General features: G+C 25.9%; 29 protein-coding genes across 29 annotated transcripts; 19 read left to right on the top strand and 10 right to left on the bottom strand.

Moving 5' to 3' along the window:
- The first annotated feature begins 5,385 nt into the window (after window positions 1-5,385).
- LOC128958115 (uncharacterized) lies at window positions 5,386-13,489 on the top strand. Its single transcript, XM_054303930.1, has 3 exons — window positions 5,386-5,760; window positions 13,077-13,210; window positions 13,375-13,489. Exons 1-3 carry the CDS (start codon window positions 5,386-5,388, stop codon window positions 13,487-13,489), a joined length of 624 nt encoding a protein of 207 aa, XP_054159905.1.
- A 10,776-nt stretch (window positions 13,490-24,265) lies between these two features.
- On the top strand, window positions 24,266-25,807 carry LOC128958694 (ras-related protein Rab-10-like). The gene is made up of 5 exons (XM_054304597.1): window positions 24,266-24,453; window positions 24,716-24,776; window positions 25,084-25,225; window positions 25,369-25,560; window positions 25,626-25,807. Exons 1-5 carry the CDS (start codon window positions 24,300-24,302, stop codon window positions 25,722-25,724), a joined length of 648 nt encoding a protein of 215 aa, XP_054160572.1. The 5' UTR covers window positions 24,266-24,299; the 3' UTR covers window positions 25,725-25,807.
- Window positions 25,808-27,210: 1,403 nt separating this feature from the next.
- LOC128958114 (acid phosphatase type 7-like) lies at window positions 27,211-29,563 on the top strand. The gene is made up of 10 exons (XM_054303929.1): window positions 27,211-27,332; window positions 27,493-27,542; window positions 27,676-27,867; window positions 28,102-28,284; window positions 28,381-28,516; window positions 28,605-28,902; window positions 28,965-29,087; window positions 29,149-29,214; window positions 29,282-29,425; window positions 29,495-29,563. The coding sequence occupies exons 1-10, from the start codon at window positions 27,217-27,219 to the stop codon at window positions 29,561-29,563; spliced, it is 1,377 nt and encodes a 458-aa protein (XP_054159904.1). The 5' UTR covers window positions 27,211-27,216.
- Window positions 29,564-30,831: 1,268 nt separating this feature from the next.
- On the top strand, window positions 30,832-33,390 carry LOC128958113 (sodium- and chloride-dependent glycine transporter 2-like). The gene is made up of 13 exons (XM_054303928.1): window positions 30,832-30,938; window positions 31,002-31,033; window positions 31,126-31,230; window positions 31,304-31,346; window positions 31,416-31,549; window positions 31,609-31,684; window positions 31,769-32,140; window positions 32,202-32,251; window positions 32,317-32,391; window positions 32,459-32,703; window positions 32,761-32,967; window positions 33,029-33,196; window positions 33,268-33,390. The coding sequence occupies exons 1-13, from the start codon at window positions 30,832-30,834 to the stop codon at window positions 33,388-33,390; spliced, it is 1,737 nt and encodes a 578-aa protein (XP_054159903.1).
- Window positions 33,391-33,579: 189 nt separating this feature from the next.
- Window positions 33,580-34,272, bottom strand: LOC128958698 (uncharacterized). Its single transcript, XM_054304602.1, has one exon. The coding sequence runs from the start codon at window positions 34,170-34,172 to the stop codon at window positions 33,660-33,662; it is 513 nt and encodes a 170-aa protein (XP_054160577.1). The 5' UTR covers window positions 34,173-34,272; the 3' UTR covers window positions 33,580-33,659.
- Window positions 34,273-34,506: 234 nt separating this feature from the next.
- Window positions 34,507-34,922, top strand: LOC128958703 (cytochrome b5-like). Its single transcript, XM_054304609.1, has one exon. The coding sequence runs from the start codon at window positions 34,572-34,574 to the stop codon at window positions 34,893-34,895; it is 324 nt and encodes a 107-aa protein (XP_054160584.1). The 5' UTR covers window positions 34,507-34,571; the 3' UTR covers window positions 34,896-34,922.
- LOC128958696 (uncharacterized) lies at window positions 34,799-36,082 on the bottom strand. Its single transcript, XM_054304600.1, has 4 exons — window positions 35,850-36,082; window positions 35,652-35,789; window positions 35,146-35,585; window positions 34,799-34,860 (listed from the first exon to the last, which is right to left on the bottom strand). The coding sequence occupies exons 1-3, from the start codon at window positions 35,941-35,943 to the stop codon at window positions 35,224-35,226; spliced, it is 594 nt and encodes a 197-aa protein (XP_054160575.1). The 5' UTR covers window positions 35,944-36,082; the 3' UTR covers window positions 34,799-34,860; window positions 35,146-35,223.
- Window positions 36,083-36,808: 726 nt separating this feature from the next.
- Window positions 36,809-41,853, top strand: LOC128958680 (C2 domain-containing protein 5-like). The gene is made up of 14 exons (XM_054304583.1): window positions 36,809-37,073; window positions 37,137-37,708; window positions 37,977-38,111; window positions 38,853-39,037; window positions 39,122-39,195; window positions 39,265-39,355; window positions 39,422-40,014; window positions 40,081-40,578; window positions 40,662-40,793; window positions 40,845-41,007; window positions 41,063-41,166; window positions 41,228-41,353; window positions 41,410-41,556; window positions 41,615-41,853. Exons 1-14 carry the CDS (start codon window positions 36,984-36,986, stop codon window positions 41,729-41,731), a joined length of 3,027 nt encoding a protein of 1,008 aa, XP_054160558.1. The 5' UTR covers window positions 36,809-36,983; the 3' UTR covers window positions 41,732-41,853.
- A 1,002-nt stretch (window positions 41,854-42,855) lies between these two features.
- Window positions 42,856-44,301, top strand: LOC128958112 (BTB/POZ domain-containing protein 9-like). Its single transcript, XM_054303927.1, has one exon. It carries the CDS (start codon window positions 42,856-42,858, stop codon window positions 44,299-44,301), a length of 1,446 nt encoding a protein of 481 aa, XP_054159902.1.
- Window positions 44,302-44,659: 358 nt separating this feature from the next.
- On the bottom strand, window positions 44,660-45,788 carry LOC128958688 (probable rRNA-processing protein EBP2). Its single transcript, XM_054304592.1, has one exon. It carries the CDS (start codon window positions 45,672-45,674, stop codon window positions 44,697-44,699), a length of 978 nt encoding a protein of 325 aa, XP_054160567.1. The 5' UTR covers window positions 45,675-45,788; the 3' UTR covers window positions 44,660-44,696.
- Window positions 45,789-45,844: 56 nt separating this feature from the next.
- On the top strand, window positions 45,845-46,599 carry LOC128958701 (NADH dehydrogenase [ubiquinone] 1 alpha subcomplex subunit 13-like). Its single transcript, XM_054304606.1, has 3 exons — window positions 45,845-46,056; window positions 46,136-46,286; window positions 46,356-46,599. The coding sequence occupies exons 1-3, from the start codon at window positions 45,954-45,956 to the stop codon at window positions 46,561-46,563; spliced, it is 462 nt and encodes a 153-aa protein (XP_054160581.1). The 5' UTR covers window positions 45,845-45,953; the 3' UTR covers window positions 46,564-46,599.
- A 384-nt stretch (window positions 46,600-46,983) lies between these two features.
- Window positions 46,984-47,747, top strand: LOC128958699 (uncharacterized). The gene is made up of 2 exons (XM_054304603.1): window positions 46,984-47,079; window positions 47,148-47,747. Exon 2 carries the CDS (start codon window positions 47,180-47,182, stop codon window positions 47,684-47,686), a length of 507 nt encoding a protein of 168 aa, XP_054160578.1. The 5' UTR covers window positions 46,984-47,079; window positions 47,148-47,179; the 3' UTR covers window positions 47,687-47,747.
- A 1,416-nt stretch (window positions 47,748-49,163) lies between these two features.
- LOC128958695 (uncharacterized) lies at window positions 49,164-49,964 on the bottom strand. The gene has a single exon (XM_054304598.1). It carries the CDS (start codon window positions 49,838-49,840, stop codon window positions 49,223-49,225), a length of 618 nt encoding a protein of 205 aa, XP_054160573.1. The 5' UTR covers window positions 49,841-49,964; the 3' UTR covers window positions 49,164-49,222.
- Window positions 49,965-50,045: 81 nt separating this feature from the next.
- On the top strand, window positions 50,046-51,903 carry LOC128958684 (uncharacterized). The gene is made up of 3 exons (XM_054304586.1): window positions 50,046-50,655; window positions 51,070-51,725; window positions 51,861-51,903. Exons 1-2 carry the CDS (start codon window positions 50,109-50,111, stop codon window positions 51,711-51,713), a joined length of 1,191 nt encoding a protein of 396 aa, XP_054160561.1. The 5' UTR covers window positions 50,046-50,108; the 3' UTR covers window positions 51,714-51,725; window positions 51,861-51,903.
- Window positions 51,850-54,448, bottom strand: LOC128958111 (anaphase-promoting complex subunit 4-like). Its single transcript, XM_054303926.1, has one exon. The coding sequence runs from the start codon at window positions 54,298-54,300 to the stop codon at window positions 51,850-51,852; it is 2,451 nt and encodes an 816-aa protein (XP_054159901.1). The 5' UTR covers window positions 54,301-54,448.
- Window positions 54,449-54,568: 120 nt separating this feature from the next.
- Window positions 54,569-55,718, top strand: LOC128958693 (proteasome subunit alpha type-6-like). Its single transcript, XM_054304596.1, has 4 exons — window positions 54,569-54,781; window positions 54,845-55,038; window positions 55,096-55,261; window positions 55,326-55,718. Exons 1-4 carry the CDS (start codon window positions 54,706-54,708, stop codon window positions 55,622-55,624), a joined length of 735 nt encoding a protein of 244 aa, XP_054160571.1. The 5' UTR covers window positions 54,569-54,705; the 3' UTR covers window positions 55,625-55,718.
- Window positions 55,719-56,913: 1,195 nt separating this feature from the next.
- Window positions 56,914-67,168, top strand: LOC128958110 (atrial natriuretic peptide receptor 2-like). Its single transcript, XM_054303925.1, has 20 exons — window positions 56,914-57,288; window positions 61,205-61,514; window positions 61,607-61,753; window positions 61,875-62,056; window positions 62,115-62,250; window positions 62,338-62,492; window positions 62,566-62,656; window positions 62,727-62,902; window positions 63,303-63,464; window positions 63,544-63,880; window positions 63,961-64,026; window positions 64,308-64,400; window positions 64,624-64,783; window positions 64,908-64,984; window positions 65,205-65,277; window positions 65,345-65,468; window positions 65,562-65,859; window positions 65,918-65,962; window positions 66,031-66,174; window positions 67,059-67,168. Exons 1-20 carry the CDS (start codon window positions 56,914-56,916, stop codon window positions 67,166-67,168), a joined length of 3,261 nt encoding a protein of 1,086 aa, XP_054159900.1.
- Window positions 67,169-69,302: 2,134 nt separating this feature from the next.
- On the bottom strand, window positions 69,303-69,774 carry LOC128958702 (fatty-acid amide hydrolase 2-like). Its single transcript, XM_054304608.1, has 2 exons — window positions 69,652-69,774; window positions 69,303-69,581 (listed from the first exon to the last, which is right to left on the bottom strand). Exons 1-2 carry the CDS (start codon window positions 69,752-69,754, stop codon window positions 69,307-69,309), a joined length of 378 nt encoding a protein of 125 aa, XP_054160583.1. The 5' UTR covers window positions 69,755-69,774; the 3' UTR covers window positions 69,303-69,306.
- A 129-nt stretch (window positions 69,775-69,903) lies between these two features.
- LOC128958109 (fatty-acid amide hydrolase 2-B-like) lies at window positions 69,904-71,016 on the bottom strand. The gene is made up of 3 exons (XM_054303923.1): window positions 70,876-71,016; window positions 69,983-70,795; window positions 69,904-69,915 (listed from the first exon to the last, which is right to left on the bottom strand). Exons 1-3 carry the CDS (start codon window positions 71,014-71,016, stop codon window positions 69,904-69,906), a joined length of 966 nt encoding a protein of 321 aa, XP_054159898.1.
- Window positions 71,017-72,259: 1,243 nt separating this feature from the next.
- On the bottom strand, window positions 72,260-73,693 carry LOC128958691 (E3 ubiquitin-protein ligase rnf8-like). The gene is made up of 2 exons (XM_054304595.1): window positions 73,304-73,693; window positions 72,260-73,035 (listed from the first exon to the last, which is right to left on the bottom strand). The coding sequence occupies exons 1-2, from the start codon at window positions 73,505-73,507 to the stop codon at window positions 72,445-72,447; spliced, it is 795 nt and encodes a 264-aa protein (XP_054160570.1). The 5' UTR covers window positions 73,508-73,693; the 3' UTR covers window positions 72,260-72,444.
- Window positions 73,694-74,344: 651 nt separating this feature from the next.
- Window positions 74,345-77,235, top strand: LOC128958683 (double-strand break repair protein MRE11-like). The gene is made up of 3 exons (XM_054304585.1): window positions 74,345-74,672; window positions 74,765-77,113; window positions 77,179-77,235. Exons 1-2 carry the CDS (start codon window positions 74,585-74,587, stop codon window positions 76,612-76,614), a joined length of 1,938 nt encoding a protein of 645 aa, XP_054160560.1. The 5' UTR covers window positions 74,345-74,584; the 3' UTR covers window positions 76,615-77,113; window positions 77,179-77,235.
- Window positions 77,060-78,559, top strand: LOC128958108 (pantetheinase-like). The gene is made up of 3 exons (XM_054303922.1): window positions 77,060-77,113; window positions 77,179-77,788; window positions 77,868-78,559. Exons 1-3 carry the CDS (start codon window positions 77,060-77,062, stop codon window positions 78,557-78,559), a joined length of 1,356 nt encoding a protein of 451 aa, XP_054159897.1.
- Window positions 78,560-78,724: 165 nt separating this feature from the next.
- LOC128958107 (nudC domain-containing protein 1-like) lies at window positions 78,725-80,570 on the bottom strand. Its single transcript, XM_054303921.1, has one exon. The coding sequence runs from the start codon at window positions 80,552-80,554 to the stop codon at window positions 78,725-78,727; it is 1,830 nt and encodes a 609-aa protein (XP_054159896.1). The 5' UTR covers window positions 80,555-80,570.
- A 178-nt stretch (window positions 80,571-80,748) lies between these two features.
- On the top strand, window positions 80,749-82,270 carry LOC128958686 (vacuolar protein sorting-associated protein 72 homolog). Its single transcript, XM_054304589.1, has 3 exons — window positions 80,749-80,811; window positions 80,881-81,054; window positions 81,121-82,270. Exons 2-3 carry the CDS (start codon window positions 80,935-80,937, stop codon window positions 82,177-82,179), a joined length of 1,179 nt encoding a protein of 392 aa, XP_054160564.1. The 5' UTR covers window positions 80,749-80,811; window positions 80,881-80,934; the 3' UTR covers window positions 82,180-82,270.
- A 484-nt stretch (window positions 82,271-82,754) lies between these two features.
- On the bottom strand, window positions 82,755-84,096 carry LOC128958687 (DNA repair protein RAD51 homolog 3-like). Its single transcript, XM_054304590.1, has 4 exons — window positions 83,626-84,096; window positions 83,145-83,550; window positions 82,880-83,065; window positions 82,755-82,824 (listed from the first exon to the last, which is right to left on the bottom strand). The coding sequence occupies exons 1-4, from the start codon at window positions 84,000-84,002 to the stop codon at window positions 82,756-82,758; spliced, it is 1,038 nt and encodes a 345-aa protein (XP_054160565.1). The 5' UTR covers window positions 84,003-84,096; the 3' UTR covers window position 82,755.
- Window positions 84,097-84,218: 122 nt separating this feature from the next.
- On the top strand, window positions 84,219-85,718 carry LOC128958685 (actin-related protein 6-like). The gene is made up of 3 exons (XM_054304588.1): window positions 84,219-84,453; window positions 84,545-85,416; window positions 85,486-85,718. Exons 1-3 carry the CDS (start codon window positions 84,380-84,382, stop codon window positions 85,716-85,718), a joined length of 1,179 nt encoding a protein of 392 aa, XP_054160563.1. The 5' UTR covers window positions 84,219-84,379.
- A 730-nt stretch (window positions 85,719-86,448) lies between these two features.
- LOC128958105 (cubilin-like) lies at window positions 86,449-100,034 on the top strand. The gene is given in 29 exon segments (XM_054303920.1): window positions 86,449-86,458; window positions 86,948-86,996; window positions 87,060-87,450; window positions 87,626-87,727; window positions 87,790-88,050; window positions 88,108-88,396; window positions 88,462-89,217; window positions 89,354-89,734; window positions 89,794-90,101; window positions 90,174-90,201; window positions 90,274-90,606; window positions 90,679-91,278; window positions 91,351-91,823; window positions 91,894-92,515; window positions 92,574-93,220; window positions 93,222-93,374; window positions 93,435-93,771; window positions 93,832-94,242; window positions 94,302-94,903; window positions 94,971-95,167; window positions 95,239-95,458; window positions 95,519-95,612; window positions 95,684-96,066; window positions 96,136-96,301; window positions 96,390-96,599; window positions 96,659-99,343; window positions 99,415-99,647; window positions 99,705-99,816; window positions 99,879-100,034. Coding segments are annotated over 29 exon segments (11,163 nt in total). The 3' UTR covers window positions 99,989-100,034.
- Window positions 100,035-104,514: 4,480 nt separating this feature from the next.
- On the top strand, window positions 104,515-112,006 carry LOC128958104 (neprilysin-2-like). The gene is made up of 15 exons (XM_054303919.1): window positions 104,515-104,522; window positions 104,587-104,690; window positions 104,827-104,910; window positions 106,434-106,645; window positions 106,706-106,891; window positions 107,032-107,118; window positions 107,451-107,575; window positions 108,319-108,538; window positions 108,653-108,829; window positions 109,469-109,575; window positions 110,661-110,777; window positions 111,216-111,414; window positions 111,517-111,678; window positions 111,743-111,819; window positions 111,907-112,006. Exons 1-15 carry the CDS (start codon window positions 104,515-104,517, stop codon window positions 112,004-112,006), a joined length of 1,965 nt encoding a protein of 654 aa, XP_054159894.1.
- Window positions 112,007-120,568: 8,562 nt separating this feature from the next.
- On the top strand, window positions 120,569-121,120 carry LOC128958103 (tachykinin-like peptides receptor 99D). The gene has a single exon (XM_054303918.1). The coding sequence runs from the start codon at window positions 120,569-120,571 to the stop codon at window positions 121,118-121,120; it is 552 nt and encodes a 183-aa protein (XP_054159893.1).
- Window positions 121,121-121,639: the final 519 nt, after the last annotated feature.

Here is a 121,639-nt window from a genome sequence, read left to right as displayed (position 1 = left end):
CTATTATAAATTTGTTTTAATTGAATACCATTTCTAGTATTAAGTTTGTTAAAACTTTATCCAACTTAATATTTAATATTTTATTTTAGTTATTTTAAAATTAATTTTTATAAATAATAATATTTGACCTGCTATTTAATAATTTTGTATTAAAAAATTATTAAAAATAAAATAAAAGAGTATATTTTGTAACTTAGGAGTATTTTATTAAATAATAATAAAAACAATTACATTTTAACTTATTATTTTTAATTATATTAATTTGCATTTACTATCATATTATTTAAAATTTTATTTTAACTAAGATATTTGAATAATTATTAAATTAATACTCTTAAATTGCTATTAATAATGATAAGTGTATCATATTATTAGTTATTCTTGTAAATAAAAAACAAATAAAAAGTATTAATGTTTTCTATTATAATAATCTACTTATTATTGTATTATACTATATATTATATAACTAGTATATTATTAACATTAAAAATATCTTTATATTAATATTAATAATAATGATATCTTTAAAGATTATCTCATATGATTTGGTAATTATTGAGTGTATTGATTGAATTATATATAAACTAATAATAAACTAATAATTAAAAACATTAAATGATTGTGAGTTCAAAATAAGTTTATAATTTCTATCATATTTTATGTTTGAAGTCAAATACTAATATAAGTTACAAAACTTTATGCATAATATACTACAGTACAAAAAACATATTAAAAATAAAAGATCCAATTAATATTATAGAGACTATTCATTAAAATAAAGTGAAAAATTATCAAAATAAATGAATAAAAGTAGGTTTAATATAACAATATATTCATTCATATATATTTATATTAACTTATTTTTATATAAACTTTTATTAATGTATTACTATTTTTAGTTTGTCTTTTTATCTGAATTTTTTTAAATAATAATAGGCTACCATATAAATTATATTTAATGTTTAGTTTATTAATTAACTTTTTTAAGTTTCAGTAACCAATTAATGTTTGACAGTTGCAAACAAACACCAGGAGGTCTTCCCATAGCTATTCAGGTGTTATCTCAAATCAAAAACAATAAGTTTTTTAGATTTAGATTTAAAAAAATAAATTAGTTTAAATTGATTGTTACATTAGCTTTACATTTATTTAGAGTAATTTTAATTATTTATAATTCTTAATCTAAATAAAATAAATGTTTGTTATAGTAATAATTATTTAATCTACAAAAATAAAAACACTCACGAATTTGTCAAACAATACTAAAACCGTTTTATATAATCATTAATTTTATTTAATATATAAATTGTTTTCTGTTTGATTAATAATAGAGAAAAGATGTATATATTATTATATAATGAATGCTAGAATTAAAATAAATAAAATACTTTTATAAATCAATATTTAAATGTATATATCTTTGATTGATAAAAATTTGTAAAATAAATTTTCATATTATAATATATGAGAATTAACTTGTTTTCTAATCTTGTTTTTGTGTTTTTTAGTTTTTAATAAAATGAATCCTCTTTACGATGAAACAGCTTTTATAAAATGTAATACTAATACACATATCTCTATGCAATAAATATGATTTATTGTCTTAATCCTACATTTATGTTGTTTATTCACAATCTGTTTTTAGTAATTTATTAATGTAGTCAAAGGGTTGATAGAAAATCAAATTTTTTTGGAATAAAATTTTTTTTTAGTAATCGTATGAATAAGGATTTATATTTTTATTAATAACAAAGTGACTCCAATTTCCTTAAAAAATATTGTGATAATTTTTTTTAAAAAAAAGTTATTTTTGATTACTTTATTTTTCAATTTAAAAATCAGTTATAAATATTAAATATTTGTCTCTAATATCTCAAATGTATGTATATTTTGTTTTATTTGACACAATTTATAACTTAAGACTTGTGTTTCAATATGTTATACAAATAAATTAAAATAACTATTTGTTTTTTTGTTCAAATAATATATTATTTTTGTTTATTTCATAATTTGTTTTGTGGGAAGACATCATAAATAGAGAAATAATAGCATTAAGTTTATAAATTGAAAATCTATATTTTTCGGTCAAAAAAATGTTAAAATAAAATTCATGTCAAGTATTCACATGAGAAAACTTACAATAAAGTAATACAATATATCACACATAAAACCAACAATGATTTGTATTTTGTTGGGCACCGATATCATGATTACCGGAGTCCATGAATTGTAAGTACAAACAGTGTATTCAATCACATTGTATATCATATAAATAAATGCACGTTTTATCATGTGCTGTTATTTTTTTGTGAAGCATAACTTATATAAACTAACCTTTTTGTGTACATATATTATATTATATAAATATGTAATATACTATATGTGTGAAACAATAGGTTTACAGAGGTGTATAAAATAGTTGTGATAATAAAATAATGATACATTAAAAAACAAAATAAATTATATCAGTTATCACGCAAACAACTATATTATTTTAGGCACACATTTAATTATTTTTTTTATAAATAACATCAGTATTTTAAAACATTTATTATTTAATAATTTACTATAAGATGAGTTGATAATTATATATTAGGGAAATATTTTATATGACTTTTCAATAATTTAGATGAATATATGATATTAGTTATTTCTTATTATATAAAATTGTTTTAATTATTTTGTCTCCAAATGTCTAGACATAATTTAAATGGCACATAACATATGTGCCCCGGTTTTTATTGTATATTGTTTCCATTGAAGTCCCCTTAAATTATTAAATAAATTGAAAGAAAAAGTAATTTTATATCATACATACACATACATAAATTTAATAGTGTATCTTATATCATTATTGAAATTTGATACCTAATGTACTGCCCTTATATAGTATTTTATATAATAATCATATTTAACATTGAAAGTTAGGGGCTAACGATCCAATGGATTTAATATATTTGATGTCTATTATAATATTACTTATAAACCAGATTATCATAATAAATATCAGTCCTTTACATTACATTCCATACATATATACGGTATATATATAATTATAGTATCATTTGCTATGTATGGTTCATATCAACCAAATGACTAAATAAGTGATGGAGAAGAGAGAGAGAGAGAGAGAGARAGAGAGAGAGAGAGAGAGAGAGAGAGAGAGAGAGAGAGGAAAAGTTATTGAAAACACAATTGGTATAATTTTTTCATTGGATTGTATTGTATAACAAAACATTTACTGGTCATTGACAAAACACACACATATATTATACATACCGGTGCTATTCCTCTTGTATCGTGACTTCACATAATTTTCTTTGCTTTTCTCTTTTTTCTTAATTCAAACTTTTTTTTAAAAAATAATAAAAACCAACAAAAATTTGTTTTATTTCACACAACTGTTTTGAAAAGTGAGCCGTAAATCATTTTACTCTATCATCTATTGATAGCAAACAAAACACATATGAATCTTATTATAAATAATTTAATAATATTTATAATTTTGTATTTATAATAACAAATTACAAAATATAATGTTTAAAATACAATTATTGCCACAAATATGATTAGAAAATACATTCAACAACTGATAATTTAAAAGGTATGTCTCAAACATGTTATTCAACTAATTTAACTAATTGTCTAATAACACGATGATTTCAATTATATATAATAATAATAATTTTTATTTAGCATTCTATTTATATATATATATATATATATTATTTGATAATTTGTATGTTTTATTTTGTTTATTTCCATAATTTAAAAGAATAAAACAATAACTATTAGTTTATTTCAATTTAAAAGTAAAGATTTTTAGCTAACTGTATAAATAATGTAAGAAATGTAACTTAAATAACAACAAATAAAAATTTTATATTAATTATTTTTATCCTTAAATGTCTATTAGTCATGATATTATATGATACTATGTATTACATATGTAATCATTAGATTTGCTATCATTGTGTTATTTTAATACAGTAATTGTTACTTAATTAAATTCAATGTTTTTTGTATGATATATTTACAGCATATTATTTTAATTTTGCCATCAATTGTTGATATGCTATAAAAAATGTGTAACACACTCTTGTTTTAAACAACGATAAATCATTTATAATATTGTTAAAATACATCAAAGCTTAATCATTTTAAATAATTAATTCATTTCATTTATAATATTTAATAATAATTAAAAATAAAAAATATTAGTTTTTGTTAACAAACACTAAGTTATAATTTAATAGTTTTTTTGTGTGTAAGCCATTTGCCAGAATAAAAATTAATTTACTCTTTTGTTATTAATAACATTATTGTATTTTGTAATAACAATAATAAACATTTAATAATAACTTTATGGTAATTTGATTTCATATATATAGTATTTATTTAAGTTATATATTTAGCAAATTTATGGGCAAAACTCTTTTTGTTTAAAAAACATTTTGCTAACAACTAATATATAATAATAATTAAATCGGAAATAATTTATAAATTAAATGCTTTTTTATTACATATGATGGCATCGGTTCATACATAGGGGTTATACACACCAGTATTTACTGGTAATATCTATGATAAGGTATTTTGTGAAACAAAAAACTAGTGCTGATATTAATATATAGGTATATCCGAGAGCACAGTTAGCCCATATAAACGCATTCTCTTTCATGTATGAGCCCAACAAAGAGTACACCAACGCCTTATTATTTGGTGGCCCTATAGTTATAAGTTCTATATTAAGTGTATGAATGCCCTAATTTGTTGCTTAAAAACTTTATTACTTGACTCTCAACTCTCTATTATTATGACTGTATTTAAAAGTTTATATTCAATACATGATTACAAGCAAATAGTTTAGAAAGAGAGCTCAGAGAGAGAGAGAGAGAGAGAGAGAGAGAGAGAGAGAGAGAGAGAGAGAGAGATAAAAAGGTAGAGAAAGAGAGTCTAAACAGATATCATGAGAGAAAAGCAGGAGAAGCAACAGTACGACTAGTCTATCAGTCTATCTATTCCTCTCTTCAATGACTTTACAAATAGTGTGTTAAAAGTTTAGAGTCGTCTCAGCCTCTCATGTGAGATGACATGACTTCTTGTGCGGATGTGATGGTATGGTGTGAATAGATTCAGACATTTATTTTTAGTTTACATAAATCGTCATTTAGTTTGTTTATATACTAAATGACTGTATGTTTGCATTCAAACACAATTTTCTTCAATTTTAGTTATTTGTAAAAATTAACAAATTTAGTCAATTCACATGTTTGTTCGCAATAATAATTATATAAAAATTTGGTTACAAATTAATATTATACTATTAATATTGAGCTTAAGTTAAAATCAAAAATTTTTATTATAAAATTGTTAACTCAAGTGATGCCAAAACACAATGCTATGACACAAGTGATCATTGAAAGAACTGTCAGTGATATCGGTGTCGACGACATTGACGATCGTTCAAGTGGTGACATATCTATCGGATCCACACAGAGTACTGGTTCGCCATCAATGGATAGCCAATTATCGGACAGCAGCGGCCAAAACGAGTCGGACCTGGAGACCGAAGAGTTGGCCAAAATGCGTTGTTCGAGTGTACAAACAGAGGTGATCAGTGAACGCCGGCGCCGTAATCCCAGCGCCGGCTATCCGGGTCTAGCATTTGGCGGATCCCTGTTCTCATCGGGAACTATCATGAAGTTTAGAGTCATATCCAATGAGTTGCATAACATTCAAAACGTTCAATTAAAACGAGTAAGTCATTAGTCATTGTTTTTTTCAACATTTTTAAATTACTTTTTATGATTACAGACAAAATTATTAAAAGTATTAAAACTATTATTAAAAGTTTTGTTTTTTGTATACATAGATATATAATAAAACAATATATATTTTGCAATTTTTTTGTTATGAAAATAGTAGTCAAAAATAATTAAGTTTTAGTTATATAATAATATTATTATATAATTCAAAATAGATTAAAAGCTATTATTATTATTCAAAATATGTTAAGTGATTATATTTTTAACTCTTTTTTTGTTAAAAAATTTTATGAAGAATATTTTATTTATAGTATTACCAAAAATAATTAACATTTTTTTTGTAGAGAAGCAAAAAAATTATCAGAAAAATATAATTATTTTTTGAAATTCAAATTTTTATTATACACGTATTGCCCAAAATATCTAACACATTATGACTGATTAAGACACCTTTATTGCAGTTTTTATTATACATTAAATGCATGTTTTCTCTGTTAAACATAATTTACTGATATATTTTGATTAACACAAACTTATTTCATACAAATAAAAAATGTTTGGAAATATTGCGGTATTTTATGAAAAAAGTAATAAAAATGTTTATTTCAATAAACTTTATTTCTTGGAGATTGCTTCCGAAAAAATTGTTTTTAATTTATAATTTAATTAAAAATGTTTTACAATTTAATAAATTGTTTTGTGTTATGTCTGATATAAATTAAAATAAAATTTTTATGTTTGTGTGTCGGTGCCTAACAGCTCACACATAATATAATACCTGTTACAACACTTTAATCCCATAACCCCTTGGAGGTCATGAGTTAAAAGATTGATTATTTTATGGATTGTTTTTTCTGTTTATTTTATGGTTTATATCATTTTTAAGTTAATTAAAAAAATTGTATTTAAGTAAATCTCTTGTAAGGAAATAGTTTTAAATATGATATTTAAAAAATAGTTAACTAAACTTTTTTTTTATCTATAGTTGACTTCATTTTATATTTCTATTGTATATATTTTGATAAATGTTTGCCAAACACAACACACAATAGTAATAGCAATAATAATAAGACTTCGATATAGATTCGTATGAATTTATTTTGTTTGATTTAAAAGTATTTTTTATTGTTCATAAAAACACATTGAATATCAAAAAATATAAAAATGAACCATTTTTAGCTATAAATAACATTAAACTTAATATATGATTACAACTAAACTTATATAATTTATAAACTCTTCCTATACTATATGTTGGATATACAGTACAGTACTTTAATGTATTTTATGAGTTGTTAGACATATATAAGTTATATGATATAATATAACAAAACTCAATGGGTTTACACTTTGCATGTCTGCTATTACTAGTCTTTTTTGAATTGGTTTTTGAATTTGATTTTTTTACATTCAGTTTCAATTACATTACTGTTATCATCACAAAACTCATGGGAAATGGTCTCACGTTGTGTTGTATGTCTAATATTATCATTGTTTTATAAAATAAACAAAAAAACGATTGTTTTGAGTTTATAAATTCATAGATTTTTTATTCAATATAATTATTATATTATATAACATTATTGTTATAAGTTATAACAGTATTTTATTTAATGCTTTAACACTTACATATTTTACTTTATATATATATATAATAGTAAAACAGTAATCAATCATAAATTCAAAGTTCATATATCACTATATTTAAAGATTTTAATCAATTATTTAGTATATACTTAAAGATGTTATTTGTGAGAATTCAAGCTATAATTATAATTATTTGTGATAAAAAAGGTAAATAAGTGGACAAATTGCTAGTTATTTATAACATAATATTTTTATCGCTTTAAAATACACAAATAATAACATATACTTTAGATTATCTAAACAGTAATATTATGATAATTTATTATACCATTAATTCATAGTTATATTAATTTTTACTTATACGATCATTTTATTTAAGAGCAAAAACAAAAACATTTATTTACTATTTAAAAAACCTAAAAATTTTAAATATTTATTAATTACACATATATTAGAAATAATTTTGTAAGTTTTTGTCTCATTATATAAAGTGATTGCTTTAAATGATTAATTAAAATCTGGTTTTTTAATTACTGTAATATAATTAGCAACTTTTTAAAGTTTTCATTTCTTGCATTTTTGTATTTTAAAATATTAATATATTTTATAACTTTTATTTTTTTATAAAATAAATTTTAGACAAACTTTTTTTTTGTTGAGAACTTTAATAAAAATTCAAACAAAATAATAAATATATGAATAATATTATTAATATAAAATAATTACTTTATCATTTTATTATGTATTTATCACAAAATGTTTTAAATCTTTGTAATTTATAAATGTAATAACGTCTTAATTTGTTAAATAATTATTAAATATGATTATAACTTTAACATATTATTATTATTATTCTTATTCTAAATTCTATATAAAAAAAATTATATAAATTTTTAGATAATATACAATATTTGTTATATAAATAATACTGTACTACAGTATATTTTTATATATAATGTATAATTATTATCAAATTTTTATATTGATTTCAATTTTAAAGAAAATTTATGTTTTGAAAACAACATTTTAAATTAAATAATAAATTTAACACATATTTTCATAATATTTAGAGCTTATAATTATTTATTTTTAATATTATAATTGCATATATTTTGAAATATTCAAAATTAAAATCAGTAATATACAAACAATATTATACAATATATTTATCATAATAAACTTTTTTTTGCACTAAATACAAGGTAAAATTTAAAATTAATATTAACAATAATAACATATATAATAGTATATATTTTATAATATAAAAGTACAAAATATATTATTACAAATATTTTATTTCATTTTGATTTCATTTTGAAATGAATTTACTTTCATAGTATAACATTTAAATCAAAAATAATAAACACTTAAAATGTGAAACAGTAATAACAGCAAATATTTGAATAAGATTTATATTAAAAGAGATTTTTACAAATCATTTAAATAAAAAAATTATGAGAATAGAAAATTAACTTATATTTTAATTATATAAAATAATTTATCACTACTACAACAAAATAAAATTAAATAGATTTTATCAAAAAGTAATAATAATAATATAAAAGATTAAAATTATGATAAATATAAAAAAGTGTTCTTTTGTTATATTGTTTTATCAATTTATTTATTACTAGAAAGCAATAAACAATTGTAAATTGCATTGAATTATAATTATTTTAATTCATTGAAATACTATTATATAATTTACGAATCATTTTGTTGGACTCTATTATTTATTGGCGTGAATTAACGTTATATTAAAATGCTTAATATATTTATAAAACATATGCAATTAATTGTGATAATTAAATTGAATGAATTTCCTAATCACATGTAATATTATTAATCAGTGCATTATTTAATATAAATACAATGTGTCTCAAAAATCGTGTTCATATCTTTAATATAGTGAATAATTTTAATTATAGTTAAAAAAAATTCTCATCAAATTATAAAATTAGACAAATATTTTAAATATCAATACAAACAAACGCTTTATTTAAATTGTTTCGTACTTTAAATGCTTTAACAATAAAATTTATAGATTTAGTATAAACTCGCAAAAATCAGATTATTTTTATATAATCTACATTTAAATATGACATAATTATATATAAAAATTACAATTTTACTCTTTAATTACTGTTTTCCAGAGAATCAATGAAATCATTAGCACCGGTATTATATCACTTAAGGTTTCACTTGTGGTGTCATTAATATTAGCTATTTTTGATTATAGTTGACATAAATCCATATTAAATTAATAGTAAATAAATTTTCGTTTATAAATAGCAAAATAGTTTCACTCATTTAAATAACAACATTTAATTATCACAAAAACTTTTTATTAGTTTATTATTATCTATTATTTTATTAAATACTTTATTCAAAGACTAAATATAAATTATTAATAATGTATTCAATCTTAATTAAATATAATTAATATATAAATATTAAAATTCAATAATATTATACCTTTTTTTATTAATCGTCAAAATTTTTTTAAAATTATTTAATAATATCTATAGTACAGTATTAAAGTTATTATAATATAGTATATTATTATTAATCAAATGATAATTGAATTAATAATATCACACTTTCTAAAAATTGGTATTATATAACAGTTACTACAGCATAATACAGTTTAATATAATATTTTTTAGATATATTTGTCTCATATTAATCAGCACATTGTGAATCTCATTAAATAACACTGTTTTAATACAAACATAATAATAATAACAATAATTATGAAGTTTATTGAACTACAATATAATTTATATCAACAAATAGCTGTCAACATAAAAGTTAACAAAAAAGGCGTTGTTTATATTTTTTACAATTTAAAAGTATTAAAAAAATTATTATTTAAAAATAATTGTTTTTATATATAAATTTATATTTCAAAATAATATAAAAAGAATAACAATTGTTTTTATTTATTGTTACTAAATATACTTTATATATGACTTTAAGAAAAAACATTATTTATTACATTTTAAATTAAGTTCAAAATTATGGACAAAAATTAGTTTATGGCATATATTTTAAATAAATATTTAAAAATTAAATATATAAATAATATAATTAATAAAAACATTAGATTTCTTTTTTCTTGTCTATGTTAACAATTTATATACTTAGGGGTGGTTCACATATTACGTTCGCACTTGAGATTTCATTTTTAATAAATTAATTAAATTAAATTCGGAATAAACTGTTATTTGATAATTTATGTGTATTAGTAATAATGATTTACAATTTTAAGTTTGTTAATTTAAAATTGTATTATTATTTGTGTTTTATTTAAATTATATATTAAATTTTTATTTATAAAATTATAAAAACAAAATGTTTTTTTAATAAAAAAAACTATAATTATTTAATTATTTCTTATCTAAATCTTTCTACAATTTTTTTTTATTTATTTGAATTTTTTGTTTACTTATAATTAATATTTGAATAATAATTTGTTTTGTGTATTTCATAATCATATGTAGACTTTTATTGAAAAAACAAAACAATGAAATTACTTTTGCTATCAAACTAAATAAATTTTTAATTTTATATATATATATATATTGTATTTAAATTTGCACTTTTTTCTATTATTAATTGATAAAAAGATATTGAAAAGATTTTACATTTGGAAATTATTTTTGTTATATATATTTGAATTTGTGTAGACAAAAACATATTGAAATAAATATCTATTTTAAAAATCTATTAATATTTAATAATTACTTTCTTGTGTTAATTTTTATTTTAAGTAAGAGTTCATATAAGGCAATGTTTAACAAAATAAAAAATAACTTAAAGTTATGAAATTACTTTTATTATTGTATTAACTACTAATTTACATTATATTTTAATAGATAAATTTAACAAAACCTATTAATTTTTTTTATTATTATGCAAATAATTAGAAACAATTTCACGAATATTATTATTATTGATATTATTGTTTATATATTTATTAGCATTTATAACTCATAAGTATAATTAATAAATTATGTGATAATTTTTTATTTTCACCTTTATTTTTGATAAAATTAAACATTTATTTTATTATTCCACGCATTTTGCATTAAAAGCACATGTTATGTACTGTATATAAATTTTGTTAAATTATGTGATTATTTGAAATATATTGTTTTGGGTCAATCTGTAATATTAAAAATGAAAATAATGTTTAAATCTCTATATTAAAAATTAAAAGTAAATTTGATAAAATCCAAGTTATTTAATTTTAAATTTTTAAAATGTTTTTTTCATAAAAAAATAAGTTAATAAAGATTTCATTGATTGCATTTTTACAATATTTGTTTTTATTATTAAAATAATTTTTATTATCTCTATTTTATCTAAAGTTATTTATGGATTTTAATGTGAAAATATAATTATGTTTATATTTAATTTCATCGGTCAGGTTTTATAAAAATAAATTTATTGAAACATTTGGTCATAAACTGAGTTTAATCACTCTTTAAAATAAAGCTAAACAGCATTTAAATAATCTAAAATTTTTATATCTTTTTATTTAAAAAAAAATAAAATGAAATATATTAAAGTAGACAAATTATCAGATATAATGTTTAAATGCAAGTCGTTTTATATTTAAATATTAAATGAATACGTAATAATTAAAAGATAAATAAATAATTGAAATTATATAAACCAATGCATTCATCAAAAATACATTATAATTAAAGAAATGACTTTTTATTTAAAGCTCTCAATCATTGCATTTAAAACATATCTGAAAACATTAATTTTGTATTTGCTGTCAATTATTTATGTACAATATATAGACTGTAAGTTATATATATATATATACTTTCATATAGTTTCTATAAAAAGGTCACCTGGCCTTAGGTATAGTGTTTATAGAAAATTATCATAAAATTATAATAAATGTTGTTTCAGTGTTTTTGTTTAAAAGTTATCATATTTTATGCTTACCCACTGAGAGTGAGTAAGTGAGTGAAAGAGAGAGAGAGAGAGAGAGAGAGAGAGAGAGAGAGAGAGAGAGAGAGAGACTGGTCGGAGAGCTTATCATTTGATTTAGTGATTTGCATAAAACAACGCTTTATTACATCACTTATAATAATTTTTTGATATAATTTATTAAAATATTGAAATAGATTATCGCTTTAGTTGTTGTACTGTATTGTTGTTTATTGTAATATATATTATTTTTGGGCCTATTTTTCTCACTATAAAGTCTAAACAAATTATATGCATAGCATAATAACCGCTCATTTATTATTATGATTTAAAGTACTTAATGCAATATACAGGTATATATATATTTGTATTTATTGAGGACCTAATTATATATTGTAGAGTATTAGGGCAATAGAGGCTAGATTTTAACAATTATTGTATTTATAGTTTTCATCGATTAACTTATAGTTAATTAGCATACTATTTAATAATAAACTCATCAGTGTCTTTATAAAATTCTAAAAATAAATAATATGTAACAATTATTATTAATTTTGAAATATATTTTAAATACGACAAAACAGAGTTAAATATATTATATAGTATTATTGATAAATCTAAATTATTTATTAATTAGATATTAAAATTGCATGATTTAACATTTTTATTTCAATTTTTAATAATTAATGTTTCTAATCGCAAATTATTATAGAAAATAATCTAATCAATGAATATAATGACTTGTATTTTGTTTATGATATATATATTAAGGCCGAGGGAGAGATGGCTGCCCTCCAGAAGCGAATTCAAGTGCTGGAGAAAGATCTGGAAAAGTCTGAGGAGAGCCTCAAGATTGCCACCGAAGAGCTCGATATAGTGTCTCAAGAGTTTGATAGAGACGACAGGTTTGATGTCATTATATTTGATTTCGACTAACAATCATCACATTCATCGCCATATAATTGACTGCCAAACAAAATATCAAATCTCATAATTGAATCTCATTTTTGAAATAATCATCAAAAATATATGTATTTTTTATAACAATTTTCAAACATCTTATATACAGAACAACGACGTCCTATAATACCGTCCAACAGGACCTCATTGACCGGTACTTAGCAATGATTCCCACAATGAAACCATTTGAGAGACTAAACGATCAATTTATTAAATCAGCTTAAATTTAAGTGCACTTCAAATACAATTTATAAATATATTATTGAATATTTTTATATAAATAAAATAATCAATATAAAATTTTTGAATAAAATAAATTGTAATCAATATAATGTAATGATGTTATTCAAGATAATTATATAATATTTTATGCAATAATTTTCAATAATTTTGTTTTTATTATAATAATTTTTATTTTACTCTGTTTGCCGTGCAGTTCATCAAAAATTGTTTTTTTAAGTTTTATTTGTATATAATTATATTTTGTTTTATACAAATTATTAATAAATTTTGATTTATTAATATATATATATATATATATAAATTTAAATATTTATTTATATATTACAAAAAATTGCATTAAATGTAATATTCAATAGTTTGATAATATAAAATTTTTTTGTTTGAACAAAATACTTGTATTTTAATATAATAATAAAATTAGTATTAAGTGTATAAAAACACACACAACAAAAATATGAATATTATTTTTAATTAAGTTATCAATAATTTTTTACTTAAAGATGACAGCTATTTTACATTAAATGCCAGGAAAACTCAAATTACATAATCTATTATATGTTAATATTTTATTTAGTTTATTATAGAGATTTTTATTTTTTCAAAAACTTAGTGACACAAATAGATAAGTTATTTGATTGTTATTATATACATGTATGTTAATTTGCTATTTGATTAATTTTAAAAAAATAAAAATCAATTTTTAAATTAGAAAAATTATAATATAAAAAACAATATGCTAGAAAATGTATAAAAATTATTTTGAAAACTAATATTACTTTACAAGAATTTTTAAAAATAATTAGAAATAAATTATTTTTAACTTATTGTAATATTTGAAAATACAAATTTATGCTATTATTTCAATTATTCATCAAATAGTTTATAATAAAAATTATAGACTATTTAATATTCTTTATAATTAATTTTTAATTTAAAATATACAGATATCAATAAAATAGTTTTAGTTTACAAATAAACAATAAAAAATAATAATTAAATATTATTTTTTATTATTATTAGATATTAACTTCTGTGTGCAAATTCATAACAATTTAAATTTTAAATGCAAATGATTTTATATTATTATATGGTTTTATTACGAGAAGTATTAGTATTAATAACAATTACAGTTTATTGAAACTTAATTTTTATTATTATTCTGATATTAGAACCATTATAATAATAATAATAATAATAATAATAATAATAATAATAATAATAATAATAATAATAATAATAATAATAATAATAATAATAATAATAATAATAATAATAATAATAATAATAATAATAATAATAATAATAATAATAATAATAATAATAATAATAATAATAATAATAATAATAATAATAATAATAATAATAATAATAATAATAATAATAATAATAATAATAATAATAATAATAATAATAATAATAATAATAATAATAATAATAATAATAATAATAATAATAATAATAATAATAATAATAATAATAATAATAAATTAATAGTTATTTTAAAATTAAGTCAATTTTGATTTTTGTTTCTAAATATAATTTATAGCATTTCTGATTTAAATAAAATTTACATAAAAAACTGTTTTTTAAAATAATAGTTTTTTGTATTATAAAAAATATCAATTTATAAATATATTTTTATATTAATATAATCATAGCATTAGTGAACTAAAAAATACTGAAGTAACACAATTTTTAAAGATTTTTATATATTATTTTATAAAATAATTGGGCGTTAATTTTTATTATAAATTAAATAAATATAAAATTTATATAAGCATTTATTTAAATTTACTATATTTTGTATTAATTAAAATTAAGTGTTTTTATACACAATTTAACTAAAAATTATCTGAAACACGAATTAACTCTTCCGTTATTTAGGTTTTATTTATTTATTGTTTTGTATTATCTTTAAATCAAATTTAATTTTTTATCACATTTTATGAAATCAAAAATATTGTCAAACGGTTAACAATTTTTAATAGCTATACAAATAAAAGTTTGATTTGATGTCAAATATAATTTAACTTAAAACTTATCTCTTTTGAATTTTATTAAATATAATATTTTGTTGATTTTATTGTATTGTTTAGTAAGAGTGGGTTTTTGTATAGATTTTTCAGTGTTTGAATAATAATAAAAAAGTTTAATAAAAATACTAATTATTGTTATATCTATTGATTGTTTACTAAAAGTATTATATGAATTCAGTAATCAATTAGAAAAACGAGATTTGATAACAAATTGAAAATAATTTATTTAAAAATTTAATGTAAAATGTTATAATTAAAAATGACACAAAACTAATTTTTATTTAAAATCTCTATAATAGCATTTTAGATTTATATCCTATTTGATACACATATTATTTTTAACTGTAAACAATTATTTTCAGTGTTATAATTAAGTATTATGTTATCAAATATGAATTTATAAAGTAAATACTTGTTTTGTAAATTTTGAAAAATACTATACCTATGTTTACGTATTTTTTAACCCAAATATTGATCATTATTAATAATGTCTGCAACAATGTATTGTAATATGTTTTTTATAGTGTACTGTATTTAGTTACACAAATAAACTTATGTAAATATATATATATATATATATCTGACATAGTTATCTCAAAGTGATGACAAGTTCATAAAATATGTCAATTTATCAGTAATTTGTTATATCCTGTGATATCAATAGATGAATCCTTCTGAGTATAGGTAATATTATCGGATGATAAAGATATTAATGGGACCACAGATTGTAGTAATTATTATAGACATCAAAATATATGCTAAATATTTATAAAAATATGTGATCAAAATAACCAAAATTTGTGAAAATGTGTTTTATAATTTAATGGTAATTAAATCAAATTTATGCATATTTTTATTATATTATCAATAATGATCTTGAAATATTAATTTTTTGTCAAAAATTATATAATATAATACATTAGTCTAAAAAATAATATACTGTTAATTACTGTAAAACCTTTGAAATTTTACTGTATATAAACTTATAAATTAATAATATAATTCATTTCAATTTTAATGATATAATGTTTTAAGTAATTTTGTTAAACTCGTTGTTTTTTAAATAGTTTTTTAATAATTTAATTTTTTTTGTATAAATATTAATGCATTTTCAATACTTTTAAATTATTAATTTCTGAAATAAATGTTATGTTTATTGAAAAATGTGGAAATATGTGGAATTTTAACAAAGTATGGAAATGACAATCGAAAATAATTAAATTTATTGAATAATATTCTTTTAATTTGTATAATACAAGCAATACATTGTATTATACAAAGTCAAAATTCAAAACCCTGTATTTTTCCAACCCTTATATTAATACAAACAAACTAATAAATAATTTTATATTAAGTTCATATTATAAAGCACATTTTAAAAAAAACTATATATAAACATTTTGTAATTAAAATATTAAATTTTTATTTTAGTTATTAAAAGCAATAATTTCCTATTTTTTTTTATTTGAATGCAAACTATATTAAATTATATGAAAAGTACTGTATTTTGCTTAATAACTATAATGACAAATACAATTATAGTTTGTTTTTCTATAACTTTGTTATTTTTCTTAACTAAATTTTATTTGCTTTAGATTTTGTTTATTATTTGACCCAATTATTAATTATAAAATCTGTCTAAAATTAATGCAATAAATTAATTTACTCTTCTTTCTTTCTTTTATTATTATTATTATTATTATTATTATTATTATTATTATTATTATTATTATTATGTTGTTTATTATTGTTGTTATTTTTAATGTCTGTATATTTATGTTGATTTTATAATGAAAAAATAATCATATTTATGAAACACAGTATATATTTAGCAAAATAATAGATTTAAAGGGCTGTTGAAGTCATGTTATATTTATAATGCTTTTATACTCCCATTTGTTTGTTTTATATATTGTTTCAATTAATTTTTTTAAAAATAAGTTTATGTTTAACTATTTTTTTTATTAATTTTTATTATCAATAAATGAATAGCTCTTATGTAAATCATGCAAACAATTAAAAGTCGATACAAAAAAGTTATTATTATTTTTTAAATAATAAAAAATATATAATTTTTTATTTTATAATTGCTATATTAAGATTTTTAACATCAATTTTAATTTTTAATAAATGCATAAATATTTTAAACATAATAAAGTCATAACAATTGTTGAATCTTTGTTTTGTCTAATCGTTTTGATAGTTTGATAATATTTATAAATAACTTGTTTTTTGTTATCAAATCTTTGAGAATATTATTTATTTGAAAAATATATTAGCATTTCTAGTGATTTGATCACAAGAAAGATATCAATTTTTGTTGGTTTCAAATAAATAAATAAATCAAATTTAAAATATAATGTCATTTAAATAAAATATTCAGTAAATTAATTTCAAAAATGTTTACATTTTTAATACTAATCATCTCATGGATATTTTTAGATGAAATACAAACTAAATTTATTTTTGAACACAAAATTCATGACAACGAAAATGAGGCATTGATTTATAGCTTTACCTCATTTACCACATAAATAAAATAATACCTGAGATTAGAAAACGTTTGCAAAAAAATCGGTATAAAATTACAGTTGTTTTGTAATATAGTTTTATATGTTATTAATTGCATCTCTATTTTTGACTAAATCTCATTATTTATTGACATATATTGTAAATAAATAAGTATATATATATATATATATGTTCTCTTAATAATTATATGTGATTTCATTTTTATATATTGATATCTGTAGTTATAATAAAAAAAATATAAATAATGTAATTATATAAATTAAATATAAAATAAGTCAACATTAAATAAAAATTACTATTTATGCTCATGAATTTATCACTAAATATACAAAGTGTCGAAATTAATTATATATTGAGTTATCTCAAATAAATATACAGTTTATAAATAAATTTACATTTTATAAGTGTTGTAAAGTATAAATTTTGATTTAAAATCATGGTTTACATAAATTTAATTAGAAACAGTTTTTATTATCTATAAAGTATTTATAGATAAAAAATAATTTAGTGAATACTGTATTTAAAATTAAAAGTAATATTTGTTTTATAAAAAAATTATTTAATTATGTTAACTACATTATATTTTTATAACTTTAGGCTAACATGAAAAATACAACAAAATTGCTAAGTATTTGATAATTTAGTATTAAATATAATCAAAATCAACAATAAAAGAAAATCAAGTCATCACTTTTAAAATTAAATTTTATATTAAAAAGTGTTTAAAATTAAAAACAAGCTATTAGTACAGTTAATACACGCTTTTTAAATTTTAAAAGTTTTATGTTTGTTTTGATGATAAAAAGTGCTAATTATAACCATAATTGCGTTTAACACATATTTGAAGCTATATTTTGCTGATATTATTATGTTTAAAAATAATATTTATTTTTATAGTATTTATAATTGCACAAACAAATAATATGCATACTGTAATAATAATAATAATAAATATAATATCTGTTATCAAATTTAATATCAATTATTTTAAAAGATTATACATTAATTTTTTATATAAACTAGATTATTGATAGAAATTACTATACAATTTAGTTAGTTTCATAAAACAACATTTTATTTGATTTATATTAATATTAATATATGAAATCAGTGATAATGACATATTACATATTGACTCAATTAAAATAAATACCTTACATTTGTTTATTTATATAACGTTATGTAATTTTGTTTTACACTAACTTATAAAATATGATAATAAAAACCAAACCTAATATATTGTAATTATTTGGTTTTCAGATCTACGGATAAATAATGAGATCTTTGACTTTATGAACATTTGTTGCAAAAATGTTTTTATATTATAATAATTGGTACAAACATTAAAACTATAAATTTAGTCAACAATCATTAGCGACAAATTATTTAGTTTTAGTGATTATAGTGTATTATTTGTTAGAGTAATATTTTTATTATAGATTTTTATTATAAAATAATATATTAGATTATATATTTAATTTTATTAATAATTATTATTATTAAACAATTAGACTTATTTGTGTTAAATTTCTATTATACACAAACAGTAGTTATTTTCTTTAATTTTTAATACATATAAATAACTTTTCTATTTTACGTTTTAAAACAATTAATTATCTTAAAATTAAGAAAAGTTATAATTATTTTTATAAAATATTTATAATTTTCACTAATAAATGATATCAGTTGTCACCCGAAACTCAGATCTTTAAGCCGACAATTTAAAAAAAATAGATAATAAAGTATGTATAATATATTATATTACTGTATATTATGCTATGTAAATATTTAATATAATACATAAATTTATACAGGTATACTATATATATATATTGATTAGGGGCTGTTCACATAATACGTTCGCACTTTTAAAAAAATCTAGACCCCCTCCCTCCCCTATGTTCGCAATTGTTCGCATGTAGTCATTTATAAAAATTACGTTCGCATGTCCCTAACCGCTACCCCCCCCCTCCACCACAAGAAATAAAATATCTAAATGCGTTAGTTTTTAAACTCTCTACCCCTCCCCATCATTCGCAAAAATTCGCTTTGCCTAACCCCCTTTCCTCAAGTGCGAACATAATATGTGAACCACGCCTTATATTGATAATAAGATAATTAATCAATTGATATAAAATTTTAAAAAATAAATTAAAAATTATAAAAAATGTTTTGTAAAGTTAAATTAATAATTAAGTTAATATTAACTTTTATTACTTTATTAATTATTTTTTATTTATATTGTATTATTATGTGATATTATAAACAAATATGTTGTATAAAGATAGAGATTGCATTATAATTGAATTAATTAATTAAATATTTATTTTTAATTTGATTTATATTTAGATTATAATTTATCATCTAATTGAATTAAAAATTATTTAATTATTAAAAAATATAAATAACTAACATTTTTAAATTTACAATAAACTTTATAATTACAGTATATCATTATCTTATTAAAGAAATTTATTTTATTATTTATGTTATATTTTTATAATTATTTATAATTTAAAAGTTTAAAACATTTTTATAAGATTTTATTTTTCCAATTTAAATAATTAATAAAAAATATATTTTTATTAAAATTATCTAGACACAATTATTTAATCTGTGTTTTGTATGCCCAATAAGTCGGTCACTTTAATCTATATTTTAATACATAATTATTATCATTAACTTATATTTTTTATTAAAACTTTTCTTAATATTAATATTGAATTTTATTTAATGTATATAAAAACATTATTTTTATTAAACAATGATTATTATTATTAGTATAAAAAAATATTCAAAACAATTAAATGTTGAGAATGTTATTAATATTAAAGTATTTAAAAATAACTTTTTGTTTACTCATATATTTTGTTTTGTTTACAAAAATAACAATTTAGTTTAAAAATTAATACCAGTTAAGAATGCTAGAAAGCATTATTAGAAAAAAAACTTTGACATAAAATATTATGTTCGAAAATTGTCAGTTGATTTTTAAATGACAGTCTGACTAAATGATCTCAACTATAGTCATGTGGGGAATCAAAAGTATAACAAAATAAACAGCTAAAATTATACTTTTGCCGCCATTTTTTGAAAAAATAAAATAATAATTTTGATCTATTATATCTCATTTTTGATGCTCTATACAATTCTAAACGTTAAAATTTTTACCTAAAATTTTTTACTTTGGCCGCCATTTTCTCTATGTTCCCGAAGAGATATCAAAATTTTAATGCATATTTTTTATGCTTGTTTTTGATGCTTTATTCAAATCTATACTTCTTATATAATTCTTATATCTTAAAATTTTCTTTACTTTGGCCGCCATTTTGTCTATGTTACCGAAGAGATAGATCATTTTTGATGCAACTTTTCAATTCATTATTAGTAGTCCTCTAACAGAATCTGAAGTCAGAATTTTAAAATTTGCACAAAAAAATGCTACGGACAGACACACACACACACACACAAAAAGCTCGTATAGATTTCAGAAAACAAAACTTTTTCAAAGTTTTTTTTGAAAATTTTACTTAGGGGCGACTCACATATTACGTTCGCAGTTGGGGAGGGGGTGTCAGTCAAAACAAACTTTTGCAAACGAAGGGGAGGGTAGAGACCTTAAGAACGTTCGCATTTAAATAATTTAAATAATTTAATTAGTTTTTATCAAAATTAATCTTTTGATAAAAAGGGTTTTTATAAATATATGATTTTTGAAAGATTTTAAGTGAAAATTTTATAAAATATTTATTTAAATCATAATTTTATTGTTTAAATCAATTAATGAATGTCTTATATTATGGCTTTGAATTTGACATCAATTGATTTAAACAATATCTTCTTAAAGTCTCTACCCCTCCCCTCCCCTCCCCTCCCCTTCGTTTGCAATTTTGATTTGGCCGACAATTATACAGCAAATATACAAATAAGTGAAGTCAAGGTATTTATAACCAAAAATGTAGTGAATTTTTATTCATTACAATCAAATTCAGTTCAAAGTCTTCACTTATATTTACATCAATATTATTATTGCATTTATATATTACTATATTATATATATTTTTATAATTTAAGATATAAACTTTTATACAAAATTGTTTTAAATTATTACGTGTATCAAACTATGTAAATTTATAGTAATGTTAATCTTATATTTATACTCATACTTTATATATATATATATGTATGTATCTATATCCATATATATAGTTAAAATTTAAATAATAATATTTTCAGATATGTTATATTAGTAAAATATAATTAAATTAAACTATAAAATAATAATTATTAAATGGTTTATATATTTTATTTTATTTTATTTATTAATACAGATTATATTATTGTTGTTATTAATATTATGTCTTTAATAAAGAAAAACAATTTCTAATTATTGAGTTTAACTTACTTTCACTCTTTTAATCATTAAATCTCATATTTTACGGCTTCACAACAGGTTATGTGAAGTTAACAAAGATTTCATACAATATTATGATTAGATATGAAACTAAATAGTAGTTAAAGATCGGGTCAAATGATACACAAATTAGGATATTATATGTTTTGACACATCCGGTAATTGATTTTATGTTTTTAAGTTTTTTATATGACTATCAAAAATATTTTTATTCATTTTATGAAATACATTCACAAAAAATATTTTTATAAAATTATAATTATCTAAACAGTAAAAAATAAATATATAACTTGTAATTTATATAAAATTTGATAACAATTCAATTACGGTAACAAAAAATTGTTTATGTTTTGACTTTTAAAATAGATAAACATGGTACTTATGTATTTTCGAAAAAACTTAAAATGCTTATAATTTTGGCATTTTATTTAATAAATAATTCAGAAACCATTTAAAAGATATTTTTAAAGTTACTATACAATCATAACACTTATATAATGAAAATAATTGTATTAAATTTTAATATATTCATAATTAACTAAATGATATAATACAATATGTTAATAAAAATGAAAGCATAGTATCATAAAAAGTACAGCAATTTATTAATTATGAACTCATTATAATATTTACAAAACAGTAGGAAAAACAACAACAACTAAAGGCAAAACTTTGTATTCACGGTATTATTATTATTATTATTATAAATATTATTAAAGAAGTTTATAAATAGATTTTAATAATTATTATAAACATACATTAACTTACTTATTATATATTATAATTTTTATAATATAATAATTACAGTAAATGAGAGTGAATTAAACGCATTTTTATTATCATTTGAGTTATCAATTTATATAATATAAGGAATATATAGTATATACAGAAATAATATCATAAGTTATTATAACAATAACAAAATGCTAGTCATATAGCAATTACATGTTTTGTATATATACTGTATAATACGATAACAATACACATACCGTATAACTAAAATTAATGAAAAAATTGCGGAAAAGGATTGCTTTTCTAAGGGAATGTTAACTACAGTATAATCAGAGGCAATGTTTATATGAACAATAGTGGAGAGAGAGAGAGAGAGAGAGAGAGAGAGAGCACAGGTACTCTCATATGCGTTATTAAATGATATATTATCACAACAACAACATACTGTATATGCTATATATTATTATACAATATCGTGACAATCCATATATCTATTGTATGTTTGAATAAAACAGTTGTTCGTAAAACTTGTTGGACATATCGTAAACCATAGGAACAGTCGTATTCCTTGACCCGACTGTGCTGTCGATGTTGTGCGTCGGCTCCCACTCTCTCTCCCTCTCTATCTCTCTATTTTTCTCTATGACTAACACCCGGAGCTATTGCTGTCAGTTTTATTAACAATCATATGACTCACAACTATTGCACTAAAATATAAATTCTATGTTAAGAACAGCAACTTTTCAATTGGAAAATAATTTATATATTTTTTGCTCTCTTTTTAAAGTTGTTATCGATTTGTATTTGTTGTCGATTTTCACTACTGTATCCTTAATATTAATAATATAATTATTGACATTTTAATAATATAAATTTATTAATTATATTTGTGACTCAACTATATATTTAATCTTATTATTTAATAAAATTAAAATTGTTAATTTCATTTAATATATTTTAAATAATACTCTATTGTATAATATTGTAATTCTTATTTTTGTTGTTAATGTAAATAATTTATTTAAAAAATCGAAGACCTATTTAAACAATTTTTAAAAAATAAATATATTGTATGTAATGATGGAGTCATTGGAGTCTCCAGTTAATAGTCGTTCATCATATGACCATCTCTTCAAACTTATTATTGTTGGCGACTCTTGTGTTGGAAAGACTAGTATTTTGCAGCGATTTCACGGCGAAACCTTTTTGCCGCAATCGGTGCCCACAATCGGTATGTTTTGCATGTCTTTTACAGTATATATAATATATTATTATATAAAAAAAATAATAATCCATATATAATGATTCATACGGTATATATTAATAATTTACTGCATTAGAAACATATGTTATGTTTTATAATACTGGTATTAAACAAATATAAAGAGAAAGTTCCCACAAGAAAATATTTTTTGTTTATTTAATACTTTAAATATCATTAAAATAATAAAAAACAATATCATTATCTCATGTTTTTTGTTTGCGTTTTTCAGGTATTGATTTCAGGATCCGAACCATTACTTATCAAAACAAAATTATTAAACTCCAGATTTGGTGAGTGAATCTGTGTTTTCAAACTTTATATATATATATAAATTATATAAATTATTTGAATAAACAGTAGTGAGAAAAATCTGGTTTTTGTCTGTTTGTAAATAATTTTGTTTTTTATAATATAAATAAATTTTACGTAAATACAGTATTATACGGTATAATGTTATTGAATATTTTTTATTTTAAAAAAACAAAAACTCAATGTAATTCATCTCAATTTAAATTTTTATGTTTTATTTTCATAAATTTATATTTATAAATTTTTTAAATATTACTATTATAGTTTATATATGTTTATATTTTTTAGGGATACATCAGGTCAGGAAAAATATGACTCAATAACCACATCATACTATAGGGGAGCACTGGGAGTACTACTTGTTTATGATATAACTTCAAGTAAAAGCTTTGATAGCATCAAAACTCGTTGGATTAAACATATAAATGCTGTAAGCATTTTAAAACATTCAATTAAATTTTATTTCATTTGTTTTTTACTATCATAATTACAATCATTTATATGAGTATCTAAATTATGGGAATATAAAACTATGTTTTTATTTTTAACTGAAATCTCATTAAATATATATAGAATACGAGAAAAGGCGTAAAAATTATATTAATTGGCAACAAATGTGATGTACCGACAAAACGGGTGGTTAAGTCAGAGATTGCCGAAGCACTGGCCGTTAATCACGGTTTCAAATATTTTGAGACCAGCGCTAAGGAAAATATCAATTTGGAGACCGCTTTCCATGAAATGGCTAAAGATATCTACAATGAAGTAATTTAATAGTTATTATTTGTTTATAAATTATTTTGAAACTAATTTTGATTTTTAATTAATAGAAATGTCTGCGAGAAGAGTCTAAAAGTGTTACATTAGCCGAAACGAGTGGCAAAAAACGCAAAACCAATCGGTGCTGTCAAATAACTATCAACTTATGATATACCTATATATACATACATACCAATGATGAATAAGCACCCAATTATTATCATAATCATCTCATTTTTAATATAATTATTGTTTGTAATATAATGTATTTGTAAATGTCATTTTCATTTAAATGTTTAAGTTATTCATTACTATGCATTTATTATTTGTAATTTATATCCATATAATATTTCTAGTGCTTATAATTTAATTTCTATTAGCAAACATGCATTTACATTATTTTTTTAGTGTTAAAATAATAAATAAAACCAAGTTATTAAAGTTGCATGATAATTTTATGTTATTAAGTATATTTATATAAGAAACAATTAATAAAATAAATTTTATTAGTTATATTAACTTGTAATTTCATTTTATTTATTAATATACTGTAATATAAATATTTAATTTTAATATTTTGCACATACCGTATGATTCACTAACAAAATATCAACATATTGTTAATAAAAATCTGTTAATTTAATTTATAATTTATTTAATATTTTATTGATATCAGAATACATAATTATAAAATATATTTTTTAAAAACACTTACAATTGATATGATTAATCACCAAAAATACAAATCCTTAAAAACTTTAGAGACAAATAATTTTTCTAAAATATATCTCATTTATAACCAAAAAAATAGACAAAAAACTATTAGATTTTAACAGTTATACAGTACTGTATAAGCGTTGAATGTGAGACACTTGTATTAGTGTCGAAACTGATATCTATTCGCTTAAAGTTTCGGATGACAACACATCAATTGTAAGTATATTGAAAATATTTTATATTTAAGTTAAACTATTTTATAAAACAATTATTTAATTATTTGTGATATTTTATATAAAAATATAAAGTATAAATTTAATTATTATTGTAAATTCTACACTACTTCTACTACTATTATTATTACTGTTATAGTATAGTTACAGTATTATTATAGTTAGTATATAATATGTTTATAAATTGTTTGGACAATTCAGTATTTTCAATAATTTTATAATATTATATGTATACACAGTACAGTAATGAAAATTTTTTAAAAATTAAAAAAAATATTCAATATGTTTACAATTTGCTTAAAATAATATTTTATACTAATTCTAATTATTACTATTATTATTAATAATACTTACAATGTTATTATTATTGTAAATATAAATGTAATACGGTATATAATACTAAAAAAACATTTTTAATAGTTACTGACAATTTTTTTAAAAAAAATTATAGACATGAAATTCTTAAAAATGATATCAATAATAGATTACCGGTAAACAAAAAAAAATATTTCAATCACTAAAATATATACAGTATATAACAATTTATCGTAAAACATGTATATAAATGTTATAATTCAAACCAAAATCATTGTTGCATTTATTTCCTCTCTATTTCTTATACCGTAAAAGAAATTCGTTAAAAAAATATTGAATTAAATTAATTTTTTGATTACAATTTTGTAAAAAATAATAATAAACTAGAATTCAATTTATGACAGTTATGGAGAAATCGTTTGAAATATTTTGGTTGTTATTGATTTCAACTATAATTACAATCACTGACTGTAAAGAACATAATTATACAAATGATAGAAGTCTAGCCATTCCGTAATTATTCAAACATATAATAAAACAATTTTTTAAAGTTTTAATTTAAATTCATTATAATTATATTTTTATTTATTTTAATAAATTAAAAATATGGATAATCTTTTGGTTGACTATTAAATTTATTTTTATTATTTTTATACATTTCATTATTTGCCAGAACTATTAAGAAGATATCTCATCAAAAGCAGATACATATTGCAATCGGAGGTAAAATAATTTCGATAATAATAATACTAATAGTAATATACAGTATTATTATGTATAAAATTAAATTATTAGATAGTAATGTATAATTTTGTTGTATTGTTTTATGTGTCAACTAAAATGACATAAAAATTAGATAATTTGTCACAAATGGTAATTATATGGAGTGAGAGACGACAGACCAATAAGACAGCCGTCACTTACGGTGTCTATAAAGGAGAGTACTCTCACATTGAGACCGGATATTCATTACTCCTGAAGAATGACAATAAGTTACAATATATTCATTACGTGACGCTTAAGAAACTCAAGTCTAATACCAAATACAGTAAACAAACATTACTTTTGATAAATAGATTATTTAAAAAATACAAACTTTTACTGTTTTTTATTTATTATTTATTTGATGACCTTTTTTATGATAAATTTAATGAAGAAATGATTATAGAGGTTGTGATTTGAAATAATTAGTTTTGACTAATTTAAATGCAAAACCAATTATTTCTATGTTTTATCTTATTTTTTATATTTGTTTGTTTTTTCTTACATATAATTAATTCAGAGTACAGAGTTGGATCACCTCAGGACTGGAGTGAAGAGCATATATTCAAGACAATGAGGACAGACAATCAATGGGTACCGAGAGTTGTCATATTTGGTGATATGGGTTGGATTAAGGGATATTCAATACCATCTTTAATTGAAATGACAGAAAAAGATGCTTTTGATGCAGTCATACATATAGGTATTATCATAAACTTGACATTTTATACAACATTAATCATATTATATATAATAAGCCAAACTATATATAAATTTTATTTGACAACAAATATTATAGGAGATATCGCTTATGAGTTGTATACATTTAAAGGGACACTTGGAGATGGATTTATGAGAGCCATTGAACCGATAGCCTCTAAGATACCATATTTGGTGATTCCAGGAAATCATGAGTATTGGTCCGCTAGAGATCAGTTAGAATTATTATTTTTTTTTGGTTTAAAAATTATATAAACTATGTCAACAAAAGTTATAATTAATTGAATTTATTATTAATTATAGTGATTATGGATATAATTATAAACGAAGGTTCAAAATGCCACAAAACAATGACAACGAATTTTATACATTTACTTTAGGAAAGGCATTGTTTGTCGCCTTTTCCACTGAATTTTACTTTCGTATTGAGAACGGAAGCAATGAGAAAGTCCGGCTACAGAAGCGTTGGTTGGAACAGATTCTCACTGAAGCTAATCGACCACAAAATAGAGCTAAACATCCATGGATTATAGGTTTGGGACACCGATCACTGTATTGCTCCACAACTGATGCTGACTGTGTCGATGGCATGACTATTGATGTAATGATGACTATATTTTAAATTATTATAATATAATTTTTTATAAATTATTATTTAATAAGACGGGCGATACTGACACCAAAATACTTGAATTGGAGGAAATACTGCATCGACAGGGAGTGGACGTTACCTTTTGGGGTCACTATCACTATTACGACAGATTATATCCCGTTTATAAACGCATTGTAAATATAATAATAGTTATTGAATTTATTAAAATTTATAAATTAATTGATTAACTGTTAGATGGATCAATCAAATACTCCATACGTTAATCCCTTTACTACAGTCCATATAATAAGTGGTGCCGCTGTAAGACTTGACTAATTTTAATAATAATAATAATACCAATAAATAATTTATATTAATATTGTTTTAGGGTATGGATGGCGATCCCGAACCCGAAAAGTTTGTTGACCCACCCCCTCCCTGGTCTGCCTTTAGAACTATCAAATACGGCTACTCTGTAATGAATATAGTCAATGATACTCATGTTTTTATAAAACAAATCCAAATAAATCATGTGAGACTATTAGTAAAAGTTTTCATTTTAAAAATAATTAATAATTTTATCTTTAATATTCATTATTAGCCTGAAAAGCCTATAGACTCGATATGGATAGTCCAACACAATCATACTACTAGAGCACCCATTGGATAATAACATTTATTTTCATCTATATTTATATAAAGTGTTTTTTATTTAATAAATATTGATATTTGCAATAAATATTTTTAAAACAAATAAAATGTGAATTTTTACTTTCATACTTATTTTTAAATGAGTTTTATTATACTTTATTCAAATGATTAAATGTTATTGTCTAAATTAATACAATATAATTATCATATATTTATATAAACATAAAAAATAATTTATTATTAATGTATTAGTTTTTAAAAATAATTATTAGACTTATACATTGAGAAAATGTAACAGTTCTACCTGTATATGTTAAATACTATGAGATATAAGTTATTATCATTTATATTATATTTGATGATGATTTCCAAAAGCATATAATAATTAAAAAGTTACGGTACTTGTAATTTTACAACTAATTTCACAAATTTTATTTTGGTTTGTGTTTATTATTTTATGGTATCTAAAGATCATTGCAATTAATATAAATATATTATGTTATTGTATGACTGAGAAAATAGATACGAATTAATTTTTATCAGTTATTTTAATTATTTACAAATAATGTTTAGACAATTATTTCAAAAAGAAGTTCCGACATATAATAATTTTAATTTTCCTAAAAGTATAAAATATTTTAACTTATTAATGAAAAAAATATAATTGTAAGATAGCCTGAAAAAAGACCAAAACACTTAAGAATTTTTTAGAATATTTATAAAAAAATTTAAAATATATACAGTATATAAGCAACATATATTTTTATAGAATAAGTTAATTATAATGTTTCTCAAAATAATGAGATAATATTAAATTATAAATTAACTAATTAAAGTTTGACAACTAAATACTACATAAAAATAAGTTCCCGGGAACCTAAAAATATGGAATTTTAAAAATATTATTATAGAGAGAATCTCCGAAAACCAATGTATAAATAGTAACATTTCGTTTGTGTTGTTAATGTTATGCAGTAATAAATGATTTTAATTGTTTTTAAGAATTTTTTATAGAGTTAATAAAATTATATAAATAGCAATAAATGATAGAATTTCATTATTTTTAAGTAGCGGTAAATCAAAATTATTAATTAAATATTTTTAATATTGTTTTTTATAGTAAATTTTCAAACGTTAAGGATCATTACTGCATCTCTCAGTTAAACGTATTTTTTTTTTAAAAATTATTAAATAAATATAATAAAGTATTAAATGTTTTAATTATATGCAAAAATAATTGTTAAAATAAATGCAAAATTATAAAAATATATTAATAATTATATTATAATGACTGATAATAATGTGGATAAAGTTGAAAGGGAGAAGTTTGCCAATAAGTTTGAATATTTTCTCACATCATTGAGTTATGCGGTTGGGTTGGGAAATGTGTGGAGGTTTGGATCATTAGCTAAACATTTTGAATAATTATAAATCAGTAAATCTTTTTATTAAAATAGATTTCCCTATTTATGCTATAAAAATGGTGGAGGTTTGTACTGTTAATTATTTTTTCATTTGATACAATTATTAAAATAAATACTAATTTAATTAATTTAATACATTTGTTAATATAAATTTTAGGCACTTTTTTCGTTCCCTATTTAATTAGTTTAGCAATAGTCGGACTTTCATTTTTCTTTCTCGAGTCAGCACTGGGACAGTACTCAAGTCAAGGACCGATGGGAGGTATACAACATTTTTTATTATTTTTATTTATAGTATAAAAACATTTATTGAGAATATCTATTTGTAATATTAGTTTGGATTATATCTCCACTGTTTAAAGGAATTGGATTAGCCATGTATTGGATTTATTTAATTAATAATTTCTGATATAATTAAATATAAATTTGATTAATTGTATTGAATAGGTTTGTAATGAACATGTATGTTGGTATATACTATAACATAGTAGTAGCATGGGCAATTTACTTTCTCTATGCAACATTCACTAAACTACCTGGCCTTCCATGGAGTGATTGCAATAATCAATGGAATACTAAATGTATTGATTTAATTATAATTGATTTAATTATTTTTTTAAATTAAGTGTTTTGTCAATAGACTGTCACATATTGAAAGTGAATTCAAGTGATGAAAACAATAAGCTATTTAAGAGTCCAAGCGATGAATTTTTTCAGTGAGAATATAAATGAATTATTGATTATTTGTTACACAATTGTTGTATAATTTATTTAATTTTGATTTATTATATAAATTAAAGCCGTCATGTGTTGCAAATGAGTGATGGTATTGAAGAGTTGGGTTCACTTAACTATCGACTGGTCATATGTTTAATGATTGCGTGGATACTCATGTTTTTTGCCATATCTAAAGGTGTTAAAGGATTGGGAAAAGTTTCATACTTTACAGCTATGTTTCCATATATAATGATAACAATATTATTGGGAAGAGGAGCCTCACTGGAGGGTGCAATTAATGGCATTGAGTACTACATAGTGCCGAAATGGGACAAAATATGGAACGTTAGTGTTTGGTCAGATGCGGCCAGTCAGATATTTTTCTCCCTTTCCATTTGTATGGGTGGTGTTATTACATTATCCAGTTATAATCCGGTTAAAAATAATTGTCTTAAGTAATAATAAGATATATATTTCATAGATATATTAATATATTATAATAATTTTTTATTATAGGGATTCATTATTAATAACTCTATGCAATTCATTGACTAGTATATATGCTGGTAATTTTTATATTATTAATTGTATTAATATTATGTATAAAATTGAATTTATTTATTTATTTTAGGTTTTGCTATTTTTAGTATTATTGGATTTATGGCAACCGATTTGAATCAAAGTGTTGATAAAGTGGTTGATCAGGGTAACTATTATTAATTAGTTTTTTTAATATAATTTATTATTGAATTTGTATTATTGTATGTATTAAGGGGTTGGACTGGCATTTATAGCCTATCCGTCAGCCCTCTCACTATTGCCAGTATCTCCTCTCTGGTCGTGTCTATTCTTTTTGATGATATTAACGCTTGGATTTGGTAGTGAAATGACACTAATTGAAGCCATTGTCATCACAATTGTTGATCAACAACCCGACAAATTAAGACATAGAAAAGTGTGGGTTTTATTGGTTGTCTGTATTATTATGTTTTTGGCCGGACTTTTCATGTGTACTAATGTAATAAACAATTTATAAAATAATTAAAAATATATTGAAATTTATATACAATAATAGGGTGGGATCTATATTTTGCAATTAATGGATACATATTGTGTACCTTATTCTGCATTATTTATAGCACTTTTTGAAGTGACAGTCGTTGCCTGGGTTTACGGTATCGACAATTTTATGGACAATATAAAAGAGATGATTGGTTTTTACCCCTTTCCACGTCTATACTGGAAAATTATTTATAAGTTTGCTGCACCCATAATCATAATTGTAAAATAGGACTTTTTTTAATATTGTACATAAATTTATTAAATATTTATTTGACAATTAGACACTACTTGTGCTGCAATTTGTGTTTAGAGGACCGACAACTTATGGTGAATATCAATATCCCGTTTACGCCGAAGCCATTGGTTGGTTATTATGTGTTTCTTCAATTATTTTTATACCAATTATTGCTTTATATCAAGTTTTTACATCTAATTTACCAATAATTGAGGTTTTATTAAATTATAATCTTAATATACTTTGAATTTTTTATTGATTGTTATTTCATATATTTAATAATAGGCTATTAAATGTTTAATAAAACCGACCGGTGTTTGGGTTAAAAATAGTGAGACTAATAATGTGAATCAACCAAAACAAGAGGTTTCAACCAAATGTAATAAACTTGTAATACAAAGTACATAATTTGTAAAAAGTAAAAATAAAATACTTTTATATGAATCTAATTTATTAATAAATATCTAATAAATAACAATTAAAATACAAATGTTATTATTATTTAGTTAATTTATAATACTGTATATTAAATTAGTAATTTATTTAAAACATTAAAACAAAACAGCAATTAATTAACATTTGATGGAAATTTGATATAAAAATATTAAAAATAAAATTTAAAAATATAAAGAATTTGAAATATAAGATAAAATAAGTGTAAACAATGTTTGTGACCATCAGTTGTGATCATATTGTTTGGGCTGTTGTCGCACATAATCGTCGATTAGTTTGATCACAGAATTGGGTATCTGTTCAGCACTGGTACGACCACCACCTTTTGCTGTACGTGTGGCTCCTTTGTAGATATGTTCATAATCTGATGGTGCGATCAGAGCTGTTGGTGCGTCTGATGGCAGCCGTTTGACCGGTGCTTTAGATTTGTTGCCGCCTTTGTAAATGTGTTCATAATCTGAAGGAGCAATCAAAGCTGTTGGTGCGTCGGATGGGATACGCTTAGCTTTACCTCCGCCACCTTTTTTCGATCCCTTTTCGCCTTTGTATATGTGCTCATAATCTGATGGAGCAATCAGTGCCGTCGGTGCGTCCGATGGAATGCGTTTGGCAGCCGTTCCTCCCTTTCCTTTAGAGTTATTCTTCTGTCCTTTGTATATGTGCTCATAATCTGATGGTGCGATTAGAGCTGTCGGTGCGTCCGATGGGATACGCTTTACCTTCTCTTTCTTTCCCATTGTCTTCAAAATCAACTAAAAATAGTTAGGAATAGGATCTGATAGTTGATAAAAGTGCTTCAAAAATCGAAAATTTTAAATTAATTACAAATGTATTTAGAGATACAAAAGCACGTAAATTTAATATCAATTAATTATATTATTTGCATTTATTTGATTTAAAGTACATATAATTCGTATTATAAAATATTGTTGTCTCGTTATAATATTTCTATAAATTTTAATTTAGTTTACAACAATTAATAGTATATGTGTTATGTTAGGTTAGGACAAAATAATATATAAACAATTAAAACTATTGTATAAATTATTACATATAATACAGTATACAATATATAATAATTATTATTACCAATGATTGGAAAGACAACGGAAAATTGAAAATACTTTGAAAACAAAATGAGTGAAAAAAATTTGTCTAACGATAAGACAATGAGTAGAGACAAAACAAATTCAAAAAACAAAATGTCGGAGAGTATGTCCAAAGATAAAGAGTATACCGTTGAGGAAGTGTCTAAACACAACACTAAAAGTTCGCTTTGGATTATAATTAGCGATCAAGTGTTTGATGTGACAAAGTTTTTGGACTCACATCCCGGAGGTGTCGATACTATTATGAATTACGCCGGAAAAGACGCTACCTTTGGCTTTGTGGGCAACCATTCAGATAACGCCGAAAAAATCAAATCTAATTATAAAATTGGTGTCATTAAGAAAACATAATTATTGATCGACAATATCAATATAGTATTAAAATTATAATAAGTTATTAATTAATTTCATATTTAGTCTCAAATACTGTATTTTTAACTAATCCAAAAATGTTTTAACTAACAAAACAATTTTTTATAAATATTTTTATGACTAAACAAGAATTATACCGTAAGACTATATTATATAACAAAAACAACAAAATTACGATTAATTAAAACCTAATTATTAAATAATAATTAATTGATAATTTGATATTCACCTCAAGATAATAGGTAACAAAAGAGTAAATTAAATCACAATTAAATAAAATAAAGTCAAAAAATACATAAATCTTGTATTAAAATCCCTTTTTTGAGCGACAATTAATAAAATGTGTTTTATGTGTTGCCTTATGAATAAAACAACAGTATCTTCCGTTAGGACAACACGTATACTCCCGTCTGGCCTCTTGTCGACACATAACACACCACTTCTTTATTTTTATATGTTTTCTCACATTTTCTTCTAACTCTCTTTGCTTTTGTTTATATAAACTCTTCCAAAACACTTCTTCATTGAGTTGTGCGACCAATTCGTCGTGTTTTTGGTGCCATTTAGCCCTCAATTTTGCCAAAACCAAAGTGAGAGCAGTGTTGTCATCAACAGTCGTCTGTTTCTTGATTTCTGTTAAATATTTGGCCACAATTCGAGAGCCTTTATCTACAGACAGAGATAATCAAAGACAATGTGTGGTTCATATCATATATATATATATCATAAACAAACAAAAGTCATAATTGGTGGCCGCGTCGCGAAACGGCGGTAACGGCAGACCAATCAAATCATTCAAATTGTGTCCCTTTTTCTTCAAATACTTTTCTGCTATTTGTCTCTCCCTTTCTTCGCGTATAAGTCTTCGGTATTCTTGAAAAAATCAACGAAAAATTCAATTCAATGTTTTGGTCGCCGACTAACTGGTCATACCTTTTCCACTTAAGATATTTTTGTTGATACAAAACGGCAATTCTTTTTTCATGATTATCTTCTTCTTCTTATTCATCATCTGATTGCTGGACATTGTTTTGGTCTTTAAATATCAGATGAAATACTTGTCGACAAACAGTAAATCATTGAATAATAGAATCATTTATTTCAAACAAATTTCAACTTTTCATTGATTGACACAACTTTTGACACTTGACTTACAGTCAACTCATGTTTTTGTCTACATTTCGTGTCATTCATAATAATTCTATTATTAAAGTTTAGTTGACTTTTGACCTCAAAAAACATATATTTATTATTATATTATACATTATATTTAAAGATTAAATTCTATAATTTTATTTGATTTACAATTTAATTATCATTTAATACTTTTAAAGACCTATAATATAATATTTTATGAGACTTTTATCACAACTTATATAACTAAACTTATATATTATTATAAGATTTTAATACAATTTATATTAATTTATTTAATGTTTATAAAAATAGTCCAAAATTATAAAAATATTTTTTGATATATTATTTTATGGTCAATAAAATTGTTAATCCATTTATTGCGATAGATATTTGTGATCAAATGTAACATTAATACCACTGAGAGGCTTAAAGTTTGCAAACAATTTGATATATATTTTATTATTTTCATTTTTTATAATTAATAAAAATAATATACAAAACTATTTATGAACTGTTTTATATTATCTAATTATATTATATTATATACAATACCAACTAATTAATTGTTTGTGAAATAAAATTTTTAGTTCTAAATATAATATTGTAATTAAAATTAATAATAAAAATAAATTTAATTAATTGCAAAGTTTTTTTGTTACTGTTATTAATATAATGAGTTGAATGTGTTTTTAAAGGTATTTAAAATTAAAGTACTATTACGTCAATCATATGGTGTGACGCATGCGCTCACAATTAGACTGTCTTTTGAAAGATAAACTAAAATACAAAAACTATTAAATAATAATAATATGAATAATAATAATAATAATGTAATAAAACATTTGATGATTTGAGTCGACTATAAATTGTTTGGTTATGCGATGACAAACAAAACACACACACGTGTCATATGATTATATAGTATTGAAAATGCCGGGAAAGGTCAAAGTTCGGGTGTTGGCCGGCCGTAATCTACCCGTTATGGACAAGTCTAGCGATACGTCCGATGCATTTGTTGAGGTTTGCATTGATTATCATGATTTGACCGATCGGTACTCAATGGCCAGTGTGTTGTGATAATAGGTAAAGTTGGGTAACACGACCTACAAGACTGAAGTGTATCGCCGATCACTGAACCCGTTCTGGAAGTCTGAATGGTTTCGATTTGAAGTGGACGACGAAGAACTACAGGACGAACCCTTACAGATACGGGTTATGGATTACGACACATATTCGGCCAACGATGCCATCGGAAAGGTATACATCGATTTGAATCCGTTATTGAGTAAAGACTCGCGACATGTGATGAGCGGTTGGTTTCCAATATATGACACAATGCATGGCATACGGGGAGAGATTAACTGTGTGGTCAAAGTCGCACTATTTTCCGACGCAAACCGATACCGTCAGTCGTCCTGTGGTTTCAAATTTTTCTATTCACCGGCTATTCCCAGTGGGTTTACATGTGATGCTATTTTCGGGTTTGTTGAAGAATTGGTGGTTAATCACGACCCGGAATATCAATGGATCGATAAGATCCGAACCCCTCGTGCCTCAAATGAGGCCCGACAGGCCTTGTTCTCAAAAATTTCGGGTGAAGTTCAACGAAAGATTGGTATTAAAGCCATTGATTTGGGCGGAAATGCTGTCGTCAGGTATGTGTGTGTTTTAACATCATTTTATTTATTACACTAATTAGTCAAATAATTATTGGCAATCATTCAAATGTTATGTGACTTAACATGATTTTAAAAAATTATATTTAGACACTAAAATATTACTAAATTTTAATTATACTGTAAACTTAAATATAAATTTTATATATATTTATTTTATTTGTTTTTATTCTACTTATTTATATCACACGACTTGAGATTTATTCAATTTATTATACTTTTTATTTTATGTTGTCGTTGTCAACAGTTATCAACAATATTTCGATATGGAGGGGGAGTCAGGAATTGTGGTGCGAGGAATCGGTACGGCTGTCCTATTAAAGAAAGTTGAGTCCAGCCATCATTCAGGACCCCTGTCCTCACAGTTTGTTAATACATCTGAGTAAGAATCTGTTTAATGCAGTTATAATAACATGTTTTAAAAAGTAAATGCAAACTAATTTGCAAATTTCATATGTAAGACAAGTCTAGAATTTTAATAGAAATATATAGAAACCCGAACCCAAACAAAGTGTCGCTACTTTTTCATTGTATCAAAATGTTAATCAATGACTGATTTTGGTGTTTCTCTATATCTCTCTTTCTTTTTCCTATTTCTTCATATTTCTCACTTCCTGTTTGTTTGTCAAAACATTTATGTGTTGTCTGACCACTTCTTGACCACTTCTTGATTATATGGTTCATATGTCTGAAACTATAATTTACTAATAATGAAACCACCAAATGATTGATTGACACGAACCGAACCGAACTGACCCAATAGCCAATGTTTAGCTCCAATTGGTGTGGCATTCTTGTCAAACCTTTCGTTATCGATACCTAACAACTGGTCATCCAATTCCTCCACACCATCTCCACCACTAACCCGTAGAACCCCTTCCCCATCTCCACGTTTCTCTTCATCTCTATTCAAACTGATTCGACATTCAGTGAAAAAGAAACGGCCAGTCGTTGGGCTTTCACTCGAAGCCGAGACTTCAATCCCCGAGAACGACAATAAACAAACTAAACCTCTTAAACGTGTTGCCTCACAACCTGTGACCGTAACACAACCCTCGACCAGTGTAACCGACACATTGCCAATAGTGGTACCGTTTGATTACAGTAACGTTTTATTGAGTAGGTCTCCAAATCCAAACGATGATAATCACTTGGCATCCACTTCGCCGCCATTAAATGCTAACATAACACCAACTTCTGTAACGGCGCCCTTTATTACACCAAATAAGTCAATGTCTCCGACAAGAATTAGTCATTTAGGACAAAGAAGACTTTCCGAACCAGACCTGACTGGAACAACACCTAAAGGTTTGGTATAAATTTGTTTATTATTAGCGGTAATTATTATTAGTATTATTTGTTTAACAATTTATATATTTAAATCACATTCAGGATTGAGCTATTTGAGTGGTAGCACCGGTTCGGGTCGTAAATACATTATATCACCGGAGAGTTTTCATCTTTTAGTATGAGTTATTATTTCCCAAATATTATTTTAATATAATATGAACTTAAAAAACTTATTTTATTGATAGGAATATCCTTTTATTACGATGAAGTCATTTCCATCTAACCTTATTCTTCATATCGGAGGTGTTGTCTCCGCCCGTTCCGTTAAATTATTAGGTAAATTAGTTGAATATGAAAAACTGTAATTTTCCGGTAACTGTAAATTATATTTTTAATCAATAGATCAGATCAATAATCCCGACGATCCCGAAACTCGAGACGTTTGGTGGACTGAATTGAGAAAAGAGATTCGTTCGCATAATAGAGCGCTTGCATGTAATGCAGTGTTAGGTTATACGGAATCGACATATATTTGTGATGAGATATGCATTCTGTCGGCTTCGGGTACGGCCGCTGTCCTTAAAACGGGTGATTCTGAACATAACATTTCCAATCTTTTTAATCAAACTTCAATTTACACCTATGATAACAAAAAGGATACAATCATTGAAAATGAATCAAATATTATAAATAAAAATCTTAAAGTAGACATTAGTTTAGCTCAAAATCATATACATTTAGAAGATAAAAGTCAAATGAATCAAAATCATTGTCATTTGTGTCACATTCCTTATTTGGAAACTTCGGTACCATTTCCGGCCACTTTAGTCAAGTGCATGATTTGCAAGAGAGCTAAAGTGCCGGACGTGCTATTTATGACTATTGAGCCGCCAGAAGGAATTCCTACCATAGGTCACGGCACACTCATACAGGCCCGGGTGTGTCGATCCAAAAAAGATTCTAAAGGCGAACAGTGCGCTAAAGAGATATCCGATGTATGTATTGATTTGATTTATAGCAAAATTGTTTAATTATTATAAAAATATAATATTAATTGATAGGGACTTCCGTTTTTGGAGTATGAATTGCATAGACAAATGCTGAGCAAATTAAAAGTCAAAGCAATGAATGCTTTGTTTAACATTTCGATTCAGGTGTCATTCGGTGAGAATATGTTGATAGCTGTGGCCACTGGAACCGGTGCTTTTTTATCACCATTGAGTCCTCCATCTCCACCAAAGATTTCGTCCGGAAAAGGCATTCAATGTTCAAAACTAAATGAAATTCAATCGCTTATTACAGAAAGTATTGTAAAAAATCGCGAACATTATAATCTGACGACAGGTAATACTTCGATACAAAACGGTGTTAATATCAATGAGAATAAGGAAGAGGACAACGAAGATCCAAATGATATGATATTTGATGGCAACAGTAATCCAAAGATTGATTTAAATAATGGAAACAAAGAAAGTTGTGTTCTTTTAGAAGTTGATGACACAGAAGATGCAGATATTATTGCTCTTATGATTGATTCAGACGTTCCTAAAGGATATGAAGTATAAATGATTTACTGTATATAATAGTTAGACTTAATTTCAGTCAATTATTTAGTAAGTAATATATTTTTATACTTATTTAGATATGCAATAGTGAATCATTACCGGGGATGAGAAACCAATTGATTTGCAACTTACAAATGTTTACACAAGTCTATAGGACTAAACTCACATCAATTAAACAATTTGGACATCAATTTGATTGGATTATACAGGTATTTAAATTTAAAAATTATATTAATTACTATTTAATTATTTATTTTTAGAGTCTTTTTGTGAAATATCGTCGTTTGATTCCCTGCTGTCTAACAGATTTAAAATTCAGAGTGGATTTGCCAGAAGCAGATTTAGTACAAATCACAGTCGTTGGCACTGCCATTGGCATCGGTCCACCCGTTAAGACAACAATTAGAAGTCGGAAACACACGGGTTTGTCAATAACATAGCATATGTCTCATTACTACTAAACATTTTTACTGTCTAGAGATTGGAGATTCTGAATTAGTCTTTACAATGGATCCAATTGATGAACAAAAAGCCAGTGATCAAAATGTCCAAAATCTTTGTCCTAATGGAGTACCATATCATGTAATAAATTATTTGTTTTTATTAAAATAAGTTTATTAAAAATATTTAAATTAAATAAAAGATTGCAACCACTGAACACTTTGGCATAGAGTTGACTCCATTGAGTTATATACCCAGCGGTCAAATTGAGAGCTATTTGGGAAATCTTGATTTTTTCTTTATAAGAGAGAGTACTAGTATTAGAGAGGTATTACTTATTATATTAACTGTATTTACTTATTGTCTAATCATTTCTTTGAATAGTTTGGTGGTTTAAGTGGTTTTATACATAGTTTTTTGACTGAAGTGTTTGCTATCGTCCGCTCCCATGTGTCAGCTCTGGGCGGTAATGCTATGACGTCCTTTCATATCACACAACTTCTCCTGATTTATAATCCACATAAAAATCAGGTAATCTCGTCTATAATATAATTATATAATTACCTGTAATAATAATTTGATTAAATAGTCTCAATGTTTGGTCAATGTTGCCGGCGATGCGGTTATTGTCCGCTACGATAACAAAGAGAAGAGTCGAGCAACTAGTGGTCCTTTAGACGCAACTTTAGGCAATAGTTTGGCATAAAATTCAATAAAAAACAATAGTTTTTATAAACTAATGCTTTACTAAGTATTATAAGTAATTCGGTCAATGACTTCATTTTCACTTTATTACAAATCATCATATTATCAAATAATGAAATTTTTTTATTTGTAGTCTATATATAATAACACTAAAATATAATTTTTTTTAATATACCGGTAATACATTTTTAACAAACTTTAGTTATCGATAACACACAGTATTATTATTATATGTATAAAGTTTTATTATAGTATAATAACTTAATAATTTTTTTCTTTAATACTTATTCGTCTATAAATCTATAATGCAATTTATTTATTTGTTAATTTACTTTAACTAGTTTTTGTATTAATCACTGTTTTTTTTGGTAATTTATTTTTTGTTATTTTTTGCATATTTGTAATACTGTACATATTGTGTACAACGAATTGATAAATAAAATCAAAAGGTAACTATAAGACTAATTTTTTTAATAATAAAATTTATTTTACATTTTATAATAATAAATATTTGTTTGGTTATGAATATTGTTGTTATGATTTAGTTTGTTTATCTATAATATTAACAACTAAATTATAATAATTTTATTACTACCTCTAAGTATAGTATATTTTAATACCTTAGCAATACTAGTGTATAAAATATAATACAGTATAATAGTAATGATAGTGTAATCTTAATATCAAAGTTCAAAACAGTTGTTAAAAGTTTTTATCAATTCATATATTAATACAATAATACATCAAAACATTATATAGTATTTCCTAAAATACTTTTATATTTTATTAAATATAAGATTTAAATAATATTTAGTTTTGTTACATATTTCCATTGATGAAATCTCTTATATATTTATAGAAAATATTGATATTATTATTATTAAATAACATTTAGTTAGTAATCAATTGTATTTATCATTAATTGAATCGATATTACATTAATATTAATATTAATTTAATTTATTATATTATAATTAACACTCAATTTGTGTGAATAGAGAGTCAATTTAAAATGCAATTTATAGACAATCCCTGCAAACAAAGCTTGAGTTTGTATTTTATTGAATGATTGACTCATTTAGGACTCAATTGGTTTAAAGACTGACCACAACAACAACTGATCCAATGTCTAAACGATCGCTTGAATGCCATTCAACAACATCTACACCAACAGTCACTGATGAAGTACACAACAAGAAGTGTATGACAATGAAAACACAGCCAATTATCATCAAAATTGATCACAAAAATGATGAAGACTTCAATCGCAATCAACAACTGTTGAAAAACAAACGATTGGATGACAACACAACTGACATCAGGTTTGTTGTCGACAATATCGATATACCCGCACATCGAGAGGTGATTGAAATCTTAAAGGATAAGAGACAACTGGTTAGAGAAGCCATAGAAAGAGAGAGAAGACACGCACAACAAGAGAATGTAGAAGAAGCGAGTGTTTTCCAAATGACTGGAACTACTGTCGATGCTTTCAAAAAACTTCTTGAATATATATATTACGGACGAGTCGAGTGCGAACTCTCGGTGGCCATAGAGTTGGCCTCAACGGCACTTAAACTAAAGTTTCATCCATTGGTCGCTACATTGGCTCAAAACTTGGCGATTCACAAGAGGTCTTGTCTTAGTATTCATTCTGTCGATGAATTATATCACATCGCGAAGAGTTCATTGAATAAAGATCTTATGAATGGTTGCGTCAAATTTATGGACGAAAAGGCCCGCGATATCAATGACGTGTACCGATTGCGCGATATTATGCCGCGAGACCCGACAAATGTGTTGATCTATAAGTTGGATAAACTCAGATATAATAATTATTTACACTTTCTATTACCCGAAGAGTGTGAAGTATGTTTTGAGGTGAGTTTGTCCACGAATCGCAAGGATTGGATTGTTGTCCTCAAAAACAATGAGATTTGGACTAAGTTTTGGAATTGGGTTTACTTTGAGGAAAAACGAATCAAATACGTGAAGATTATGATTACAGACTCCAGAAGCTCTTTCAATATCCGCGACTTAGTATTTGATGATAACTTTCTCATCAAACGGGCTAACGTTGAACTTGAATTTGACAGACAAACGGGTTATTTGATCCCAAAACACGATGTCAGCAAATATCCCATTCGTAATACTAAACAGTTCTTAGACTTTCAAAATGGAATTTTCACGTTTTGCAACTCAATTGCTTCCCTCAAAGATAAGGAAACCAATTATTATTACCACAATATAGGTGACGGCAATTTCCTCGAGTTCTATCTCTCCCAGACATGTCTTATAGATAGATTCAGAGTACGGCTCTGGGATTTAGATAGTCGTACCTATGATTTCAAAGTACAAGTCAAAAATGAAGACGAAGATGAATATATCGATATTAAAGACAATAATGACTCTCTATTTAGAAAAAAGAATTCCTGGGTTACGGTTGATCTGAGAGGTCGTCGACCTGTCCGATGGATACGCATAACTGGATTAAAAGTCACAGTATCATCAAAGGACACAGAGTTTGCTATCATTGACTTTGAGTGTCCATCAACTCAACGAGTATTATAAATAACAATAAGTAAACAATCATTTGAAAAATGACATTAAATTTATCAAAAATACAGTATTGATATAATGCGTGCACTAATTCATATGTACGCTATAATACCGTTTTATATTTCATTAATATCTAAACATAATTCATTTCACTTTAATTTACATAAATTAATATCATTGCCATTTTTGATGATTTTTTTGTTAAATTACTGCCAATTATCAACTTTTATGAACATTTATTAGCAAATTAGACAAAACAAAATTTTATGAATAGATATCATTTGATTTCTTATGTTATAAATGTTAAATCTATTGATTTTCATTTAATTAAATTGTTTAAAATGAAACATTAAAATATATTTAGTCATTAAATAAATACAAAATTAAATGGAAAACAAATAATGTGTTTATCGTTTATTTCTATTTCTCTGTCGAACCGATTTTCCCGGACGTGCTTTGCCTTTACTATTGGCTTTTGAGTGTTTATTTCGGCTAAATTTGGTCATATCTGCCGAACTGTTCGACGAGTTATACTTCGATCGTTTCTTTTGTCCGCCGTATCCAAACCTCGCGCTCTTATACTTCTGTTTCTTGTTTTGTTTCATTTGTTTTCCTTTGCCTTTACCACCACTACTACTACCGCCCGCCTGATTGTCATTGTGTTGGTTGTCTAAAAAGTTAAGATTATCATCTTTTCCTGTCTTATACTTCTTGAGCCGATTCATTATTTCTCGTTTTTCTTTTTGTCTCTTAAGCATCACTTCTGTCTGAATCCTTTTGCCGTATTTTTTTAATTCTCGCATTTTCTTTGCCTTATCCGAGGCTTCAATTGCTGATTGTTTTCTGATAAGATTTTCACGTACTTTCTTCATGTGGTCATCGTTTTTGGCCATTTCGGCGAAATAATCGTTCGGCCGTTTGGTTATGATTCCCAATTTTTTAAGTCTAGGAATACCTTCGAGGACAGCGGTTTGTGCCCTACGATAGAAAAGCATTTCGCGCTTAAAATCGTTGTCTGCTTTGTCAGACAATTCATTATCTTCGGCAGCAATTTCTCCTCTTTTGTTTAGTTTGAGATCAATGTCGCCAAACATTTGTTGCACTTCTGGTGTCACTTTGGCCGGTAAGTCAACCGAATCAAGCCGTTCAATCCAATCCATGTCGAGCCGAATCTGATCCAACTTAGCTTTCATGGCTGTCTTATCGTTGATGTGCTCTTCAACAGGTCTAAGAGCCACCACTTGATTGAGTCCAGTCTTCAGCTCTCCCTTAGCGAAAGCTTTCTGTAACTCTTCGTCCGAATCGACAGACAGTCCGTCATCACTATCGCTGTCATCTGATGAGTGTCTGTGCTGTAAGTCTAGCAATAATTTCTTGCGACCCATACTTCTTGTGGTTTAAACAGTTGTCACTTCAAAGTCATTACTTTGAAAATCACATTTAAATCAACAAAACGTCGCAAACGTTGTAAACATGTGTTTATTGAATGCAATCAACACTTCAATGGGTTTCACATAAATGTTGTCAACGTTTCACATATTATGGGATTTCAATGACTAATCGGTCCCTAAGTTTGCAAAAAAATAAACACAAGATTTGTGAAAAACAATGCATTAATTTGAGGATCAATTGTAGTGATATCCGGGTGACCACTGAAGCTAATCATGAGTTCCGATTCGACGGCCAGTTTCAGACAGGAAATGCCACCGAAAGGTGGATACGCGGACATACAGTACGGCCGCGTTTTGCCGCAAAAACTGTTCAAAAGTAAGTGATTTTTATTTACAATATCTGTTGATATATGACTAATACGACTGTCCTTTGATGTCCTCTAACTGATCTGAAGACTGGACATTGATGACAATGCATGTAGTGATGACAGGATATGCATTGTATTATATGAATAAAAGGAGGAAATATATGGGAAAACTGATGATTGAACGTTTCGATCACTTCAATGCCATCGAACCACTTATTCAGGCGGAAAGGGATCGAGCGTTAGGACATCACTGACCACTTGACCATCAATTGACACTAACTCTCTATTTATTAATTTTATTCTTTAGATATTTACGTCACTTGAGATACAATCGTGAAGTGGAGAGAGATCTCATGAAACGGGTTCCCGACTGGAAGGTCGGCACTCTCTGGGGTCGACCTGTCTATAGTACACTACCTGACGGTGCACTACCCGATGTGACTCTCAATGAGTTTTACGCTCACAGACACTCTCAGCAATGGAGAGATTATGTCTTCCCCGATAAATGGACATAAAATTACATTTAGTTTATATTATATAATAGATAATAAAATGTCAATTAGTTTAATATCAATTAATATTGCTGTAGATTTTAAGTTAAATTAAAAATTTGAATATTGACTTATAATTGATTTAACATTGATTATTGTAAAATCATTATTGTTGTCAATAATAATATCTGTAAAATATTAAATCAATAAAATAGTTGATTTTAATTTGTTTTAATAACTTTTGTTAGAACTACTGTATTAGTGTATATATAACATATGATATACAATACATATTAAATATATATGTATAGCATTAAATATAGTAAATAATTATTTTTATTATATCAGTTGTTTAAACAATACTGACAATAATTAATAATTAGTGCTTTAACATCAATCGTATTGTTTATTAATTAAAGTTTGTAGAAGTGTTTAGAGATTAAATTGATTTGAAAATATCAAAAATAGAGATTTCATAACCTTTTTTAGTTATGCGGATAATAATCGTTTTGTTTCCCTGACATCTCACTGATAATAATTGTATGACATATAAAATCACGTAATTTTATGATTAAAAGTTGTTTTAAAAAAATTACTTGATTTTATAGTGAAAACAGTGCACTAAAACAACAACAACAACATGTCTGTCCCATCAACCGATACCACACTTCCCGTAACCGATAATATTGTCCGTAACACCAAATATGACCGCGATTTCTACTTTTTGGGCAAATCTGTATTAAGACTAGGAATATGTATATTCATTGTGACAATTGTAGCAAAGTTTGCTTTTGGGGACAATGTGTCGCCAATATTAATAACAGTGCTCTGCGTTATCGGTGTCTTATTAATTATATTAGGAATCATTCGCATCACCTGTTCCTATAGATCCGTTAGAAGACACCAATTATCAAATGGTCGGTCACGGGATGAACCGGTACACGTGTCCACTATTTCTAACTTTCGGGCCTTCATTCGAGATAATAGTCGACAAAATGATAGACCAGTCGTACAATTGGAGGACAGACCTCCACTTTATTCTAATAATCATTTAAATTACGGCACAACGTCTGTAATGTCAATACTTCCCAATTATGATCCACCGCCCAGTTATGAACAAAGTCAATACAATACGAGACAAAGTTAAATAACTGACCACTTTATCAAATAAATTATAATTCAATATATTTTTTAATTATCAAAAAAATCTCACTAATCTAATGATTTGAAAACTTTTTCCATTTATAATAATAATTATTTTTAATTAATAAGTAATCTATAAAATGTTTGTATAATATTTTGATATTAACATTAAATGATTTAGCCTATTATTATCTATGACAATTTATGTATATAACGATTATAGTATAATAAAAAGTTTTATAGTAAAATAAATTGTTTACATTATACAGTATTAATAGTATGAGTGATCACGAGAATATTTTGTCTTTAATAACATACAGTTAATTATTTGAAAAAACTTATATTTAAATAATTTATCAATTATTTGCATATTTTATGGTTTTATGAGATAATTTTGTGCGATAATGTTATCACTGACTAAATTAGTCTTAATTTTTATATCACTTGAGCTACAAATATCTTATGGTGTAAACCATGGTAAGCAAAATATTTGACAATTATAACAAAATAAAATATTATTAAATATTGAAAAATCTAACAAAAAAATAATTATATAGTCTTTGCTGACAGTAATGTCAAGAGTTCTTCAAACACATCAAATGATTTTATCATTTGGCCCATCATTTGCATTGCAGTAGTTTTCTTAGTATTTGTAATTACTGGTCTTATTTGGTATATTTATGGCAACATTTAATATTTTTTAAAACTAATTTAATTAATTAAACTTTTTTATTATTTAAGGGCGTTATTGAAGTTTCGGATAGTTTTAAAGGAAATGGACAATCATTTCAAACGAATGAATGAAAATAAGACAACAAAAAATACAAACATTTAATGATTTTATCATTTATTCATCAAATACTGAATATTTGTAATTATTGATTATATTTTTATAAAAAGATATTAGTTTTGATAACTTTTTATTTAGTTTTGTTGTAATAATCTTCATTAAACTTTAAATTATTAGTAAAAGTAATAAATTTTCAAATTTCAATAATATTTATACTTTGTAACTACAATAAATAATTTTATATTACAACTTAACACAAACATATAGTTTAGTGTTATAATTAATTTATAAGATTATAACTTATAATTTATAAGATATTGATTAATTTATATTAACTATTATCAATATATGATGATTATTACTATCACTGATTAATGATTACAATACTTCCAAATATCGTATTAAGTATTGTATAGTATGCTATAATTATTTTAAAAATGTTTTTTACAATATAATTATCAATTAATATTACTACAGTATTTATCAAAAATAGTTTTCTGTCTAATTTATATTATATTAACAATTTAATAATATATTTTCCTTAATGTAAAAATATTTCTATTATACCAACACTGATAAAGATAAGAAAAATTAGATTTTATTTTTACTTATTTATATAGAACTTAATAAAGAGTATATTTAATACTCAAAAAAAAGTTTAGAGTAATTAATTGTAAGAATTTAATTAAATAATATGCAAACCTTTATTCTGACATAATTTCTATTTCAATCTCATATTTAATGGTTTAATCACTGTTGATGTCGATGTCTTCTAAGGAATGGTGAGTGTCTACCATTGTGTGGTCGATAAGGTGTTGCTCCCAGTTCTCTAAGAATTGGTTCGAGTCTTTCAGCAGTTGTCAGAACCATATTTTGGTTGACGTTATGTAAGAGGAATACCTGGTTTGGGCCGTAAAACATAATATTATGTCTAATACCATACGGTGTTTCTCGGGGTTCTATGAGATACACACCATTTTCAGGGGGTGTCACCAACATAGCTATACCTGAGTTGCCCAGAGTAACCAGTGCTCCAACACCATCTTCAATTGGTTCCTCGACTACCTCTATATCGTAGTCTTCTTTAGATCGTATGTTATGCAATATATTACTATAGACTCCCCGACAGACAGGACACCGGTTGTGTTGTTGACTCCACTCCTTAATACAGGAATAACAAAACTCATGCAAACACCGGTTAGTGTACGCCCTGTTCTGTACCCGATTGAGACATACGGGACAATCGGGAGAACCCACTTCATCGGGAATTATAGTTTGCGATGTGATTCCTCGTCGGCTTGAATTGGTCTTTGAACTCGAAGTACTTGAATGAGAACTAGTATTCGAGTTATTATTGTTGTTTGACATGTCTAATGGCTATCGATTTATTTTTGTTTTTTGTGGTCAAATTAAGTGATAATCCCTCAGTTATTATATCCCTGTGCAGCACTCGTTGGGATTTAATTTATGACTTTTTCTACTTTTGTTTAATATTTTTTAAATTATAAATTTTAAATATTACAACAATTACAACAATTACAACAATAATTTTTTAATTTCTTAAATTAAAGTTTAGTTATTCTTAGTCTTTAATTAAATTCCATTAAATTGTTACCAGAGATCGTAATATTAAGAAATGTCTGGAAATCAATACTTTCTGGGTTTGGATCCATTGATTCCTGAAAATCAGGATCAACAACAAATGGACTCTCAGAGAAAACAATTAGATCCATCACTATTAGAGCCAAACTATGAAGGAATTGGTTACGACACAGTCGCTAATTGGCCCGACTATTACCCGACTTGGAACAGAGCTGGTGAAGGACTCATGAAACCATGGCCTCGTCAGATACAACAACAACAACCGCCAGACCCTGACTATCAACACTATTTGCAGATTTTAGCAAATCATGGAAATGGATATCTTATAACAGACAAGATATCACTGGGAGATACACGTCATGACCACCACATTATGAAAGTATGTAAATTAGTTAACAATGAGCCAACCGATCAGTTCTTTGCGTGTAAAATAGTTTCTTTAGCTCACTATAGGGTAGAATTGGAAACCATTGATAAGTCGGTGGAGGCGTTCCGTAAAGAGGCATATCTTCTGCTTCGTATGAATCACAATAATATTATCAAAGCGCTCGACTTCATTGAGTTATCCGATCGACAAACAGGCGGAGCCGATCTATGTTGTAAGCACCGTTTTTTATATTATTTACACGCGCTATTGTTTCAATCATTTTAATTGTATTTCACGCGATATTTACACGTATTTTTATAATTAATAAATTAAAAGTAAATAAGTTTAAGCAAAAATAAGATCATTTTCTATTTAACTAACCTAACCTATTTACACAATTGTTAACATAACCTAATCTATTGTATTAGTGTTCGCTCCGTTACCTAACCTGGTGTTCGGACCGCAACCTTAACCTAATTATAATGGTATTATACAAATGTATTATATGATTACTGTATAATAGTAATAGCTGTCAATAGCGCGTGAAATATAATTAAAATGATTGAAACAATAGCGCGTGTAAATAATTTAAAAAACGGTGCTTACAAGATAGATTTTAGCCAAACAGGCTTTCCATTCAATTACTGTGCCTTCACTATGGAGCTGATGGACGGACATCTAAATAAGTTTATGAAGTCATTTGAAAATTGGTGTTTACCAGAGTATTATTGCCGACTTTGGGTTCGCGACATCTCTAATGCATTGTTTTATATGCAAACAACATTCAAAGGTAAGTCATATACAGTGTCACATATGTCACTAAATCCAACCAACATTGTCTACAAAGTATACAACAGTCCATCCGATAAATTGAATCCACAATATATCTTCAAATTAGTAGATTTCGAGGAATGCTTCATCTATGAGAACAATGAACCCGATTTACTACTAATCAATGAATTGGATGAAGTCTATACACAAGCTATGAGTGCGCCTGAAATGGATGACCCGTCGGAAAACACACGCACCCATCCTAATGATATGTATAGTTTGGGCAAAACTCTAGATTATTCATTTTGCGGTTCGGGATTATGGAGAACACAACGCTTTGAGGAACGGTATGCCGAACACTGTAACCCACAACAGGCACAGTATTTGATGTATGACTTCATACGCAAACTAACTGTTGTTGATCCTGAAGCTAGACTGACAGCATTACAAGCATTACATCACCCATGGCTTAACCCACCTGCTCAAGATCACTTTATGTAGGTTACCATTTTGGTAATACCTGTTTTGTCCATTAGTATAAATAAAGTTCTATACAATTAGTACAAGTAGTATAAACTTTAATAAATTAAATAATTTGTTTTTTTTTTAATTATAATTAACAACAAAAAATATTCGGTTAAATTATAGTCTCTTTAAAACTCATTGATTTATCAGTCGATTGTCCCGAAACACTACTACTGTTGAGATCATTCATAATTTCTGACTGTTCTTCGTCGTCATCTTCAGACACATCCATTTCAAAGAGTCTAACTCTGCGTTTAGATGCAAATGAAAGACAGGCCACTTTGCGGACACCACTCACAGCAAACATAACCATATTATCCAAAGTTCGGAATATAAATCCCGATTCCGATGAAAATGAATTTATGTCAAAATTTATTGAATTTATGTGATTAAAATCACCTGAAATTGGCTTAAAATTATTGTCCAATAAATTGAGTGGCATTTGAACCAAAAATGATTGATTGGACTCTTCATCAGTTAATAACAAAGTTATTATGTTTTCTGTATAAAACTGAGAGTCTATAAGAGATAATAGTTTTGAGTTAAAATAGAAAACAATAGACACGACATCAATGGCACAATGATTAGCAATTGTTTGACGAATTATAAACATTTGTTTGTTTGGTTTACTTTTGTTTATAAAAGACAAATAAAAATATCCTAAACTGATATTTGATATGTGATTGACTTTAAGTAATTCATTGCTTGGTATATATAACAAGTCTGATAACTTTGAACGCAAGCCATTGCCGAGTGAGTCAGTGATGACATTGAATGGTCCGGTGAATGCCAACCGAACCGATTGATCCAGAAGTTTATGTTCACCAATGAATGAGGTTTTAGATTTGTGTTCGTAAAGATATAAAGTTTTTGGATCAGTATTAGTCAGATTTGGTCTCTCTTCTAAATATTGAATCCATGGATTTATGGTAATATCATTGATTGATGAATTGATTGATGTCAGGTCTTTATCTTTAAGATATTGTCCAACTCTTTCTAATGTAAAATTACTAGCAGTTGGTCGGCTTGTATTAGATGATGACTCAAACTCGAAGTTCTCTTTAATAAATTCAGTAACAAATTGGATGTCCTGTTGCGAGACTTTAGTTAACTCGCTTTGAGAGGACGGCTCGTTATCTAAGAGTCTGACCATTGCTGTGTATAGCCATCGTATAAATGCTTTAACATTTCGCATAGAGTTATCAATCACTTGCTGTAATTCAGTTGATTTTAATAGAAAAGATCCGATAGTTTTTAAAGTATTATTGACGGCAACGATGTCGAGACCAACTTCGCCAAACTTCTCCTCCCAAAGAGCCATACCCTTCAATGTATTAAAATGACAGTAAATGTGCTGAAGAACTCTTTCAACATTTTTAACGACGAGCTTCTGTATGTTAGAATAGGCCAACTCTATGGAATGTCCTAACTTTTTGAGACCTTTATCTGTTAGATCATTGAGAAACTTTTCGAGTGAAGCGCTGGCTTTTCCCAACACCAACAGCTCTAAAAACTCGTCGGCCATCAGCGGTATTAAGTTATCTTTAGTCTCAGCGCTTGATTTTGAATGACTTCTCTGTAGTGACACATAATTGGATAGTTTTGAGTCAATCTCAACCATGACATCTTCCCACGCTTCAAGAATTTCGCGCATCGTTTCATTCAAATAAGACAATTGAGAGATGGATTGGGCGTAGATTTGAGAGATCATCAATATTTCATAACTTCTTTGCTTTAAAACATTCAGATTATAGCTAATCATTGAATAACGACTATTCGTAATGTTTTCTTCAAGACATTCGTCGTCAATATATTCAACAAATGCAGTGATTAGCGACAGATCACTGGAAAGCGCTAAATATCTGATGGGATTATTGTCTGTCATATAAAATTTGGCCATTTTATAGACACCGAAAGCGTATAACTCAATAAAACCATTTTCAGTTCCGATGGCCAATACATTCAATGTCTTCTGGTTTTCCACTTTCATCATATCATTAATGTTGTCGTCTGATGTCTTACGACTTGATCCTCTCATAAACCCTTTGGGAACTGAATTAGCTTTTGGTAAAAGACTAATAAACGGTGAAATTGCCGAATATTTGTCCGATAAATTCAAACGATTAATATCACTGTTGAAATTGGACGAAACCGACGGTTCCTTTTGTTGCCAATTAATACAATTGATTTTACCGTCGATGACAATCTTGTGCAACATTTTGGATGTCTCGACGTCGTGCAAAAACAGACACGACTTGCCATCTTTGGTGTCACTCGAATCGATATCGCACTCGTAAGCAATGGCCAGTATTTTGCCGTCGGGTCGCCATTCAATGTCCCGGACAAATCTTGCCGTAGTTGTGTCGGTCTTGTCGTCGGCCAATGTCTTGAGTTTGGGTTTCGGCAAATGCCATATCTTTTGCCACGAATAGAGCCGATGGACAACAATGTCGGCGCTCTTCAGTGCGAATACAATGAGATCCATCTTTGGGTTCCATTTCATAACATCTATTTCGCCCGATATGTGGCCAGAGATCTCGTCCATACACCGAAAGTATACCATTTTTACCGATTGATTGGTCACTATTATCACCGCATTATTAGTCAACAAATATTATATAAATTCAAACAAAACACTCTTTATATTCAAATTTCATAATAAATTCATTGAAATAATTAGTTTTCAATGTATTGTCATTAACTTTGAGCCCAATTATTGCATTCAATTGTTGTGTAATCAATGATTCCAATGAATGATTCCCTCAATACATATCACTCCCAATCACTTCAAACTGATTACACTATTTGTGAATTGAATACAAAGTGAACGTAATATGTGTTGAGTTTGAGTCCAAACAAGTGCTGAATCACTGAATGAATTGAATATTGTTTTTGTTATTCAAGTATTTCATTGAATTGTCAATCAATTGATCGCTTATTTGGTTATTATCTGAACAATTAAGAAGAGATGTCAAGAGGAAGTTCAGCGGGTTTTGACCGACACATCACTATTTTTTCACCCGAAGGACGTCTATATCAAGTCGGTTGGTATCCGTTACTCAAAACTGTTGACAAAAGTAATTGATTGCATTGTTTTGTGTCCGCAGAGTATGCTTTCAAAGCCATAAATCAGGCGTCGATCACCTCATTGGGTCTCAAAGGTAAAGACTGTGCTGTTGTCGTAACACAGAAGAAAGTGGCCGACAAACTGATCGATCCGTCGTCTGTGACTAATCTTTACCGTATTACACCAAACATTGGATGTGTCATCACTGGTATTGTTCCCGACTCTGTGTCACAGGTAATACTTGGTATTAATGGTTAAGACATAATAATAAATACTTAAATTGATATTCAGGTGCAAAGGGCTCGTTATGAAGCGGCAAACTTCAAGTATAAGTACGGCTATTCAATGCCTATTGAAGTGTTAGCCCGAAAACTGGCTGATATCGCTCAGGTGTACACACAAAATGCCGAAATGAGACCATTAGGCACTTCAATGATGTTAATTGCTTACGAAGAAGGTTTACATTGCATCCATAGTTTATTTCTTTTAATAATCAATGTTTAACTTTACTTCACTATCAGGTAAACCACTGCTATTTAAGACAGATCCGGCCGGTTATTACTGTGGATACCGAGGTTGTGCTGTTGGCGTCAAAGCAGTTGAGGCGCAAAATCAATTGGAAAAGAAGCTGAAGAAGCGAACTGATTACGACCAGAAGGAAACCATTCAATTGGCGATTACAACACTTTCTAATGTATTGTCAATTGAATTCAAACCCAATGAGGTTCAGGTGGGAATAGTAGACAGCAGTGGTTTATTTCGGGCGCTAACCGAACAGGAAATTGAACACCACTTGACACTAATTGCCGAAAAAGATTGATTTCAGTTGATATTTATTTTACTGATTTTTCATATTAAATAAAAATATTTTTAAAAAATAAACTTATGTTTATATTTTTGGACATTTCATTTACCGGTAATAAACTTTTGAATTATTAATAAAAACAATTAATTATTGTTTGAATTATTAAATTATACACTCATTTATTTAGTATAACATAATATCAAAATTTATGAAATCCATAAATAAATTTTAATTAGCTAATGTATTAAACAGTAGACTCATTTTAATAAATAGTTATTCAATTACTATTTAATGTAAGCGCCCGACGCCCTCATCATTATAATAACTTTTTTAACTATTGTTTTTTTTAATTCTTTAAGTCTAGTAATTAATTTTTATGTAATTATTTATAAGCAGTTATTATAACTTATAGACAACATTTATAATTATACAACATATATACCTGTATAAAAATAATAGTTAAGTATGACCATGATTACTTTATTGTATAATTTATATTAGATATATATTTTGGTGAAAACTGCTTAAAATACTATAATTTGTCAGTTAAAGGTTGTTAGCCTAGTTTTAACTAGTTATACAATATGTTATATAATGTTATAAGTGATAAATTATTATATTACGGTAATACTGTATAATTTTCAAGTATTTAATTAATGCTAAATCATGAAGTTCTCAAATTTTAGTATTATTATAGTTAAAAACATTATATAACATTAAAATAAAAAATTAAATTATATTTATATAATGTACAGTATATAATTTGTTTGTTAATGCTAAGTAAATTCAGTGAGCAATAAATTATAGTAAAATTATATGTAAATTATAATTTTGTTTATTTTTTAAATAGCATTGAATTATATTAAGAAATATTTTGAATAAAAAAGTTTGTAAATGTCATTAACAACACACCATATCTTTTATATTATTTATCTTTCGTTGTCATTGAATACAAAAGAGTCGGTTTATATATCTTACGGCACGAGATGTGGAGAGCACTTGGAGTAAGTTTGATGTGTTTCAAAATGTTGAGTCTCTCAGTGGATAACAGTGCCAATAGACTCGTGTCTGTGCTTCTCATACTTTATCATATATGGGTTATGAGCTAACTGTTAGTCAATGTGTTGTTCAACACTTGTTTCCTAATCACAGCTTTTCATTACTTGTTGATTGATTGCAATTGACGACTATGTGTTCAATATATTAATTCATTATAAAAATGAAAAAATTAGATTTATTTAATTTATTGAAATTAAATAAAAATTCAAATTTAAAGTTAATTTGATTTTTTAAAAATAAAACAAATGTTTGTATCAATCAATGTTTTTATCATAAGTTTGTCGCTTATATTCGGTGTTATCCAAAGCGAAAAGTTTTTAATGGGTTATATAACTGGAAGTCAAAGACAAGTCGGCGATGAGAAATACTCGCGACCCGGCCTTCAAATATCGGGAGCCATCAGTTTGGCCGTCGCCGAGATCAATGAATATCAGCCACTGGTCAACAATCATACTCTCGACTTTATTATTGCCGAAACCTATGGCAATGAATCGGAAAGCATTAGACAAACGGCACAACTTTGGGCTGAGGGAAGGATATCCTGTTATATCGGACCACAAGAAACCTGTGTTTTTGAGGCACGAATGGCCCACTCATTCAATATGCCTATGATTTCATATGTAAGTAATTTTACTAATTTAAAAAAATCCTACACTAAATACAAACAATTTTTATACAATATTATTGTATTTTAGTTTTACCTAAATATCTATTAATATTTTTATGTGGTTTGACAACAAAGTCATTCACATGACTCTCGTAAAAATGTCACCAAAACTAATAAAAATGATTCATTTAATTGCTTCTTAATTTTGATAAAACTACTTATTAAAAGTATTTTATGGTTAATAAAAAAATGTTTTTAAAGATTTTAAAATTTATTAAAATATTATACATGTATGCATACAGTAATAATCAAAACTTTATAAAAAAGGATAAATAATATTATTTTAGATAAAAAAATTATAATGAAACAACCTTTCTAAAAAATCTAAGAAATAATCATTTTAAATATTTAATTTTAATAAATTAATTTTTTATTAATTGTAATTTTTATATTATAAACTACTGTAAATTAAATGATAAATGCATATGTTTATTGAACATATGCTTATAGCAATAAAATTTAAATATAGACTTCAATAATAAAAATAATTTTCTAATTAAAAGCAAACAATATTTAATTATTATTTTATTAATATTGATTTTTTATTAGAAAATATATAAAAACTTAACATTATTTAAAATTTCAAAACATTTACTTATAATTTATAATTAAATTTACTTATTACAGTTAAATAATCTCTTTATATGTTTTTATAGAAATTTTTAAAAAATTAGAAAATTAGATTTTTCCTATTTTATTGTAATACTGATTATAATATAAACACATTTCTCTATCCTATATTGTAAAAACATATTTGTACTGTATCTTTTTTAATTATAATATTATAATTGTAGGTATACTTTATAATGAATATACAGCATAATTATTAATACAACTACAATAGTATTTAATAATTTAAGATAATTTTTAAAAATTTATTTATCACAGAATATGCAAATAAGTATTATAAAAAATTAAATACATTGTATGAATGCATAATTTATTTATAATAAAATGTTGATTAATCTCTAGAAAAAATCTGCAAAATCTTATTTAATAAAATTTAGTGCAAATTTAAAATTTCAAGTATTAGTAAAAACATAAATAAATTAAATTCAAACCTTCGAGCGGATTAACATATATAACAAATAAAGATATCATTTATGAATATTGATTGTTAAGTGTGTTATTTGGTTAAGTGATTCATAAACTAATAGTTTTTGATCAAAGAATTATATTATATAAATATTTGACAGTTTATTGTCACATATTTTCTCTAAAATCTGGTATACAAACACTATATTTTATATTAGACAAAAATTTTTTTTGATTTATTAATATATAATTTTAATAAATAAATATATTGTCTATGCATTTATAGTTGAAAACAAATCCACTAATTAGTGAATCAAATTGAAAAAGAAATTAATTTATAAAAAGATCTGTAAACTCATTAAATAAGGAAATAATTGTATTATTATATAACAATATTTTTTATATTTAATTATTTTTAATGTCTTTTATCTAAAAGCAATCCAATGAGTAATCTTCATAATATTAAAATTTCTTATTAATTACACTGTAGTACTAGACTGACCACACATACAGGTGCCGCCTGTATTATATATTGATAGGAATGAAAATTTCATTATGAAATATAGGATACAAGCGATAGGAAAAGCGTTGACCCGTATAATGTAATATACAGTTTTGAAATATGTATAACTAATTGATTTTAAAAAATTTATTAAATTAGTTATGAGTTACATTTTCTTTTTCTAAAATTTATTAGTATTTTTCTAATATACAGTGTGAATATAAATATATATATATATAATAATAATAATAATAATAATAATAATAATAATAATAATAATAATAATAATAATAATAATAATAATAATAATAATAATAATAATAATAATAATAATAATAATAATAATAATAATAATAATAATAATAATAATAATAATAATAATAATAATAATAATAATAATAATAATAATAATAATAATAATAATAATAATAATAATAATAATAATAATAATAATAATAATAATAATAATAATAATAATAATAATAATAATAATAATAATAATAATAATAATAATAATAATAATAATAATAATAATAATAATAATAATGTAACGCAAATATTTAAAATATATTTAAATAGTTTTTTCATTTTTGGATATTTATTACATTAAAATTTACTTAAAATTTTCTTAATTTATATGAAATAGAATATATTATATAAAATATTTAAATGCAGATTAACATACAGGAATGTAAAAGTTCATATACAGGAAAATACAGGTGAAATTCATATAATTAATAGTATAATACAGGTTTACTAAAAAATTGGGTGGTCAGTCTATGTAGTACTGAAGTGCACACTTATTATAAATATATAAATATATTTATTATTTTAATTATGTAAAAATTGAATATTTGTATTATAATTAGTATATATTTATAGTTATTATTTATATAGATTTTCTCTCTAATAATATTTTTCAAAATTGTATATTATGTGTGAGATTGCAAATTAAAATAATTTGTATATTTATTGAAATTATATTTTATTGAAACAGTAAAATATAGTATTTTAGTAAAAAAAATAAAAGTTGAAATAAAATACAATATTAATATTAGAATTTTGTTAATTATTGTTTGACTAATTTATAATTATTTATAAACTAAATATTTGAATATTTAAACCTAACTCACAGTACTTTCAAACAATAATTGTGTTAATTAATTGTTAATTTATAAATTTATAAGGATTGTAATTAACAACTTTTATAGATTTAGATATTAAATATTTTTTAATGCAAATAATATGATATGTTTACCAATACAGTATAATCGGAAATACTAATGTGTTCATCAATTTATCAAACACTTTATATTTTATAAGTTATTACATATATTTGTTACTATTAGAGGTTAGTTGTGATACAAATAATATATAGTTTGACTAATTTTTAGAACAGTTATACAACATATAGAAAAGCTCTATAAGCAAGAAATGTTATAATAATGATTGTTAGACAGTATTCTGTATAATATACAGTGTATATCATATTAAAAGATAATATAAATTTACATGTAATTGACAAACAAATATATACTGTTTTTCACAAAACAAATCAATAAATTATTAAAACTAATGTCATGTAATGTGACTTTGGATTTGTGTCGACAATAAAGTAAGAGACTGTCGGCACAGTTTGACATATCATATAAAATCTATTAAATCTATCATCAGATGTGATAACATATGCGAAAGGAAATGTTATTTTCAAAACAACATTACTATTCATTGCTGACCATTGGGTTTAGTGCTGTCAATGATATAATTGATTGACTTAAGCTATGATACAGTAAATACAGTACAGTTTATAATGTTATAAATTTTACCAATTATCAATGTTATTATCTTATACAGACTAATACATTGATGATAATTACATTATTTTGCAATATAAGGTTTATGTATCAATGCTTATTTATTTTGATATATTTGTCGTAAAACTTTTGTATCAAAAGAAAGCAATTTTAATAAAAAAAATCAATTAAAATAATTTTTATAGAATAGAGGTATAATTAATTTAATGATGTGTCCGACCCTTTAATGAAATTTTACCGATACTATCCATTAATAATGAAACTATGATTATATAACAATAGTGTCGACTCTAACATATAGTTAAAACATTTTATTATTAAACTCATGTTTTTAGTGGTTTAGTTGTTAATTAGTGTGAAGTCAATGTACTCTAACTATTAAACAAATATAATTAAATTTAAAGGCTCTGACTATGCATGAGATCATATTGAGAGTAGTTATTAATTAGTTTGTAATTAATTATTTGACTCCCAATTTATCCTAATTAATGTCTATCAATACAAATATAATCTGTCAGTTCTGTGCACATCCCGAGACATCAAACAAACGTTTATTCTCGACCTTTGCCCGAACCCGACCGCCAGACACACAGATATCCAAATCTGTGACTTCAGTTTTACTCAAATTTCAATGGCATAAAGTAGTGCTCTTGTACTCAAAGAGCTCCGACCGCGACTTTACAGCAATTGCACGTACCATACAAAACACATTACGATTACATAATATTGATGTAACGCGTGTCAGCACATGGACTGATACTTATCATTACGGATATACTGAAAATCCATTTGAAAAAATTGTTAAACAAACTTTTGATATAACAAGAAGTGAGATATTTTAGTTAAATAATATTATTATTTAATTATTAATAAAATAACACATTAATTAATTATAAATAAATATTTTTTATTACATTAAGTTTATGTCATAATTGGTTTTTATTTTGAACACATGGGTCTAATGCTAAGTCTTGAACAACAAGGTCTGCTAAAAGATGGCCAATATTTTGTGGTTGGCGTTGATGTAGAACAGTATGATAGACATTATCCGGACAGGTATTTCAAAGGTAATCATGACTTGAATTTTATAAAAGTTTTTTTAAAAAGTATGAATTATATATATATATATATATTAAATTGTTATATTTTATATCATATAATACTAATAAATTATTGTCAAAATAATAGGATTATTAAACGATGATTTCGAGATTATAGAGTTAGCAGAAAAGTCATTTCAGTCATATATAGGTGTAGTGCCGTCTCCTGCCATTGAATTTGAAAAGTTTTCAATTAAAGTGAACCGGTATATGCAAATGGCACCCTTTCATTTTCCAAACCCTACGTGGGAATGGGGTGGACTAAAACGGGTAATCACAAGATTCAAATTATACAAATAATTAAAAAACAAACAATTTTGATGATTAGGTGCCGGCGGAAGGAGCTTACCTTTACGATGCTGTATATGTATACGCCCGGGCACTCAATGATAGTCTTAAGATTAATGAAAATCCTTACGACGGAAAAACTATAATTAATTATATTAGAAATAGAGAGTATCAAAGTTTGTATAATTTATCTACAGTATTATTGAGGCATTTAAATATTTTACTTAATTATATTTGAATGTTATTAAATTGTTAACATACAGGTGCTATGGGTTATTTGGTTCAAATCAATGATTTTGGAGACGCAGAGGGAAATTACACATTAATTGCTAGAAAATGGTCTAAAAGTAAATCATCAAAATTAGGCATTTATCCGGTCGGACTGTTTTTGATGCCTAATAAATCATCTGCTTTACCGGTATTTTTGTGAAATTTAATTTTTCAATACATAAAAAACTTATATTCATTTAATATTTACTAATATTTTGAAGGTATTGGAGTTAACGGATTCAATTGAATGGCTCAATGGAGAGCCACCGTTAGCTGAACCTGTTTGTGGATTTGATGGTCAAAGTTGTCCCAGTAATTACATGTTTTGTAATTTAAATTTTCTACATTTTTGTAAATATATCTAATGATAGGTTGATTATAGAAAGTCTATGGCAGTGGGCATTCATACCATTAATTGGATTTCTATTGGTTTTGGTTTTATTATTCGTGATGTATAAGAATTGGATGTATGAACAGGAATTGGATAGACTTTTATGGAAAATAGATTATAGAGATATCATATTCAATGATACAACTATTGTCTCATCCAAGTCTAAAGTATGTCTTTCATCTAATATATTATAATTTATAACATTATTTACCATTAATAATATGCAAATCAAAGTTGAGTTATCTGTATATACAGTATTATATTATCAGCAAATTAAATTATGAAAATATTTAAATAAATTTACATAAATTTCATATGTTAACAAGGCTAAAATTTTATTTATGTACAATATTTTAATTTAAAGTTTACATAATTATTAATAAACAAAGATTAAAATTATTAATTAAAAAAAGTACATATATTTTTAGTAAAAAACTACTTTGAAAAATTAGTTAACCATACATTACAAACATATGTTTATATTTAATTAATTTTTTAATATGCATAAACTTTGTAAAAAAATATAATGAAAAATGAATAATATATCTTAAAATTTATAATTTTTAGACTTCATTATCATCTGATACACTGTCACTAATGGATAATACAAACAAGTCGTTTCAGATCTTTGCTCGAACTGGGATTTATAAAGGGATTGTTGTGGCCGTTAAACCCATCGATAAATTAAGGGTTGATATCAACCGTTCCCTACTTATTGAACTAAAACACGTGAGGAAATCTAATCTAAAAATCTAATCAAAACAAACACTAAATTATAATTATATAAAATTAATTATTAAATAAATAGATGAAAGATCTGCAGCACAACCACGTCGTGCGCTTTCTGGGGGCGTGTCTCGACCCACCCAACTGTTGTATTGTTACTGAATATTGTCCCAAAGGCTCATTACAAGACATCTTAGAGAATGATGAGATCAAACTCGATTGGATGTTCAGATACTCATTAATGCACGACATCATCAAAGGGATGGCATACTTGCATAACAGTGAAATGCATGTCCACGGAAACCTCAAGTCATCTAATTGTGTGGTCGACTCAAGATTTGTACTCAAGATTACCGATTTTGGTTTACAATCATTGCGAAAGTGTGACACCGATCACGAGTCTTATGCCTTTTGGAGAAGTCATTTATTTTCATTTATTCAATCAATATATTTATTTTAATAACAATTATTTTATGTTTGTTTTTTCTATAACTTTTAGAAAAGTTATGGACACCACCTGAACTGCTTATTTCTAAACAAGTTTATCCCAAACCAACACAAAAAGGTATTACAAATAAATAACATATTATTACAGTTATTTCTATTATAATTTTCTCAGTTATTTAATTTGTTTTTCATATTTAGTAAATTATAAGATAAAAATTTAATAAAAACTATTTATTACTTCTATCCACTTTTTGTGTAATAATTAATTATTCAATTATTAAAACAATATATTTAATAACATTTCAATGTTTGAAACATATTTAAATGAAATGCTTTCATAAAGAAAACTAATGAAATTTTAAACAATTAATGATTTGTTTATCTTTATGTGAATTATAGGTGATATCTATAGTTTTGCAATTATAGCTCACGAGATAGTCCTACGACAGGGACCCTTTTATTGTGGCCAACACTGTGAGCTCAGCCCTAGAGGTAAGCAAATAATTTATTATTTAGTAATTTTTTATATAATAAGTATTCATTTCATACATAAATATGTATATATTTTTATAAAATAATGTCTTAATTGTCATATTTTATTCTATAATAAGTTAATTTTATTTTATTTTAGTTAATTAATTCAGATTATTGTTAATGTTAATCATCACTTAATTAAAAACATATTATATTATTATATAATTTTAAAAATCTATAGAAATAGTCGATCGGGTTTGTAGTGAAGGTTTTCGACCACTACTTGAAGACACGATGGCTGACGAAGAAGTACTGTCAATGATTAGAAAGTGTTGGTCTGAAGATATCAATGAAAGGCCAGACTTTATATGTTTGCAATCAATTATGAGAAAAGTTAATAAGTAAGTCATTGACAGTAATTTTTGTGTGCTTTTAGTTTAAACTTCACTAAAGTTTTTAATTTTTTGCAAATAAAATTTAAACAATAAAATTAAAAACTATGATATACTGTATATACATATATAGGGCAAATGAGAGCAGCAATATATTGGATAATCTATTGTCACGAATGGAACAGTACGCCAATAATCTGGAATCATTAGGTATATCCTATTTAGTGATACATCAAGTTTTTTAACAAAATAATACTATTTTATCATAAATAACTTTATTAATAATTTAACTAACATATTGATGTCCTATTATAATCACAGTTATAATATACTGTACTAACTATAATAATTAAGTTTTTTTAATTATTATAAAATGCATAATACATATAATTTGCAAATTTTTTGATGAGTTTAATATTTTTAACTCAAGTACAGGAAAGGACTGCCGATTATTTAGAAGAGAAGCGTAAAGCCGAAGACTTACTCTACCAATTGCTGCCAAAGTATGACATAATTTATTTTAATTTAAACAAATTATAATATTATAATAATTTTATATAAAAAATTTAGACCCGTCGCGAGTCAACTAATTAGAGGAGAAGCAGTGAGAGCTGAAGCCTATGATAGTGTTACCATATATTTCAGTGATATCGTAGGCTTTACCACATTGTCGGCTCAAAGCACACCAATGCAGGTATTGTTAAATTTAAACAAAGTTAATATCATTTAACTATCATTAGTATAAAATAAATATAATATTTTTAATCACTATCTGATATATTAAAAGGTCGTCGATTTATTGAACGACTTGTATACTACATTTGACTCAACCATTGAAAGCTTTGATGTCTATAAAGTTGAGACCATTGGCGATGCATATATGGTAGTATCGGGACTTCCCGTACGCAATGGTCTCAGACACGCCCGAGAAATTGCAAGAATGGCGCTCTCACTACTCAATAGTGTCATCTCATTTAAGATCAGACATCGACCCGATCTAAAACTTAAGCTACGAATTGGTCTGCATTCTGGTTCGTGTGTGGCCGGAGTGGTCGGTCTAAAAATGCCCAGATATTGCCTTTTCGGTAATATTAATATTATTGTCAATACTATTGCATTATTTAATCAATTGTTGAAAATTAGGCGATACTGTAAACACAGCCTCAAGGATGGAGTCAAATGGATTGCGTTAGTTTGAAATTACGTTTATATAAAAGTTTTAAAAAAATAATTGTTTTATTTTTGGTATCTTTAAGCTCTTAAGATACATATAAGTCAATCGACCAAAAACCTGTTGGACTCATTCAACACATTCATTACAGTCTCTCGCGGAGAGATTGCCATCAAAGGCAAAGGAAATATGACAACCTATTGGTTAATATCTGAAAAAAATATTGATTGTAATAATACTGAAATTGAAAAAATCAAAAATATAACGAAATGACAAAGTATTAGGAAATGCTGTACTTTCTGTGATATATATTGAAGAAATACATTGAGTTATTTATTTTTAAAACTATAAAATCATTTTTTATCAATTCTCATATAAACATACAATTTAATTGTAAATAATAATTAATTTATACATTGCATGTATAAATATATTGTTTTATATGTATATACACTAATCTATAACAAACTGATTAATTATACTAAACCCCAACAAAAGATCTCAAAAATTTACTGAAAATTAATTACTTTTCTCACAATTTGTCATAAAAATTAAATCAATGTTAAAAATTTTACTATATTTATACAGTATATACATACTGTAGTTGTATTGTATAACTTATAAATTCAAATTTAGAATACTTATGAATAAAATAGTAAAGTAATACACTATTAATTATAAAATTATTAACAGATGATAACTACCGTTAATAACAGTTAATTAATATTATAAAACAGTTTTAATTAGTTGTTCACAATATCTATTGTTTGTATGACAAAAACTACCATCAATTAGAAAATTGTTTTAATTATAATTAAAAAACAAATAATTATTAATTACTCTTTAGCTAAGAGTTTGTTTAATATTAAATTCACGTGTTTTCTCAATTTAAATCATATTTAAGAATTGAATTCTATTACAGCAGTGATTAATTCAAACTTTAAATTTACTGTTATTTAGTTAACTTGAAAATAGTTAAGAAATTTATTAGAAATGTTGAACACATCTTACATTTGGTTATCATTATTTGTATCACTTTTATATGATTTCGACCGAGTATTAAGTACTGACAATTCAATACTATGTCCCAAACTCAGTGATGATCCGACAAAGCATTTGCAATCATTTACAACGATTACGAGGTTTGTCAACGATTCCTACCTTATGTCAGACCACAACAAGAGATATTCAATGGTTCCGATATCACAAAATCCGATATATAACTATCACTTTGATAACATCCTTACTGTTAATAACAGTTTATTGAGTGATACGGGACTAAACAATTTTGCCATTACTTTCATTATTGATTTTGACGAGTATTGTGTCAACACTGTTGAAGTATTTTATAATTTACAAGTAAATGCCTATAACAACAAAATAAACATTTCGTTAATTAAATCAAAATATTTGTAAAATTTATAATTAACTAAATTTTAAATAATTTTGTATTTAGTATAATAAATATAGTAATTTGGATGAAATACTATACACAAGCTATTCATTGAATGGTTGGCAAAAAATCAATAATATAGTTACAGGAGATATACCAATTGATTTTCTCAACATAATAGACACGAAAACATTTTTCAAAATTCCTAAAACATTAATTAAAACAATTGTTTATTTTCAATCGTTTGGCATTTTACTTATTTCCGGTATTATTTTACTGTCAATTATTTTAATAATTTTTTAAAATTGTTTTTAAAGATTATTTTTAATAAATTAAATGCATAGACAGTGGAAAGGATGTGTTGGCCTATTGTTCAAATAATGGCTGGAAAGTTAAGGATCACTCTATCAGATGGTCGACCAGTAAGATAGACTTTACCAAAATTGATGCCACGTTTGTTGACAGCGATAATCAAATTGTCTACTTCTTTGAGACCAAAACTATTGGCAATAACAACGAACATATCAGAGATTTCATCCATGAATGTCACTATCTATTAGAAGTTTGTCTAATATATCACAACTTTGACTATAAGTTTTAATTGAAAAAATTAATGTTTTTTAGAGTGAAAATCAAATAGATTTGAATTGCAAAAGGAAAGACATAAAGATTTTTTGTCCGTATTTGCCGTTTTGGAAAATATATTACATACCGATTGCCATATTATTTACAATTTTCGCCATAATTGTAGTCATTATTTTGATCTTACTATTCATCTATTGGTTTCGGTTTAACAAAAAAGTCGATAACTATGATATCCAGACAATAACTATTGCCCGACCGAGTCGTCCGGTGATCACCAAAGATAGCTCTTCAGCCAAATCTTCAGTCTTCAAACAATCGTCTGAAAAGAAATCAATTGACAACAAATAATAATCAAATTAATTGTTTTTCATTAATTTTAAATTACTGTCAAAACTAATAACAAAACTAGTAATTATTTTTATAGATCTTTATTTATCGATAGCATATAATAAATAGCATAATTATCTAAATTTTATAATTGAGTAAAAATATACAAAATAATCAGAAAATCAATACAACAAACATTGATTATTGATTTAAAAATACATTAAATTTATAAATATAAAAATAGACTTTTTATCTTAAAGTTAAAAAACAATTGAAAATATTTTCATAATAAATGTCTTAAAAACATTTCGTTAAAAATTATTATCAAGTTTTATAAAAAATGATTGCTTTATAAATTTTTGCGTTTTGAGTAATTTTTAAATATTTTTATATTATCGGTATTTTTAATTAATAAACAATATAATAATAAATGTTTGCATATTTTTGCATATATGCATATTAAAAATATTACATTTTAATACATAAAAAATTTTTTACTACAAAAAAACTCACTAATATAGATTTATTTAATTTATGAAAACTTTTAAAAATTCATATGAAAAACATAATAAAATGCTGTATAAGAAGCTATTGTTTAATTTGTTGATTTATATTTATGTTGTTGTGAGAGTACATATTGAGAAAATAATTATGTCAATAACCACAGTATCTGGTCTTATATGTTGTAAATTATAAGTTTAACATAATTTTAAAAAATATTATTTAATTAGATTACTAATATTAAAATTTAGTTATATTGTAATAGTTTAGTTAAATTAATTAATTGTTATTTATCTTATATTAGCTTTAGTTATTATATATAAGCTACACTATACAACATAAATGTAAAATTTAATTATTCAACTTACGGTATAAGAATATTTTACAAAAATAACAGATATTATATAATATAATAATATAATATCTGTAAAAATATACTAGAATTATACAGTATATCGTGATTCATGAAAACGCTTTAAACATACTATTAAATAACAGATACATTAAATCAAACTTTATTATATACACTACAAAAAATATAAATAATTAAAATGATTAGCAAACTATATTAGTTGGTGATACCCAGCCTCCAAATGCCTTTTCTAACTCATTGGCCACAGCTATAGTCAAGCGATCATTGAATGGTGAACCCACAATCTGTAAACCTATTGGATATCCGCTTTTTGTTAAACCTAATGGACAGTTAGTTACCGGTACTCCTAATGTACTTATTGCAGTCGTATAGGAAATATTAGGAAGTTTAACAATTGTTGACATATGTTTTGGTGGCGGTTCCGGGTATGTCGGATATATTAAAATCCCATCCTTAGCTAATTATTTAAAATAATCAAAAAAAAATAATTATGATAACGACATATAAAAAACTAAATTAAATAATACCTAATAATTGTTTTAACTCTAGCTTTAATTCACGGCCCAAATGAACATAATTTTGGCCAAAATCTGAACTAATACTTGGAGTGAACACAAAGAGAGACTTCATTACTAAAGTAGACAATGTATTGACAGATAAATTAAAAAAATATTTAATCAAATCTAAAATCATTTGAAATTTATCATAATTTTCATCCGTCATCTTTTTGTCATCAAATGGCGATACATTTGATTTTCGTTTTAGAGAATAAATCCAAATTAGCAAACCATCTGATAGTTTATCAAAATAAATTTTTTTAGTATAATTGCCATATTTTTGTTGAAAATGTTTGACAACTCTTCGTATGGCATGTTTTATCTCAGATGAAACTCTAGTTTCCAATGGATTCCAGTTATCTTCCATATAATAAATCTTCACTTTTGACAGATCGACATCTTCGTTGAGTTTCAATTTATGGCTTGAGTTAGACATTACTTTAAGCATCGGTAAAATATCTTTGGCATATCTGGTCATTGGACCGACAGATAATATAGTGTTTTTCTCGGCATCAACGGCAGGAAATTGATTGTCAGTAGGAACGACACCAGGAGTTGTTCTGTGACCAAAAATTCCACAAAAACATGCGGGAACTCTGATGGAACCACCCGTGTCAGAACCCACACCTATTAAAGAACCGGCAGATGCTATGAGAGCTGCCTCACCACCAGAAGAACCGCCGGGAATACGAGACAAATCGTATGGATTGTTTGTTTGTCCATAAATTTTATTTGAAGAATCCCACCACGAAGTCAGTTCGGGTACATTTGTCATCACCAGTGGAATAGCACCGGCCTTTCGAAGTGATTGAATGACTTTTGAATCGGTTTTACTCTTTTCTCCTTTTCGTGGTTCATGTCCCGCATCAAAAGCCATCCCTTCCACTCCAATACTATTTTTAACAGATAATGGAATTCCAAGTAAGGGTTGGTCATGAATGGACACTCCGGGTATCAACGGATCATTACCGTAAAGTTCATGCAATACTCTCTTATCAATTTCAATGGCTTCGAGTAATGCTTCTGTATATCTCTGGTCGACCACTGCATTGATGACCGGCTGAACAGATTTTATTCGGTCAATATATGCCTTCACTAATGTTTGACTCTTTAACTAAAAAATATGAGAAATACATTTAAAATAAAATTACTGTTTTAATTAAAAGACAATTTTTATAAATATTATTTCAATACTTTTCCTAATTTGATTTGTTCGGTCAGTTCTTGTGTCGATTGCAATAATAGTCTGTCTGTAATCGGGAGAACCTTTGCCTTTCGTGACGGTGTCAACACAAAAGCTGTGATATCTATGAAGACATCTAAAGATAAACGCATTGATTTGAAACACAAATATGTTGCCAATGATAATGACTTATTAAAACTCAATTTGATTAATGACTTAATTGTTTGTCTAATAAATGAGACATAAATATTACAAACGTTTAGAAATGCAAAAACTATATCAATTATTGTGGATAACATTATTGTCTAAAAATTACATTATCGTTATTATTACAATTAAAATATAAATATAAAATTGACTTTTTTTATTAGTTATTATTATTAAAAGTTTATCATTAGTTTTATTGATTCTTATTGAACTTTAAGTCTCAATCACTAATAAATTGTTAGATAACACATAAAGTGATGTTTTTTGTTAATAAATAAAAAACTATTTATAAAAAATGGAAAGATTAGAACATTATATCCTTGAAAATATATATTTTTTAGTCATTATAACCATATTTTAAATGATAAAAACATAGTTTCACTGAAGTTTGAAAACCTGTTTTTTATTGGATGTTATCGCGTAAGCAGCATATGAGCGATAATCGCAATTACTTTATCATTAAATTATTAAATCTATTAATATAGAGTATTATATAGTACAGTATATTTCATAAAATCTCGGCTTTTTTTAACTGCTCATAAAAATCGATAAATAAATCACAGGAAAAAAATAATTTTTAAAATTAATAAATAAGTATATAATAATTAATAATATGTATAATTAATTTAAAAAATTTAACTGTAAGCCCGCCATTCGGGTAAATAATTTCGGTTATTTTAGCGATGGTGGGGGCAATAGCAGTGATTTATGTGTAGAGCACATACACTACCCCTATTTTTTTCGGTTGTCATGTTTTCGGGCGGACTTTCAATGGTCGCGCTCACTATTAGGAATGGTGTGCTTATTATCATTGGAAAGTGTATATAAAAACCTTTCCAATGATATATATCACCCCTTTCTATATTTTTTATATTTAAAGTTATACCACTTTTAGTGGTAGTAGTAAATAGCCGAGATTTTATGCAATATACTGTACTTTATAATGTTAAAGTAGTACATCTACAATATTTCATTATTAATATAATAATTTTGTAACCCATCATTACTTACTTATCTATACTCACTTACCGTAATTGATAAGTACAGTATTATATTGTCTCATTATATTAAAATAATTTGATATAATAAATTTATTATTGTATATTTATATCTGATATAAATTAAATGTTTTATTAAACAAAAGAAAACAYGTTAAATAAATAAACATATGATTTATAATGTGGCATATTATGTAATAATGTAATTTTGACAAACAAATGACAAATAAATAATAAATATTATTTCTGAGATAAATAATAGAGAACTATATATAATATGAAAGTAATGCTATATATAATAATACAGTATAAACAAAATGATGAAATCGATGTATTGAATAATGAAGTGAAGGATCCATTGAATGGCATAAATAATTAGCTGAAATACAATTGTTTTCTTTCAGCAATTAATTGTTTTCGGTATTCAAACAGTTTGGGCGACAACTTCTCAATGATGTGATCGATGGTATTGTCCAATACTAGAACTCTGTTCTGTGAAGTGATCTCTTGGCGACATACGGGACAGCAATGTGTTTCGTGAGAAGTGGTCGACTCTTCATTTCCGTCGTCATGTCTTGGTTTGAGACCATCTCTTGAGTGTTTCCATTGTTCAATGCATGACAAACAAAAAGTGTGACCACAGTTGAGAGACACAGCAAACACAAACAATTCACTACATATGGCGCAACAGAGTTCCGAATCCAATAGGTCTGACCACTCGGTGCAGACACGTTTGGTCACCAAATGACTTAATTGATGGTCACAATCGCCACTCATTTTCCTTTTCACTGCATGACTACTATTGTTATTCTTAATCACATTTTTATCGTTACAATAGTTGTCCACATATTTAAAGATGATCTCCGATTGATCTAACGGTCCAAACGATATTTTATCTCCACTTTGCAGACAATATGGCGTAAAAGCGATCAGTTTTATGCTATTTATGAACAATCCGTTTGTACTCTAAATAAGTTATCAAATGAAACAATGCTTTAATTATTAGCTAATAATGAGTTTTTATGAAACAAATGAGTCCTTTAAGTCTTAAACCAGTTATAAACTCATAACTCCTTCATAACTCAAAAATAGTACTAATCGTTAAACTACTTAAAGCTGTAAATATAGGACTTTTATAAATTAGTCTAAATATTTATAACTGGTTTCAGACTTAAAGCCGACAAATGGCAAAATCTGATTGCAATATAACGGATGATCTTTATGTTAGACTAACCTCTAAGTCAGTGATAAACCAATTGTTATCTTCATGAGTGACATAAGCGTGACGTCGGGACACTTCAATAGAGTCGATGCGTTGGTCGCATGACTTTTCCCGACCGATCACCACTCGCTGGTCATTCACTAACTCTATTGTCTTCAATGCTATTTTGTGGCCCATCACAGGTATAAGCGCGTGACGCGTGTTGTTATATACCATTGTATGCGTTCATCAAATGTTATGATAATTACTATCAAAATGTTAATCAATACAAAACACTAAATGTATTTCAAAGTGAATGCAATTAACAGTTCATTCAATATATAGTAAACATATTATAATTGTTTGTATTATTGAGAAATCGAGACAACACTGGAAAACAACATTCAATTCTAGACTCGTATTAACAATACTATGAAAACATTATAAATATGTGACGAATGTCACGCAGTATATACATACGACTCTCGTTATAAATATATAACAATACGTTATATTTGTTTCAATAATATTAGTAATAGTGTTGTCAAACAAGATTTTATGTCGTTTTGTTTTCAAAATAATTATAATTAATAATAAATAGTAATAACAATACGGGATTTGGGAATAAAAATCTCAACACTAATTAGTACTATAAGTATTATTAATATATTTGTGTGCAAAAAATCATATCATTTTATTATCAGTTATAGACTGTAATAATAAATGACGTCACTATTAATAAATAGAGTAGAATAGAGTACATGTACTGTAATAATACAGTAGTTTATTAAAGTATAGAATTGATTATTATTATCTATAATTAGAGACAAAACATTTAAGCAATAAATTTTAAAATATGAAAAATACATAAAATTAAAATTAAAAAGATTTTCTAATATTTTTGATATATGTTAATGTTAAAAAATTTATCGATTTATTGTTAAGTTAAACAAAATTAGATTTATTTATACTTGAATTATTAATATTTTGATAAAAAAATATGCATAACTTGAGTGTATATTGAATACTATAATAATAATAATATGTTTTACACTTACCGTAAGTCAAGTGTTTGGCGCTAAAAGTATTGCAAATGTATGCGTAATCTATGAATAGAGTCATTCATATATACTGTAATTCACTACTCAAGTGATGCAATGCTTTGTATTGTATTTTGTATTGAAGTGATCGTTGATTTTGTTTTGCATTCATTGACATCAAGTGTTAGACATTGTATACATGATTATCGATGAAGAGTGTCATCAGATTAACCACAGATTAATACATTGAGATCATTGGACACACATTGATATCATGTCTGACATTGATTATAGTAAAACGTTTCGTATACTCGTTGCCAGTGATCTTCATATTGGTTACAATGAAAGACATCCCGAAAGAGGTATTTGTGGTTTTGGCGCAAATGATTGATCGATTGAATCGTTGATTGTATTAATTGAATGATAATTTGAAATTAATTACTTGATTTGTCAGGCGATGACTCTTTCCGGACATTCGAGGAAGTGTTACATATGGCCAAAGATGAAGACGTGGATCTACTTCTTTTGGGCGGCGATTTATTTCATCACAATAAGCCATCGTTTGCCACTTTGGAAAAGACAGTAAACCTCTTTCGCGAGAATTGTTTCGGTGATAAACCCATTCAGTTCCGTATAGTTTCGGATCAAACCGACAATTTTTCTCATTACAAGAACGATAAAAAGTTTGCCAATTATTTGGACGATAATCTTAACATATCATTGCCTGTGTTTACCATTCACGGCAATCACGACGACCCGATCGGACCGAATCACATCACAGCATTGGATACACTGTCCAGTGCGGGACTCGTCAACTATTTTGGCAAATATACAAACGTTGACGAAATACTATTGACTCCGATTCTGTTAGAAAAGAGTAACTGTAAGATAGCTTTGTTTGGTTTGGGATCAGTCAATGAAGAAAGACTATACAGAATATTCACTGACAATAAGTTTAATTATTGTATGCCTGAGACTAATGAAGACGACTGGTTTAAGATAGTTGTCGTACATCAGAATCGCATTAAACATCCAAATACTAAGTATTTACCGGAAAAATTTCTATCAGATTTACCACAACTGGTCATTTGGGGTCACGAACACGAGTCACGACCAGAATGTGATTATAATGAAACGGAACAGTTCTTTGTCTACCAACCGGGCTCTACAGTGGCCACATCGCTATGCGAAGCGGAGGCTCTACCCAAACACGTTGGTCTTCTCGAAGTTTTCTTCGACGAAATGAATAAAACACCGCAATTTCGGATAAGATCTCGTAAATTGAAAACTGTGAGACCATTTGTTTGGGAATCAATAGATATTCACGATCTTATTCAACGAAATATCATTCAAAACGATGAAGAAATGATTATCGATTATTGTCGCGACAAAGTTGAGGAAATGATACAAAAGGCTAGACTCGAGCACACGGGTGATAGTCGACAACCAAAGTTGCCGTTAATTCGACTAAGACTTGAATATACTGATTCCAAACACCAGTTCCATTCAGCACAGTTTGGCGCACAATTTAATGGACGAGTGGCCAACCCGTCTGAGATAATTCATTACGTGAAGCGACGCGTTAATCGTGTATATGAAGAGGAGGGCAATATTGATATCAATGAAATGAGAGCTATTTTAGATAATGAAGTGATCACCGAAAGAGTTAATTTAACGACAATTATTAAAGAATATTTCGATAAAATTGAAGACTCGAACCACAAATTAGGACTTCTTTCAGAAAATGCCTTAACTCTTGCTGTCACTGAGTTAGTGGAAAAGGAATCGACTGAAGCCATCAATGATGTCTATTCGGCTCAGAAAGAAAATATGAAACAATGTTTGTTGTCTTTAGAAGATCTTAAAGTTGAAGATATCAGAGATGAGATCAGACGAATTAAAAATGAAAATACAGTCAATAGTGATTCGCAGGATTTGATCAAAATTTTAGCCGAAAGCCGAACAAAAGCTAAATCAATAAAAACTGAAGTAACAAATGGTGATGAAAATGGTGCGGAATCTGAAGTGGAATTTGAAACAACCCTTCCTGTCAATGAAGTCATGTCTATACCACAGACTAGTAGTCACAATACTGCCATTCGTAGCAGAGGTAGAGCTGTTAGATCAAGAGGTCGAGGCCGTGGTCGCGGTGTGACTGTCAAAAGCGAGCCGAGATCTACACAAAGCTCATTAGACTTTCAAGAATCTTCCAGAAGTTCCAGTCGCAGACGTTCTCCGAGAACACCGGCAAAAAAACCCAAATATGAAGATTTTGTCGTTGATTTGAGTTCAGACACCGAATAATTTTATATTTCCATTTACTGTATATTTTTTAAAAATTAAATTATGTTTACCGTAATATAATCGCATTCAATAAAACATATCCTAAACTTTCATATAAGAAGTTCATGACTTTAATATTGAGATAAAAAGTTAGATTAGATATGTGTTGAAAAAATAATGTAAAACATGTTTTCCAGTACTCATGTCAGTCATACGGTAATACTTATATATAATAGACTGCAATTAATTACTCCATAGTAACACTTGATTTTAAGTTTTTTATTATTAAATTTCAATAATTTTGATACCACTTAATATGTTACTTATTAAAACAATTTATTTGTTTTTATTTTTATTAATTTTGAATAAATATTTTATTAAATGTAAAAATGATGATTGTTTTCGAGCTGCTGTTTATCAACACTTACCACTCGGCGATTTGGCAAAAGAAAAACCGATAGATATAATGAATAGAAATTTGGATATCTTTGAAATAGTGACCGCAAAAGCTGCAGATGAGGTATATATTATTATTTAGTAATGAAATCTAATAAATGTCAACAATTTTAATGATTGTATCTAAAGGGCGCTAAAATATTGGTATTTCCTGAAGATGCCATTATTAACACACGATACCCGCGCTCTAAAATTGCAGAAATATCTGAACAGATTCCTGACCCGAAAAAGACTACTGTTGTCCCGTGCGATAACCCGATAGAGTTTAAGGACAGAGTTAAGACATACCGATTGAGTTGTTTCGCTAAAACAAATCAATTGTATATTGTGGCCGATTATGGTGATCGCGTTAACTGTGATAAAAGTAAAGATATTCAGTGTCCAAGTGATGGCCATTATTTGTTTAATACAGCGGTTGCATTCGGACCGGACGGTGCAATTGTAGCCAAGTATCACAAAATGCAATTATTTCATGAACTATATTATAACGTTCCGCCAAAATCAGAGTTTTCCTATTTCGACACTCCTTTCGGAAGAATAGGACTTTTCATTTGTTTTGATATAATGTTTGAAAATCCTGGCTCTCGTCTTATTAATGGATATGGTGTACAAACAATGGCGTTTCCTCTTTGGTGGTTCGATGAGTTACCATTTAAGACAGCAAATCAGTTACAACACGGCTGGGCCTTCACTAATAAAGTCAATTTATTGGCCGCTGATATGCAAAATCCTCTTTCTGGTAAGGATTAGTCGCATACAAGTACTGTATATTACTTATAAAATACTATATTACCGCTATGTATATAAATAATTCTTAGGCTCAATCGGTAGTGGTATATATTCGGGACAAAACGGACCTCTAATAGAGTCGGATATGTTTGGCCAAAGGGCCCAACTCTTGATTGCAGACATTCCTGTCGATAGCAGAAACACTGAAGCAAAATGTCTTAATAATAGATATAACAAAACCATTGAAATGAAGGATTTGATCGATACATCGCAATACAAACCATTCGTTACTTTAAATTTGAAGAATTCAGCACTTCTTAGACTAAAAGATGAACACAATTCAGTAGAAGTTTGTAATAATGGCTTTTGTTGTCAATTAGATTATGAAGTGATAAATAGGAAATCATTGGAAACTGAATATTATTGGCTTTTAGTGGCCAATAGAAGTGGACACGGATTACAACAAATTCAATATCCTTTAAGTGAAGAGTTTTGTGGTGTCTTTAGATGTAACGATCAGAATTGCAATACATATTCAATTAAATCCGGACAAACAGTATTTAAGAGTTTGAAAATCAGTGCAAAATTCACCACAAACTACACATATCCGAGTGTTACTACTGAAGGCTACAAACCAGTTGCCATTGATAAATGGATATATAATAATAATGGTCACATTGGATCAGATGTGACATTAAGTCTCAATAATTTTGATAACTCAATATTATCACTGGGATTATATGGTCGATGCTATGATCGCGATCCACCCTATAAACAATAAATAAATTATAGATAATTTACTGGTAATTATTTAATCCAATTATCCGAAAAAAATCCATGAGTTAAAGTTGTCAAAATTTGTAATTAATAAATATTATCAATAAATAAAATTTATTATCACTCAATATTTTTTTATTAAATCTATAAAAATATTATGATATTTAGTCTATAATTTAATTAGAAATATCTTATCGTTAGTCAAGACAAAAATGCTATCATTGATGGCATGAATACCAAGAATAAAATGACAGTCATTTAAACTGATAACGTGTTGTTTTGCAACTTTTTGTATATCTTTTCCAGTCTTTCTATTCCTGAGTTCACCACTTTTTATATGAACCGGTTGTCGATAGAGATATATGTGTCGAACACCATCAGCGATGGCAACATAACTACAGTCATCGGGAGCGACAATGAATCGTGTATTTGTTTTGGAAGCCGAAACATAACCAAATGCGGCAAATGTGGCCACATGTGTGACATTAAATTGTTCAATTTCAGGTGCACTTTGAGGTGACCAAACAATGGCATCCACATCGTGTCGGACCACAAAATAAGGTAATTCACTGCAATCACTATTAAATGATTTCTGAGTTGCAATTGTAAAAAGCCATTGACTACCAGTTAAGTCTATTTTATGGCTAATTAAATGTGAGTCTCCATTATATCGATTAAAAACTAATGAATTATCAGTAAAATCACATTCTTCGAGTCCCATAGGGTTATAAACATCGCTATGAAAGTCATTATCATTAGCAGACATATCACTCGTCAAATGTTTTAACTTTTGTTGTATCTCTTCTACCAATTGTTTATTGATAATTTCCTGACCCTGTTTATCATCTTTAATAAACTCGTGCCAAATGAGACCATTTTCTGATTTATTGACAGTTATTTCAAGCAATTGATAGTCTGATTGTGATTGAATTGTCCAAACAGATGAATTCGAGTCAATTGTATGCCAGAGATCGCCCTCAAACTCAATAACTTCTTTGATTTTAATCAAAAATTTGTTGGGCTTTAAATCAATGAATATATCATGTTTTGTGATTTGAACGGGCAGTTTAAATGTCACACAAATATCTTCAAGTGATTGACAATATGTATATAAAATATTTGGTTCAGATTTGATATTTATTTTCAACTCAGATTCAACAATAGGTTTGTCTGAATCATAAATAAATTTAAAATCTTTTTCCGAAATCATACAAACATAGGGAGTGTCGACTAAATCAAATGCTAGATATTTAGGCCAATCACTACCTTTGAGTCGCCGACATCTCTTAACTTTCCAAGTATTAGATTCATCAATATTTCCAATAATTGTCAACCAATTCAATATAAGACAAAATGGACTCTTATGTGAACTTTCGTCCAATTCTTCACAGTTTTTCTCTTCACAGTTGTCAACAAAACTCAATATGCAATCCATTTGAATAAAATTGTTAAACATATCGATTGATTGACTGCATGTAAGTTGAAATAAATTTTTTATTTCATAATCAGACAAATCAATAGTCATTAAGTGAATCCATGGTTCAGTGGCCGACCGGCTAGGAGTGGACACCACATAAAGTTCACGCTTTTTCGGGTTTGAGATCGCGATTAGCGCTAAACTATTGTTGGGAAATGAAAGCGATATGAGACCCGATTCAAAATCGGCTATACTGTAGACAACTTTCGGTTGACTTAGTTTGCCGGACAACAGCTCAATGCCAACACATACAATCTGACCATTACTTGTGGTCAGAAATACGGTTTGCGGACAATAGGGGTCGGCAAACAAATGGTTAAACTGTGAGGCCATCGATAAACTAATATAGCTGTAGTCATCTTCAGATAGTTTAAATTCATTGATACTATTTTTGGCCAATGATTCACTATATGTTACCATCGGATCAATCGATACTCTATAAGAGTCAAAGTTTGCATTCAATAGAGATCGGTCTACTTTGAGGTCGATTAAGACAGTTTCGGGTACAGTTGTGGCCGACATAGTCCTCAATAAATCATTCACTCGTTAAAATTGTCCGCAAAATCACCGAAAATACCAAATAAAATGTCAATCACTGCACAAAACAACTACAATATGCATAATATTGTCAACACTCGAGTCACGTGACATTTGAATAGCAATGCAATGCATAACTGTTTTATTTACTAAACTTATGTATTGTTAGTATTGCTATTGTTTTCCGTTATTATGTCATCTCTAATGTAAAGACTGATTGAAAGTGATTTCAGTGACAAAACGTAAGTATTTATTGTCTTGACTTTGATTACCATCTAATGATGATTTGCTGTTGATTTGATTCACTTTAGCCATTCATCTGAAACCCATTGTAGACATCATCTGATTATTTCCCATCGCATTCAATGTCGCTTTCATTTAATCGTATTCGTCGGCCAAATGCCGGTTCAAAGATGTCACAGCTGTTGGACACTGAAGAATATGTCGACCAGTTTTATGACAAAATTTACGGCGGGTTTCAAGAGGTCTTTTATCAATTGATATTTAATTACATTTCAATTGTCTAACAATTATTGTTTCGATAATTAAAGGATGACAACGACACGGACTTCAATAGTGATACCACTGATAGTGACGATAGCGTTGATTCTGACTTTTCAATTGATGAAAATGACGAACCGAAAAGTGATACAGAAGTTGATGATAAAAATAAAAGTGAAAGAAAACGCATAACAACTGTCGCTACGGTGAAGAAGACCAACAAGAATAAGAAGTCAACTAAATCTGAGATTAAAAGTGCAATTATAGAGAAAGTTCCGCTCGAGTTAGACATCCCTGAGATGAGAAAAATCATTACAAGACGTGAATTAAGGAATCCTAAAGTTTTGAAAACTGGAGATTTAAATAAATCTATTTACAGTCCTTTAAATAAATCCAAACCTCTTAAAGAAAAAATTGTGCCAAAAGTATTGACACAAAAGGAGTTATTAGAAGAGGCGTTAATCACTGAAAAACAAAATTTGAAATCACTTGAAGAGTATCAGAGAAATCAGTTCGAGAAAAATCAGAAGACATCTAAATTTATTGATAAACATGTGATTAATGGACCTTTTATTAGATATAATTCAATAGCAATGCCTTTGATACAAGAAATCGACAACAGTTTAGTCGATGATTGCAGTTCTCAGTCGGATAATAGACAACATTCGCGAACATTCATTACATTTAGTGACAATCAGACATTTGATTCATTCATTAATTCATTGTCAAAGACAAAGATAAAAGAGACGCCAAATGATATCTGTCCGGTGACTAACCTACCGGCGCGTTATTTCGATCCCATCAGTCAATTGCCGTTTGCTAACAGTATAGCATTTAATACTATTCGGGATCAATACTACAAGTATCTGGAGATTTATGGAAATACTAACCAAATGGATATCAAACAATGGAGTAATTGGCGTCTTCATTATGAAGACCAATGGAAAGAATGGACGCAGAAGTATAACTCAGTCGACGAAACGGTTCCACTAAATGAAAATGATTGTGAATCTCAATCTATTCAAATTGAGCCAAATCTCATCCAATGTGTTGAATCTGTGCCTAATATACGCAAAACAACGACAACTCGTAAGAGAAGAAGACGTTAATATATTTGCCTTATTTTATATCAAATTCATTGAATATTTGATTCAATTGTCTTATAATCTCTTTTTAAACATTTACTTTATGTGATAATACGCGCAATATTTGTTAATTTAGTCAATTTATTATTGCAATCAAAACTCATTTTTATTCATTTGATAGTAATAATACAAATTTTTAAAATTAAGTTACTGTAATATATTATAGTTAAGGTTTATAAACAAAATCAAATTATTACCGGTAATCTTATTATAAATAATTGTTTTTGTTTGTTTGTTTTTAAATACAATACTGCTATAGTGTACCGGTCATTTTAATTTACAAATATACTAAAAAAATACTGGTACAAATGTTTTTTTTGTTGTTATAAATAATTATAAATTTTAAACTGGATATTTAATGAAAATTATAAAATTAAATGAAATTGAAATAAATGACTTCTAATTGTCATAAATATATTATAACTTATAATTTATAAATACTGGTAATAATATAATAATAGGATATATGTTGACTAAATCATTGATATTATTAAAAAATCAATTACCGGTAATATTGCTTAAATTACTTATGTTACTCTTTTATAATTTATTATTGTTTATTATTGCATCAACAACTTCATCTGGAAGTACCTCTTTGATACCATTTTTCTGAAGAATATATAATAAATTTAAAAAATACAATCAATAGTATTGTTAATAATACCGTTATCTGAAAGAAGAAATGTCTGTCCGTTTCGATGTTGACTGACTTTAAAGTGTATGTCTTTCTGTATTCACCGTATCTTTTGATTAGAAAACTTGTGGAACAATAAGTTTGCCATAACTTTCCCAAAGCTGGTGTGTCTTTACCCTCAACAGGAATATAAGTTACTTGATTTGAAATGAGGAACTGTTTAAAAATAAAGATATTCCCAAAAATTAAAAATATCAGTAAATAATAAAACCATTAAAATGTTTTTAAGACTAACGGCAACTCTTTTGCGATGAGCTATAGATTTAATTTTGTGACCCATTTGTGATATTTCATATTCTCGTTGAAATTCATTGCCTTTATAGTCATATCTGAATAGATTAGCGATACTATCGATGATAACAAGTCTTACTTCTTGGTGGTGATCGAGAAAATGCTCGATTCGACTCATTATTAGTTCAAAAAGATCTCTTGAGTTTGTATTACACGAGAAGAGGTGAACATTTGATACCATAGATTCGGCACAATATCGTTGTTTAAGCTCAGGATATGATTCCAGACAAAAGGCGGCCATAGATTGCAATCTCTCGGGTCTTAAATTGTTTTCCGTATCGATATATAACGCGTGAGACGAAAGACCACCAAATTGTTCGGGTATTTGAACGGTAATACATAATTGCATACTATTTCATAAATATATATACATTTCAGTCAATTCATGTCATATTATATATAATATCTGTTTTACAAATTGATACCAGATTTGTGTCTTTCCAACGCCTCCTTCACCACAAATTTGTGTCACTTTTGACACTTCAAGACCACCTCCGAGTGCAATGTCCAGTGATGGTAAACTCGTGTGAATCCGATTGCCCGATAACTTTCTTATATGACTAACCGTTAAGTGATTAATGATAGTCTTGTGTGACTTTCGGATCAATTCATTGATTGTATTCAATTGTTCATCACTTAAGTTACACATCAATCTTAAGGTGTCATCACTGACGGCCTGTATCTCTGATTTTAGAGTAAATCCTTTTGTATTAAGTTTCTGAAGTAATTCATCGTTGATATCAAATGAAGATAACATGCGATGAGAGATAAATTTGTCGCCAATTGACTCGTTTGTAGTCATAATCGGTGGTCAAGTCTTAATGTAAATCAAATTCAGTGATAATTATGTGTTAAGTTTAGCGCACTTTCAATCATTGTTTAGATTCATATATGCTTTTGTTAATATAACCACAAATATTCACTCCATTGAAAAAATATTTGTATTGTACATTAAATGTATGTAAATGTATTATATTTACACTGTTTTATTGTACCAACACATGGAGTCTGCATTTGTGTATAATCTATTTGCCGCAAAATAGTCAACATTTAAATAGTGATGACTTTTAAATCATAACAACATATGATTTAACTATTGTTTTGTAAATCAAATCACTTTTAAACATCACATCTAAAGACATCTAAATTGATTGACAATCTCTTATTTGGTGCCAAACAATGTCTCAAACATTGGTGGTCGACAACGGCGCCCACGCCATCAAAGTTGGTTTCGCCACCGATTCCTATCCCAAGTAAGTCTGTTTTTGATATGAACTAATGAAATCTTAAGACATCTTAAGACTGACCATTGTTTTTATTGTTGTCATCTTTTTATTCATTAAGAGTTATACCAAATTGTATTACAAAAGTGAAGAGCGAAAGGCGGCGTCCATTCATTGGCGATCAGATGGAAGAATGCAAAGACTATTCTCAGATGTTTTATTTGATACCATTTCAAAAGGGATATCTAATTAACTATGATTTAGAGCGACAAATCTGGGACTATATCTTTAAAACCAAACTCAAAGTCGACTATTCAGACACCACTCTCATCATAACAGAACCGACACTTAATTTTAAACCAATTCAAGAAAATTTAACAGAAATCTTGTATGAAGAGTATGGCTTTGCGAGTCTATTGCGCACAAGTGGTCCACATTTGGCCGCACATAAGTATTCAGAGACAAACAAGACTTCGTTGGCCACTCTTGTGGTTGACACTGGATTCTCGTTTACACATATCGTTCCGTTTATTAAAAACAAAAGAATTACTGAATCGATTCGCAGGATAGATGTCGGCGGCAAAGCGCTCACAAATCACTTGAAAGATATTATATCTTACAGACAGCTGAATGTCTTGGATGAGACATATGTAGTGAATCAGATGAAAGAGGACTGTTGTTATGTATCAAATCAGTTTTGGAAGGATTTAGAGATATCCAGGACAAGGAAGAACTCAATAGTTCGCGATTATATTTTGCCTGACTATACCATTATTAAGAGAGGATATGTACGCAATCCTGAAGACAAATCACCCATAACTGATCATCAAGTGATTCGTATGAATAACGAACGCTTTCAAGTGCCAGAACTGCTCTTCTATCCGAGCGATGTGGACATCGATCAGATCGGTATATCACATACTATTGGTCACTCAATAGACAGTATACGTGAAGAAGTGAGACCACATTTATATGAGAATATACTTGTCATAGGTTTGTACTAAATCCGACTTTTAGTGGTATTTATCCAATTGTTTACTAATTAATTGATTTATGTTTTAGGAGGAAATGCTTGTTTTAAAGGTATAAAAGAGCGAATTTATACGGATATCCGTTCAATGGCTCCTCATTTATATGATGTTAACGTATGTATTCCCGAAAACCCAATCACTTATATCTGGGAGAGCGGCAAATGTTTGGCACAAAATAGTGATCTCATGAGTAGACTTTGTATTACTAAAAAAGAATACGAAGAACAGGGACTTAATTTTTGTATTGAAAAGTTTGATATCTAATGACTACTCATATCAATTAAATTCATTGAAAATAAAATAATTTAATAAACTGTATAATATTTTTTAATAATGTTTATATTATATATATTTATATTATTTTTTATTAAATCAATTAACATAACTATCAAAAAAATCTAATGTAAAATAATAAAAATTTTAAAGTATCGGTAAATATTGAATAATTGAAAATTATGTTTTAAATCGTTTCAACTAAAATATCTAATTATTTTACAATTTTTCGAGAGAGAGAGTCTTAAACAGCGGCGATGCTATTAATTTCAATTATCTGGTCAACAATAAGTTGGATTTAAAAGTGACCATGGTCAATGTGGATAATTTTAAAGTAAATAAGATTGTAATTGGTCATTTTTTAATTAATTGTATGATTGGTCAGATAATTGCAGTCGACTATCATTTTTACAATTTTTTAACAGTCGATTGTATATTATATAACCAATCATTCAATTAATTAAAAAATGACCAATTACAATCTTGTTTAGTTTTAAATTATCAACAACATTGCCCTTGGTCACTTTTAAATCCAACATATTGTTGACCAGAAAATTGAATTTAATAGCATCGCCGCTGTTTAAGACTCTCTGATTTTTCGACCCACTATTTCTCGGAAAAAAATCAAAAGTTACTGAACATTATATTTAAGATATTTTTATGACTGTTCATAAAATTATTAACTTAACTGTTATTTGATACTTAATAAAAATTACATAATATGGTTATAAGTTATAACTATTTTGGACATATTTTGGAGACTTAATATTGATATACAAGTTATTGAAAATCAATTAATTTTCATTAATGATCTGTCAATCATTGATAGAGAGAGAGAGAGAGAGAGAGAGAGAGAGAGAGAGAGAGAGAGAGAGAGAGAGAGAGAGAGAGAGAGAGAGAGAGAGAGAGAGAGAGAGAGAGAGAGAGAGAGAGAGAGAGAGAGAGAGAGAGGGTGTTGTTAATTATGCGGACAGATATTAATGACCGAAATCTAACCGTAACTAACATATCGGATAACATGATTAACGCCTACATCATCATTGAATTCATTGATACCGCTCTCCAATAGATTATTTCATTATACGATTGTATTGCATTCAATTATATACTTTTTTAAGTTAATAATTAAATATTTACTTAAACTTGTTTTTTAATTATGAATTAATAAAAAATGAGGTCTAAAAGTAAATTTAGATTAAGTTTATTTGTATTGTTTATAGCAATTATTTGCTGTATTTCTAACAGTTTTATCGATCCTTTTGATGGACAGTAAGCTTATAATAAAATCAAATAAAATCATTAATTTATTTAACAAAATAATTATATTTTTAGATCTAAAATAGTGGTCAAAGATGGTCACATATTCTTTGAAACTGCCAATAATAAGGATATTAACTTCAAGACAGGTGTCGGCGGTAAAGTGATGATCGATGGACAAGACTTGTCCCGAATAGCCGAGTTGGCCAAAGACACTAATCTGGAGGGTTTAAGTAACAGTAAAGTTAGTCAAATACAAGATAATGTGGAAACATTAAAGACCCAAATGGCTAATGTTATCACTACTATAGCCGTATTGAGAGCACAACACACATCATTCAATGATAGTACCAATAAATTGAATCGTATGTTAGGCACCGGTAGTAATGCTATGTCTCCAATCACTGTTAGGCGAACTCTTAGAAAAATACAGAGAATCGATACATCACTCAACCGGTTAACTCAGGTTTGCTTTCGTTTGATATTTTATTATTAAACATTACTTTCCGATTAAGATTACAATCAAAACACTAACTAAATTCATAGTAATCTTAGTTTAATTGATTTTATTCTGATATTACATATAAAATTATTTTAGCAAATTTGATAATTTTTTTTTCTTTTATACAATCTATTGATAGCTTTTAGAAACAAATGAGTGCCAGAGTAACCCGTGCAGGAATGGTGGTTCGTGTGTCGATACCTATAATGGATTTATCTGTCAGTGCATCGATGCCTGGGAAGTAAGTGCATGTCATATATAAATATAACTACTCTTAATAATGACCATTAATTATATACTTAGGGACCGACATGTGATACAGATGTCAATGAATGTCAACGTTTTTACGGTACAGAATTGGGCTGTCAGAACGGTGCCACTTGTATTAACAATGCCGGCGGTTACCGGTGTATGTGTACGGCTAACTGGTATGGCACACATTGTACATCACCTCACGATGACTGTTCATCGGCTACTAATGAGGCTCTTTGTGGTCACGGGACGTGTGTTAACCAACAAAGAAGTGTTGCCGGTTCACCAAATTATCGTTGCATTTGTGATCAGGTATTTCTATATAATGTATTCATAATTATTATTATTATTTTGATTTAACTAATAAAGGGCTGGACATCGACCGGTCAAAATCCCGCGTGTATTGTGGATATCAACGAATGCACTGAGGGAACACCCCATTGTTCAACTAACCCCACTGTGCAATGTATTAATTTACCAGGCACATTCTTTTGTGGGCCCTGTCCTCCCGGTTTCACTGGAAATGGTTATTACTGTCATGATATCAATGAATGTGAGACAATCAATGGTGGATGTTCTGTAGCACCTCGTGTCCAATGTATTAACACAATTGGGTCAAGAATATGCTCTGCTTGTCCACCCGGCTATAATGGGGACGGTATGTTTTAACATGTTTTATGTATTAATAATTATATTAACCCTCTATTATTTTATATACGGTAGGAACTACGTGTCAATTTGTGGGCACCTGTCGTGTGAATAATGGTGGTTGTCATCCAATGGCTCAGTGCTATGAAAATATGGCCATTTCAACTGCTTTCCGAGAGTGTAGGTGTCCAGGAGGTTATGTTGGTAATGGTGTAGGACTTAATGGATGTGTGACTCAAACGGGTACAACTTGTGATAATAACCCATGTAGTCATGGATCATGTCTTCCAAATGGTAATTCGTTTACTTGTGTCTGTATTTCCGGATATACTGGAAGTTTATGCGAACAAGAGATAAATGAGTGTCTGTCCAATCCGTGTCAAAACGGTGGTACCTGTACTGATCAAACCAGTGGTTTTCTGTGTGTTTGTACTTCACAATGGAGGGGAACAACTTGTTCAGATCCGAGACAGACATGTGGGGGCTCTTTGAATAGCGAAGTGGGAACTTTTAGTTTTCCAATCGATCGGATGACAACATATCCCAATCAAGTTAGCTGTGCCTGGGGTTTGACCACAACTAGTGGTAAAGTTCTTAACATAACTTTCCATTCATTTAATATCGAGTACACCAATGATTGTTCGTATGATTTTCTGCAAATCAATGACGGACCTAATGCCGGCTCTCATAATTTGGGCAGATTTTGTGGCACTAGACTACCTTTTGGTGGAAATATTGTGGCAACACATCATCAGTTGTATATATGGTTTAAATCTGACCATTCTGTGGGTAATCAAGGATTTCAATTTGATTGGAATACAACTGATCCAGGTTTGTGTTAGTGTTGGTGTCAATGTTAGGGTTAAGATTAGGATTAGGATTAGGGTATTTATTTGATCTCTAATTTATAAAAAATTTATAAAAATTTTTAGTATAACTTTATTTTATAATTATTAATTGGCAATAGTTTGCGGCGGAGAACTCGAACCCAAAGATTATGGATCAGTCAATTCTCCCGGATATCCGGGAAAATATCCCCACAATAGAGATTGCTATTGGTTAATACGGGTGCCATTGGGCAAAAGGATCCAGTTCCATTTTGCCACACTTCAAATCGAGGCACACCTAACATGTGGTTTTGATTACATTGAATTATTTGATGGTCAAAGAGAAAGTGATCCACTTTTGGGAAAGTTTTGTAACACATCAACTCCGGCACCACTAACGAGTGCCGGCGCCTATGTTTTGATGCACTTTCATTCAGACGATTCATTTAATGACAATGGCTTTCACATAACATATGCTTCAGTTGCGGGAATACCGGGTTGTGGGGGGACTTTGACTGCAGGTATTTATTACTTAAATATATAGTAAACATTAATTAAATTAATTATTTATTACCATCAGAAAAGGGTACCCTTAGTTCACCTAACTTTCCAAATAGATATGAAAACAATATCGACTGCGATTGGATTATAAGAGTACATCCAATGGAGAGAATTGAAATTAAGTTTTCTTTGTTTGATTTGGAAAGTCATAATCAGTGCTCTTTTGACTTTCTGGAGATCAGAGAGGGTGATAATAGTGAGTCACCACTAATTAACCGACTTTGTGGTCAACAAATGCCGCGACCTATTGTTTCAAACAGTAATAAATTGTGGATTAAATTTAAAGCTGATGTCTCACAGACAGGACAAGGATTTAGAGCTGAATATGTATGTCGTGTTAATTAAGAGTTTATTTTATGTTAAATAATGTGTAAATTTATATTATTTTTATTTTTATAGACAACCGTTTGTGGAGGACTTTATACAAGTATATAAATATATCAAAGAGTATATTGTAATTATAAATAATAAATAAAAATATTTTCAAACTTATATATAGATATGGATGGAGTGATTACATCGCCATTCTTTCCCGATTCCTATCCATCTGACCGCAAATGTCTTTACCATATTGTACTTCCGGTCGGATTTTTGATTCAACTAAATTTCCAACACTTTAATATTGAGGAATCACTTGACTGTGCATACGATTATCTTGAGATTCAAGAATCGGGTGAAAATAGTACATCACTTGGCAAATATTGTGGAACTGTTATACCTGATCCGATAACATCTAAATTTAATGAATTGTTGTTGAAATTTGGTACGGATGGATCAAACAACAATAAAGGCTTTTATGCTAATTATACCAGTATTGAGATTGGATGCGGAGGTACTACTTAATAATAGTGTCTAACTTATACGATAGTTAATCAAATACTGATTTAATGGTATGTGATAATAGGTGTCTACACCACAAATCATGGCGTAATATCAAGTCCAAGTAGTATAACACAGGGTGGTACCCAATGCTCATGGCTTGTGAGGACTGATCCTGGGTTTGCTATAAAGCTTACATTTACAATGTTTGCATTGAAAGCTCAAACCAATTGTAGCGATGATTATGTGGAGATCAGGGATTCAACTTATTCAGTGATTGGCAAATATTGTGGTTCAAGATTACCACCAATACTGACGTCAAGTGGTAATCAACTATTTATCACATTTAAAGTGTCAAATATTCTGCGAGCACAGGAAGGATTTGCAGCCGCCTATTCATTCTTAGATCTAAGCCATTCATGTGGCGGTAATTTTTTTACCGATTCGGGAATAATACGGTCACCAGGATATCCAAATCGTAGATATCCACCAAACCGGGAATGTATATGGGTTTTACAAGTTGACAATGGGAGACAAATAGTCTTAAATGTAACCGACTTTCAACTGGAAGGAGTTTCCGGTTGTCGTTACGATTTTCTTGAGATTAGAAATGGTAGAGAAGAGAGATCACCATTGATTGGCAGTTTTTGTGGTACAAACATTCCTCCAACAATAACATCTCATGGTTTGTCAAAATATTTAATATTTATGAATAAATTAATTGAAATAATAATATGCTTTTAACATCCATTGATAGGTCATGTATTATTTCTCCGCTTTAAGTCCGACAACAGTAGAAACGCTAAGGGATTTGAAATTACATACAATAGCGGAACAACGGGTTGCGGCGGTACACTCACCTCACAATCGGGATCTATTGAAAGTCCTGGTTATCCACAACCTTATAGTCATAATGCTGAATGTGTTTGGCTTATTAGGGTTTCTCAAGGGTCGACCATAACATTAACTTTTGCTGATATAGACATTGAAGCCCATACAACGTGTCGTTATGATTATCTGGAAGTGTTTGACGGCAATACTGATCGGTCGCCATCATTAGGAAAGTATTGTAATTCTCGTATGAATAGCCATTTGGTTCAATCAAAGTCTAACGTAATGTACATCAAATTTAAAACGGATACTTCAGAGACGGGTCGCGGATTTAGATTGAATTATCAAATTAATTGCTCGACTATTTTGTCGGGTTATAGGGGTGTCATTGAGAGTCCCGTAAGTTGATTGAAATAATTTGTGATTTTTATGTTTAATATTTTTGAGAAATTTATTACAAATAATGTAGAACTTCCCGGAACCCTATAATAATAATGCAAATTGCACCTGGCGTATTAATGTCCCCCGGGGTAATAATATCACAATTGCATTTTCACGAATGGTCATTGAATCCGATATGAACTGTCAATACGATTATCTAAAAATATCCAATTATTATCCTGAGATCAACAATTCAACACAAATAGCCAAATACTGTGGTATATCTAATCAATTGCCGATTCCCTTCAACACCACTACCAACAATGCATTAGTAAACTTCGTGACCGACGCTTTTGATGCTCACATTGGGTTCCGATTTGAATGGGTTAGTGTCGGCTGTGGCGGCGATTTTGTTAACAAAAATAATGGCGAACTTATGTCACCCAACTATCCTAATGGATATCCTCACGACACCGAATGTTTGTGGCACATCCAGGCCTCTTATGGTTATTCAATACACTTAACAGTATATACACTTGATATAGAAGGTGTCCAGGGATGTAGTTTTGATTATATACATGTCCATGGTGGTCCCGATGAGACATCACCACAACTTCTTAATTTATGTCATCGCATTGAATCGCCTCAAACGGTCAGTTCAATGGGTAGATCAATGACTGTTAAGTTTAGGACAGATTCATCGGTTTCAGGTAATGAAAGTAATAGTTATGATTTAAAAAATTAAAATATTTTTTTGTTGATAAATAGGACGAGGATTTATGGCCTCATTTCAAGTGATGGCTGCTTCTTGTAGTGCTATATATAATACAGAAACCGGAACCATAACATCACCAAAGTTTCCATTAAATTATGATTCAAATGATGACTGCGAGTATACAATTGATATCAAAGGGCTTCACGACATTGAACTGAAATTTGAAGAGTTTGGTATACCTTTAAGTGTTAACTGTACGGACAGCTATTTAGCCATATATGATGGCTCATCAAGTGGTGACCCATTAATTATAAAACATTGCGGTACAAGTCTTCCAGCTGTTAATCCTATTAGAAGTACCAGTAATAAGGTTTATATGAGAATGAAAGCCAACGGATTTTCAGTTGGAAAAGGGTTTAAGATATCATACAAAACATTATGCGGCGGAAGAAAAGTATTGGGCAGTAATGAAGTCGGAGAACTAACATCACCTAACTTTCCCCATCACTCTGTCTATAAACCCGATTGTCACTGGATTTTAGTTGCTTCTCAACCTGAAGAACACATTACCCTAACATTTACGCGCATTGATATCAGTGGTACAGATTGTGAACAAAATTATGTTGAAGTTCGTGATGGCGATAATGGTGGTACAGATGGTGGATCAAATCCAACAGCTTCCTCGCCATTGATTGGCAAGATATTGTGGTGATAAAGTTCCGCCACCAATAACATCACTGGGAAATTCACTTTATATTGTTAACACCTTTGGTCTGTTTAGGGCCACATATACAACATCGACATCATATTGTGGCGGAACCTTTACATCACATGAGGGTGTTTTCCAATCTCCTGTAATCATTAATTTAATATAAATTTAGCAAATGTTTGCTATAATTACTGATTTTTTGTAGGCGTATCCAAATAGCTATCCATTGGAAACTGAGTGCATTTGGATAATAAGTGCTTCGCCGGGAAATAGAGTTACTTTCAATTTTATAACATTCAATATTGAAGAAAGTGATTATTGTAATACAGATTATCTAGAGTTACGTGAAAACGACTCGAGCGGTCCGCTATTGGGTCGCTATTGTGGTCAACAAATACCTTCACTCAACTTTACTTCAACACATATACTATGGGTTAAATTCCGGTCCGACCAATCGGGTACTGCGCCGGGATTTCAGGCCAGTTATGCACTCGAACATGGAATCGATTTAGTGGGCGAATCAGGAGCTATTGCTAATCCAGGTATTATTAGACTTAAACTTTTAAAAKATATTAATATAATTGTATTTAATTAATGCAAAGGTTGGCCATACGATATGCGACCMAAAGATACAAGTTTTTCGTGGTCTATAACAGTATCGCAAAATAAATACATTGGCATAACATTTACAGAAATATCAATTCCTAGTTACGGCACCTGCACTTCATATGTATCCATTATAGATGGCATCGGAGAATCGGGTCCAGAAATAGGCAGATATTGTGGATATACTATACCCGACACCATATCTAGCACTACAAACACATTGACAGTTAATTTCATTATGACTAACTCAATGCCAGCAAAGTTTTATTTAACGTGGAATGCCATCAATGAAACGGCAGCTCTTGCTTTGAAACAACCGGTGACTATCGATACAAATAATTCATCGTTTGATATGGCACTTAATAGGACAGGGATATATAGATTATTAAGTCCTGGATATCCTAATGGTATAATATTTGCTTATTAATGTAAAATTTGTCAACTATTTTGTGACAATATATTACAGGTTATACAACAAACCTCAACATTAATTGGACTTTCCATACATTACCGACTTATCATTTTATGGTTAATATAACGGATATGATTTTACCGGGAAATAACAGAAGTTGTAATTATTATGGCGATAGAGTCTATCTTCTACAGCCTCGCAATACTTTGGGCACACTTTGGAAAATTAACAAAACATTATGCGGTCGATATCGGGAATCATTAGATACACCACTATATAGCAAATTGAGAATCAATTTCCGGACCAATGATTGGTATAATCTGACCGGATTTGATCTTACAGTACAATCAGTTTGCGGCGCAAATCTTTATGGATCGCGAGGGTATATAACCACTGATGATATAGTAAATGCAGTCAATTGTATTTGGACTATAAAAGTAAGAGAGGGTCGGACTATTAAATTGACGTTTGAATCCATTAATATTTCCGACAACAACAACTGTCAATACTCTTATATAATGATAAGAAATGGTAACAAAAAGTCATCACCACCCTTAGGAGGCGGGCGTTATTGTGGGCGCACACCACCTAATATTCCCGAAAGTGCATCCAATCGTGTAATGGTTGAATTTTATGGCCGAAGAGATATGCACACAGTTTGTTAATTTTATTATTTAATTAAAAAACAATTAAAAACAAGTAATTATTTTTATTATTTAAAAGGACTTTCGTTTGCTGTATGAAGAGGTATCTGTAGGATGTGGCGGACAGATAGAGTTAACAAATACCAACACAATGATTGAGATAATGTCACCAAACTATCCATTACTACCACCGCATAACATGGAGTGTGATTGGGTTGTAATGAGTCCTCACAACACTAATATCCGTCTAGACTTTGAATATGACAGCTCACCAACGTATCTATTATATAATTATTATTTAATTAAACTAATTGATACCAGTTTTTATATAATTTATCAATTTATAGTTGGAGATGCAATAAGACTCTTGAGTTTGTTGAGATACGCGATGGAGGGACAGCCGTATCGGCACTCATTGATAAATACTGTGTTCCGCCTCAATATTCCAATAGTATAAAAAGCTCCGGTAGTTATATGTTTGTCCGTTTTGTTACGGCAAACACCGAACAATTAGTCAATTTTAAGGCCAAAATTCAGATCAATGACTGCGGCGGCACTTATATGATAACATATTATCAATCAATTGATTTATTTAATTATCCAAATAATTATACTAATAATATGGAGTGTACTTATCTATTGAAAACGACATACAATAATAATTTAATGGATTTGAACATCACTTTTATGGATATTGTTGGCAATTCTGATTGCTCTTCAGGTAATATAAATAAATAGTATTAATAATAACATAAATTTTAATAATTATTGTCACTATATTTTCGGTAACAGGAGATTATGTAGAGTTTCATGATAACAGTCCAACTGGTGATCTAATTGGGCGATATTGTGGTAGAAATGAAGACAATTCAACGATACAATTGAAATCTGAGAGCTCATCGGTGTATATAATATTCAAAAGTGATACCCAATTGACTGGTAGAGGTTTAAGGCTAAGTGTAAGAACCAGATGGACACAATGTGGTGATACTATAGAAAATATAGCCACAAATGGTGTCATAACGAGTTTCAATTATCCAAATGCCGTATCTGAACGACGGTACTGCTCGTGGTATTTGACATCAGTTTCCGGTAGAAGTTTGAGACTTGAATTTCTTGATTATAATCTAAAAGCAGATCCAAGAAATACTAGTCTTTGTTTAGATCACTTGAATGTAAACTATTTATATTTTATTATAAATTTCATATGTTATCCTCAATTGATTAAATTGATATCATTACAGATATTCAAGGGTACATATGGTTCAACTAAACAGAAAATGCAGTGCAATGCTATACTTCCCGATCCAATTCAATTTCAAAGTCATATGGCAGTCATTAACTTTGGTCATTCAGGTTTAGCCCCCAGAGAGGGATTCCGTATACAGTACAGTGCCGATGATGAGGAAGGTATGTGTGTCTATAATATCTATTAATATATAAAATAGTCATTATATTGTATTATTAATATTATTTTATATCACATTTAATTGAATAGTTTGTGGAGGACTAATATCTGGCACATCAGGAATTATAGAATCTTATAGATTTGGTGAATCCAATTATACTGATCCTATTGATTGTATTTGGGAAATACAACCTCCAAATCAAAGCACCAATTTTACCATTGCATTCGTTTTTGATGTGTTTGAGATACCAGAGTCAGAATTATGTAAAGATGGGTCCATACGATTGGAGTATTATAATAGTAAATCATACAATTAAGACATCCATTTACGTCATATTAATAAATGTCATCTCATTTAGGACGATACCGATACTTTTGGAGTCGAGGCTATCGTTTTTGTGGTAATAAGACTACAAATGGTCATAAATTTGATTTTTTTGCACCAAATCAGGGAGAATACAATTATGGTGTACCAAAACTTTTATTGTCCACTAACTATAGCAACAATTATCGAGGAATTAGTGGAAAATATTATATCCAAGAGTGCGGCGGATATTTCGATAATCCCGACGGAGAGTTCACTTCACCTAACTTTCCGCAAAACTATCCAATAGTTTCCTACTGTGTTTGGGAGTTCGCAGTCGATTGGGGACAACAATTAAGACTATCATTTCTTAACTTTAGTTTAGGCAGTGATTGTGAAAAAGACTACATTCAAGTACAACAGGGATATATGTCTGACTCACCCAAATCAGACAAATATTGTGGAAATACATTACCACCAGAAATACATTCAACTCAACGAAAAATGAAAGTTATGTTTAAGGCAACTGCCAGTAATCCTACACAAAGTCCACGTAATTTTAAGATGTATGTCCGTAAGGTAGAGCACGGTTGTGGTGGTCTTATGTTGAAYCCAATAGATACCATTCATACGTTAGACTATCCAATTGCAAGATATGCCAATAGTATTGAGTGTGTTTGGATCATTCAAATGCATACCGGATATCACTTGAACTTTACATTTATAGACCGATTCGATATCGAAAAGTCACAAAATTGTGTAAACGATTACTTATTATTTGAAGAGTTGGCCAATGCTGACGATGATAACAGTTGGACAGCCATTAGTCGGTTCTGTGGTCTCGATAAGCCTCAATCGTTTAAGTCAAGGACTAATAAAGTTAGAGTCACTTTCCATAGTAATGAAGCCACAAATGGAGACGGATTTAAATTAACGTATCAAATGGTTTGTGGAGAAGTGTTTACCGAAAGTACGGGTGTTTTTACGAGTCCTAACTATCCTAATGTTTATAATAATATGATTCGTTGCGAATATCTTATACAACGGAGTCCTAAAGATTATATAAGACTTGAATTTGATGACGATTTTGATGTAGAGTATGGAGGATCACAGTGTCGGTGGGATGCTATCGATATATACCTGGGTAACAATACAAGTTCACCACATCAGGGAACCTATTGTGGACGAGATAAGCCACCCATTACTGTCTCTAATAATGCCATTTTTCTAGCTTTTAGAAGTGATTATAGTTATGTAAGAAAAGGTTTTAAGGCATCTTTCTCTGTGACTTCTTGTGGAGGCAATTATACCGATGACTCGGGTGTCATAACAAATCCAATTAATATTTATGGCCGAAGAATGAGTTGTATTTGGTTTATAACTGTTAGTGAAGATCGAGTCATTGAATTGCAATTTAATTCAATAAATACTGACCAATGGGGCAGTTGTTACTGGAATGGGGTTGAGATCAGAGATGGAGACAATAGTAGCGCTCCATTGATCGGTAGATTTTGTAAACCAGATCGAGATATTGATCCCATCATTAAATCGACAACAAATAAATTATGGATTATATATCGTACAGAAGGGCATTACGAAAGAGCAGCCTTTAGTTTAAGTTACAGAACAACTCTGAGTCCGGCTCAGGGATGTGGCGGTAAATTTTATAATGTAAGTCAAGGTTATATTCAATCCCCTGATGTCGACAATAACGGTAAATACGATTTAGACCTCAACTGTTGGTATACCATATTAATGCCATCCGATAAAGTCGTTAAACTTACGTTTGAAAAGCTAGATATCGAAGAAAGCCCTTCCAATGGCTCAAAATGTATCTATGATTACCTGGAAATAAGAGATGGTATTACTCACAGAAGTGCACTCATTGATCGCTATTGTGGATCAACTATTCCTAGTCCTATCATTGGGTCTTCTAATAAATTGATTCTTCAATTTTACTCCGATAGCCGTGAAGTTAGAACAGGATTTAAAGCAAAATTTGAGTCAATTGACAAAATATGCGGTGGTTTTGTTAATGTGACAAATATGACCCAAACATTAACTTCAATCAATTACCCGAACTCATACCCCACAAGCTTACGGTGCAAATATCACTTTATATTTGACAGAGTTTCCAATTACTGGTCGAAAGCCATTAGAATTAAATTCATTGATTTGGATGTTAACTGTAATAATGAAGATTATATAGAGTTCAGTGCTGATACCTATTCCCATAATCACATCCAACCGTACCGTATGTGTGGTCTGAAGGCTCCGCCGTCTATTATCTCGAGGCAAGGCTTATGGTTAACATTTGTGTCGAGTCCTAATCCAGTCGCTAATCATAAAGGTTTCAAAATTCAATATACATTTTCTGCCTGTAATATGACATATAGTGATGAATCGGGAATAATAGTCAATACTCGATATCCTGACACTAAGTTTACCAAATATTGTTGGATGAATATAACAGCCAAAGTTGGTCACACTATTGCATTGTATTTCAACGACTTTAGATTTTATAACAGTGATAACCGAATTGGATGTCCCCGGGGCAATATGACAATTAGGGAAGGTATTGACACTACTTCACCGCTACTTAAAGTTCTGTGCGGCACTACAATCCCTGACCCGATATTTTCGACCGGAAACCAGTTATCACTTGAAGTGAAAAGTAATGAATGGTATTACTCGAAGTGGTTTATATCATATTCAACTACAAATGCTGGTCGTGGATGTGGTAAGTAATGACAATGTATTTCAAATCAAGGTTACTATAACTGTATCTAAATTTACTTAACGACCCGATAGGTGGTAATCTGACCTCATTTAACGGCACATTTACCAGTCCTTTATATCCATCGCCGTATAACGTAAGCGGTGAGTGTCGTTGGTTTGTCCACTCATTTGGCTTACATTCACTCACACTTCGCTTCACATTTTTCCAACTGTCCTCAACCATCGGCTGTCGAACCAATTATGTCGAAGTTTACGAGGGAAGAGAGGATCTGCCGTCCAATCGAGTTCTTCGCATTTGTGGCGATGTATGGCATTATTATCATTCATTTTTTCAACAAATAACAAATATTTTCATTTTATAGGACAATCCGGCGCCGTATCAAAGTCAAGGCAACCTTTTACTGATCAAACTGGTCACCAGTACTAATAATACCGGTCCGGGATTTAGAGCCCAATACAACTTTAATAGTATCGGTAGTATTGACCTTCACTGTCAACATCTCGTAAATGTTATTAAAATATCTTATAATTTTCAGAACTGAATGCTACAAAAGTGGTGATGACTTCAGACTTGAGGACACACATGGGTTCAGACGGTTCCGTGTATTTCCCGTCCGACGGTATTATGTTTAGGCGTAATGATTGAGTCAGCGATAAATTGATAACTAAACTCAGTATTATTTATTGACACCCAGTGTAACAAATTTATAAAATTAAATTAAAACTATAATAAAATTTATATTAATTACAATTGTATTGATTGTATTATTTGTTAACATTTAATGTTTTTTATAAATGTTTGAAATGTGTAAGTAGTGAATAGAGTTAACACTGTTTTATGCAAAATATAAATATTGTTGAATAAATGTCAAATTAATTTTATACTATTGTATATTTAAGAATTTTATAAAAATTTAAATATTATTATATTTGTTATCGATTTCATTGAAATAGTGTTTGATTTATATTTTCAATTAATGTAATAATAATAATAGAAAATTGTGTTTAATTTATTCGTTTTTAATTATCAAAGTAGTAGTAATTTGTAAGACTATTCAATGAATCCACTTTTTTGCAATAGTTGAAAATTATTGTAATATTTTTATAATTTAATTTTATATCAATTGGAAATCAATTAATAGATATATTATTGTTATAATTGTAATTTGATTTTAATAATAAATTCATTATTCTCTCTAAATATCTGATACTCTATAAGTTATAGTACAGAATAATAAAGTATTTTTAAATACATTAAATTTGGAATATGTTTATAGCGTTATCAATACAATAGACAGTAATACTGTATATAATAATATAAGTTATAATAAATTATGTTTGTAAATATTTAATTAAATGATAGTAAATATTTAATTAAATGATTGTAAATATGAACGAATGGCTCACTAGAATTGCATATAAAAATCATTTTCAAAATTTACAATATTATTGTAATTATTGAGTAAATAACAGATTTTTTTTATATTACCACAATTTATGATTACATGACATGAATTTTTATCATTTAGTTTTTTAATATGTATTTCATAGCCTATTCAGAGAACTCTTACATCTTTTAAACCAAATTCAAAATTGTTGAATATTTTATATACTAAAAAAATCTTTCAATTTTCGTTTTTAACACTTTTTAATTAATTAAGACAATTTTGTGTTACTTATATACAGTAAGTTTGAAATACTTTTTTAATATCTAATAATAATTTACTGTACAATAGAACTGTAAGTAATAAAATACTGTAGAAAATATTATACAATTATTTGATGTATAAAATTTTATAACGTATTATAAACAATATAATACATACAGATGTTTAAAAATCAACTTAAAAGTTGAAATAATATTATTAATATTTATACTCTATTTACTTATTTATTAATGATAAAATCTTAAATATATAAATTATAAAAAAGATCATTAATATAATATAAAAGTTTTTAAATTGATGTCTAATCAGTATTAAATAAAATTAAATGTAAAATTGGAATTTAATTATTTGTTTAAAATGGTATTTAATTCAATTTATTTAAAAACCTTCAGATTAGTTTTGAATAATGTTTTTTTACTCATAAGTTATATTACTTTATACATTCAATCAGAAAATAAAGTTTATTTTTATATCAAACAATTAATTATTATGTAATATAATCAACAGTTTATGTCTACGATATTTATACCTCTACTTAATTAATGAATTTTATATATTATTGAAATGTATTAGACTTTATTTTTACGTGTATAACAACTTAAGGTTGTTTTTAAATTTTAGAGTATTATTTTTTGATTAAAAAATGAATTTTAATTTATTTTCAATTTACAGTAGTATCTTAAAATAAATATTTTTCAATATTTTATTCTAAATTAAAAATTGAGTATATATTTAATATAAACATTAATATAAAATTTACATTTAATATAAAAAGTTTTCTCAAATACAGTTATTATTACAATTTGTAAGACTAATGGAAAAATTTACGATTAATACTGTATTTAATGCAAATAAAAAGTAAGTTGTTTTTGTTATTTATTTATATAAAATAAAATAAAATACTATTTAATAATATGAAAAATATTTATTAATTTCAGAAATAAACTAATAAGTTAGTATACTATATATAGTAGTAAGTAATAGTATAGTAATGAGCTTTTGTAAAATAATAATAAAATATTTTATTAAATTATAAATTTTTAGTTTATAAAAATATTGTGAAATTACTCTTAGAATATATTAAAATAAACTTTTCCATTAAAAATTTATAACATATATTTCAAATAAAAAATGATTATGATTGATCACAAAATCATATTTAAAAATTAAACGTAAACAACTATACAATATAAGTACAACAATTTAGTAAATTAAGATGATATAACTAAGATTTTAAAAAATTAAAATAAATATAAATTTTTATATTATGTAATTTTTAAACATTTAAACAATAAAAATATATTTAATTAACGCTCTTAGACCTGTAAAATTTAATATTGAATTAATACATAAACCAATCAAAATTTAGAAATAATTTAAATTGTTTAACGGTTTCACAGTCATTAATAAATTGTTAACTCATACTAGCAAAACCCATAAGCATAATCTAATGTAATCATTAAATTATTATATAATTTTTAAAAACATTAATTGTTTAAAATATAATTATTTAATTCAATGAAACAATAATTAAGCGATATTTTCTATTGCTGAAACATGTTTTCTAAAAATATTATTTTAAAATAAAATTAATTATATTGTACTTGTTTAATATAAAACTATTCTAGTACTTGTATGTAAATTACTTAATAGTGTAAAAAAATAATATTATGCAATATTATAATAGATTTTCATATATTAATATTATAGAATTTTATACAGTAGACAAATTTTCAATTCAATAAAATTATAAAATAAAATTTGTTAAGAATTTTTAATTTTTTATTAGTTTTATAGAATCTACTTTTATTACATATCAAATCTATTTATTCATAATTAGTAAAAATAATAATTTTAAATTTTAAACTAATTTTTCATCAAATTCAAATAATTTGATAAATAAAGAGTTAACTACTGTTATTAAATCGTTTGATTAAAATTTTCTACTTTATTTTGATAAACAAAATTAATTAAATTCAAATTAAATTGATTAAAACTTTTTAAAAAACAAGTACCGGTATGCAAAATTATTAGTATTATTTATTTAGATTTATACTGTATATATTATATATTATAAATAATAATCAATTTTTAAGAAAAAAATATTATTTATTTCATTTTGTGTATTTTAATATAAAACTTTAAATAATATTTTATATCAAATAGATAACTAGTTTTAATTTACAAATAAGTTTATAATTTAAAATATAATTAATGATAATTTTATTATTATATAAGAATCAATCATTGATTCAATCAATTGAATCATTGAATTATTAAATTGTATTTTCGTATATATTTTTATTTAATTGACTCTTTATAGTAAAATTGAACAAAAATCTTTTCAATGTAATAGTATATTAATTTTTTCTTATCTTGTATTTGTTATCTTGAAAATTATTAATAATTAAATATTATTAACAGTATAATATTTTAAGCTATTTTTTAAGTTAATAAAATAAATAATTTTATCACATATTTTACAACTTTTTGAAGTTTATCTTTAATTTACATATAAATATTTATTGGCAATTTATATGTGGATCCCATAATTTAAGTTATTATTAAAATTTTTTAAAGAAATATTTAGAATTTTATTAAAATTTTTTGTTTCTCATCCCTAATCTTTAGTTATTTTTTGTTTAATGTTACAAAATTTTACTTAAAAGTAAAAAAATGTTAATTATAATTTTATTAAATATACAGTATATTTCTTACATTAGTATTTATATTATTTTAATAAAGCGCTAAAAATTACTCTTAGTTTTGTAATATTTTTTGTGATTCTATTTGTTTCATATAAAAATAGATTTTATATTTTTAATATTATAAAAATAATTTTAATTTAAAATATAGCTATAAAATATTTAATTAAAAGACTTTATAAATGTATTTTTAAATAAAATTATATTTAATATAAATTTTTAATAAATAAAATATTTTATTGATATTATATAATATACCAATATATTCTTAAATTACTTTTACTTTTAAAATTAAAGTTTTTTATTAAGATATTTATTAAGATATTTAGGTATTTAATTTATTTTTATTATATTAATAGATTATTTAAGATAAATAATATTTATTTACGAATATGTATTCAAATATAGAAATAATTGGTGGAAACGGAGGACAAGTTTTGAGAAAAAACTTGTAATATTGACAACAGTTTTATCTGTATTATCAATGATTTTGATTTTATTTATAACTTTTATTGAAATGAGTGACAAACTAAAGATATTTTTAAAGCCAAATGAAGAACAAGTAGTGAGAAATGAAAATCAATTGAATTACACGAAGACATCAATTAATCAACAGTTGTACTCAAAAGACAAAGTTTATCCACAGATATGTTTGACTTCTTCCTGTATAAGCACCGGTATGTTTGGTTTGTTGATATTATTTGTTTTAATTATTTAATTATTGTTATTATTTCTAATCAATAGCACATACATTCTTGAGTAATATAGATGAGAGTATATCCCCGTGCGATGACTTTTATATGTATGAGTTTTTCTTTATATAAAACAATTAAAGTATTTATATATAAAAATTGGTTTTATTTATTTTTTAGGTTTACTTGTGGGCAATGGATTAAAAATTCATTAATTCCCGACAATAGGATCGGCATATCAACGGCTGGTAATTTGGTTGAAACCATAGAGTTTCAGTTTAAAGGTTAGAATTACAGTACTATTATAACAATATAAGTAAATTGTTTTTTTTTAAGAAAATAAAGCTAAAAATAGTAATAAAAATAACATTTAATTTATTTGAAATAAAATTATAATAAACTAATTTTTTTAATTATAAGAATTACTCGAAGAGAGGCCAAAACCCGATGATCTTAAAGTCTTTAATAATATCCGTAAATTATATTTTTCGTGTCTTAATATAAGTAAGCATTGGATTAATTAATTAATTTTATTTATTTAGCAACACATTAAATAAATGACAAAATTTTATTTTTATAACTTAATTATATAAGACTAACGGTTTTATTGTACTAATAAGAGTTTTGTTTATATATATATATATAATTTAGTATTGACATTAATAAATACAGTATTTGTTTCAATTATTAAAATTAACAATATATTAATAATTTTTATAAATTAATCTATTTTTTTATTTATTATTTATTAGTTGTATTTATTAAATAAAAATAGTAATTTTCTGTTTTTTATTAATAATTTAGTAATTTATAACTGCAATCAATTATTTGCTAACTGAACAACTTAAAAAATTAACTTACTATTATAGTAATATTTAAGATTTACAATATAATAAAACAAGTTGAGAATGCTAGAAAGCATTGCAAAAAAACTTAACACACATACAAACACACATACAATTCAGAAAAAAATTTCTTTAATATTTTTTTTGAAATATCAAATATATGACTTTATTAAACATTTATAAATAATGAATATAAAATATGGTAAATAATTAACAATTATTCTGACTTTTCAAAATTATTAAAAAAATAATTTACTTAATTAATTAAAGTTTTACATTTATACAATTTACATTTTACATTTTTTAGTGAAATTTTATTTGTTGTACTTAAACTATTAAAATAATTATGCTAATAGCGGTTGAAGGAAATACTTGAATTTTTAAAAATAGCTCAATAAATGGATTTAAAGTAAAATATTTTAAACAATAAATTTATATTTAAATAGACATATTTTGAAACGTTTTATCAAACTGTTAAAAAGTATTTTCTCAATATATAATATTATATATAAAAGTAGTTATTAAATAATGACAAATTATTAAAATTTTTAAATAAATCATTTTATCCATTAAAAACATATAATAAAAATATATAATGTTTTTAATATATATATATATATTTTAAAAAAAGTTTATGTTATAACATCTATTAAATATGAAATCCATTTATCAAAATGTTTATAAATAGTATTCATTACTTTTTGTTAAGTTTTGTTAGGTATTTAATTTTTATAATGTTTTTACATATGCAGGTGATTATCTAATATGAAAATAATACTGTAGTAATATTAATATTATACTGTAACTGCTTTTAGATTAAATATATTATAGTATAACATATCTAATGATAAATATAATTTTGTATGTATTGCCATAATTTAGTTTTGTTTACTATTGCAAACTTATTAAAGATTAAATATTATTATTTTATTAAAACTAATGTTTTTATTTTTTATTATTTAACCTAAACAAAGTACAGTATTTTATTTTAGATCAGAAATTTATTAAATTAAATTCTATAAATACTTTAATACATAGAATATATAATAAAAAATTTTAAAAGTCAACATAATCAACTTAATCAGCATAAAACTGTAGTTTTTAATATTTTAAACTATTAAATAAATAAAATAAAAATTAATTAATTTGTTCAAAACTCAGTATAAATTATATTAACAATAGGTCAGCTCATACAGATAGGTGACGGACCTTTAATTGAAATATTGTTAGAGTTGGGCGGTTGGCCTATAATTGAGGAACAGTTGTGGAAAGAAAAGCAGTTTAATTGGATTGAGACTAATATGAAAATGAGAGAAATGGGATTACCTTTTAACCAATTTTATCATTTATCTGTTGGTTTGGACCTTAAAAACAATACAAAACACATAATAACTGTAAGGATATCCGAACATAAAACTAAAAAATATAATTTTTMTAAATTACTCTATAAATAGATCGCAGAGATTATACCCGGAGTTGGGGACAGAAATGTTATGCTTAACGGTATGAATGATCCAAATGTTAGGGCATATTATGATCTTCTTGTGGAGTGCGCTATACTTCTTGGAGTCAAACAGACTAATGGCAATCCTTTTAATCAAATTAAAGATTTAATTGATTTTCAAATCAAAATTATTAGTGTAAGTCATGTTATTTTTGTTTGTTATTTTGCAATCAATTGCTTCAATTAATTAATCGATTTTATTGTTTCCTTTTTATATTATTACTGATCTTTTTTGTTAAAATCCTAATGCATTGCTATTATTGATCACATAATTAGTTGACAAAACCGATGGAAGAGACAAGAAATGTGACCAAACTTTACAATAAAATGACAGTTAAAGAGTTGCAAGTATTGGCACCAAATGTATGTATTAACTAACACTCACTCATTCAAAGACATTAAGCAAATTAAATGAAAGAAAGAGAGATCAAATAAATGATAAATAAATGATAATTTGTAAACTGAAATATGTTTTCATTAATTTATAATTACTAATTAAGTAACAAATAAATTATGTTATTATCAATAGAAGAAACAAAAAAAAAGATTGATATATTAATATAAAGTGTATTATTTTTTTCAAAAATCTAACTTTAAATAAACACTATTTGTTAGTTTTTACACAAATGTAAAGTATTTCTATATTACTCTAAAATAATCTCTAATAAAACATAATCTTTATTGAATTATTTCAGACACCATGGCTTCAACTTTTAAGCGCTATTTTTGGACAAACTATTCATTTAAACGATGAAATAGTTGTTAATAATCCTTATTATGTTAAACAAGTCGATCATTTGATTAACATTACAAATAAAAGGTTACAAAAGTTATTATATAATTAGTAATACAATTAGTATAATTAGGAACATTATATTGTATTATACAATATATGCTCTATAACCCTTAATAACCAATATATTAAAACCTATATCAATTTTGCACATTAGTATAACAAGCTTAGTTATTTTGAATTTATTAAAGCATTTTTAATCATTTTATATTATTGACAATAATATAAATTTAATTCTACAATTATAATCTAATTTATTAATGCTAAATAATTAACTTAGTAAGTGATTAAGTAACCAGTAAACAGTTTTTTTGTATTTAACATCAATAATAACTTGTGTACACTTAAGTTTTATTGCTTATTTCATCTATTTTTATTACCAATAAAATTTTATTATTAACATTTAAATAATACAATACTTTAATAGACCCATTACACAGTATAACTTATATTAACTATACACTTATGTACTGTGCATTAAAATTAGTTAATCATACATTAATAATAATTAAATAATAAAATTTATATAAAACTATTTAATAATTTATACAAGATATCTTAATTTTATAAAACATTATTTCATATTAGTTAATTGTAATTTATTAATTTAGTTATTATTTAATAGTATACATACTTTTACTTAAGTACAGTATAAGCAAATAGTGAGATTTATTTTTTTATTTATAAATAATAATTATATGAAATTATAGAAAATTATGATCATTTTGATCATTTAGTTTTTAATATTTATTATTTGAATAAAACACTAGAATATTAGCGAATCACATGTTGGCAGATATTGTGCTGACAAGTCTATCGCTATTACATCCAAAATGGTTTCAATTGAATGAAATGTATTTAAATCGGATAACTGGTCGCCAGTCGATACCTCCCCGATGGCAAACATGCGTTAAATCTGCCGCTTCATTGAGCGTTGCATTTTCGGCACTATATGTCCGCAAATATTTTGCTAAAGAAAGCAAACAAAAAGTATTTCATTTTATTGAATTCAATCATATATACAATCATATATACAATCATATACTATATCTAATCAAATGTAATTTGTTTGTCTAATCTTATGTAATTGATTTGTCATATAAGGCCAAAGAGATGGTTTATTTTATTCATAAAAAGTTCATTGAAATGTTTGATGACATTGAATGGATGGATCAATTGACAAGGGAACGGGCCATACAAAAGGCCACAGCTATTACCAGTTATATTGGTTTTCCCGATCAACTACTCAATGACAGCCAAATTGCAAATATTTATCAAAATGTAAGCCAAAAGTTATGAGAAGAAATAAAAACACACAAATAATATACACTAAAAATTTATATATCAAAATACAAGTCAAATATAAACCCTCTTAAATATGTTATTATGTAAATACAATATATTTGAAAACACCATAAAATCTATATTACACAGAATATTCTTTATTTGATTTTATGTTATTATTTTGTGAATATATTGAATATTTTGTTTTTTGTACTATTTATATATTGATTGTTTGAATGACCCCCCAGAGTGTTGAATATGCTTTTAGAAACAAAAATAAAATAAAAGCAACAATTAATTATTAAACTCTAATTGTTTTCAAAACAAATATCTGGTTAACAATAATGTTATTTATGTTTTTAGATAAAAATATGTTTTATATATTTATTTTGCTGTACTTTTAGCATACACGTGATTAACATATAATAGTTAATAATTTTTTCTTAAAGCTTTAATAAAAGATTAATTGATAATTTATTTATTTTCTAAAGTCTATAATATATTTTGAATGTGTGATTTAATTATTAGATTTTATTAATATATTAGACAAAAATATAATTATTAAACTTTTTTTTTGTTTTAAATGACCATTTTTGAATTTATAAAGTCTAATGTTTTTATAATTTCCAATTTTAGCTTGATGATTTTGATGATTCGCAATATTTCCAAAATACTTTAAAAATGATGAAATGGTTGACAAACTATTCACATAAAGATTTGCGTGAATCTAGAAATAAAGGAAAGTAAGTATTAGAAAATTTTATCAAATATTATTTATTTATAATTATATAATAATTTTGTTTTACTTTAGTTAGAGAATAATTTATAACTAATTACTAATATGTTATCAAAGATGTTATGTAACTTTATAAACACGTTAATATTGATTTACAGCACTCATATGATATAATACAGTATATACAGTAAATACTATAATATTTATACTGTATTATGATTTATGTGTTAAATGAGTCTATGTTTAGACAAATCTGCTTATTAAGGCATTTAACTGTTTTATCATTTAGTAAATTATATTTGACTTATATTTGATTTACACATTTAGTATATTATTATCAGCGACTAATGTGGTGTATAAAAATCATGTTATATCTATAACAATATACAGTTTTCAGGGATTATTATTATGATTAAATGATTTTTTGAGTAGATTATTTTTTAAATTACTAAGAAATTTATAAATCTTTAATAATTTAAGCATATAATATTACTAATTTTAATAAGAGTATTAATATAAATTATATTATATAATTATTAAATTATAATCAGACTATCACTGCATTTCAATTTGTGAATCACTAATATTGTATTATTTTCTGACACTAAAATAATAAACTATTACTTTAAAGCAATAATTATAATTTTAAAAATATCTGCTTATAATAAATAAGATAAAAAAAATATTTATTTTGTTAATAGTTTATTTGAATTTTTGAGGAGAATTTGTATTTAATTCTATAAAATAAATTACACAAAATATTTTTTATATAAGTTTATGTGTAGTACATTGTGTACTACTTATACTGTACATTGTATACCATTGAGCGCTACATTGACCACATATGGATTTTAACTGCTTTATCTGTGAATAGTATTATTATATTTTTATTTTTATATAATACTGTATATAAATAAAATGTATTCTTTATTATATAAAAATAACAAATATTTTAAACAAAAAATGCCATTATATATATATAATAAGAAAAATGCAATGATAAAAAATGTAATGTTTTAGATTATATCTATTTTAAGTAATTTATCAATTATTTTGTGTTTTTTTCTCGAATAATGTTATTTGTTGTAACAGTTGGCAAAACTTTGCGGACACAGCAGTCGTTAACGCTTATTATAGTGCCGTCGAAAATGCTATTATATTTCCGGCGGGAATTTTGCAAGGAATATTCTTCAATTATCATAACCCTAAGTATATAATATTTTATTTATCATCATAAAAAATTATACTTACTTTTTAATGAATTTTATTTAATATAAATAGTTTTTAAACATTTAATTTTATTTAAATTTCTTGATAGAATTAACATTAAAATAATTATTCTGTATTTTGTGAAACATTACTTTGAAGATGACATAAAAATAATATAATTAAACAAATTATTATAAGAATCACAACAATTTCATACTTTAAATGATTTTATTTTATTTATTTCGTTTTTTAACTTCAAAACAAAAATATTACTTAATCCAGTATTTATATTATTTTAGTTTTAAAAAATATTATACTATTTTAAGTTAAAAATTGGTATATATAAATAAAATTTAAATATAGCTAAAATTATAACATTTTTATAGTATTATCATTTTTGAAACCATAATTAAAAATATTTATGTATTTATACCGTAGTTATCTAAACTTTGGTGCCATTGGGACAGTGATTGCACACGAGATTACACATGCATTTGATGACATCGGCAAACAGTTTGACCAAAACGGTAATAACAATAACTGGTGGGACAGTCGGACCGATAGTTTATTTAATAACAAAAGTCAATGCCTTATAAATCAATACAATAATTATGTTTTGCCTGAAATAGAAGTAAATGTAAGTCTATTGAAGTTTATTATTATAAATGTCTAGAATTGTGTGCAAACATTGATTTTCACTATAGAGTTGTTAAATACAATATTATGAAATGACATTTAGATAAATGGTATGAAAACGTTGGGAGAAAATATTGCCGATAATGTGGGCGTTAGAGAAGCATTCAGGGCTTATAAGACATATATAAGCACCAGAGGTCCAGAGCTGACGCTACCTGGGCTTAAATATACACCCGAACAACTATTTTGGATTACATATGGAAATGTATCATGTTAATATTTTTTTATTTATTAAATATTATTCAATTATTTTCTTTATAATACATTAGATATGGTGTACCAAAACCCGACCTGAAATGACAAAAATGATTATTAGTGAAGAAACGCACTGTCCGTCCAGGTTTAGGTATTACTGTTATATATTTTGTCATTTTAAATGTCATTCAATGATTATTAAACATTAAAAATGTAAATTACATTAATCATTGACCAGGGTAATCGGAACCGTATCTAATTTAATAGAGTTTGCTAACAGTTTTAATTGTTCCAATGGAAGTCCTATGAATCCGGTAAATAAATGCAGAATCTGGTAATTGTTATCATTAAATATTGATATATTACTATTATATTATATTATATTATAATATATTATAATAGTAATATTTTTTAAATTGTATAATAATTTGTAATAAATTTATTCATTGTTAAAAAACAAAAAGTTCTTGTATTTACTTAGAATTTTATTATTAAAATAATTATTGTTTAAAAATAAATTGTATATATTATATATATATATATTGTTATATTACATTATATATTAATTTTTAAAATAATCACAAAATAATTTAGTAAAATATTTATATAAGTGTAAAAAGTTTATTTTTTAAACATTATTACTAAAAAATTATATGTTTATTCTTTTATGTCAATTTTGTTGAATAGTATTTTTTATTATATTTTAGAATTTAGAAATAAAACTATAAATAATTATAATTAATTGCATTCATAAAAGTATTCTATCAAAACTAAAATTATAGAAATAAATTGTTAGTTTACTATATCGTTAATTTATACTTATTTATAATTTATTTTTAAATATAGTAGTAGTTATAAAGATATTTTTTAATGCAATTTTTATTTGTAAAATTAATTGACATATTGCAGATTATCTAATATTATATTTTTTGAATACACAAGTAATTAATTTTTTGTATATAAAATAAATTATATGTTTTATTTATATAATTAGCAAAACGTTAATAAAATATTTTGTTATTCAAATTTTAAAAATATATTTTGATATTTTATTAAATATAAGATATTTATATTTTTTAAAATTGACAACAAACAAACATTTTTTCAAAGGAAAAATACATTTTATAAACAATAAAGCAGTTATATTGATATTATTTTTATAGTTTTGTTATCTTAAATATAAAATAAATATTTTCAATTCAGTATATTATTTTTAGGTTGTAATAACGTACTGTATATTATACAGTGTATAAGTTATAACTAGAGTTATGCATCTTCGGGAGTTTAATGGTCAAAATCGGGAGTAAAAAACAATCAAGAAATTCAATTTTATTTATTTTTATAGTAATAATAGTAAATAGTCTATTTGGCATAAAATTGGATATATTTTTTTAATTTTTTAATTTTAAAAATCAATTTAACTTAGATTTTAAACTATATTAGACTTAATTTTACAAATTCTTAACTAAAAATACATTAATTAAATATTTCAATTTTCAAATGTTATTTTTTAGTACAGTTTTTTATATCTTAAAATATTTGCATTATAGTCTATAGCATTCATTAAAATTAAACTTTATAAAACTAAATTCTACAAATATAGTAGTATTATAGATATTAAATTAATAAGTATGAGTTTATCATACTAATTGTTTAAATGTAAATTTTTAAAATTATTATTAAATATCTGTTAAAGGTTTTGTCAGGATTAGAAATTAATAATATTGTGATGAATCGTATTATATTGTGACCGAATAAATTTTGACTAATTTAATATTTAACGACTTTTAATAAAATTGAGTTTTATACACAAAAAAAACATTTATTTGTCACCTAAAATATATATTAATAAAAATAATATCACTAATTCTCACAGTATGTAGAAAATGCTAGAATAAGAGTAATATTAATATTAATTGTGATTTTGTGAACAAAATTATTATTATTAGACATTTTATTCTTCTTTTATAATAAATAATTCTAAAAATATTATATATAGTTATAATTATGTTATATTGTCGGCTAATTTGCCGACAATTACGTAAATAAATCGAAACGATGGTAAAAATAAACTATCATTTTATTATAACAAAAAAAATGATTGAATAAAATAACTGAAAATATAATTTAAAAACTTATAAATAACTAAAATATTTTACTTTCTGTTATAGAAAATTTTGTATATTTAAAATAATTTATATTATTTCAGTTAAATTATGTATAGCATCACAAAATATCGTGTATAAATGTTTTTAATTAAATGTATTTGTTAAATTATAGATAATATAAAAATATAATTTTTTACATTTTGTTAAATTTTACAATTTTACCAACGAGTAACCACTAGTTTCTTTTAATATTTTAATCTTATGTATTTTTAGGTTACTATAAGGTTACTAATATATTTATATTTCTGGTTACTCTTTGGCAAAAAGTGAAAAATTATTATTATATTACAATTTTGTTAAACTATTTTAAGTTATTAGTTAAATATACTTATATTTTTTATTAGTATAACGAAATAACTTTAGTCGTTTTTAAATTGAGTTGTTTTTATTTAAAAACCTATATTTCTATATTATTTTTCTCATTAATAAATAAATGAGATTTTTGTATTAAAATTCATCATTTATTTAGTAGATTTTTATGTTAAATTTTAATAAAGATATGGACATCAATTCCAAATCCTGACAACTACTTTGTTTACTTTTAATTGTATTCCTTAACCGTAATTATAATCATAATATAGAAAAATATGATTTCTATCGTTCATAGAAAAAGCAGGTATTCGTTGCAAATCATGTTATATACAGTATTTATATAAGTATCACAAAGTTGTGATATAAATGTTTCTTTTATTTATTATATTGAGTTAATATTGTATTAGTGTATCGCAAGTGTTGTATTAACCATGAATTTGATTTTTATTTTATACAATATTTTTTATCAAATTTTGGGGAAAATCACACTTATTATAATTCTTTGGGATTTTTACAAAAAAAGACAAAATCGGGGAAATCAATGGGTATTAGTTTCATTCTAATAATAATAAATAAATTTTACAAACTTAAAATAAAATACATAAAATTAACATTAATATACATTTAAATGATGAATTTAATAAATCTAATAATTTTTCAAATTTTCTAAAAATTTGTTGCGTCTTATGTGTTGCAAAATATTTATTGAAAAAACTTTATATTATAAAATAACATTTGTTTTAAAGAATTAACAATTTCTTACATTTTCTATCATTTTTTGTTATACTATAAAATTGAATATAAAAAAGTTTAATAAATGATTTAAATTATAACATATTTTTTTGTTAAATTATTTTATTTGACATTTATTTACTGTAAGAAATTACTAAATTTATTTTCTGTATTTTTTTAATATTTGAAAGTAAACAATAACAAAATATAATCTGTTATAAATACACATTTATTATGTATTGATAGTAAAATAAAAATATTATAATAGATTTAATAAAAAATGTTTGTCAAACTAGTGTTGAAACTCTTTAATTTTAAATCTAAGTTTAAACTCCTATTCAAATAACTATCTTATATTTTAAACATTAATTATAATAGATCTAAACATCTGTTACTTATGATATTAGTTATAACTAAGTAAAAAATCATACATCAATTGATTTGATTGGTATCTAATATTGAGTATAAAATAATTAAAATAATTCAATCATATTATTTTGTAATTTATTTTTTAAAAACTTGTGCATACATTAGATTGTTAATAAAATTTTAATATAGAAATCTACAAAATTTATTTTTATATATTTAAAAAAGCATATGTTTCTTAAGTTTAATAATTTATTTCAAAAACAAATGAAAATTATATAACTCTAAATACAAAATATTTTAAAATATATTTCATATAATATTATTATGAGTTTAGAATTCAAATCATTTGTGATAAAACAATAAAAAAGTAAAATATTTTACATGAAATAAATTATATGATAATTTTTTACTTTTATACTTTATTTGAAGTAAACAACAAATTTTGATTTATATTGTGACGGGCATTTATGAGTGTTTACCCGTCAATAGCCCGTAAAGTAGACTTTACGAAGCAATATGCAATGCGGGATATGTTTAGTAGGGAACTGTGACGTTATTACTATGCGGGTTGCTATATGAAGTCTATTTAAGCGTTACGGTATATTTGTATGGGTTATCTATTACGCCACAGTATATATGAATGGCCCATTCGGGGCTCTGGTCACTGGTAACTGCGCTTATATATCGGTATTTAGTATCGGAAGCCTTGTATCGGAACTCGGAAGGACTCGTCCGCAAAATGACGGAATTATAGCCCAACTCTGTTACACCTAAGGCTTGCACTTACTATTCAAATAATTAGTACAACTGTTTGTGAGCCTTGAAGCCCCTCCTAGACTAGCTATTGCTAGCCTGAGCTATGATTTATTGATAAATATAATGAGATAGTCATTGAAATACATGTATTTCTTAATTACAGTATTTTAAACATAATAATAATTAATTTAACTTATTTACATAATTAATAATAAAGCATAAATCAATTTAAACAAATAAACATAATATTAAGAAATAATAATTAAATTCAAAAGTGGAAATAATATTATATATTATTAATTATAATTAAATAACTATGTTTTGTTAAAATATACTTTAACATATAATAGAGAAATATATATAGAGAAGCTTAAATATATACAGTTTAGTATAGTTATAACTACAAAGTAACTTTGTATTGTTTTGGTGACACTGGAACCGCTTAAGTGATGTATAGACCATCACAATATAATTATAATAAAATTCAAAATTATATTAAAGTAATTTTGAAAACAATTATTCAATAATAAAAATTTATTTTAATATTAATAAAGTTTATTATACTGTAAATATATCCAATATGTATATATTTATATTAAATCTATATGCATTATAAGGTGTATAATACAGTATATTTTTTTCAATTAGTTAATCATAAGTAAAATGTTAGTTTAGTCTAATACTAGTTAAGTGCACTATAATTTTTTTTAATAGTTATATTATAGTGTTGATTTATTTACGCTTATATAAAAAGATATTATACATTTTTCCAAAACTAATTGCTATTAGTAATGTTAAATTATTTTAAGTAAATACTGGAAAATTTTCTTAATTAAACATTCATGTAAAATTTAAAAAATAAGTAATTAATTTTTTAGTGCAATTTTTTGTCGTTACTGAATCGTCCAGGTTAATAATAATAATAATTATTATTATTGTTATCTTTGTTGATTACAGATATTTTTACAGTTTTCAACTCTCGCATAATGTTTGTGTTAATTAAGTTTTAAAAACTTAAAAATGTCGCACAAAACATACTAAATCAGAGAGAGAGAGAGAGAGAGAGAGAGAGGGAGAGAGAGAGAGAGAGAGAGATGCGAATTCACAATCATCCAAATGATTTTTTTTATCTATTGACGTTAAATACTGGACACTCAGCAATGCTATGTATTATTTGCTCAATTAAGCACTTGTTATCATTAGATAATTGATAATATCCTTAAAATGTTTGAATCATTAAAGCAAATAATTTTTTTTTTGAATATAAATAGTAATGTAATGATTAGTTTGAATCTTGAGTTTTACTAAACGAATCAAAAGATTAAAAAGTTGTTGAGCTTTTAGATAAATAATAGAAAACAAAATTTTTTAACTATCACTTAATAATATTATTAAATAAAATTTTAAAATCGTAAATCTTCCTCGAAGTTTATCAGAAAAATAATAAATTAGTTTTAGTATATGCAAAACTAAAACTATATTTATAAAGTATATAATTATAGATATGATTTGCCTATTTAGATATTTAAATTTTAATATTGCTTTGGATTAAATATTTACATTTATTGAGAATGTGTTATATAATATGATTTTCTAAAAATATATTTCTTAAAACCCATATATCATATTTTTAATAAATTTTTATGGCATCTTAAATATTAAAAAATATATATACAGACGGATATAAGTTAAGGGAGAGTATAGTAAATCATTTTAGTATTTTAAAAACAGTGTTACTTTTGACGCAAACTAAAAAATAAATTGCATTTTTAAATAAATAAATTTAAATAAAGAGTCACAAAGAAACACTACTGCATTTTATTTTTAATTAAATTATATTATATATACAAATAAAATAATAATATATAATTGTAATATTAATATTTAATAGATACAATTTATACTATACTATTAAACTCATTGAAATAATGTGTTATTTTTATATTGCATAGAATAAAGTTAATACTATTATTAATATTCTATAATAGTCTATTAACATTGGTGTTTATAAAAAACATATTATTTTAGCAAAATAATGGCAAACAAAATATTAATTGTTAAAATTTGAAATAAAAATTAATAGATTTAAAGCTTTTGTACAAAACCTGTCAGTCATTAGCATTCATATGTTGTTAATTTGTAAGCAAACATTTTATTTAATATGTTAATTAATTTTATTCAAATAATATAATTTTTTTTATATATATATTATTCATAAACATACTATAAATAAATATATTATAACTTAACAAATATAACAAATTGTTTATTGTGTTAACAAACTTTAAAATAAAGATTAATTATTACATTTCAAGTATAAATTGTTTTTTATGAATATTTTAACATAGAGTATATAATTAATAAAATAAATTTGATAATACTTTACAAAAAACACAATATATTTCACAAATATTAAATATTCAAAACGTTTTAAGTCTAATAATAAATAAGTTTTATTAGCTTTTTATGTGCTTTTGTTTAATATAATAATTTGAAATATTATTTATACTGTATTAAGAAAACTTATTTATAATATATAGAAAAAAACGTAAATTATTAATTGAGTTTAAAATAAATAAATAATGAATTTWGTTATAAATCAATTAATTTTGTTGTCATATGTTCTATAAGTATTTGATAAAAAAAATAATCTAATGAATAAATTGATGTTTTTTTTATTAATTAAATCAAGATTTAGTTGCAAATAGCAATAAAAGTGAAGGCCATTCACGTTATTAAAATCGTTAAAAAAGTTTTAATATCGTGTAATTTAAAAGCATAATATATTTTAATCAAAAACTATTTTTACATACAAAACATACAAATATTTTTGATGACAATGTTATGCGTTGCGTAAACTTCTTGCGGAAAAATCTCATTAATCTCGGCTCAGCTCAACATAAATGTTTGACCAATTTTTTTCATCCATACATTCAAAAACATAACACTGAGTTTACACCACAAATATACGGATCATTTAATATATGAAATTCAATGAAAATACATTTGTTTTCTTTTTTGGAGTTATTTCTATTGATTAATCGCATATTAGTTGTCAAATTTTTACATATTTTGTATAATTATGAAATTTAATGTAAATATTTACAATTGAGAGCATTGMACTTGTTTATAATAATTTAATTTAATTACCTATAATATGAATAGTAATTGTTTGTTGTATAAATACAATTAAGTAACATAAGTTATAAGATATTAAATATACATCAGATAAAACATAATTAGTATTTTATCAAAATTTAATTAGTTGTTAATCACATTTTACAAATAATGCTGTATATTTTTTCAAATGTTTCAACATTTATTTAATTATTACTGTAAAAATTAATTATAAGTGAAATGATTAGTCTACTTAATTAAAAAATGTTATTTATTTTCGTCAATATTGACATCAATTAATTTAAATGACAACTATAGTTAAAAATAAGATATTAAGTCTAAAAATTACAACACAAAGTCACTTAAATAAACTAAAATATTATATATACTGTACTTTGTATATATCGTATGTATAAAATAAAGTATTATAATATATATAGAATAGAAAGTCACATATTATATTATAGTTGTCAAAATCGTATTTGATTTATGTAACGAAATTAAATTATTTAGTACAGAATATTCTGTTATAACAATTGTTATCCAATAATAGTTTGTCCCAAATATTTATTTAAATAGTTTTAATGAAAAACACACGTTTGTCTGACCGTATGTTACAATAAATTGAAATTTTCTGTGCAATTAATTGCGCTATTTGTGTGAATAAATAAATCCTTGAGAGGATAGCCATTGAAAGGAGAAGCCATAGCAGTAAATTAAGTCAACCATTATTTCTCAACTATATATTTATTGGTGTCTATCAAAAAAATCATTTGTATAACTTATACATTAAGTGGCTTTACATTTAAAGTTTCAGTTTTATATATTAAAAAATAAATTCTGTAATATTATTGAACATAAAATTTGTGAGATATAATCTTTTTTTAATGTAACATMTGATAGGTAAACATTAATTATTAGTTCATCAATCAATGATACAAAATTAGACTAAAATGTTTTACTCTTATTATTAATAATAATACCTTACTGTACGGTATGTATAGTATTAGTTGTACTGTAAGAGTGAGTGCGCGCACTGGAAAAACCTAAAGCATGGGTTGGGTTGGTTTGTATGACACAACACAGGGAAAGGCAGATAGTATGAGATAGACTGTGAAAAAAGAGAACAGAGAGCACTCTTACCATTCAATAGAGTATTGAATAAATAGTTTAAGAGTTATATAGACAACAGATCTCAAAAGTCAAACAATCATTGTCTCAGATCTTATGGTAAATGGCTTTTCATTTAGAAAATCATTTTCTTATTGAAGTTACTTAAAGTTAAAGTCAATGGCATTTCATAAAACTTTTTGAAAGAAAAGTTTGATTTTTCTTATTGTGTGATCACATGATTTACTATTTGCTTATAAATATCACCACAAATGAAGTGCTTTTTTGATTAATAACTTTTAATATTATTAATCTATTTTAATATAATTGAAATCAATGGATCAATTGTTGGACACATTTGATTTAAATGATATAAACAATACAGACACTGAGGGCTTATTTGAGTTAAGTTTTAACGAAATCTGTATGAATGAGATTTGGGTGAAAGCATTTAATTTGAGTGAACAGTGCGACTATCAGTTATATGAGACCAACCATTCAATGGGACTGTCAATGGATAACATACAGAATATGACGAGTAATGGGACAACAAGTATTGAGCGACCATTTATTCCTCGGTGGTGGATTCAATTGTTTTGGTCACTATTGTTTGGTGTTATGGTTCTGCTATCAGCGATTGGTAATCTAGTGGTCATATGGATTGTTTTGGCCAATCGCCGTATGCGGACAGTGACCAACTATTTTCTATTAAATCTGACAATAGCTGATCTGTCGACAGCCGTATTCAATGCTATCTTCAACTTTGTCTTTATGTTGAACTCTCACTGGCCTTTCGGTCAGTTTTACTGTATTTTCAACAACTTTATCGCCAACCTATCCATCTCTGTCTCGGTGTTCACCATATCTGCCACTAGTATTGATCGGTAAGACGTTTCTCTACATTATAAAGATATAAATATACTATTGATATATTCAAACAAATATATTATTAGTTATTTTTCACTTATTTTTATTTGTATTTATGTTTTTGTATAATAAAAAATAACATAATAATAAAACAAATAAACAAAATTGTATTTGTGTTTATGTTATATATCAAAATTGTCTAATTAATGTTTACAAACTGGTACATTTATCATTTATACAACTATTTTTTAAGCTTAATTAATTTAATACTATTGATATAAATTGTGTGCTTTATTTGAAAGGTTTTTTTGTTGTTGTTTTTTGTATAATAAATTATTTATAAGCAATATATTATTTTTTGTACAAAATAAAATTTGTTCATAAAATAATTATGTTTACTATAGTCAAAATTAATATTATTATAATTTTAAATATTTGTTATCAATAAAATCATTATTTATTATTAAATATACTGATAATAACTTAATGTTATTGTAAATTATACACAGTACGTATAGTTTATTGTAATTATCTTAAAAA

Source organism: Oppia nitens, unplaced genomic scaffold (genome assembly GCF_028296485.1).
Source record: "Oppia nitens isolate AA-2021 unplaced genomic scaffold, nextdenovo-longstitch-racon4-pilon3 scaffold3_pilon_pilon_pilon, whole genome shotgun sequence".
In the NCBI taxonomy this organism is placed as follows: Eukaryota; Metazoa; Arthropoda; class Arachnida; order Sarcoptiformes; family Oppiidae; genus Oppia; species Oppia nitens.
The sequence above is the reverse complement of the archived record's forward strand: the minus strand, read 5'-3'. Positions and strand labels throughout refer to the sequence as shown.

What these genes read in the sequence shown, in the direction of transcription:
- LOC128958686 (XM_054304589.1), top strand. Translation starts at nt 80,935, where the DNA reads ATGTCGCTTTCATTTAATCGTATTCGTCGGCCAAATGCCGGTTCAAAG. An exon ending in TTTACGGCGGGTTTCAAGAG is followed by an intron (nt 81,055 to 81,120) that starts GTCTTTTATCAA and finishes CGATAATTAAAG; the next exon opens with GATGACAACGACACGGACTT.
- LOC128958107 (XM_054303921.1), bottom strand. Translation starts at nt 80,554, where the DNA reads ATGTCGGCCACAACTGTACCCGAAACTGTCTTAATCGACCTCAAAGTA.
- LOC128958696 (XM_054304600.1), bottom strand. Translation starts at nt 35,943, where the DNA reads ATGTCCAGCAATCAGATGATGAATAAGAAGAAGAAGATAATCATGAAA. An exon ending in AAATATCTTAAGTGGAAAAG is followed by an intron (nt 35,790 to 35,849) that starts GTATGACCAGTT and finishes GATTTTTTCAAG; the next exon opens with AATACCGAAGACTTATACGC. An exon ending in GGCCACCAATTATGACTTTT is followed by an intron (nt 35,586 to 35,651) that starts GTTTGTTTATGA and finishes CTCTGTCTGTAG; the next exon opens with ATAAAGGCTCTCGAATTGTG.
- LOC128958693 (XM_054304596.1), top strand. Translation starts at nt 54,706, where the DNA reads ATGTCAAGAGGAAGTTCAGCGGGTTTTGACCGACACATCACTATTTTT. An exon ending in AGGACGTCTATATCAAGTCG is followed by an intron (nt 54,782 to 54,844) that starts GTTGGTATCCGT and finishes TTGTGTCCGCAG; the next exon opens with AGTATGCTTTCAAAGCCATA. An exon ending in TTCCCGACTCTGTGTCACAG is followed by an intron (nt 55,039 to 55,095) that starts GTAATACTTGGT and finishes ATTGATATTCAG; the next exon opens with GTGCAAAGGGCTCGTTATGA.
- LOC128958698 (XM_054304602.1), bottom strand. Translation starts at nt 34,172, where the DNA reads ATGGGAAAGAAAGAGAAGGTAAAGCGTATCCCATCGGACGCACCGACA.
- LOC128958695 (XM_054304598.1), bottom strand. Translation starts at nt 49,840, where the DNA reads ATGTCAAACAACAATAATAACTCGAATACTAGTTCTCATTCAAGTACT.
- LOC128958691 (XM_054304595.1), bottom strand. Translation starts at nt 73,507, where the DNA reads ATGGTATATAACAACACGCGTCACGCGCTTATACCTGTGATGGGCCAC. An exon ending in GGTTTATCACTGACTTAGAG is followed by an intron (nt 73,036 to 73,303) that starts GTTAGTCTAACA and finishes TAACTTATTTAG; the next exon opens with AGTACAAACGGATTGTTCAT.
- LOC128958112 (XM_054303927.1), top strand. Translation starts at nt 42,856, where the DNA reads ATGTCTAAACGATCGCTTGAATGCCATTCAACAACATCTACACCAACA.
- LOC128958114 (XM_054303929.1), top strand. Translation starts at nt 27,217, where the DNA reads ATGACAGTTATGGAGAAATCGTTTGAAATATTTTGGTTGTTATTGATT. An exon ending in GATACATATTGCAATCGGAG is followed by an intron (nt 27,543 to 27,675) that starts GTAAAATAATTT and finishes CATAAAAATTAG; the next exon opens with ATAATTTGTCACAAATGGTA. An exon ending in ATATAATAAGTGGTGCCGCT is followed by an intron (nt 29,215 to 29,281) that starts GTAAGACTTGAC and finishes ATATTGTTTTAG; the next exon opens with GGTATGGATGGCGATCCCGA.
- LOC128958103 (XM_054303918.1), top strand. Translation starts at nt 120,569, where the DNA reads ATGGATCAATTGTTGGACACATTTGATTTAAATGATATAAACAATACA.
- LOC128958108 (XM_054303922.1), top strand. Translation starts at nt 77,060, where the DNA reads ATGAATAGAAATTTGGATATCTTTGAAATAGTGACCGCAAAAGCTGCA. An exon ending in CCGCAAAAGCTGCAGATGAG is followed by an intron (nt 77,114 to 77,178) that starts GTATATATTATT and finishes TTGTATCTAAAG; the next exon opens with GGCGCTAAAATATTGGTATT. An exon ending in TATGCAAAATCCTCTTTCTG is followed by an intron (nt 77,789 to 77,867) that starts GTAAGGATTAGT and finishes AATAATTCTTAG; the next exon opens with GCTCAATCGGTAGTGGTATA.
- LOC128958699 (XM_054304603.1), top strand. Translation starts at nt 47,180, where the DNA reads ATGTCTGTCCCATCAACCGATACCACACTTCCCGTAACCGATAATATT.
- LOC128958688 (XM_054304592.1), bottom strand. Translation starts at nt 45,674, where the DNA reads ATGGGTCGCAAGAAATTATTGCTAGACTTACAGCACAGACACTCATCA.
- LOC128958104 (XM_054303919.1), top strand. An exon ending in CATAGAGTTTCAGTTTAAAG is followed by an intron (nt 104,691 to 104,826) that starts GTTAGAATTACA and finishes TTTAATTATAAG; the next exon opens with AATTACTCGAAGAGAGGCCA. An exon ending in TGCCTGAAATAGAAGTAAAT is followed by an intron (nt 111,415 to 111,516) that starts GTAAGTCTATTG and finishes AATGACATTTAG; the next exon opens with ATAAATGGTATGAAAACGTT.
- LOC128958701 (XM_054304606.1), top strand. Translation starts at nt 45,954, where the DNA reads ATGAGTTCCGATTCGACGGCCAGTTTCAGACAGGAAATGCCACCGAAA. An exon ending in GCCGCAAAAACTGTTCAAAA is followed by an intron (nt 46,057 to 46,135) that starts GTAAGTGATTTT and finishes ACTGATCTGAAG; the next exon opens with ACTGGACATTGATGACAATG. An exon ending in CAGGCGGAAAGGGATCGAGC is followed by an intron (nt 46,287 to 46,355) that starts GTTAGGACATCA and finishes TTTATTCTTTAG; the next exon opens with ATATTTACGTCACTTGAGAT.
- LOC128958680 (XM_054304583.1), top strand. Translation starts at nt 36,984, where the DNA reads ATGCCGGGAAAGGTCAAAGTTCGGGTGTTGGCCGGCCGTAATCTACCC. An exon ending in ACGTTCCTAAAGGATATGAA is followed by an intron (nt 40,579 to 40,661) that starts GTATAAATGATT and finishes ATACTTATTTAG; the next exon opens with ATATGCAATAGTGAATCATT. An exon ending in TAGAAGTCGGAAACACACGG is followed by an intron (nt 41,008 to 41,062) that starts GTTTGTCAATAA and finishes TTTACTGTCTAG; the next exon opens with AGATTGGAGATTCTGAATTA.
- LOC128958702 (XM_054304608.1), bottom strand. Translation starts at nt 69,754, where the DNA reads ATGAAGTCTCTCTTTGTGTTCACTCCAAGTATTAGTTCAGATTTTGGC. An exon ending in AGAGTTAAAACAATTATTAG is followed by an intron (nt 69,582 to 69,651) that starts GTATTATTTAAT and finishes TTAAATAATTAG; the next exon opens with CTAAGGATGGGATTTTAATA.
- LOC128958694 (XM_054304597.1), top strand. Translation starts at nt 24,300, where the DNA reads ATGATGGAGTCATTGGAGTCTCCAGTTAATAGTCGTTCATCATATGAC. An exon ending in GCAATCGGTGCCCACAATCG is followed by an intron (nt 24,454 to 24,715) that starts GTATGTTTTGCA and finishes TGCGTTTTTCAG; the next exon opens with GTATTGATTTCAGGATCCGA. An exon ending in ATTATTAAACTCCAGATTTG is followed by an intron (nt 24,777 to 25,083) that starts GTGAGTGAATCT and finishes TATATTTTTTAG; the next exon opens with GGATACATCAGGTCAGGAAA.
- LOC128958683 (XM_054304585.1), top strand. Translation starts at nt 74,585, where the DNA reads ATGTCTGACATTGATTATAGTAAAACGTTTCGTATACTCGTTGCCAGT. An exon ending in TGAAAGACATCCCGAAAGAG is followed by an intron (nt 74,673 to 74,764) that starts GTATTTGTGGTT and finishes TTGATTTGTCAG; the next exon opens with GCGATGACTCTTTCCGGACA.
- LOC128958703 (XM_054304609.1), top strand. Translation starts at nt 34,572, where the DNA reads ATGAGTGAAAAAAATTTGTCTAACGATAAGACAATGAGTAGAGACAAA.
- LOC128958111 (XM_054303926.1), bottom strand. Translation starts at nt 54,300, where the DNA reads ATGGTATACTTTCGGTGTATGGACGAGATCTCTGGCCACATATCGGGC.
- LOC128958113 (XM_054303928.1), top strand. Translation starts at nt 30,832, where the DNA reads ATGACTGATAATAATGTGGATAAAGTTGAAAGGGAGAAGTTTGCCAAT. An exon ending in ATTGACTAGTATATATGCTG is followed by an intron (nt 32,252 to 32,316) that starts GTAATTTTTATA and finishes TATTTATTTTAG; the next exon opens with GTTTTGCTATTTTTAGTATT. An exon ending in GACTTTTCATGTGTACTAAT is followed by an intron (nt 32,704 to 32,760) that starts GTAATAAACAAT and finishes ATACAATAATAG; the next exon opens with GGTGGGATCTATATTTTGCA.
- LOC128958109 (XM_054303923.1), bottom strand. Translation starts at nt 71,016, where the DNA reads ATGCGTTTATCTTTAGATGTCTTCATAGATATCACAGCTTTTGTGTTG. An exon ending in AACAAATCAAATTAGGAAAA is followed by an intron (nt 70,796 to 70,875) that starts GTATTGAAATAA and finishes CATATTTTTTAG; the next exon opens with TTAAAGAGTCAAACATTAGT.
- LOC128958110 (XM_054303925.1), top strand. Translation starts at nt 56,914, where the DNA reads ATGTTTGTATCAATCAATGTTTTTATCATAAGTTTGTCGCTTATATTC. An exon ending in TCCCAAACCAACACAAAAAG is followed by an intron (nt 64,027 to 64,307) that starts GTATTACAAATA and finishes TGTGAATTATAG; the next exon opens with GTGATATCTATAGTTTTGCA. An exon ending in CAATAATCTGGAATCATTAG is followed by an intron (nt 64,985 to 65,204) that starts GTATATCCTATT and finishes TTTTAACTCAAG; the next exon opens with TACAGGAAAGGACTGCCGAT.
- LOC128958685 (XM_054304588.1), top strand. Translation starts at nt 84,380, where the DNA reads ATGTCTCAAACATTGGTGGTCGACAACGGCGCCCACGCCATCAAAGTT. An exon ending in GCCACCGATTCCTATCCCAA is followed by an intron (nt 84,454 to 84,544) that starts GTAAGTCTGTTT and finishes TTATTCATTAAG; the next exon opens with AGTTATACCAAATTGTATTA. An exon ending in TGAGAATATACTTGTCATAG is followed by an intron (nt 85,417 to 85,485) that starts GTTTGTACTAAA and finishes TTTATGTTTTAG; the next exon opens with GAGGAAATGCTTGTTTTAAA.
- LOC128958115 (XM_054303930.1), top strand. Translation starts at nt 5,386, where the DNA reads ATGCCAAAACACAATGCTATGACACAAGTGATCATTGAAAGAACTGTC. An exon ending in AAAACGTTCAATTAAAACGA is followed by an intron (nt 5,761 to 13,076) that starts GTAAGTCATTAG and finishes ATATATATTAAG; the next exon opens with GCCGAGGGAGAGATGGCTGC. An exon ending in GAGTTTGATAGAGACGACAG is followed by an intron (nt 13,211 to 13,374) that starts GTTTGATGTCAT and finishes TCTTATATACAG; the next exon opens with AACAACGACGTCCTATAATA.
- LOC128958687 (XM_054304590.1), bottom strand. Translation starts at nt 84,002, where the DNA reads ATGACTACAAACGAGTCAATTGGCGACAAATTTATCTCTCATCGCATG. An exon ending in GTTGGAAAGACACAAATCTG is followed by an intron (nt 83,551 to 83,625) that starts GTATCAATTTGT and finishes TTTATGAAATAG; the next exon opens with TATGCAATTATGTATTACCG. An exon ending in ATTTCTTCTTTCAGATAACG is followed by an intron (nt 82,825 to 82,879) that starts GTATTATTAACA and finishes TATATTCTTCAG; the next exon opens with AAAAATGGTATCAAAGAGGT.
- LOC128958684 (XM_054304586.1), top strand. Translation starts at nt 50,109, where the DNA reads ATGTCTGGAAATCAATACTTTCTGGGTTTGGATCCATTGATTCCTGAA. An exon ending in GTTATCCGATCGACAAACAG is followed by an intron (nt 50,656 to 51,069) that starts GCGGAGCCGATC and finishes TTAGCCAAACAG; the next exon opens with GCTTTCCATTCAATTACTGT.